At 33.5% G+C, this 124,500-nt stretch overlaps 1 protein-coding gene and 1 long non-coding RNA gene across 4 annotated transcripts; both read right to left on the bottom strand.

The window, feature by feature from the left end:
* Nucleotides 1-10,607: 10,607 nt before the first annotated feature.
* LOC127719611 (uncharacterized) lies at nt 10,608-95,649 on the bottom strand. 3 transcript variants are annotated; one of them, XM_052225836.1, is made up of 7 exons: nt 95,515-95,649; nt 86,504-86,615; nt 72,825-72,927; nt 66,516-66,623; nt 45,153-46,020; nt 32,026-32,250; nt 10,608-13,184 (listed from the first exon to the last, which is right to left on the bottom strand). In XM_052225836.1, exons 4-7 carry the CDS (start codon nt 66,589-66,591, stop codon nt 12,770-12,772), a joined length of 1,584 nt encoding a protein of 527 aa, XP_052081796.1. In that variant the 5' UTR covers nt 66,592-66,623; nt 72,825-72,927; nt 86,504-86,615; nt 95,515-95,649; the 3' UTR covers nt 10,608-12,769. The 3 variants fall into 3 exon arrangements, with proteins under 3 accessions (XP_052081796.1, XP_052081798.1, XP_052081797.1); XM_052225838.1 differs by lacking the exon at nt 72,825-72,927; XM_052225837.1 differs by lacking the exons at nt 86,504-86,615; nt 95,515-95,649 and adding an exon at nt 75,881-75,911.
* An 18,463-nt stretch (nt 95,650-114,112) lies between these two features.
* On the bottom strand, nt 114,113-119,602 carry LOC127719618 (uncharacterized). Its single transcript, XR_007990431.1, has 3 exons — nt 119,537-119,602; nt 115,079-115,192; nt 114,113-114,224 (listed from the first exon to the last, which is right to left on the bottom strand). It is a non-coding gene; the product is annotated as an uncharacterized LOC127719618 (long non-coding RNA).
* Between the last annotated feature and the right edge of the window lie 4,898 nt (nt 119,603-124,500).

Consider the following 124,500-nt stretch of genomic DNA (forward strand, 5'->3'; position numbering starts at 1 on the left):
TATGATTGCGTTGGATAAAAACCGCAAATTTTATACGTGTGCATGCAAAACAAATTTCTTGGTAGAGGGGTCTAAATACAGCACAAACAACATTTTCCAAAAGACCAAATGAGTGAAAAAGTATACTTTAACAAAACGCATTTGGCAAGCAGGTCGAACAACTGATGTTCTTAAACCCTGCTGACTGCCATTGGCGATTGCCAAATAAACGGATCACAAGATGTAAGAAAATAGATCTTATTATTAATTTATTACCAAACAGAAAACAATACACTTGCGGAAAAGATGGAATACCGCAAACATGAGGTGCAGAAATTTGTACACCATAACCGGATTTCGACAATTAATGTCTCTTCAGTGATGTTAGGAATCGAAACGGTATTTGGAAGGCCATATAATTTACCTCAATTAAGGATAGACTCTTGAATTTTGAAAGAGTCAAAATAGGATGAACGGATCATATAAACCCAAAGGCAAATATAATACAAGCCCAAACGAAAAAAATATATACAAGTCTTAATTGAAAACAACGTTCAAACCTATGATTGCGTTGGATAAAAACCGCAATTTTTATATGTGTGCATGCAAAACAAATTTCTTGGTAGAGGGGTCTAAATACAGCACAAACAACATTTTCCAAAAGACCAAATGAGTGAAAAAGTATATTTTAACAAAACGCATTTGACTAGCAGGTCGAACAACTGATGTTCTTAAACCCTGCTGACTGCCATTGGCGATTGCCAAATAAAAGGATCACAAGATGTAACAAAATAGATCTTATTATTAATTTATTACCAAACAGAAGACAATAAACTTGCGGAAAAGATGGAATACCGCAAACATGAGGTGCAAAAATTTGTACACCATAACCGGATTTCGACAATTAATGTCTCTTCAGTGATGTTAGGAATCGAAACGGTATTTGGAAGGCCATATAATTTACCTCAATTAAGGATAGACTCTTGAATTTTGAAAGAGTCAAAATAGGATGAACGGATCATATAAACCCGAAGGCAAATATAATACAAGCCCAAACGAAAAAATATAAACAAGTCTAAATTGAAAACAACGTTCAAACCTATGATTGCGTTGGATAAAAACCGCAAATTTTATACGTGTGCATGCAAAACAAATTTCTTGGTAGAGGGGTCTAAATACAGCACAAACAACATTTTCCAAAAGACCAAATGAGTGAAAAGGTATATTTTAACAAAATGCATTTGACTAGCAGGTCGAAAAACAAATGTTCTTAAACCCTGCTGACTGCCATTGGCGATTGCCAAATAAACGGATCACAAGATGTAACAAATAAGATCTTATTATTAATTTATAACCAAACAGAAAACAATAAACTTGCGGAAAAGAGTGTATACCGCAAACATGAGGTGCAAAAATTTGTACACCATATCCGGATTTCGACAATTAATGTCTTTTCAGTGATGTTAGGAATCGAAACGGTATTTGGAAGGCCATATAATTGACCTCAATTTAGGATAGACTATTGAATTTTGAAAGAATCAAATTAGGATGAACGGATCATATAAACCCGAAGGCAAATATAATACAAGCCCAAACGAAAAAATATAAAAAAGTCTAAATTGAAAACAACGTTCAAACCTATGAAAACCGCAATTTTTATACGTGTGCATGCAAAACAAATTTCTTGGTAGAGGGGTCTAAATACAGCACAAACAACATTTTCCAAAAAACCAAATGAGTGAAAAAGTATATTTTAACAACACGCATTTGAATAGCAGGTCGAACAACTGATGTTCTTAAACCCTGCTGACTGCCATTGGCGATTGCCAAATAAACGGATCACAAGATGTAACAAAATAGATCTTATTATTAATTTATTACGAAACAGAAAACAATAAACTTGCGGAAAAGAGTGTATACCGCAAAACATGAGGTGCAAAAATTTGTACACCATATCCGGATTTCGACAATTAATGTCTCTTCAGTGATGTTAGGAATCGAAACGGTATTTGGGAGGCCATATGATTGACCTCAATTTAGGATAGACTCTTGAATTTTGAAAGAGTCAAAATAGGATGAACAAATCATATAAACCCTAAGTCAAATATAATACAAGCCCAAACGAAAAAATATAAATAAGTCTAAATTGATAACAACGTTCAAACCTATGAAAACCGCAATTTTTATACGTGTGCATGCCAAACAAATTTCTTGGTAGAGGGGTCTAAATACAGCACAAACAACATTTTCCAAAAGACCAAATGAGTGAAAAAGTATATTTTAACAAAATGCAGTTGACAAGCAGGTCGAACAACTGATGTTCTTAAACCCTGCTGACTGCCATTGGCGATTGCCAAATAAACGGATCACAAGATGTAACAAAATAGATCTTATTATTAATTTATTACCAAACAGAAAACAATAAACTTTCGGAAAAGATGGTATACTGCAAAAATGAGATGCAAAAATTTGTACACCATATCCGGATTTCGACAATTAATGTCTCTTCAGTGATGTTAGGAATCGAAACGGTATTTGGAAGGCCATATAATTGACCTCAATTTAGGATACACTTTTGAATTTTGAAAGAGTCAAAATAGGATGAACGGATCATATAAACCCAAAGGCAAATATAATACAAGCCCAAACGAACAAATATAAACAAGTATAAATTGAAAAGAACGTTCAAACCTATGAAAACCGCAATTTTTATACGTGTGCATGCAAAACAAATTTCTTGGTAGAGGGGTCTAAATACAGCACAAACAACATTTTACAAAAGACCAAAATGAGTGAAAAAGTATATTTTAACAACACGCATTTGACAAACAGGTCGAACAACTGATGTTCTTAAACCCTGCTGACTGCCATTGGCGATTGCCAAATAAACGGATCACAAGATGTAACAAAATAGATCTTATTATTAATTTATTACGAAACAGAAAACAATAAACTTGCGGAAAAGAGTGTATACCGCAAAACATGAGGTGCAAAAATTTGTACACCATATCCGGATTTCGATAATTAATGTCTCTTCAGTGATGTTAGGAATCGAAACGGTATTTGGAAGGCCATATGATAGACCTCAATTTAGGATAGACTCTTGAATTTTGAAAGAGTCAAAATAGGATGAACGGATCATATAAACCCTAAGTCAAATATAATACAAGCCCAAACGAACAAATATAAACAAGTCTAAATTGATAACAACGTTCAAACCTATGATTGCGTTGGATAAAAACCGCAATTTTTATACGTGTGCATGCAAAACAAATTTCTTGGTCGAGGGGTCTAAATACAGCACAAACAACATTTTCCAAAAAACCAAATGAGTGAAAAAATATATTTTAACAAAATGCATTTGTTAAGCAGGTCGAACAACTGATGTTCTTAAACCCTGCTGACTGCCATTGACGATTGCCAAATAAACGGATCACAAGATGTAACAAAATAGATCTTATTATTAATTTATACCAAACAGAAAACAATAAACTTGCGGAAAAGATGGTATACCGCAAAAATGAGATGCAAAAATTTGTACACCATATCCGGATTTCGACAATTAATGTCTCTTCAGTGATGTTAGGAATCGAAACGGTATTTGGAAGGCCATATAATTGACCTCAATTTAGGATAGACTCTTGAATTTTGAAAGAGTCAAAATAGGATGAACGGATCATATAAACCCAAAGGCAAATATAATACAAGACCAAACGAACAAATATAAACAAGTTTAAAATAAAAACAACGTTCAAACCTATGAAAACTGCAATTTTTATACGTGTGCATGCAAAACAAATTTCTTGGTAGAGGGGTCTAAATACAGCACAAACAACATTTTGCAAAAGACCAAAATGAGTAAAAAAGTATATTTTAACAAAACGCATTTGACTAGCAGGTCGAACAACTGATGTTCTTAAACCCTGCTGACTGCCATTGGCGATTGCCAAATAAACGGATCACAAGATGTAACAAAATAGATCTTATTATTAATTTATTACCAAACAGAAAACAATAAATTTGCGGGAAAGATGGTATACCGCAAACATGAGGTGCAAAAATTTGTACACCATATCCGGATTTCGACAATTAATGTCTCTTCAGTGATGTTAGGAATCGAAACGGTATTTGGAAGGCCATATAATTTACCTCAATTTAGGATAGACTCTTGAATTTTAGAAGAGTCAAAATAAGATGAACAGATCATATAAACCCGAAGGCAAATATAATACAAGCCGAAACGAAAAAATATGAACAAGTCTAAATTGAAAACAACGTTCAAACCTATGATTGCGTTGGATAAAAACTGCAAATTTTATACGTGTGCATGCAAAACAAATTTCTTGGTAGAGGGGTCTAAATTCAGCACAAACAACATTTTCCAAAAGACCAAATGAGTAGAAAGGTATATTTTAACAAAACGCATTTGACTAGCAGGTCGAACAACAAATATTCTTTAACCCTGCTGACTGCCATTGGCGATTGCCAAATAAACGGATCACAAGATGTAACAAAATAGATCTTATTATTAATTTATTACCAAACAGAAAAAAATAAACTTGCGGAAAAGAGTGTATACCGCAAATATGAGATGCAAAAATTTGTACACCATATCCGGATTTCGACAATTAATGTCTCTTCAGTGATGTTAGGAATCGAAACGGTATTTGGAAGCCCATATAATTGACATCAATTTAGGATAAACTCTTGAATTTTGAAAGAATCAAAATAGGATTAACGAATCATATAAACCCGAAGGCAAATATAATACAAGCCCAAACGAAAAAATATAAACAAGTCTAAATTGAAAACTACGTTCAAACCTATGAAAACCGCAATTTTTATACGTGTGCATGCAAAACAAATTTCTTGGTAGAAGGGTCTTAATACAGCACAAACAACATTTTCCAAAAGACCAAATGAGTGAAAAAGTATATTTTAACAAAACGCATTTGACTAGCAGGTCGAACAACTGATTATCTTAAACCCTGCTGACTGCCATTGGCGATTGCCAAATAAACGGATCACAAGATGTAACAAAATAGATCTTATTATTAATTTATTACCAAACAGAAAACAATAAACTTGCGGAAAAGATGGTATACCGCAAACATGAGATGCAAAAATTTGTACACCATATCCGGATTTCGACAATTAATGTCTCTTCAGTGATGTTAGGAATCGAAACGGTATTTGGAAGGCCATATAATTGACCTCAACTTAGGATAGACTCTTGAATTTTGAAAGAGTCAAAATAGGATAAACGGATCATATAAACCCGAAGGCAAATATAATACAAGCCTAAACGAACAAATATAAACAAGTCTAAATTGAAAACAACGTTCAAACCTATGAAAACCGCAATTTTTATACGTGTGCATGCAAAACAAATTTCTTGGTAGAGGGGTCGAAATACAGCACAAACAACATTTTCCAAAAGACCAAATGAGTGAAAAAGAATATTTTAACTAAACGCATTTGACTAGCAGGTCGAACAACTGATGTTCTTAAACCCTGCTGACTGCCATTGGCGATTGCCAAATAAACGGATCACAAGATGTAACAAAATAGATCTTATTATTAATTTATTACCAAACTTACCAAATAAAAAACAATAAACTTGCGGGAAAGATGGTATACCGCAAACATGAGGTGCAAAAATTTGTACACCATATCCGGATTTCGACAATTAATGTCTCTTTAGTGATGTTAGGAATCGAAACGGTATTTGGAAGGCCATATAATTTACCTCAATTTAGGATAGACTCTTGAATTTTAAAAGAGTCAAAATAGGATGACAAATCATATAAACCCGAAGGCAAATATAATACAAGCCCAAACGAAAAAATATAAACAGTCTAAATATATATATATGCGTTTTTAATATATATGCGAATTTAGATTAATAATAAAAGTTATTGAAATTTTAATGTTATTGTGAAGTTTCTACTATTGTTTGTACATTGTTCCCTCTAAGAACGTTTCACTGAATAATATTTCTGTTGCAAGAATAAAATTAAACGTTTTGAAGGCGTCTTATCAGAAGTATGTAAAATGTTTCTGTAGAAACACATTCATGAGGACATCCTAAGGCATAAACATATTTGACATCACCGAATGAGACTTATTACCAAATGTATACTGATAGAGGGTGCAATAAGTTGAGCAGGATCTGCTTACACGTCGGGAGCACCTGAGATCACCTCAGTGTTGTTGGGTTTCGTGTCAGGTTTTCTATGTTGTATTTTTCGAACAGTTGTCTGTTGTATCGTCGTTTTGCCATGTCTTTGACAAGTTATCTCCGGCTCATGAGTTAATTTTGCATGGCATTGCACCAAAATAAACAAAAGTAGCAAAGAGAAAGAACTGACGGGGTATCTTAGCCTTGCGACCAGCAGTAAAACCGTTAGTGAACTGGGTGTCCGTTTGACTGTGTGGGATGAATAAATTATCAGCCATGTTTGGAATGGTTTGTTACGCTAACAATTGTGGGATATATAAATACGCAGTCACGTCTGGTTAGAATGTGCACGCTAACTATATAATTAAAAGAATGAATACTTTGTTCCCATGTTACATTTTTGCGCCTGTCCCAAGTCAGGAGCCTCTAGCCTTTGTTAGTCTTGTATTATTTTTAATTTTAGTTTCTTGTGTACAATTTGGAGTTTAGTATGGCGTTCATTATCACTGAACTAGTATATATATTTGTTTAGGGGCCAGCTGAAGGACGCCTCTGGGTGCGGGAATTTCTCGCTGCATTGAAGACCTGTTGGTGACCTTCTGCTGTTGTCTGTTCTATGGTCGGGTTGTTGTCTCTTTGACACATTCCCCATTTCCATTCTCAATTTTACAGCAGCAACATCTATTCACACAATTTGAGTAGTTTTGGAATATTCTGTTACTATAATAGTAACTTGTCGAAGGCCTATTTTTATAGCAGGTACTTGTTGAAAGTCCTATTTTTATAGCAGGTACTTGTTGCAAGTCCTATTTTTATAGCAGGTACTTGTTGGAAAGTCCTATTTTTATAGCAGGTACTTGTTGAATGTCCTATAGTCATAGCAAGTACGTGTTGATCGTCTCATAGTCAAAGAATGTACTTGTTGAATGTCATATAGTTAAAGCAGGTACTTGTGTACGTGTTTTTCAACTTGCAATCGGCATTCCATAGGACCCAATTGTGTTACTTTTTTTAAGACTTTTTCTTTTATTCACATAAAACTAGCTTATTTGGCAGACTATGAAAATAATCCAGCATCATCCTTCAACCTCACTTTCCGCTACATATATGTGCCCTCTCACTAAATAATTTAAAGCTGGGGAGAATATGTCGTACGTATTTATCCCATTGAACTTGATTTAAAGGATACCACAGATACAGTTAAGTGTTCCTCGCATCTTGAATTCCATCAAGAAATCGACATTGAAGGTCATGGTCCTGAAGTGTTATATAAAATGATTTTATTTTTCATCCGATTTAAATGGGATTTTCGTAGTTCATACGGTGATTGAGTTCAAAGTGTAAAAAAAAAAATTTAAAATCACACTTTGCCACACTTTACCTAGGACATTTAATATTTTTATTTTTAACCGAGATGAATGTGGTCTTTTGCATTATGTTCTTCATTTTTATCTCTTTAAAAAAAAAAGAAATAACATCAAATGCATTAACCGTGTCCAAATCCTTACTATGTCCACACTCTTTGTTTCAACATTTGCCAAATTGTACCGAGATTTCGCGTGCATCTTCTAATTGTTAGAAAATGCCATTTAAATTACATCTACGACAATTTAATCAGTACTACAATCATGTTTGTTAAATAAACATTTATTATGTCACTTGAGGTATCACCTTTATAACGATTTTTGTTTTTCTCCTTCTTTTTCGTCGAACGTTTATATGGGCCTAAGCCCTTGGTAGCCGCTGTAGATAGTCTAACTACTGTATGACTAGCCTGTAAACACTCAGGTTGCGAGATCAAATCCTGCACGTGATATGTGCTTTCGACTAGAATCTTGACTTACATCTACAAATTGACAATGAGGGTCGGTTAAAAACAAACTTTACGACAAAAGAGATGATTTTAGCTACCCAATTGTAAACTTTCCATTTTTATGTAGCAACATACCAGCAGCGCCTGCATACGGAGCATATATCTCCCATTTGATAAGATATTCCCGGGCTTGTATTTTCTATCATGATTTCCTTGATAGAAGATTGCCGCTCACAAAGAAGCCATTAAATCAAGAGTTCAAAATGGTGAAGTTGAAATCATCCCCTCGTAAATTTACGGATGCCATCTCAAGTTAGTTGACCGTTATGGAATATCCGTTTCACAGATGATATCGGATATGTTCCTCATGTCTTAACTACAATCCCCTTCCCTTTTTACGAATGTGACCTACCAAATTAGACCATTTATCGCGTTTGTAATAACATGAGCAACACGACGGGTGCCACATGTGGAGCAGGATCTGCTTACCCTTCCGGAGCACCTGCGATTATCCCCAGGCCTTGCGGTCATAAAACTTTCGAGCACGATTTTCGTACTCAGACTCAGAAATCAACCAATCAAAATCATGGATTTGGTGTTTCGAGCACAAATTTTGTACTCCAAGTACTGAGTAAAATTTTATGACCGAGAGCCCAGTTGTTGGTTGGGTTCGTGTTGTTAAGTCTTTAGTTTTCTATGTTGTGTCTTGTCTACTATTATTTGTCTGTTTGTCTTTTTCTTTTTTAGCCATTGCGTTGTCTGTTTATTTTCGATCTATGAGTTTGACTATCCCTCTTGTATCTTTCGCCCCTCTTTTCTAATTGTCTAGGATTGTCTTTACGTGTATTTCAGTATCCTCCACCAATAAAACTAGCCGTCGCTAAATTAAAATAGCAAACATTGCTGAAAGTTGCATTAAACACTCGTTAATCATTCAATTAATCGAAAGTTTCTGTTGCTCTGAATTATTCAGAGCACATCGGATCCTTGGGTTTGTCCTTTAAATGTCTTTTCCAAGCATTTTAAATGCAAAATTTCTTCTCCGTTCGTCGATTCAGTACCCAGTTGTTCTCCATCAGTCATATGCTATTGTTTCATCGGTAAAAGCTTTAATTTTGCCATCAATACATTAAAACATTTTAAAATTAAATTGTTGGTATTCAGATAAGAACACCCACGGTCCTACATTCTTTCGATACCTATATTTTTGCGTAGCACAAGGTCATGTTATTCTCGGTCATTTTATGATGTTCTTACCTTAAATCCGTTGAATGTGTGTTAATTGATATTTTTGTCTTAGAAACATAATTTTTTATTGATTGGTGTTTAACGCCATTTTCAGCACTGTTGTAGTATTTCATTGCGGTCATTTTTAATTTTAATGTAAGAGGAAGCCGGGGTGTCATGAGAGGACCACAGACCTTCGGTGGGGAAATTGACAATTTTATATAAAACAGAGAACTGTATATGTGTCTGAAGAAAATAACAAGATGTTGTATGATTGCCAATGAGATATTTCTCCACAAGAGACCAGCTGACATGAAAAAAAATATAGCTATAGTTCCCCGTATGGCCTTCGACTATGAGTAAAATCCATTCCACTTAATCAGCGGTAAAAGGTCCGAAAAAGACAAATGTAAAACAATTAAAACGAGAATTGTACAAAATGATGCACGAATTAAAATTTGCGTCGAGCGCACCTGCCACGTGCAGGATTCATACTCACAACCTTAGTGTTGACAGGCTAGTGATGCATTAGTTCGACTTCTTAGACCAACGAGTCTCCTGATTTTCACTGTAAGTTGTTATTGGCTTTAAACTTTTTTTGGTAACTGCGAGTACCCTCAGATCTATACTTTGTGTCTAAAGTAGATTTTTAGTTGTTTTTGTCCTTGTTTGTTCAAGTGAGTTTATCCATTTTCAAATGATTTTTATACTTTAACTTTCTTGTGTTGTTACACCACCGTCCCAGGTTAGGGGAAGGATTTGCGCAGGACTTAACCCGGCTACATTATTCATGTACTTTTCTAGGGAAAATTATGTAACTCAGTTGTAGTCGTTTGTTGCTGTATATCATTTTTCTCGTTGTTTTGCACATAAATCAGTCCGTTAGCATTTTTTGGGTAAATTGTGTTACATTTAACATACAAGGGCCTTTTATTTCTTGCTATGCAGTATGGGGTTTGCACATTTGTAGTTTTCTACTAATAATGCACTCCCTTTGCATGTGCCCAGAGTTTTCTAAAGACCAAATTATCCAACATCGGCAGTGGCGATAGTGATAGTTCTTGTATTTGTACTATTTTTAGTTTAAGCCTCTGATTTTTGTTTTATCTTTTAACGTTTGGTTATCAATTATATGTCTTTTTCCGTAATAGAACTCTATTTTCTGTTTTATTTCTATAGTATGTCTTCTTTCGTTTTTTACATTTGTTTTTAATTTGATGCCCATTTTAGTTTTTGTTGTGTTTTCTATTTTAACGTCTGCTTTTTTAATTTTATACCAGTTTTTGTTCTTGACGTCTGTTTTCGTTTTTGACACCTGTTTTTTTTAATTTTTTGTATGTTCGTTGTATGTCTACTTTGGATTTTTTATGTACGTTTCTGGTTTTAACGTCTGTTTTTTAAATGCTGTTCAATCTTGCACGGATCTTTAATCAGTTAATTCAGAAAAAGGAATGATTTCATCGACAATTTGTATTAAAAAAACATTTCTACAAATAAGCAGATTTAAGAATCTTACATAGTGTGCCATATGGCTTTCAAGGTGTAATACCACCATTGATTTTTCCCTATTAGTCTTTGCTAAATTTGCACTTTTCAAAACATTGTGCAGAATTTATCTTTGTTTCAAATAAAAAAATACTTGGCATGATTGAAGTTTTATCCTGTCCAAAACTATAGAAAAATTTTCACATAACATTTCATTGCATATAAGAAAATAACCATCACTGGAGGTTAACCAATCTAATTTTATCCCTTATTTAACCTGTGTACAAGCTTTAGAAACCATGTAACCTCAAATTTCCAAAATTTCTATTAAAATTCAAATGAAAAAAATAATGGTGCTTTGAAATACCATAGATATATGTTATGACCAAGAAATGTTTTACTGCAATAAAATGTAGGATTAATTACCTACAACTGTCAAATACAAGGGAATATTTTTTTCGAACTATTTTCGTCCGGATCTTGCAACCGGATGTGACGTACCATGATTTGGTGGTATTACATATCAAATGTATTCTTTCATCAAAGTATATTTTTGGAAATTTTAAAACCTTTTCCGATGAATATATCTACATATATATATCATGAAAATATGAAATTTTGATAATGTTTTACAAATACAAAATTGGTCTGTATTGACTAATAGTTAACTATTGTGACTTTTGTCAATCCAGATTTCACATTTTTTTTCAGAATTTAACTAAAATTGTCCAGATTGATTTTAGATCATATTCATACATTTGCAAATGCAAAAAGAAACAAACGTTATACGTGTAATTTATATTACACAACATAAAATGTTTGGTTATAGGTCTTACTGGGTTTTTATCTATAAATTAATTGATATATACATGTAATTAGTTAATATACCTTAGCAGTTATTTATAAATTCATAAAAAGTATGAAAACGTATATTTAAAAAACATATATACAAAACTGTTGATTATTAAAAATTATCACCTTTTAAAAATGAATGTTTCAATACCAAAAAGCCCTTTCTTAAAAAAAATATGCTTTCAAAAATTTCAAGAACATATTTTACACACTAAGTTCAAAGTATTTGGATTTTTACTTCCTTTTGGGTCAGTCCCCGAAGCTACCACACGTCAAGTCGGTAGTGTTTCTTCGTTGAACTGATTAAATTACATTATTTATAAACTGTGTAAATATATTGAAACTAAGGTAAAGGTAAAAATGCTCTAACTCAAGGTATTTTGGCTTTTAAATGGTTCTTGGAAATTATCACTCAGCAAACAACAATTCTGTTGGACAATGCTATTTTGAATGAGTACAAATGAAAGAGATTTTGATTAATGCAAGGTATTGCATAACATTAGAACAAACTACAGAAATTTTTTGAAACGCTCAAACTTGTCAGAACCAGTCAAAGCACAAAAACAACTAAAATCACTAAAAACACAAATTACAAATGTGAGAGAACTCAAAAATCTTGCAAGACTAAAATAATATAATGTATCTAAGTCATGTTTTAATTGCAATTAAAAAAGTTAATGTTAGTAAAATTATTTTGTGTAAAAAGTGTAATAACAAAAATACCGAACTCCGAGGAAAAGATAATGTTTCTTTTCATGCTATTTTTATCGACCTTAATATAACGAGAGAACGAAAGATTTATGAGAGTTATTTCAGCAAAAACTATTATGGGAACTTTTTGATACTACATGTGTTTTTTCAGCAGAGAAAGGGGATGGTAGCAAACAAAATTCAAATAAAAATGAAATTACAAATTATAGAAAGCTGGTTACAAAAAGTGTTGACCAAACCCGTTACCCATAAATTTTATTCTGGAATAGTGCCAGCATAACCCAAGACATCTTCATTTTAAAGTATTGTAATATTTTGTAGTTATCACGTAAATAAAATAAAAAATGATGAAGTAATAAAAGGTTTAAATCTTTTTCAAAATGATTTTTCACCAGTATTTAACTAAAATTATGGAAACATTTTCAATCAATTTGAAACCTGTCGTCTTGTTATGGTATTCTCAGACAAAACATCATGTAGACATAAATAAAAAATTGTAAATTCAAACAAAACACTCGAACTTATGTATACTCTATCAGATATTTCAGATAGTACTGAGTATCATGAAAAATACAGTAAACTTTCGGATTCTGGACATTATCAACACAACTGTCAAATAATCGAGGTTTTATATCTGGATTCATTGGTGGTCTCTTATAGTCTGTTTTTCCAATGCATGATTTACCAGCCAAAACATTGGCAAAAAACATAAATTTATGCCCCTGTCTGTCTGACTCTGCATACAGATCAGAGTATTCAGGGGAAACAGCAAAATACGTTCCTTGTCCTAAACGTGCACCCATACGATCTCCAGCTAGACGAGGATCAAGATTCTGCTCTGCAATAACATCTAACATGTCAGGTGTAGTACCATGAAACAGGGAAAGCTGATTGGAACAACCTTTTCCATATGCATGTTCAAACTGCCTTTTCTTCCTGCAACATAATAAGTATGTTTTCTAAAACAAAAATATGTTAATGATAGCCGAATGAGAATTATGTTATTACTTTGATGCAGGCATTGTCAAACCATTTTATTTTAAGATTATAGATTGTTGGGGAGGAAAAACAAAACGGTTCAGATCAAGTGTACTATTCTGACAATTATATAAATAATAACCATAACTCATGCAGTATACCTCCATTGAACGCATTCATGAGTAACGCATGTGTTGAAATTGCCATATTCGAGTATCACAAAATGAAAATACATTCTTTGAGTATTGTTGTCGAAAAAATTTTGCTATCTTCTTCTCCAATACCAAATGTCAAGCAAACAATAATATAAATCATTTTCAACACAATAGTTGCGAATAAAATAATAATATTTAATAGCAATAGTATAATTTAAATTTAAAAGGTTGATTCTTAATTGTAGACTAACATAAGCAAGATAAATGACAAAGATTAAGATTTAAACTAGGGGCTCTCAAGAGCCTGTGTCGCTCACTTGTATCTACGGTTTTAGCAATCATGTAAATATTATAATAAATAGTATTAGATACCCTTATAAGGATTGAGGCCAAGTTTGGTTTAATTCGGCCCAGTAGTAACTGTTAAGCAGGTAATCCCATTGTTGTATGAAAACCCCTTATCATTACTATAGTATCTAAATTAGTTTTCCAGTTGTGACCATTTGAAATTGTTTTTTTTTACAATTTTCCCTTGACTTCTATAGTAAACCCTTTTGTTCTATTTTAAGCCATGGCTGCCATGTTGATTTGATGAAAGGGTCATCGGATACATTTTTCAATCAAGAATCAAGATACCTTATTGAAAATTGTTGCTTAGTTTCAATCTATTTGCCCCAGTAGACTAAGTATAGAAGATGTTTTTTGTAAAAAAATGACGGACGACGACGGACGACAGAGGCAAAGGGATGAGAAAAACAGAAAAAAATTAAGTGTCCATGCGCTTGTTTTCGAGATATACTAGAAGATGCCCGTGCAGTACAATTGGGCAAGTGTTGAAACAAAGAGTTTTTAAATTTCGCGGGCAGTATGTCGTCTTGCAATGTCTTAGCATGCGCGAAAGCATATAAGACACAGATCGATAAAGGTCTCCGAAATTTAATTTTTTTCTTCAAAATTGGCGTTTTCTGTTGAAAAAGGATGGTTTCAAAGACAAATCTAGGAAATACAAAACACTACATTTATACGTCATATATTTCGAATTTCCAATGGTTTCAGATGAGTTGCGGCACAAGGTAATCGGTGTCTACCGTTTAGCAGTATAGATGCCATTAGAAATTTGGCAGGACATGATTCTCTCTAGATTTTTCAAAAACTATAAGATTTTTAACTAGAGGCTCCAATTTAAAAAATGACTTTAAAGGGCAATTACTCCTTAATACGGTCAAATTACAATTTTGGTCATGTTTGACTTATTTGTAGATCTTTCTTTGCTGAACACTATTCCTGTTTACACTTTATCTCTATCTACAATAATATTCAGGATGATATTAGGAACCAAAAAACTGCGAAATTTCCTTAAAATTACTAGTTCAGGGGGCATGAATCCAACAACGTGTTGTCTGATTTTTCTGAAAATAGCAGGACAAACAAATAAAACCTAATGAACATTTTTACCCCATTTCAGATTTACTCTGAATGCTTTAGTTTCAGAGTAAAAGCCAACAACTGCATTTTACCACTATGTTCCATTTAGCCATGGCGGCCATGTTTGTTGGCAGGCAAGGTCGTCGGACACATTTTTTAAACTCAATACCCCAATGTTTATTGTGGCTAAATTTGGGTAAATTTGGACCAGTAGTTTCTGAAGAGAAGAATTTGTAAAAAGTTAACTGACGACGACGGACGACGGACCCAAAGTGATGAGAAAAGCTCACTTGGCCCTTTCGGACCAGGTGAGCTAAAAGGGGTCTTCTTAAAGTCAACAAGCATTCTGTGAGTATTGCATGGCAAAACATAGTCCTTTACCGATTAAAAATTCATTGTATTGGAACAAAATTCGAACTTGATCTCTAAAAGAGGGGCGAAAGATACCAGAGGGACAGTCAAACTCATAGATCGGGAATAAACTGACAACGTTAACGCCATGTCTAACAAAGAAAAAGACAAACAGACAATTAACAGTACACAAGACACAACATAGAAAACCAAAGACTAAGCAACACAAACCCCACTTAAATCTGGGGGTGATCTCAGGTGCTCTCGAAGGGTAAGCAGATCCTGCTCCACATGTGGCACCCGTCGCGATGCTCATGTTATTACAAGCCCAGTAAATATTCTAATTCGGTAGGTCACATTCGTGAAAAGGGAAGGGGATTGTAGTAACGACATAAGGAACATATCCGATATCATGAAACGGTGATTCCATAACGGTCAACCAACTCGTGATGGCTTCCGTTAAATTTACGAAGGGATGATTTGAACTTCACCATTGGGAACTCTTCGTTTAACTCATTCGACCCCAAGAAATTTCTGGAAAATCAGGCATTTTCGAAAATTTGCAAACGTATGCAAATTAGATGACTCTTGATGATGTAACTGATGCTGATCTATTAAACTATGTATTGAGATTTGGGGGCGGATGACATGGGTGGGTGGTGGGGTGGGAGGTGCTATATTTTCTGGTGGATTTGAACCCACCAATACTGAAAAATGGTTTTTCGATTTTAATACGACCTTGAGAGGTGAACATTGACTTAACTGTGTTTCTTTATCATTTAAGTATTACCTTACAGTTAGTTTCTTTGTCATTCAAGTATTACCGTACAGTTACAGCAGTCTATCCATACTGACTGGAAGTAAATGTGACTTGAGAATCTTGCTGGGGAATTATTATTGGCTAGCCAAGTATGCCTAAATGTCCGTTTTTACCAATTTCTGACAAAACGGTGACCAAGATTTTAAAGACAACATTTCTTTTGGCCATATCATACCTCCTTGTGTTCCTGTACCATCTATGCAAGTATTTATGATAATAGTTGATACCTACAGCCCATACCAGTAACGTAGTGGCCATAAAAAGACTCCCACCCCAACGTGATTTTGGCTACTTTTCACGTTTTTTCGATTTTGAACTTTAAAAACGGAATTAAATTTGCCATATTTTCATAATCACATATCTAAGAAGAGTTTATGGACCATGAATCGCATGTTTGAAGTCCCTGCTGTAAAAACGGTTGAGATGGGGCAGTTCTAAAAAAGTATGGAGTGTCATACAGGCCATCAAAGATTGGTGGTCGCCATCACGACTACGGGCGGGATTGGGGCGAAGGGGTTCAACGTATTTGATCAAAATCGTCAAATTTGTCTTCTGTTGGGTTATAGGGACATTTTGGGGTTTAAAACTGACCAAAACACTCTTTTAAGGTTGAAAATCGGAGAAAATATGTTTAGTTTAACTCATTCGACCCAAAGAGATTTCTGGAAAATCAGGCATTTTCGAAAATTTGAAAACTTATGCAAATTATATGCAAATTAGTAAACTCTTGATGATGTAACTGATGCTGATCTATTAAACTATGTATTGAGATTTTGGGGGCGGATGGCATGGGTGGGGGGTTGGGTTGGAGGTGGTATATTTTCTGCTGGGTTTGAACCCACCAGTACTGAAAAATGGTCATTTTAAGTCTATTTTTCGATTTTAATACGACCTTTAGAGGTGAACATTGACTAAACTGTGTTTCTTTGTCATTCAAGTATTACCTTACAGTTACATCAGGCTATCCATACTGACTGGAAGTAAATGTGACTTGAGAATCTTGCTGGGGAATTATTATTGGCTAGCCAAGCATGCCTAAATGTCCGTTTTTACCGATTTCTGACAAAACGGTGACCTAGATTTTAAAGACCACATTTCTTTTTGCCATATTATACTTCCTTGTGTTCCTGTACCATCTATGCAAGTATTTATGATAATAGTTGATATCTACAGCCCATACCAGTAACGTAGTGGCCATAAAAAGACTCCCAACCCCACCTGATTTTGGCTACTTTTCACGTTTTTCCGATTTTGAACTCTAAAAAGGCCATTAAAGTTGCCATATGTTCATAATCACACATCAAAGAAGAGTTTATGGCTATGAATTGCATGGTTAAAGTCCCTGCTGTAAAGGGAGTTGAACGAGGCAGATCTAAAAAAGTATGGAAGGTCATACAGGCCATCAAGAATGGTGGTCGAATTGGGGGCGAAGGGGTTAAACGTATTTTATCAAAATCGTCAAATTTGTCTTCTGTTGGGTTTTAGGGGCGTTTTGGTGTTTAAAACTGACCAAAACACTCTTTTAAGGTTGAAAATCGGAAAAAAAATATTTTTAGTTCAACGTATTTTATCAAATTTGTCTTCTGTTGGGTTTTAGGGGCGTTTTGGGGTTTAAAACTGACCAAAACATTCTTTTAAGGTTGAAAATCGGAAAAAAAATATTTTTAGTTTAACTCATTCGACCCCAAGGGATTTCTGGAAAATCAGGCATTTTCGAAAATTTGCAAACTTATGCAAATTATATGCAAACAAGAATTCTGAGAGTATTGCATGGCAATACATAGTCCCCTACCAGGTAAAAATTCATTATACTGGAACAAAATGCTAACTTGTTCTATAACTTGTCATGGTGTAAACCACTAAAGGCTCTAAAGAGCCTGTGTCGGTCACCTTGATCTATATGCATATCAAACAAAGGACACTCTACAACATTGTAGACGAGAATAGACTACATGACAAAAATCTCTATTTTGTTGATCTTGTATTACTGATTTTTTAGTCTGTTTAGTTTCTCTCTATCTTCTTTAGTTTTGCTCAAAACACAAAAGAGGGTAAAAAAAATCCTCATTTAAAGGCAATCACTCCTATGAAGAGTGACAGTCTACTAACTATATCGGCCAAATTTGACTTTTTAATAGATCTTGCCTTGCTGATCATTTTTGTGATTTAAAGTGTTTATTTATCTATTATAATTAAAATCATATAAGGCATAATGGAAAAAAATGTTTCTCTCTAAATATCATAGTTTTCATGATAATCATGATAATAAGCAAAAATGAAAAATCAAAGAGCTTAAAAGCTCTGAGGGAAAAGACGGCAAATGTTTCTATTTTGTTTGTTTGTATCTTTTGATAGTCTTCATACAAAGAATGAGCAAACACATGTAGAAACATTGATAATATTGAAATTAATTGTTGGTTAATAATGTAATTTCATTTCCTTAGCCAAGAATTCATCATAGAATCAATTTGGACCAATAAAGAGATTGGCACCTTCTAATTCAAAACATTTCATTAAAGTTGAAAGTTAATTATCTAAAATTCAATTGAATTCTATCATTTAAAAACTACAACAATATATATTTTTTTTTATTGTATACCACTGAACTGCAAGCTAGGGCATTTCTCCATTTTTTGTGACAGGGCTCTAAGATTTTAAATTTTTTCTCGATAAAGTACGGACTATAAAGTCTATTCAGTTTTAAATTTCCATTTAAATATGTTTAAATTAAAAAAAGCCATTTGAAAATTTTATATATTTTTTAATATTACAATGATTATGTTGGTACATAAAATTTTGTTTTAATGGAAAACTACTTATCATATAATAAGTATCACATTTTAAGTGTTCAGATACAGAAACTTTTCTTTAGGTGGATAATTACTCATCAATTTGAGGTGCTCCTGTATTTGAGGAGAGATTCTCAATACAGTTACAAAAAAGAATGAAAACTGACGTTTCTCTCCCCAATCCCATGTATCCCATTGTTTACCGTGAAAGTAGTCCGAGATTACTCTGACGTCCAACGGCTGTTTTGCCAGACAAGCTGGGGCCGTGGGACGTCAGAGCTCGTCCCATATCAAAAAGTGGATATTTGCCCGTCCAAAATAGATGCGCTGCTTCGTCGCTTCTGGTGCCTTGGAATTATATAAATCGGGTATCAATTTGTTCATTTTTCATTTATCTCTTCATTTTATGTAAGTTTCACCTACCTGCCACCCTTTATTTTCTCATATTTAGACAGTTTTCACAGTGACCCATCGATGCAGACATTTTTACTTTTATTTTCAAATGTTACGAGAGATTTTGCGACCTCGAGACTCAAATATGCAAATGTTTATACTTTTTTCACCTCCTTTATAGGAGATCGATATTTAACATTTAGTAGCCAACCACGATTTCTCACCTCCTTTACAGGAGATCGGTATTAAGCATTTAGTGCCAACCACGATAACATTCGGAAGCTCTCGGATATTTACATTGCTTGCATCGTAAATGAGCGAGGTGTTAGATTATATATTCATATTGACCTAGGGTCATATGCATATATCATTTCCCATAGTCCATTGTGCCTTACTTTTTTCTCGTGATCACATGACAATCTTTCAAAATGAAAGTCAAAATGCCAGAATCGGTGGGTCACTGTGAAAACTGTCTAAATATGAGAAAATAAAGGGTGGCAGGTAGGTGAAACTTACATAAATGAAGAGATAAATGAAAAACGAACAAATTGATACCCGATTTATATAATTCCAAGGCCGTCCGTTGGCACCAGAAGCGACGAAGCAGCGCATCTATTTTGGACGGGCAAATATCCACTTTTTGATATGGGACGAGCTCTGACGTCCGACGGCCCCAGCTTGTCTGGCAAAACAGCCGTTGGACGTCAGAGTAATCTCGGACTACCGTGAAAGTTGACCTACAAATCAAAGCATTGCATGTTTGAATCATCTACAGCAAACATAATTATGTTTTTAAATAAACAAATACCGATTTCTAAATCATACACGATGTATGTGAATGATTTTAATAATGAGGAAAGGATATCCCTCTTCTACCTAGTGTGGAATTCCAACCATGACGTCACTAGGTTGGATATATTTAGAATATTTCGTAATACTGATTTTTCCAGATTGTAAAAGAAACGTAAATAATGTTAAGGAGAGCTCAAGATACGATAATTTCACGAGATACAGAAGGCAAATGTGTTAAAAAGTGTTCAAAGTCAATCTGTTCATTTGTGTGTCTCCTTCTCATCAATTCAGTATGAAATTTTGAGGTGTTTTCCCCAACTATAAAAACAAAATGAGTGACGTGAGGGGCTTGGAAGTCTGGCCAGGCACATATAGGGACTTGACGGCTTCAAGCCGTCTTTCCCAAAAATGGTAAAATTTCCAATTAATCTGAAATAACTCCTAAAAGAATTTGTCTAACAGTTTTGACGTATATGGACAATTGGTAGAGCTCATTATTCTGAACATTTCTCTATTTATAACGGTTCAAAAAATAATAGACAAAACTTGCATTTTCCCCCTATGTTCTATTTTTAGCCATATCGGCCATGTTGGTTGGTAGACGAGGTCATCGGATACATTTTTTAAACTAGATACCCTAATGATGATTGTGGCCAAGTTTGGTTAAATTTGTCTCAGTAGTTTTAGAGAAGATTTTTGTAAAAGATTACAAAAATTAACAAAGAAACAGCTGCGCCATGAGCGCATGATACGCTCGTCGTCTTGTGTGTGAATTTTTATGCAATAATCATAAATAGTTTCTGACATACCGCGCGACATGCGAAAACCCCTCTTTTTTTCACAAAACTCAATATCTCTAAAATAAAATTTTGAATCAAAAACAAAAAGTATACAGATCTTTAGATTAATATAACTAAGAAGTTTGTAAAATTCTAAGCAATAATCATAAATCGTTTTTGAGATACGGCGCGACATGTGAAAACCCCCTTTTTAAAAAAAAAAATCAATATCTCTAAAATAAAATTTTGAATCAAAACCAAAAAGTATACAGATCTTTAGATTAATATAACTAACAAGTGTGTAAAAATTTAAGCAATAATCATAAATCGTTTTTGAGATACGGCGCGACATGTGAAAAACCCCTCCCCTTTTTTTACAAAATACTCAATAGCTCAAAAATAAAACTTTGAATCATCACCAAAAAGTATACAGATCTTAAGATTAATATAACTAAGAAGTGTGTAAAGTTTTAAGCAATAATCATAAATTGTTTTTGAGATACGGCGCGACATGTGAAAAAAAACACACACCTGTTTTAGTTACTAAGTACCGTAACTCAAAAAGTTTTAATCTTATTTTCACCAAAAAGTATACAGATCGTTTGATCATCAAAAGAAACAACTATATTAAGTTTCATGAAATTTGGATAAGTCGATCTCAAGTTACGGTGCCACATGTTTACGTCGGACGGACGACATTTGTATACCATAATACGTCCCGTCAAACTTTTGACACGCGTATAAAAATTGTTAAAAATTGACTTTAAAGGGCAATAACTCCTTGAGGGGTTACTTTGCTGAACATTATTGCTGTTTACAGTTTATCTCTATCTATAATAATATTCAAGATAATAACCAAAAATTGCAAAATTTCCTTAAAATTACCAATTCAGGGGCAGCAACCCAACTACGGGTTGTCTGATTTGTCTGAAAATTTCAGGGCTGATAGATCTTAAATCTGCATTTTACTCCTATGTTCTATTTTTAGCCATGTCGGCCATGTTGGTTGGCAGGCAGGGTCATCGGATACATTTTTTAAACTCGATACCCTAAGGATGATTGTTGCCAAGTTTGGTTAAATTTGTCTCAGCAGTTTTAGAGGAGACGAAGATTTTTTGTAAAAGATAACAAAAATTTACAATAAATTGTAAACTAGAGGCTCTAAAGAGCCTGTGTCGCTAACCTTGGTCTATGTGCATATTAAGCAAAGGACACAGATGGATTCATGAAAATTGTGTTTTAGTGATGGTGATGTGTTTGTAGATCTTACATTACTGAACATTCTTGCTGCTTACAATTATCTCTATCTATAATGAACTTGGCCCAGTAGTTAGTGGAAAATATTCTGTAAAAATTTACAAAATTTATGAAAATTGTAAAAAATTTACTATAAAGGGCAATTATTATTATAACTCCTTAAGGGGTCAATTGACAATTTTGGTCAAGTTGACTTATTTGTAGATCTTACTTTGCTGTACATTATTGCTGTTTACAGTTTATCTCTATCTATAATAATATTCAAGATAATAACCAAAAGCTGCAAAATTTTCTTAAAATTACCAATTCAGGGGCAGCAACCCAGCAACGTGTTGCCTGATTGGTCTGAAAATTTCAGGGCAGATAGATCTTGACCTAATGAACAATTTTATCCTCGTCAGATTTGCTCAAAATGCTTTGGTTTCAGAGATATAAGCCAAAATCTACATTTTACCCCTATGTTCTATTTTTAGCCATGGCGGCCATCTTGGTTGGTTAGCCGGGTCATTGGACACATTTTTTAAACTAGATACCCCAATGATGATTGTGGTCAAGTTTGGTTAAATTACGCCAAGTAGTTTCAGAGGAGAAGATTTTTGTAAAAGTTAACGACGACGGACGACGACGACGACGACGGACGACGGACGCCAAGTGATGAGAAAAGCTCACTTGGCCCTTTGGGCCAGGTAAGATAAAAATGACTATAAAGGCAATAACTCCTTAAGGGGTCAATTGACCATTTTGGTCATGTTGACTTATATGTAGATCTTACTTTGCTGTACATCATTGGTGTTTACAGTTTATCTCTATCTATAATAATATTGAAGATAATAACCAAAACCTGCAAAATTACTTAAAATTACCAATTCATGGGCAGCAACCTAACAATGGGTTGTCTTATTTGTCTGAAAATTTCAGGGCAGATAGATCTTGACCTGATGAACAATTTTACTCCGTCAGATTTGCTCTTAATGCTTTGGTTTCAGAGATATAAGCCAAAATCTCTCTTCATATTTTTTTTTTATATATATATCATTCAGAAAATTAGTTTATACTAAATAACAAACAAACCCGCCAAACAATTCTTCAAATTATTTAACAAAGAATGTCTTTTAAAAAATGAGTTATCTCCCTTTGTACAGAAATATGGATTAACATAGTACTCTAACATTAGATATGGTCCATAACTCTAGACTAAATCATCAGACCGGAACAAAATTCGAACTTGATCTATAACTTGACATGATAAAACTATATACTAAATATCGAATCAATATCTTCAAGAACGAAGAAAAAAAGTGTGGAAAGCTTATTTGCTGGACTGACGGATGGACAGAGAGACAGACGGACGGAGTGTAAACCTAAAGTCCCCTTCGACGTCGTCGGTAGGGAACTAATAAGTAGACTTTTTATGCTGTAACTGATGATGATCTATTAAACTATGTATTGAGATCTGGGGGCGGATGGCATGGTTGGGGGGTGGGGTGGGAGGTGGTATATCTTCTGGTGGGTTGGAACCCACTAATACTGAAAAATGGTCATTTTCAGTCTATATTTCGATTTTAATACGACCTTGAGAGGTGAACATTGACTAAACTAAGAGACACAATATTCAAGCTTGATACAGGTCTGAATTTGGGTTGTAATTAAATATATGACATATTATAGGTTTCTGAATAAATATAGTCAAAGAACTTGAAATTGGTTATATGAATTGAATTTATATTCAATTAAAGATTTCTTGCTATTGTGCAATATACTGTGCTATTGCGCAATTCTTAGTAAATCTGTTGTCAGACTATAAACAAATAAAGTTCAATTTCTTCTCAATGTCATATTTGAAATATATGAAAATCAATAGGGAGATTAAATCAATAGCTATAAATGTTTCACTAAAGTTTCATGAGAACTGCTGAAAGCATTTTTGAGTTATTGTCCAAAAACTGGAAAACCCCCCCTTTTTTAATGAATAAAACCCCATAACTCAGAAATGTAAAATCTAAAATTGATAAAATTCTAAAGGGAGCTTACATCAACATATATAAACAATTCATCAAAGTTTCATGAGAACTGCTGAAAGCATTTTTAAATTATTTACAGTCCGAAAAACTGGAAGATCCCCCTTTTTATGAATAAAACCCTGTAACTCGGAAATGTAAAATCCGAAATTTATAAAAATCGAAAAGGAGCTCATGTCAATAGATATAAACAATTCACCAAAATTTCTTGCAAGTTGGTGAAAGCATTCTTGAGTTATTGTCGGAAAACTGGAAAATCACCCCTTTTTTAATGAATAAAACCCCAAAACTCAGAAACTGTAAATTTGAAATTTATAAAAAGCAAAAGGGAGCTCACGTCAATAGATATAAACAATTCACCAAAGTTTCATGCATATTGGTTAAAGCTTTTTTGAGTTAATGTCCGACATGTTGACGACAGACGGACGGACAGACGGTCAACGGTATACCATAATACGTCCCGTAAACAGGCGTATAAAAAGTAAGGAGGGTCATACAGGCCATCAAAGAATATTGGTCGCCATCACGACTACAGGCGGAATTAGGGGTGAAGGCGTTAAACGTATTTTATCAAAATCGTCAAATTTGTCTTCTGTTGGGTTATAGGGGCGTTTAGGGGTTTAAAACTGACCAAAACACTCTTTTAAGGTTGAAAATCGGAAAAACAATATTTGTAGTTTAAACGTATTTTATCAAAATCGTCAAATTTGTCTTCCGTTGGCTTTTAGAGTTAAAAACTGACCAAAACACTCTTTTAAGGTTGAAAATCGGAAAAAAATATTTTTAGTTTAAACGTATTTTATCAAAATCGTCAAATTTGTCTTCTGTTGGGTTTTAAGGGCGTTTTGGGGTTTAAAACTGACTAAAACACTCTTTTAAGGTTGAAAATCGGAAAAAAATATTTTTAGTTTAAACATATTTTATCAAAATCGTCATATTTGTCTTCTGTTGGGTTTTAGGGGCGTTTTGGGGTTTAAAACTGACCTAAACACTCTTTTAAGATTGAAAATCGGGAAAAAAAAATATTTTTAGTTTAAATCATTCGATCCCAAGAGATTTCTGGAAAATCAGACATTTTCGAAAATTTGCAAACTTATGCAAACTAGTAGACTCTTGATGCTGTAACTGATGCTGATCTATTAAACTATGTATTGAGATTTGGGGGCGGATGGCATGGGTGGGGGTGGGGTGGGAGTTGGTATATTTTTCTGGTGGGTTTGAACCCACCCCTACTGAAAAATTGTCATTTTCAGTCTATTTTTCGATTTTAATACGACCTTGAGAGGTGAACATTGACTTAACTGTGTTTCTTTATCATTTAAGTATTACCTTACAGTTAGTTTCTTTGTCATTCAAGTATTACCTTACAGTTACAGCAGTCTATCCATACTGACTGGAAGTAAATGTGACTTGAGAATCTTGCTGGGGAATTATTATTGGCTAGCCAAGTATGCCTAAATGTCCGTTTTTACCGATTTCTGACAAAACGTTGACTTAGATTTTACAGACCACATTTCTTTTGGCCATATTATACCTAGGCCTCCTTGTGTTCCTGTACCATCTATGCATGTATTTATGACAATAGGTGATACCTACAGCCCATACCAGTAATGTAGTGGCCATAAAAAGACTCCCAACCCCACCTGATTTTGGCTACTTTTCACGTTTTTCCGATTTTGAACACTAAAAAGGCCATTAAAATTGGCATATTTTCATAATCACACATCTGAGAAGAGTTTATGGACCATGAATTGCATAGTTGAAGTCCCTGCTTTAAAGACAGTTGAGCTGGGGCAGTTCTAAAAAAGTATGGAGGGTCATTCAAGAATGGTGGTCGCCATCACGACTACAGGCGGGATTGGGTGCGAAGGGGTTAAACGTATTTTATCAAAATCGTCAAATTTGTCTTCTGTTGGGTTATAGGGGCGTTGTGGGCTTTGAAACTGACCAAAACACTCTTTTAAGGTTGAAAATCGGAAAAAAATATTTTTAGTTTAACTCATTCGACCCCAAGAGATTTCTGGGAAATTAGGCATTTTCGAAAATTTGAAAACTTATGCAAATTATATGCAAATTAGTAGACTCTTGATGCTTTAACTAATGCTGATCTATTAAACTATGTATTGAGATTAGGGGGCGGATGGCATGGGTGGGAGGTGGTATATTTCTGGTTGGTTTGCACCCACCCCTACTGAAAAATGGTCATTTTCAGTCTATTTTTCGATATAATACAACTTTGAGAGGTGAACATTGACTAAACTGTGTTTCTAAAAAGTATGTAGGGTCATACAGGCCATCAAAGAATGATGGTCGCCATCACGACTACAGGCGGGATTGGGGGCGAAGGGGTTAAACGTATTTTATCAAAATCGTCAAATTTGTGTTTTGTTGGGTTTTAGGGGCGTTTTGGGGTTTTAAACTGACCTAAATACTCTTTTAAGGTTGAAAATCGGAACAAAAATATTTTTAGTTTAACTCATTCGACCCCAAGAGATTTCTGGAAAATCAGGCATTTTCGAAAATTTGCAAGCTTAAGCAAATTTTATGCAAATTAGTAGACTCTTGATGCTGTAACTGATGCTGATCTATTAAACCATGTATTGAGATTTGGGAGCGGATGGCATGGGTGGGAGGTGGGGTGGGAGGTGGTATATTTCTGGTTTGTTTGCACCCACCCCTACTGAAAAATTGTCATTTTCAGTCTATTTTTCGATTTTAATACGGCCTTGAGAGGTCAACATTGACTAAACTGTGTTTCTAAAAAAGTATGTATTGTCATACAGGCCATCAAAGAATGATGGTCGCCATCACGACTACAGGCGGGATTGGGGGTGAAGGGGTTAAACGTATTTTATCAAAATCGTCAAATTTGTCTTTTGTTGGGTTTTAGGGGCGTTTTGGGGTTTAAAACTGACCTAAACACTCTTTTAAAATTGAAAATTGGAACAAAAAATATTTTTAGTTTAACTCATACGACCGCAAGAGATTTCTGGAAAATCAGGCATTTTCGAAAATTTCCAAACTTATGCAAATTTTATGCAAATAAGTAAACTATTGATGCTGTAACTGATGCTGATCTATTAAACCATGTATTGAGATATGGGGGCGGATGGCATGGGTTGGGGGGATGCGGTGGGAGGTGGTATATTTTCTGGTAGGTTTGAACCCACCCCTTCTGAAAAATTGTCATTTTCAGTCTATTTTTCGATTTTAATACGACCTTGAGAGGTGAACATTGACTAAACTGTGTTTCTTTGTCATTCAAATTTTACCGTACAGTTACAGCAATCAATCCATACTGACTGGAAGTAAATGTGACTTGAGAATTTTGCTGGGGAATTATTATTGGCTAGCCAAGTATGCCTAAATGTCCGTTTTTACCGATTTCTGACAAAACGGTGACCTAGATTTTACACACCACATTTCTTTTGGCCATATTATACCTCCTTGTGTTTCTGTACCATCTATGCATTTATTTATGATAATAGTTGATGCGTACAGCACATACCAGTAACGTAGTGGCCATAAAAAGACTCCCAACCCCACCTGATTTTGGCTACTTTTCACGTTTTTCCGATTTTGAACTCTAAAAAGGCCATTAAAGTTGCCATATGTTCAAAATCACACATCTGAGAAGAGTTTATGGACCATGAATTGCATGGTTGAAGTCCCTGCTGTAAAGAAAGTTGAGCTGGGGCAGTTCTAAAAAAGTATGGAGGGTCATTCAGGCCATCAAAGAATATTGGTCGCCATCACGACTACAGGCGGGATTAGGAGCGAAGGGGTTAAACGTATTTTATCAAAATCGTCAAATTTGTCTTCTGTTGGGTTATAGGGGCGTTGTGGGGTTTGAAACTGACCAAAACACTCTTTTAAGGTTGAAAATCAGAAAACAAATATTTTTAGTTTAACTCATTCGACCCCAAGAGATTTCTGGGAAATCAGGCATTTTCGAAAATTTGAAAACTAATGCAAATTATATGCAAATTAGTAGACTCTTGATGCTTTAACTAATGCTGATCTTTTAAACTATGTATTGAGATTTGGGGGCGGATGGCATGGGTGGGAGGTGGTATATTTCTGGTTGGTTTGCACCCACCCCTACTGAAAAATGGTCATTTTCAGTCTATTTTTCGATTTTAATACGGCCTTGAGAGGTCAACATTGACTAAACTGTGTTTCTAAAAAAGTATGTAGGGTCATACAGGCCATCAAAGAATGATGGTCGCCATCACGACTACAGGCGGGATTGGGGGTGAAGGGGTTAGACGTATTTTATCAAAATCGTCAAATTTGTCTTTTGTTGGGTTTTAGGGGCGTTTTGGGGTTTAAAACTGACCTAAACACTCTTTTAAAGTTGAAAATTGGAACAAAAAATATTTTTAGTTTAACTCATACGACCGCAAGAGATTTCTGGAAAATCAGGCATTTTCGAAAATTTGCAAACTTAAGCAAATTTTATGCAAATTAGTAAACTCTTGATGCTGTAACTGATGCTGATCTATTAAACCATGTATTGAGATTTGGGGGCGGATGGCATGGGTGGGGGGGATGCGGTGGGAGGTGGTATATTTTTCTGGTAGGTTTGAACCCACCCCTACTGAAAAATTGTCATTTTCAGTCTATTTTTCGATTTTAATACGACCTTGAGAGGTGAACATTGACTAAACTGTGTTTCTTTGTCATTCAAATTTTACCGTACAGTTACAGCAATCAATCCATACTGACTGGAAGTAAATGTGACTTGAGAATTTTGCTGGGGAATAATTATTGGCTAGCCAAGTATGCCTAAATGTCCGTTTTTACCGATTTCTGACAAAACGGTGACCTATATTTTACAGACCACATTTCTTTTAGCCATATCATACCTCCTTGTGTTCCTGTACCATCTATGCATGTATTTATGATAATCGTTGATACATACAGCCAATACCAGTAATGTAGTGGCCATAAAATGACTCCCACCTCCACCTGATTTTGGCTACTTTTCACGTTTTTCCGATTTTGAACTCTTAAAAGGCCATTAAAGTTGCCATATTTTCAAAAAAACACATCTGAGAAGAGTTTATGGACCATGAATTGCTTGGTTGAAGTCCCTGCTGTAAAGAAAGTTGAGCTTGGGCAGTTCTAAAAAAGTATGGAGGGTCATACAGGCCATCAAAGAATGGTGGTCGCCATCACGACTACAGGCGGGTTTAGGGGGCGAAGGGGTTAAGAGCTTCCTTGTGAGCAGCAACCCTCTATCAAGTAAATCATGATAGGAAATACAAGCCCGGGAATATCGTATCAATTGGGAGATATATACTCCGTATGCAGGCGCTGCTAGAATGATGCTACATAGAAATGGAAAGTTCACAATTGGGAAGCTGAAATCATCTCTTTTGTCGTAAAGTTTTGTTTTCAACCGACCCTCATTGTCAATTTCTAGATGTAAGTCAAGATATGAGGCAGACTTAACTGTATCTGTTGTATTCTCTATCTCTAGTTCGATGGAATGGATGCGTTGAACATAGTCACCAAGTTTTGAATTATTTAATGAGAGAACATCATCTATATAGCGGAAAGTTAAGTTAAAGGATATTGCTAACTTCTTATCTTTCTTCCTATTTAGTTCCTGTATGAAATCAGCCTAATAATAATAAAGGAACAAGTCGGCAAGAAGAAGGGCACAATTGGTTCCTATTGACATGCCGACAGTCTGTTGAAAAACACGTCCTCCACACGTAATAAATATGTTCTCAATCAAGAAATCATGCATCTTGATAAAGTCAGTTTCAGAGAATATTTTGTTTGAATCAGAGTGATTCTTTACAAAGAAGGATTTATCCCTCCCTAAGGCAAGATACTTGTATCTACGTTGGTCATTCTTTTTTATGAAACAAAGCAATACCAACTCTTTCAATTTGTCTTTTAGTTTGGAATGGGGAATACTTGTGTAAAGTGTAGAAAAGTCACGCCACCTCTAGAATATGCAGTTTCGAAATAACTTTGAAACCCGGCTTTGATTGCTGATAAATAAGATGTTAATAATTTAGAAAGAGGTTTCGTAGAGCACTTGGAAGACCCAGCAATATACCGTTGTTTGTAAGGACACGTATATAGTTTAGGTATTCAATACAGTGATGGAAGATCCAGTTCTTCATCTTTGGTTGAAATTCCAAAAGAACATAGAACAGACCTATGATTATTCAGGATTTCCTCTTTGGTAAGTGTCGTTAGGGTATATGTTGAGTAACCAAGTGAATTGTCAACACCTAATTCATTTATCAAGCAGTTCATGTAAAGGAATTTACACATAAAAACTATGTTGTTTGGGGCTTTATCTGCGGGGACAACAACATTTTTGTCATGGAGGTAGAAGAAGTGTTTTGCAACATTTTCGTCTTTAAAGATTAACGTAGCATGGGTATTGATAGACCCATCCAGTTTCTTAATTCTGATTTGTATCAACGACCTCACAGCCTTAATCCATTCGGAAAGAGTATCTAGGTCTTCTTTCTCGCGTTTAGCCCATTGCCTGGCATAATCCTTTACTGAATCCATCAGTATTGTGAAGTTGTATTTCCAATTGATGGATTTAGGCTCACGATATTTCGGACCTTTGGATAACACATTTCGCAGAGGGGAAGTGTATTGACAATGTTGAGGTCACCGGTAATAACGTGGCCAGTCGGATTATATGTGAATTGGGAACTAGCACTGGTGCAATAATGAGGTTTAGACTTGAAGTCGTCAATATTGAGATCCTGTAAAACGTGTTTGTAATTAATTTTTTTAGTTGCAATTGGTTTGGTAAAGATATAAGAAATGATTGGTACAGACTTTTCTTTAAAATAAGGAGGTATTTTCGATTGAAATAATTTATGATGAAGGATATTGCCCGAGTTGACGCCATCGAGACCTTTGTTGGCAAAGAAAAGTTTAAGAAAATATCTGTGTCACAGTGTAATTTATATAACAAATATCAAGTCAATATCTTTAAGCATGACGAAATAAAGTGTTGAAAACTGATTATTTATAATAAATGAATTTTTTAAGTCCAAGGACGACTATAACTTTGGCTAAAAACATCTGACCGGAACAAAATCCTAACTTGGTCTGTAACTTGTCATGATAAAAGTATATACCAATTTTCAAATCAACATCTTCAATCATGACCAAAAAAAAATGCAGGAAACTGATTATTTGAGTGAATTTTCCAAGTCCAAGGATCATAACTCTGCACAAAAATCATCAGACCAGAACAAAATTCAAACTTGATCTGTATATTGTCATGATAAAACAATACACCAAATATCAAATCAAAATCCTTAAGCATTACGAAAAAAAGTGCGGAAAACTGATTATCTGATTTAATTTCCAAGGACCATAACTCTGTTCAAAATCATCAGTCCGGAACAAAATTCGAACTTGATCTGTAACTTGTCATGATAAAAACAATTTAATAAATATCAAATCAATATCTTCAAGTATGAAGAAAAAAAGTGTGGAAAACTGATTTGCCGGACTGATTGACGGACAGACAGACAGACAGACGGATGGAGTGCAATCTAAATTCCCCTTTGACTTAGTCGGTAGGCTTTGACTTATTCGGTAGGGGACTAATAATTTAACTAATAAGGCAAACAAAAATTTAACTTAGTTTTTTTCTCTCAAGTCTTTAAGATGTTTGTTGGATTTTGAAGATTCTTTTTTTTTTTACATTTCAGTGTACTTCACTAAAAAAAATTTCCTTGCAACAGGCCATCATTCTGAACAAAGAGCGATACAACCTATGATTGCATTGAATCTCAGAGGTTTTAGACTAATGGAAATTCAAATAAGTTCAATTAGATATTGAAAAACAAACATGAACTCTTACAAAGGCAAGCAAGGCTTCAGAATATGGGTGGAAGTAACTATGGAGAAAATGCCTAAATTATTTACTTTAAATTTACACTTAAATATATCATTGAAGTACTAACGATACATGTCAATATAATACTGCAATGATTATACTATCAACTGATCACTGACTTACAAGTAAAAGTGCTCCCACATAAATATGTTCTGTATTCTTTGAATTGAAACTATCCTGGCATTTGGCAGTGTTGATTCAAATTTTGTCTGAATATTTTCCCATTCATATTTTTGACTGCTATCTTCACCAGGCTTAATTGCAATTTTCAGGAAATTTTCATTACCCATATCGAACCAGTGTGAAGGGGGTAGAATGCCACTTGTCTTGACCACTTGAGCAGAGTTTCTGAAAAGGAAAAAAAAAGCCATAAATAAATATGAACATCATGCAGTTGTATTATCAAATTATCAATATACTAAATGTGTCTTCAAACATTCATTTCATTTTTTTATTTTTTTAGGCAATAATTTGAGGTTAATATATTGTTTATATTCCTTTATTTACCATTGCTGGTAGACTGTTAGTCCCCAAAGGTATAATCAGCTCATTTGTCATTGCACCGGTACGTACATGATTTATAACATACTTGCTAAAAATCCTTGTGAATTCTAATCTCACAAATGAATGACGTGACCGGTTTGTTCTTTTCCGAATTGACTATAATTGCCAGTTTTCCTGCCGAAAAAAATTTGGTGGTTCTCTCTAGCTTCCTCCACACACAAAGACGAAACACTACGATGTAGCAAAGAGTGCTAAAGCGGCATTAAAGTTAAACACCTCAAAGCAATCAATCAACCTCAAGTCCTTCATCAATAAATAAAGAAAATGTTAAGAAAATTAGGTTCCTAAATTCCAGCAGGCAGAGTTTATCTTAGATGTATTTTGCTATTTTTAGGTGCCTTTTTGGAAATATAGGTCCTCACGTTTCTACATGGTTAAACATCCTTGGCTTTAAAAGTTTTGGCCTTAAACGGTCCTAATGAAGGGTAATCCAGTATAGAGCTTAGGCCGCACGAAATTTATGAATTGTGATTTTCTTTCCCTTTATCATAGAAAAGAAGAATTTTGGGAAAATCACAAATTTGTACTTTTCTCTTTTTGTATTAAAAGCAATAATATTGATGAAAAACTCGTGCCTCTATATTAGATAAAAAAAACCCACAAAAATTCCAAAACACCAAAAAAAAACACCCGCCACTTGCAAACTATGCATGCGTGCATGGTACAGATTATACCAAAAATAATATTGCTGGGCAGGAGTGTCACAGACCCTTGTCAAACCAAGTGGGGGTGACTATGCCAATTTTCACTAGTTTCATTACGAAAACTAAATTTCTGGTGAATTCAATCTATATCTAGCTGGAAGTGTTTTTAATGCTCAATGGAATCGTTGCGCCCAAATTGAAATAAAACTAGCACGAATCGCTTACATTGTTTATGTACATCTTCAACAATGAACACTCACAACACATTGTAAGCTAATATATATATATGACAAAAATCTTTTGTGTTGACCTTGTATTGCTGATATTTTTTCTGTTTACAGTTTCTCTCTATTTACTAAAGTTTTTTTTTACCAACACACAGAAATGGGTACAAATCATCATTCAAGGGCAATAACTACTGTAAAATTGTACTGCCAATTTTCACTAGTTTTCATTTAGAAAACCAAAATTCTGGTGAATTCAATCTATATCTAACTGTCATGTGTTTTGAATGCTCACTGGAGTCGTTACGCCCAAATTGAAATAAAACTAGCACGAGTCGCTTACAAAGATGTATGTGCATCTCCAAGAATGGTCACACACAAACACATTGTAGGCTATATATTTTTGACTTAAATCATTTGTGTTGACCTTGTACTGCTGATAATTTTTCTGCTTTTAGTTTCTCTCTATTTTCTAATGTTTTCGGACAAAAACACACAAATGGGTAAAAATCATCATTCATGGGCAATAACTACTGTAACAATGCACTGCCAATTCGGCCTTGATGACATATCTGTGATATTAGTTAAGTCAATGAACTATATGTAACTCCATAGTCTGGGAAAACACCAGAATGCATATGGTTACTATCAAGTTGATGTTGTTATCAGATGCTAAAGTTACTATTTAGGTTTTCTTAAATTAGAATAAAACTTATAAACAATATTATGTATATATATATATATATATATATATATATATATATATATCAAGGTGATAGGTATTGCCAATATAACAATATATATTATTCACGTCTTACATGTCATTGTCGAGCCTGCGACTTTTGTCGCAAAAGCGAGACATAACGATCCTACATTCCGTCGTCGTCCTCGTCGGCGTCGACGGCGTCCATAATATTCACTCTGTGGTTAAAGTTTTTGAAATTTTAATAACTTTCTTAAACTATCCTGGATTTCTACTAAACTTGGACAGAAGCTTGTTTATGATCATAAGGTAGTATCCAGAAGTAAATTTTGTAAAAAAAAATCCTGTTTATCCGTATTTTACTTATAGATGGACTTAGTTTTTCTGCCAGTTAACATTACATTCACTCTGTGGTTGAAGTTTTTGAAATTTTGATCACTTTTTGAAACTATCCTGGATTTCTACCAAACTTGGACAAAAGCTTGTTTATGATCATAAAATAGTATCCAGAAGTAATTTTTGTAAAAAAAAAATCCTGTTTATCCGTATTTTACTTATAAATGGACTTAGTTTTTTCTGACAGTTAACATAACATTCACTCTGTTGTTAAAAATATTTTAATAACTTTCCTAAACTATCCTGGGTTTGTACCAAACTTGGACAAAAGCTTGTTTATGATCATAAAATAGTATCCAGAAGTAATTGTTTGTAAAAAAAAAATCCTGTTTATCCGTATTTTACTTATAAATGGACTTAGTTTTTCTGACAGTTAACATTACATTCACTCTGTTGTTAAAAATTTTAATAACTTTCCTAAACTATCCTGGGTTGGTACCAAACTTGGACAGAAGCTTGTTTATGATGACTACTTATAAATGGACTCCATCTTCCAGTTAACATTACATACAGTCTGCAGTTAAAGTTTTTAAAACATTTATTAGACTCATAAAACATCCTGGATTTTTACCAAACTTATTTAAAAATTATCTTCTTTATCATTTGTTCATTCAATAAATTTATGTTTCAACTCTTTTATATATCTATAGATTTGATTGCATACTGTATTCATTTTTTACAGTGGTTATCAAGATAATAGGGAAAAAATGAATTTAAAATTTAACCCATATGCTCTATTTTTAGCGATATCCCATAAACCTAAAATAATCAATGTTGAATGAAAATGAGGTCACGGTCAGATGAACAATGCCAGACTGACATGTACACCTTACAATCTTTCCATACGCAAAATATAGTGGTTCCATCGGTAAAAGTACCCGAGAAACAGACCAAACCACAAAATCTTAACACCATGAAAATGAAGTCATTGCCATATTAACCCTGCAAGACAAACATGCAAACCTTACAATCTTTCCATACACCTATTACATATATAGATGATCTGTTGCTCATAGGATCTGATAAACTGACAAAATTAAGAAAACCTCATTGACCAATGAATCATGAAAATGAGGTCAAGGTCATATGAACCCTGCAAGACAGAACTGTTCACCTTACAATATTAAAGTTCCATACATCAAATATAATTAACCTATAATTGCTTATACTATCTGAGAAATAGATCGAATCACTATAAAATGCTCCGCTGAACACAGCTTGATACGACCGCAGAGGTCGAACCCTGAACAGTTGGGGCAAGTATGGAGACAACATTTAAGAATAAAACAGCTCTGTTTTTGGGTTGTGATTGACAATTTGACATAGCATAGGTTTGTGACACAAAATGGATGTGGTCAAAAAAGTGAAAAATTTGAAATTGGACAATTGACCGATTATGATCCAATATCAAAAATCTAAATACATGGTTAGAATCAGCATATCAAAGAACCTTAAAAATTCAAATTTTGATGAAATCAAACAAAAGCTTATTTTAGGACCCTTTGGACCTCATTGTGGACCAATTTGATAACCGAGCCCAAAATTCAAAATCTAAATACATGTATAGATTCAGGTTCAAGTTAAATTTTGGACCCCGATTTGGACCAATTGAAAACTGGGCCAAAAATCAAACATCTAAATACATGTTTATTGATAGAAAATATCAGCTAAGTTTTCGCTTCATAATAAAAATATATTTATTTATAGCATTTAGAAAATTAGTTTATACAGAATAACAAACAAACCTACCACAAAATTCTTCAAACAATTTAACAAAAATAAATCGGGAATGTATCCATGGGAAACAGATGATGCTCCCGCTTGCATTTAACGTTATAAAGGGACATAAATAAAGAACCGTAGAAATGACGCTTCCCAAATTTGTACTTGATCAGAGTTTTGTAGTAATAAGCATTGTGTATAAGTTTCATAACATTTGGTTGAGGCAAACTTAAGTAAGAGAACTCAAACGAAAAATTCAGCAATTTTTCCATTTTTAAAGAGCATAACTCTCGAACGGTAAAAGTGACGCCACCAAAATTCAAACATGATCTGTGTTTTGTGGTAATAAGCATTGTGTATAAGTTTCATAACCTTTAGTTGAGGCAAACTAAAGTAAGAGAACAGAAACCAATTTTTTTGACGTACGGACGGACATGGGTACAACTTATTGGCCCCTCTGCTACGGCGAGGACATAAAAAGAAAAAAATAATTTCCAAGATATCATTTATCATTATTACAATGTCTTTAAAAAATCTATAAAACTTATCTGTAATTATCTTCAAAATATCTAATCATGGACGATATTTTCAAACTATATTTATTGTCCTATAGAGCTTATCATCAACAACACTTAGGAAGAACAAAATTTTCAAATAAATCTGTCACTCCAAATAAAATTTGTTATCGATAATTACCACATGTTTAGTTATCTTGATAATAGGGGCGTAAATTATTGCATGAATAAATTAAGTATTAAATACATTGTACTAATCCATATGTACAAATGTGAATATCTAGTTAATTGTAAAAATCTATTATACAAATTGTGTGTAGTTTTATAGGAAGAAAAATTAAATTTTCAATTTCTTTTTGTTTTGTGTAGGAGAATTTCATTAAAAACTTTCTTTCGTTCTTTTTTATATTTAACTTCTATGATTAGGTTATTAAAATGTTTAACATTATTCAAAATATCTAATAATGAACAGTAAAATTCAAACTATATATCTAAAATTATATATGATGCTGTATCTATTTTTAACTATGACACAACTAAAAAATTTCGATTAATTGCGAAATACATTTCTAAATTTAGATTCTGATTAAATATTTGATAGAGCATAGTTTCTGACACAGAATGAATGTGGTCTAGGTACTTAAATAATTTAAAATTGGATATTTACCAACATGACCAATTATGGTCCAATATCCAAATTCTAAATATATTGTTGGAATCAGCATATCAAAGAACCTCAAGAATACAAACTTTTAAGATATCCAACAAAGTTTAATTTGAAGTCTTTTGACCTCAATGTTAACCAATTTAATAACAGGACTTAAAATCCAAAATTTAAATACACACTTAAATTTAGCATTTCAAAGAACCCCATATATTCAATTTTTATTAAAATGAAACAAACATTAAATTTGGACCCCCATTTCAACCAATTTGAAAACTGTGCCCAAAATCAAAAACTTAATTAATGCTTAGATTCAGCATATCGCAAAATTCCAAGAATTATTTTTTGTTAAAATTAAACAAAGTTTAGTTTTAGTTAATTTGGACCTTTATTATGGACTAGTTTGAAAAATGGGCCCAAAATTAAAAAAAAAACACTAATAGATTGCACACATTAGAGAATACCAATAATTTAATTTTTGATGAAATCAAGCAAAGTTTAATTTTGAACCACAATTTGGACAAACTTTAAAAACCAAGCCCAAAACACTGTTGGATTGGGCATATCAAATAAAACCAATAATTTAATTTTTAATGAAATCAAACAAAGTTCAATTTTGGACACTAATTTGGACTAATTTGGACTAACTTGAATTTTGTGCCAGAAATCAAAAATCTAAATACACGTTTAGATACAGCATATCAAAGAACCCCACGAATTCATTCATTTCTATTTCAATCAAAAACAGTTTAATTGAAGACCCTTTGGACCGTAATGTTGAACAATTTGAAGACAGGCCTCAAAATAAAAAAAAATCTAAATACATGGTTATTCAGCATATCAAGGAACACCAATAATTCTATTTTTAAATCAAACAAAGTTTAATATTGGACCCTTTTAGACCTTAATGTGGATCAATTCAAAAGCAGACCCTAACATCCAAATTCTAAATACCAAATTAGATTCAGCATATTAAAAACTCACAAGTATTCAAGTAAGACTTTTGAATTACACTCCGCTGAAATTGCTAAAGAAATAAGCAATTTATACAAAGTATTGGTTTTGGCGCTTTTAACTAAACGAATAGAGTCATAACCCCTAAAATCAATCCCAAACTTTATTTTATGGTATAACACCTTGTGGCACAATTAAATAGCAAATAATAGACTTATACTCAAGTTATTGTCCGGAAATCAGAAAATCCTAGATTTTTTTTGCTCCTTTTCAGCCCCTTATTATTAAACAGTTTGGAATCAATCCCAACTTTTCTTTTGAAGTATTGAACCTTGTAGTAAAATTTCATGAAAATCCATACTCTTATACACAAATTAGTGTCCTAAGACACGAAAAATGCTTGTTATTGACCCCTTTTGGTTCTTAATTACTAAACCGCTACAACAATAACCCCCAAAATAAATCGCAACATTCCTTTTGTGATAGGGAACCTTGTGCTTGAATTAAATACAGATCTATACAATTATACTCAAGTTATTGTCTGTGTACCAGACAAATAATTTTTTTGTTAGATCCTTTTTGGTCCCTTATTCCTAAACAGCTATGACAATTACCCTCAAAATTAATCCAAACCATCCTATTGTGGTGTGGAACCTTGTGCTAAAATTGTGACCAAAGAAATATCTCTTATACTCGCGTTATTGTCTTAAAACCAGACAAATAATAGTTTTTGGCCCCTTTCTGTCCCCTTATTACAAAACAGCTAAAAAATAACCCCCAAAATCAATCCCGAGAAACCCAAAGGAATATAACAGTCCGAACCATTCAAGCGCTTAATGTTACACGATTCTAATAAAAAATGAAGCGTCACAATTATCAACAATGATTTATACACGGAGAACTGTTCTGAACAGGTAATGAACGTAAATCCGTAACAAATAGACTGTTAATTATAACACCCTAATTTTGGTCCAAAATTCGTGACAATTACGGGAAAATCGTAATGGTTGGCATCTCTGCAGACAGGCATGTGAACCTTACAATTATTCCATATACCCAATATGGTGACCTACTGCTTATGGTAATTGAAAAACACAGACCAAAACACAAAAACTTAACATTGACCTGTTAAACATGAATATGATGTCAAGGTCAGATTATAGCTGCAAGACAGACATGCATACCTTACAATCATTCCATAGACCAAATAAAGTTGACGTATTACTTATAGTTCTTGAAAAAAGAACCAAAACACAAAAACTTAACTTTCACCAATGAACTATGAAAATAAGGTCAAGGACAATATTTGCTGCCAGACAGACATGTGGACCTTCCAACCATTCTATACACTAAATATAATTGACTGACTGCTTTCAAGTTTGAGAATACACCAAATAACAAAAAATATCTTTTACAACAGAAGCATCAAAATGAGATCAAGGTCAGATGACAACTACTAGTTGGAAAGTTCATCTTACAATCATTCCATACACCAAATAAAATACACCTATTGCTAATAGTATCTGAGATATGGAATTGATCATGCAAACGTAACCTTGTTCACTGATTCATGAACTGAGGTCAAGGTCGAGGCTATATGAAAACTGACAGGCATGAGGACCTGAAGCTTGCAAAGTACGCACATACAAATTATAGTTATCCTATTACTCACAATTACAGACAAATTATTATTACAAAACATCTTAAGTAATTTTTTTTCATGTAATCACTGAAACATGAAAATAAATTCAAATACAATGCACATATGACAGATGGAACCTTTATAACGTAAGACATTTATATACAAAGTATGAAGCATCCAGGTCTTCTATCTTCTGAAATAATAAGTTTTTATGTAATTAGTGAACGCAGTCACCGCCGCTGCTGCCAGATCACTATCCCTATGTCTTGCTTTCTGTGACAGGCATGACAAAAATAAGATGTTATATGATGCCAATGAGACAACTTACAACAAGCTGATATTTTACTAGCCAGAAGAACAAGCTTTCTGAGAGTATTGCATGGCAACACATAGTCCCCTACCAGGTAAAAATTCATTATACTGGAACAAAATGCTAGCTTATTCTATAACTTATCATAGTGTAAACAAAAAGAAAATATCAAGTCAATATCTTCAAGCATGACTAAAAACAGTGTGATAATATGAGTGAATTTTTCAATTCCTAGGACCATAACTCTGCATAAAATTATCAGACCGAAACAAAAATTTGAACTTGATCTGTAACTTGTCATGATAAAACTATAGACCAATTATCAATCAATATCTTCAAGCATGATGAAAAAAAGTGTGGAAAACACACTAACATTAGATATGATTAATAGTTCTCTTAAATTATACATGATGTGATACATGCATATTTTGGTATTAATATTGATTCACTCATAGGGTCTTTGCATCGGAAATAAACACATTTATTCTAAAACCAGTTGTTGGCATGATACGGGTTATGTTCTTCTCATATATTTTATGATGGGATGATACTAAACGGGAGGGATTGTACTTGATTTTCACATGATGAAGACATAATCTTTCAATCAGTTTAATTGAGGTCTGGAGCTGGCATCTCAATAACTGCTAGTAGTCCTTTGTTCATTTATGTATCATTGTCATTTTGCTTAGTTTCTTTTGTTACCTATTCCGACATCGGACTCGGACTTCTTTTAAACTGAGTTTTACTGTGCGTATTGCTATGTGTTTCTTTGTTCTACATTGGCTAGAGGTATAGGGGGAGGGTTGAGATCTCACAAAACATGTTTAACCCCGCCGCATGTTTGCGCCTGTCCCAAGTCTGGAGCCTCTGGCATTTGTTAGTCTTGTATGTTTATTAATTTTAGTTCATTTATATGTTTTGGAGTTTAGTGTGACGTCCATTTTCACTGAACTAGTACACAATTTTCTTTAGGGGCTAGCTGAAGACCACCTCCGGGTGCGAGATTTTCTCGCTGCGTTGAAGACCCATTGGTGGCCTTCGGCTGTTGTCAACTTTTATCTATACATAATGTAATGTAATGAAATATATACCTTAATAAAGATAGATTATTATCTAATTAAAGGATTTCACTTCATAAAAAAAAAATATATATATAGCATTTAGAAAATTAGTTTATAAAAAATAACAAAAACTTCAAACAATTTACCAAAGAATGTCTTTTAAAAAACGAGTTATCTCCCTTTGTACAGAAATATGGTTTAACATACAAAATGTATTACTCTAACATTAGATATGGACCATGATAACTCTGGACTAAATCATCAGACCGGAACAAAATTCGAACTTGAACTATAACTTGTCATGATAAAACTATATACCAAATATCAAATCAATATATTCAAGAACGAAGAAAAAAGTGTGGAAAACTGATTTGCCGGACTGACGGATGGACAGACGGACGGACAGACGGGCGGAGTGCAAATCTAAAGTCCCCTTCGACTTCGTCGGTAGGGGACTAATAAAATGCATGTATGTATTTAGTAAAGCTCAGCTAATTATAACTGACATTGTATTTGTTTCTTTCCATTCTGAGCAAAAAACGTCAGACCTCTTCCTCCTCTGTTGTCATTGTAATTACCGGGGGCACATCTGATCCGCATGATACTAGTTTGTCTATTTTTCATGTGAATATTAGGAGTATCAGAAATAAGATTGATTATATTGTCAACATTGTTCAGGACTTTGATATCATATTTTTCACTGAAAGTCACTTAGATGGACAAATATTAGATTCTGACGTACGTATAGAAGGTTTTGAGTCTCCTGTCAGAAAGGATAGGAATGCACGTGGGGGTGGGATACTGATGTTTTACAAAAGTGGTGTTAATATAATTAGAATATTAGACCTAGAACATGAAAATGTTGAAAGTATGTGGTTTGAAATGAAAACCAAATTACAGTCTATATTAATAAATATAAATTACAGGTCGGAGAGACAGTCTCATGGCAATTATTGGCAATTTTTTGAACAGATGTTGAAAAAGGCCCAAGACGAGAACAACAATATTATTTACTTGGGAGATCTAAATAAAAATTTCCTACAAACACTGCCACAAAATTTGAAAGATATTTTTGCTATCAGTGGACTGGTAAATGTGGTCACAAAACCCACCCACTTTGACAGCCATACGGGTAACATGTCACTTTTGGATCCGATTTTAGTTACGGATTATATACCTGTTATAGATTGTGATACAATACCTATTGATAGACACGTGAGTGATCACAACGGAACTTATATAAGCTTAGACTGTGGCTTTAATCAAAAAAGATCATTCCAACGTTCTGTGTGGAACTATAAAAGGGGGGATTACATACTTATGCAACAAAAAATTATTGAAACAAATTGGTATAGACTTATAGTTGAGATTGAAGATGTTAATATAGCGTGTTCTAATTTTACAACTACATTTTAAGATATTGCAAAAGAATGTATTCCTAGAAGCGAGGTAACCATTCGTAGTGACGACAAAGTGTGGTATGATTCCAATTTACGTCGTGAATCGCGAAAACGGGACAGATTACGAAAGGTGTTCTTACGGACCAAAACGGAAACTGCGGAAATCAGATCTAAGAATCAACGGAATAGAGTAAATAATATAAAGAAACAAGCAAAAAAACAATTTTACGAGAACATTAACGAAAATCATGATGAGTTATAAACCACTAACAGTAAAATGTATTAGAAAACGATACATATGCTTTTAAAGGACGATCGTTCTACGAATGAGTTACCACCCCTTAGAAACCCTTGCGATAGTTTTAACCTTTCATATGACGTCATTGATAAAGCAGATATTTTAAACAAATATTTCTGTTCGATTTTAACTGTTGATGATGAAAATATTGATTTACCAGATTTTTCGGAGAGATGTAATATTATTTTATCAGAGATAGTTGTAACAGAACAAGAAGTTTTAGATATAATATCTACTCTAATCGCTAACAAAGCTGTTGGTCCAGATATCATCAGTCATAAAATGTTGATTTCAGTGAAGAACGTGATATCAAAGCCTTTGTGTATGTTGTTTAACAAGTCTTTACAAGAGAGAGTTTTCCCAACAAACTGGAAAATGGCACATGTCATTCCTCTGTTCAAAAGTGGGGATAAATCTTTACCATCAAATTATAGACCAGTTTCATTGCTCTCTTGTGTGAGTAAGATACTGGAGAAAATTATATTCAAACACATTTTTAATCATTTACAAGAAAATGTGTTGTTATATAAGTTCCAATCTGGATTTATACCAAGATTTTCTACCACCCATCAGCTGATAGAATTGTATAATTGAAGCTGCCCGAATAATCACAGGACTTCCGTCATTTGCCAATATTAATTCGATTTATATTGAGACTGGGTGGGAAAAATTAAAAACAAGAAGGGAAGTGAAAAAATTAATATTATTTTATAAAATTGTAAATAATCAGACACCGGACTATTTAACGGAGCTAGTGCCACCTACAGTCGCTGAAACTATTTCATATAATTTGCGTAATAGTCAAAATATTACACAACGAGCTAGTAGGTTAACCATGTATCAACAATCTTTTGTTCCAGCTACAGTCAAATTATGGAATTCTTTGGATTTGAGCTTGCGCCAACTTCCAACTTTCTCAAACTTCAAACTCAAACTGCAACAAAAGTACTTTCAGTTAAAGAAGAAGCCGAATTATTTTTACTGTGGAGATCGGTATATGAACGTTCTTCACACAAGATTAAGAAATGAGTGTAGTTCATTAAACGGTGATTTATTTCGTTGTAATTTGGTTCCTGATCCATCATGTTTATGTGGTTATAGAAATGAAAGTGTAGGACACTATTTGTTTGATTGTTACAGATACACTTTACATAGAAATACTTTATTTGGAGAGCTAACTCTGTTAGACTTAGGCGATTTACAACTAAATACTGATATTTTATTATATGGTAATGAACTCCTTACCATCGAAATAAATACTAAAATTTTTTTGAATGTTCATAAATATATTAGAGATACTGGACGTTTTCCTTCGCATAACAAACCATTGTAATTGTTATGATAATAAGTACACATACTTATCGCATGGTCATATCTGTCACCTTATTTAGCGAAATAAACATGTCGAGTCGATAAAATAATGGCAAACTTTGTAGCCTAAGTACTTTTGTAATAGCTATTAAACACATAGATTGTACTTACAGTCTAGAACTATGTGTATAAATCCTTTTTTCAAAACTCACATCGTAGTAGATTAACCTTCTATGCCATGCACAACGGTACACTATTGTATGCGTTATGTATGGTATATATATATATATATACGTGTTAAATGTACTAAGTAGAACACCAAATGATCAAATGGTGCGTTCGATTAGTTGTGTAAAATCATCGACTCGCAAAGTTTTATATACCTAAACCAATTTCCACTTCATTTTCAACGTCTTCATACGTTATAAAAAAGTATATGTATATATATATTGTATATTTCTTTTAATGTTCATTTATTTGTAAATTGTGTATGTACTGGAGAAGACATTATTAAGTTGTAAAACTTGTGTCTCATCCATTTGTTTAGTTTCTGAACAATAAAATATGTTTAAACTAAACTAGTTGTAATTACTATATTTGGTGTATGGAATGATTGTAAGGTGTAGATGTCAAACTGGTAGGTGTAATCTGACCTTGACATTATTTTCAGGGTTCAGTGGTAAAAGTTAAGTTTTTGTGGTTTGGTCTATTTTTAGTTTTTGTAGTTTGGTCTGTTTCTCATATATTATAAGTGATATGTCAATTATATTCGGTGTATAAGCAGAAATTCATTTATGTACTTAATTTGTTGAAAATTTAGGTTTATCGATTCTTCAACATACTTTGTTTTTGTTTCCTTAGATTCATGAGCTTGTTTCTCTTCCATTTCTTTTGAATCTTTGTGTTTGTGTTTCTTATCTTTGGGGGTTGCTTGTTGATTTGCTGTAGATGGCTGTTTTGTGGGATCTATTGAATCTGTGGCCTTGACCAGCTGATTTGACGCATGTTGTTGCCCCACTGAACTAGAAAAGTTTACCTTGGAACGCCTGTTTACTACAAAATATTTTTCTCTGACATCGATAGTTGTATATAATAATACATCTCCTGCAGATGACTTAGTTATTGTAAGTTTTGATTGTTCATTTCTCAATAAATTCTGAAACCATGGCAGTCCAGTTTCTTCTATTTTAACTCTTTCTTCAGCAATACATGCCATCACTTTCTTTATCATTTCACCTGCTTCTTGTTTATCAAAAGAAAATACATTTAATAGTGATTGGTCAGCAACTTCAACAACATCCCATGTTACAACCAAGTTATCAATGTCAAGGCATTCATTTATAAAATTAATGACATCAGACTTTTTCAAAATTTGTGCTTGTATGCTGTGAATGCTAAGAGTTGCTAACTTCAAACTTTCTTTACACCTTTCCACATTATCTTTAGCAAGTTTTAGAACTTGCATATCTTTACCTTTAAGTTCAATTGTATCTTCTTCAATACTCACAGCTATACCAGGTGGGATGCGACATTTAAAGAAATCTGATTTCTCCATACATTTAATCTGCTTGCAATTATAGTTAAGCTTAACTGTGTGATTTTGACCACCAGCATTTGTTGTTCCAGTTGCTTGTTTTCTTTTATCATATTTGCACTTTGGTCTACTTCCAGTAGTACCAGAATGTTGTTGATTTCCTGAAACCTGTGCAGCTGAATAAAAGAAGAAGTTTCAATATTTAAAAAACATTGTGAAAACTATATTAATTCTTATTCAAATTTAAAATTAAGTGTCAAACTATGTCATTAAAGTGATCTTTTTCAGAATAACTTATTAAAACCACACATTTTGTGGAATATTAAGGGAAGACAGATTAGAAAAGAATGACTGGATTGTTGAATGAAAACAAACACTATTGAACTGCAAGGAATATTATTTATTATTAAATTACTTTAAAATATGTATCTTTTGAAGATTCAATGTCTGAGAAGATAAATATACAGTGTCCAAGATTAGGGGACGGTTTGGCGCCAGTAAACATGTTAAACTCTGCCTCATTCTGTGTGTGCCTCTCCCAAGTTCCTAATTCAGAGGTTGTCATTTGTTGCTATATATCATACTTGTTTTTCATTATTGTTTTGTACAACAGATTTAAATACGCTACCAGTGAACATCAGATTAAAACATTTATTTGTAGTACAGCAAGCTTGTTTCTAACTTTATTTTGAACTGTTTTACTATCAAACAATCTGTGGTCAATTGATATCGTGCCTTACTATATTTTCGTCTAAATTTGATATTTATATATTTATATTTCAATAATGGAAACATAATGTGTATCATATCATGACAGTGCATCATAAGCCTATTTGGCTGGCTAAAAATCACTTGTATATTTGAATATAATTGTTTGTTATAATTCAGGTTGCACTTCAATATTTAAATATTCATTCATTCATTGTACATTCAATGTATATAAATCAGGCCGCTTGTTGAAACTGTTTTGTCATTTTGAGGCCTTTTATACTTACTATGCGGTATTGGTTTCGCTCATTGTTGCAGGCCGTACAGTGACATATGGATGCTAACTTCTGTCAACTTTCCATACACTGATAAATAAATTTTAAAGTTACACAATGTCATCAAAAGTACGGTGTCCCACAGTGGTGTATGGTTTAAATCTACTATGGACTGGAGTTTTCATATGCCACATTAGCATTTTTAGTTGGATCAGCAGGTGTCACTCAGTACACAAACTGATTTAATAATACTGGAAACAATCTGAGGTGGTGTCATTTTATTGTTTATCATGCATGGATCATATTACACAAAATGCTGATTTACATTATTGTACTTCCTAAGTGTCCAATCTATTAAGTTTACATCAAATGTTATACAAATATTTTTTCTGTCTTAGCCGACCGTGCAAGGGCTGTATAGCCAGTCAAGGTCGTTAAAAACTTCCATTTGTTGTTGTCCGTAGTACAATTAAACTTTTCTCTTGGATTGTCAAGTATACATACATTATGAATTCAAACTATCTTTATATAACTGATAACTGGGTGTACTACCCATATATACATAATTAGTGTTCATTTATACAATGTATCTCCCTCTTTGTAGTAACAGTTACACAGACATATCATAGTCCTGAAAGTATCATTTGATAGCCTCTAAATATAGCTGGACTGTTACGGCAAACTCCATGACAAATAATATTCATGTGTTGTCACCACTGGCAATTTTGTAATAATACCTGTCAGCCACCTGAACCAACATTTGTCGAACTAGTGGACATATGATGAGACCTGGTAAAAATCTTCAAACTTGATACATGTGCTTTGATTATATCTGTAGATATATATATATATATATATATATACAACTCGTCTAAACATCAGCCCAACAATGTTAGATCTGTAAATTTGCTTTCGCAAATTTTTTGTTCTTCCCTCGCCGGGATTCGAACTCATGCTACTGAGATATCGTGACACCAAATCGCCTGCACTGTATCCGCCGCGCTAGACCACTCGACCACCTAGGCTTCACAATAATAAAGCCTTCGGTGGCCGGGTATTACCTTTCCTCGTCAGTTTTAATCTAGCGTCGTAACACAGTACATGATATATAAGTCATGAAGATGGAATTGTTACAGATCAGCTGAAATATCTATTGTAAAGTATCCTACAAATTAATGCAAGATACAGTCACTGAAATAATTATATTTATAAGTACGTCTGAACCAGTGACAACTCTGCAACAGATTGATCCATCGGATCAACAACAGTGATGGTGATACATGGCTGTGTACATTATATATATATATATATAGTTCAGTCTAGGTGGTCGATCGTTTTAGATCGATGGACACAGTGCAGGCGGTGTTGTCTCGATATCCCAGTAGTATGAGTTCGAATCCCGGCGAGGGAAGAACAAAAAATTGCTTCCGCAAAAATGCAGATTTAACATTGTTGTGCTGATATTTAGAGTAATTATATATATATATATATAAACAAGTCTAAATTGAAAACAACGTTCAAACCTACGATTGCGTTGGATAAAAACCGCGATTTTTATACGTGTATACGTGTGCATGCAAAAAAAATTTCTTGTAAGAGGGGTCAAAATAAACAACATTTTCCAAAAGACCAAAAAAGTGAAAAAGTATATTTTAACAAAACGCATTTGATATATATATATATATACAAGTCTAAATTGAAAACAACATTCAAACCTATGATTGCGTTGGATAAAAACCGCAATTTTTATACGTGTGCATGCAAATCACATTTCTTGGTAGAGGGGTCTAAATACAGCACGAACAACATTTTCCAAAAGACCTAAAAAGTGAAAAAATATATTTTAACAAAACGCATTTGACTAGCAGGTCGAAAACGGATGTCCTTAAACCCTGCTGACTGCCATCGCGATTGCCAAATAAACGGATCACCAGATGTAACAAAATGAATCTTAATTATACATTTAATACGAAACAGAAAACAATAAACATGGGGAAAAGTTGGAATACCGCAAACATGAGGTGCAAAAATTTGTACACCATATCCGGATTTCGACAATTAATGTCTCTTCAGTGATGTTAGGAATCCAAACGGTATTTGGAAGGCCATATAATTTACCTCAATTTAGGATTGAATCTTGAATTTTGAAGAGTCATAATAGGATGAACGGATTATATAAACTCGAAGGCAAATATAATACAAGCCCAAACGAAAAAATATAAACAAGTCTAAATTGAAAACAACGTTCAAACCTATGATTGCGTTGGATAAAAACCGCAATTTTTATACGTGTGCATGCAAAACAAATTTCTTGGTAGAGGGGTCTAAATACAGCACAAACAACATTTTCCAAAAGACCAAAAAAGTAAAAAAGTATATTTTAACAAAACACATTTGACTAACAGGTCGAACAACGGATGTTCTTAAACCCTGCTGACTGTCATTGGCGATTGCCAAATAAACGGATCACCAGATGTAACAAAATGGATCTTAACAATTAATTTAATACCAAACAGAAAACAATAAACTTGCGGAAAAGATGGTATATCGCAAAAAAAAGTGCAAAAATAAGTACACCATATCCGGATTCGACAATTAATGTCTCTTCAGTGATGTAAGGAATTGAAACGGTCTTGCCACTTCTAGGATAAGCCAAAAATTGGAATCGAGCTGAAATAAAAATTAATACAAATAGTTATATTTTTTATTTAGACATACACTGTACAATCATGATAAAATATATAACACAAGTTTTGTCCATGAAAGTAAATCTTCATGGGATAATTTTTTTAAAGTGTCAGATCAAAAGTTTGATTTTTGAAAAAAAATTGTAGAGTTTGAGAGATACAATTATGTTAAATTATCATACATGCATACATCAGTTTTTACCTAACGCATTTAAAATTAATGATAGTATAACAAGCATTCTGTGAGTATTGCCTGGCAATACGTAGTCCTATACCGGTTAGAAAATTCATTGTACTGGAACTTAATGCTAACTTGATGTATAACTTTTCATGGTGTAAACTATATAACAAATATCAAGTCAATGTCTTCAAGCATGACGAAATGTTTTTTGAATATTGATTATTTGAGTGAATTTTCAAAGTCCAAGGACCATAACTCTGCACAAAATCCTCAGACCAGAACAAAATTTGACCTTGATCTGTAACTTGTCATGATAAAACAATATACCAATTATCAAATCAGTATCTTCAAGCATGATGAAAAAAATGAGGAAAACTGATTATTTGAGTGAATTTTCTAAGTCAAAGAATCATAACTCTGCACAAAATCATCAGACCGGACCAAAATTTTCACTTGATCTGTAACTTGTCATGATGAAACTATAAACCAATCATCAAATCAATATCTTCAAGCATGACAAAAAAGTGTGGGAAACTGTTTATTTGAGTGAATTTTCTAAGTTCAAGGACCATAACACTGCACAAAATAGTCAGAATGGAACAAAATTCGAACTTGATCTGCAACTTGTCATGATTACACAATACACCAAATATCAAATCAATATCTTCAAGCTCGAAGAAAAAAAGTGGGAAAATTATTTGCCGGACTGACAGACGGTCAGAGTGCAAACCTAAAGTCCCCTTCGACTTTGTCAGTAGGGGACTAATAAGGATAGACTATGCTTGTTATATTTCATATTTTATTCTACATAGATCTGTGTTTAAAATTGGTAGACTTTTTTCCAGCAGACTAAAAAAAATGTATTTCAAGTACAATATCATACAAATAACATCAATATTAAAGGTCAATCATTTTTGGGAGACAAATTACAATGACCTTTTCTTATTGACATCACTTTCCCAAAATGCATTTGCACACTGATAATAAGTCACGTCTCAGTCATTACAGCTGAATGGACGGGCTAGTCAGCTCCTCTTTACCAGCTATCTACGATGTTGGTTTACTGATAGAAGGCTCAGCAAAGTACTACTTTCGATGACAGAAACCAATCCAAAGCTATATAGTCTTCATTTTCCTTGGTGTATATACCCGCCTCAGCATACACTACATGCAATACATCTTTGTATAAAATTCAGGAAATTCAATTGTTTTTATAAAGATTTGAAAAAAACAATGCATATATTTTTGATTGTACAAGTTTGCAGTGGTACGAGTTCGTAATGACATGTCTTCGCAGTGGTACAAGCTAACGTGATAAGAGTTTGCAATGGTACGACAGGAGTCACCACATTTAGAAACGGTATCAGATCATTGTGGCCCCAAACCGATCCGGCCCCAAGTCGATCCGGCCCAAAGTCGATCAGTCCCAAGTCTATCCGTCCCACGTCGATCCGGCCCCATAATGAAATAATGAATAATTTATATTAACTTCGGAAGATTTGGGGACATATTTGAACCATCTTTTTGAGAGGTAACAATCTGATCTATCACTCCCTCATATATGTGTTATTTAATTTATTATACTGAATGTTCTGTTGTTACTATCTATTAAATTTCAAATTCAAAGTAATAAACTATGTCGTCTTGTACATAACAATCATCCGTATTTATTAAAGCGCACACTTGAGCAAGCGTCTCCGTGAAGGGTAATAGAGTATTTGCCATGGGATAGAGTAAATTGTCTCCCTCGTATTAACCAATCAAAATCTGGCATTTTGACATAAAGTATAATAAAACCAATTGTACGTCAAACATTTTATCGTTATTATACACGTAAAAGCAATGCGACGATCATAAATAAAAAATATATCCGTTCTTTAAAAAATTCTTAATAGGAATTCAGAAACAAAACTGTTTGTCACTTGTTGAAAACGTAAAGTAAAACCCTGTTAATTTCAACTCGTGTGCAATTGTTTGCAGTATTTTCATCAAGTTGCTGTTGGAAATGCATATAAATGATTCTAGAACACTTCGCGAGTGTTTAAATATGACAAAATCACAAAAAGTAACATAGGAAAAGTTGTATTTATCCAATACTGGAAATTGAATAAGTACTTGTAAATCGAAAACAAATACGGTGCGAAACGCGGCAAATATTCGTACTTAATATTTAAGTTTTAGTGTGTAACCCGGATTTGTTTTTTTTTTTTCTCAATCGATTTATGAATTTCGAGTAGCGGTATACTACTGTTGCCTTTATTTATAAACATATACGACTTTGGAAGTAAAATAGTGCCGTGCTTTAGCAAATTAATGATAAAGTATTCATCAAAATATTGTTTAAAGCACCTTTAGCTAAAACAAAGCACATGTTGCAGTCTGTAACACCAAATCTTAAACGAAAAACCCTAAGGAATCCATCTTGAAATGACCTTTACATCGACCAATCAGATCTCTTGTTTTGTTTCATTGATAAATAACAACAACTTGATTTGGCAAGGTCAGTTATGTGATAAACGGAATACTATTAAAGGAAGAACTCAAATGTGCATACATTTAATTAAGATCCATTAACCAAAATCATCTCAAACAAAAAGAATACAATGATTAATAATAATTACCTTTATATCATCAGAATCCTCCAAATTTAAAATGTCATTTGTCTTCTTAGTTAAAATTACCGCCAACTGAGACTACAATTCCGTGTCATAGTAGTCTCAGCCGTTAAAACAATATTCCTGCGCCTTTTCCATTTGGCAAATGTAAACGACTTGTAATTAAAGATTTTCGGCGATGAAATATTTCATACAATTGTTCTTTGACATCTTAGCCAAAAGCACAGGAGATGATAAACGATGTACGGATTTCTATTGAGCACTAATTCCTATGTGAAACTTCAATTATTTAACGTTGGTCGACGATCATTTAAGGTTATTCTGGTCATTTTTTTGTATTCCAGAATTAAAAGTATGAAAAAGTGTCCAATTAGTTATAAATAACATATTAGCCTGCTAGATAATAACAATGGCACTTATTTCAGCATTCGTTGGGAAAAAGACAAATCTAGGGTGCTAGCATAAGGCAGCTTAACTGCCTAACAATAAAAATCAGTTGAAACCCATGAGATCGAAATAAACCGAAAAACACAAAGCAGACGTGGCATGGTATTTAAACATCTCTTACAAGAATAGACACAGATCTGATAGTACTAGCAGTTACTGAAAACTCAACTTATAAAAGAAATCATGTATCTAAAACTAAAATATCAGTGAGTTCATATCCAACATCCAATGGATTTAGTGTAAAGACGTCATTAGCAGAAAAACATGACCTTGCGCAATGCCAACATATAGGTATCAACAGATTGTAGTACTTTTAAAGTGCATATGTGTATAACATTACTATTTAGTATGGTTTTATAGCAATAAAACAATATTGAAAGATCTAATTACGGTGCTGAATTGCTTACCTTCTACAATAAGTTTATTTAAAAGATTGATAAATTTACCCGGATCGTATATACATTTTCAAGCTTGGTAAACAACATCACCGTAAAATTTAGAATGTGCTATTCGGTCTAAAATAAGTTTTAGACAGGTAAAGCCAAACTTGCAACCAAATCTTTAAATCTATGGAAGAATTTAGTAAAGGTTTCAGTTAATTTGTGGTTACGAAATCCCTGACTTAATAATTGACCAGTAATACATAGATTACGCTCCTAGAAATCCAAAACTACATTACTGACACGGGCATAGCGAGCAAGTTGGGATAAATAATATAAACAACGTAGGAAGGTGCCAATGGAACATTGCCGTCCAAAGAAGGAAAATTATCAACAGGGAAAGAGAAATCATCCCTTTTCTCATAAATTTTTGTGTAGAGTTTCTGATATAAAATTGATATGTCGTAATCAAGGAAAGGACACTTATTGCTGTTAATATTTGATTTATTTGAGGTAAATTCCTTTGGGTAAATATCAGCAGTATATTCAGAAAATTCTTGATAATATATAATTTTTGTTGTGGATGCAGATCTTTTGGCAAAAATGTAAATTTTTTTCCGGTCATCTAAAAGTGTGGTTTTCATTTTGTTGTAGACATTTTTAATTAGTAACTTTAATTAAAGACAATAAAAGTTCATTTAGGTACAGTTTTCGACAATCGATTGATACAATAACAGTTGACTTTAAAAAATTGATCGTAATGATAGAATTGATTGATTGATTCACCTCAATTAACTCAATAAAACATAACAGGAGGTATATTGTAAGGATTAATATAATTGATCACAATTGATAACAAGCAACCAACTCGATCAACTCTTTAAAATTTGTAACTCTAGATTGTTATGTTAGATACGATTGATAACCATTCACTACCACAAATCAATTCAGTAAAAAGTGGAAATCCTCGTTAGTTATGTAGAATAGATTGATTGTCCATAATTGATTTACAAATATCAACTCAATAAAAATCTGCAAATACAAGATCCATACAATTGTTATAATTGATTTCCATTTATTAACTCTGCCAACTCAATAAAAATTGCAAAGACTAGATCATTACAATAGATATGTTTATGAACACGTATCTCTTGTTGAATTGATCAACTCTTAAATGATTGTATTAGATTCTACAACAGTATTCAATTGAATTAGAATGACGAAACAATAGATAGTAATTTCTGAGAAAAATTCTATTCAATCTGTGTCTAAAAATTAAAGTCAAATGAGACTTCCAAATAATAAAAAATGATGCTTATGTTTTTTAGAACTAAATGGCTAGTTTTTATTATAAAAACTTATGTACATATACTTTTTTCTCAAGAAAATTCTTTAATTTGTCCAAATTTAGAAGAAATTTACGTTTTTTTAATTATTGGCTTCCTAGACAATAATTCGCCAACATGTTTCCGTATGCAGTGACCTCAGTGTAACCTTTCTCGTAAAAATCAGGTGATCGCAATACGCATCGCTCCGTCATCGAAATAAACTATATCTTATTTTACATGTTATCCGTGCTTACGTCAATATCCATGCTTCTTTGTTGATTGTTTACTAAGGTGACAATCGGTAAACTTCGGCTTCAAAACACGACAATTAATTAGCTGCCATATTTTCACATCAATACAGACCAAGTGAAATATTTTTTTGACGATTATACGATATGGATGCGTAAAAAATGATAAAACCGTGCATAGAAGACTAAGTTTATGATATATACATGCATTGGGTCAAGTATTGAATTAACAGTATTTTTCACCATTCTCTCGTTTCATATGACTTTAACTGTCAATCATCAAAGGTAACTAGAGGCTCTAAAGAGCCTGTGACCCTCATCTGCATCTTCAGCAATTGCCACTTTTTGGAAAGTTTGCCATAGCAACACTTTCCTATGGCATCGCCTACCGGAACCGGAAGTAGCCGATTACTTTCTTTTAAGATGTGTGTTCTACTCAAACATGAGTACTTATTTTAGTAAGATGTTTTTTACATTTTGAGTTTTTTGATAAGCTTACAGTTTAAATGAAAATTGACTGAATGTTTACCAACACTTCATACGAATTCAATTTCATTGTGAAAATGGTATCACATCTACTTCGCGGATCTGCCGTGCGCGTTAGTAAAAAAATCAAAACAAATCTACACGAGACTGTATGTAAGTCCCCGTGCTTAGATCAATCCATAGAAAATTTAGAGGGCTGATATTTAATTACAAGGTGAGTTTGTTTGTTTGTTTTTTTTTTACATTAATGCATTAAATTAAAGTACTTCTACTTGTTTATGATCATGTAATCTTTTAAATTTTTACGTGTGTAAATGCTAGTAGGATTGACCCTTATAAATTATGCATACTTTGAACTGTCAGCCATTTTGTATGTTTATGTTACCTGTATGCTTTCCTATGGTATTCCCCGGACATCCAACTGGATAAAATTGATATGCTACCGATTCTTATGAGTTAGATTTGAGTTCTTCTTCTCTCAGTATGAGCTTCCTTTGTAAGGAACACCAAGGATAAAATCAAATCCAAGTGATGGTTATATTTACATATGTATTTTTAAAAGTTAATGTCCAACGGTAATATACACAGTAAAACTTTTCTATTTACACTTAAAATCCAACTGTCATTTATGAATAGTAGAACTCAAATTATACGAACTGAAAACTGCTTATTTCAGACCGTCAACCACCCATTGCCTTAAGCAACTTCACGCGTTTTATATAAAGATTATAGGACATCTCCCTAGTTTTGGCTTCTATCGTGTTCATAGTATTTATATCTGCTAGTATTTGAGAAAAATGTCTACAGTCTATAATTAGCCTGATAATATTTGGTTTAAGTTAAAACACACTGTGCCAGACTACTTCTGTTGTATGTTGAATAATATAGTCCTTGATAGGTTCAAAATATGTTATTCTAGTTTTGGATAACAGTGCACAATCCATGATAAAATGAGAGATATTTTACTCATAAAGATTACATAACTGACAAAGTGGAGAAGGTGATTGATTAAATTTCGCTCTATTAGAATTGAGTATAAAAGTTCCTGAAAGTATTCTAGTTTTAATAATAGCTTTTTGAACTTCAGCTTTTGTCTTGTCAAAGATATTCCAGACTGGATAATTTTTGCCAATAAGAAGGAGGTTTGTTTCAATGTATCTTAGAGTTGATTTGGATTCAGCTTCGTCCTTTAAAGTATTGAGCCAGTAGGTGTTGAATTGCTTTGTTACAAGAGATTGTCATTTTAATTTTTATTTTAAGGGAGATATTCTTGAAGAAGATGAATCGGAGGCAGTCCATAATTGAATAAGAGTTCTCAAATTGTTGAGAAAAAGATGTTCGGGTTGTCGTAGTTAACTGACATTTGCCTGATGATATCTTTTAATCTTTGAAAATTCGAAGAAATTTGATTGTGAAAAAAGGACAATTGCTTTTAGGGAAGTTCAGCTTCAATTTGGAGTCCGCCAATCAAGAGGTATTTTGCAGCTTTTGCCATACGTTGAGGTAGAGATTGGAGATGTCTTAAATTCTTTCTATGAAATGATTCCAGCTGTGCTATTTTGGTCTTAATTAAAGGAATAGCTTCCAAACCATAAAAGAGTCTAGGGAGAACATATGTGTTGTAAATGTTATGAGATGTTACTGAATCCAAGCCATTTGTACTATGAACCCCAGAGCCCATTAGGGCATACAAAGTTCGTTTTGGAAGTTTTATTCTATTTGACACATTTATTTCTCCTTCCCTTTCCAGCTTCTAGCTATACCTAAATTAGTTGCTTCTTTTGATACTGTTACCAGAGTATCATATAGAGTCCAATCAGGGTTTGTGACATTTCCACATATGAAAATTTTTGTTTTTGAAGGATGAACTTTGTAATGATGTTGATTGGAGTATTTTTCTGAAACATTAAGCATGATTTGGATATTGTCTCTATTCGTTTCAATAAAAGCCATGTCACAAGTAGGAGGTACCGACAAAGATGTTTCCAATATTTAAGCCTAAAGAGTTCCTTTCAAATTCAAAAAGAAGATCGTGTACAAAGATTTTGTAGAGATGAGTTGATAAAATTTCGCCTTGACGAGTACCTTGGTGGACAGGAAATTTTTCACTAAGATCGCCTTGCCATTGTACTTTTGTTGTCAGATTTGAATATATTTCTTTAATCACCAGCCATAGAAAAGAAGGAATCTTTGAATCTAATAGTTTGTCTAGAATAATGTCATGCTGTACAACGTCAAAAGCTGATCCAAGAAACTCATGTGGAATTCATTATTTTCCCTTGTTTGATCATATTTTGATTTAAATATAATGAAGCTAGAGATAAGAGGATTTAGGCCTTTAGTGAAACCAAACTGCATTTCCGTTATATTTTCAAGATTGAGTTTTGGTAAGATGCAGTATACGAAAACTTTTCCTAGAATATGGGTTACTGTGATACCCAATTAACTGTTTACATCAGAAGGATCCTTGTCTTTTTTTTAATACAGGGAAAAGAATTCCAGTTTTGAAAGTATTTGGAGTCTTAAGAGTTTCCATTATATTGTTGAAAAGTTTAGTTAGGTAAGGTGATATTTCATTTTTGCAAAATTTAAGATGTTTTCCACCTAGTACAAATTCATCAGCACTTTTATTCATATTTAATTTTTTAATATCTTTGATTATATCCGCAGCATTTAAATAGTTGGAAGGTATGTCCTGGTCTTCAAAAACTTTCATCATTTCGTTTCCTAGGATTTTACATAAATTGTACATATAATTCATCAAATTGTTCAGGTTTAGGAGCACTTATAATCCTTGTAATAGCTTGCAAAAGCTTTCCTTTGGTCTTAAGCCAGAAATAAATATTCTTTCTCCTTAGTTTTTATGTAATTTATTGCTGATTGAGAATTGTCACCCAAATTTCTTCTGATAATTCTATGGAACATTTGTGAACTCGAGGTGTTCATAATTTGGCCATGAATGGTATTTCAATCGATATCTTATTCTATTCGTTGTCGCTACTGAAGCTTTTTTTTATGGGTCTTTAATTCAACAGATAAAAGATGTCAAGTTGGTTTGCCCAAATCTACCCATTTGTTGTAGAGAACTTTACACATCTAGAGTAAGACTGTAACTTCCGGGGAAGCATTCCATAATGGACATTTCAACTATTTGATTTTGGACGGGATAGACTGTTTTTGTGCATTTATAAGTGAGTTTGAAAAAGTATCTATTTGCTGGTCAATTTCCAGTGTTGGTAGATCCTTATGAAGCAACTCATTTAGGATTGTTTCCCTATATTTTTCTTCGTTTCTTTTTTCCCATAAGAATTTCGTTTTTGTGATTTTCCTTCTACTAGTATTGTGGATAAGAAGAGGAAGATTGATATTTGTTTGTAAGATGACTGCACAATGTGCCAAAGTATTGGCATAGGATTTGTCAAGAATACAATACTTTTAAGATAAATTATTCCTGTTCGAACGAACATAGTCAATCTGTGAAGATCTGTGGTGAGCATGATGGAAGAAGGTAGGTTGATTGCCAATATCGGTTGTTTAAAAGTGTCAAAAATGGACTGCAGTATATTGTCAGTCGGAACAGCTAAAGAGACGAAAGGACGCTTGTAAGAAGTGAGATCACAAGTGCCTAGCCATATGTACACATAAATGCTGTCTAGACGATCAATAAGACTTTGAATATTGGCTACAAGCCAGGTATATCCTGCCAAAGTGGACCTGCCTCGTTCACAGGACCATCTGATATCGTGTTCAATTTCAGATTCAATATGATATCTTATGTAATTTCCTTTTCTGAGATAAAGATTGGAGTGCTTGATTTTTCCAAAGAGGTTTCAGGCAATTTCCTTTTAAGATATATTTCTAGCTTTCTCTCGGACACTGACCTTTGTTGTTGGTTAAAAATTATAAGCTGTTAAAATATTATATATATATATATGTATAAAGTGTACAAAATAGCACCATGGTGTATTCCGTACCAATTGAGTGACTGTTAAAAGTCTAGGTATTCAGTATTTGTTTGCAAGTCAGACATCGTTTGTTTCCGCATCCCTTGCACACAGAGCCCAAAGACGAAGAGCCTGCTTTAGAGGATAAATCAGCTCTCGCCAGCAAGTCTTTAAGGCTTATGGGCCTACGGAAAGCCAGTACAGTTGGATCGGGAAAGATCTTGGATAGTTTAGGATATTTTTCGATTTCTTTCCAATTTTCGCGGATTAGGTGTGATAACTTGTGGGATAATACTGAACAAGAACTAAATTTGTTCATACAACATGCCAACGATGCTCATCCCTCAATAATATTCACTTAAAAACTCTGACTCTAAGATCACATTTCTTGACACTACTACGCAAGTGAAGAATGGAATCATATTTACAGATTTGTATTGCAAGCCCACAGACAAACATTAATATCTTTCTCCTTTGAGTTGTCATCCTAAACATTGCTTCAAGAGCATTCCATACAGCCAGGCCATACGAATAAAACGTATTTGCTCCACTAACGATACTGCAAAAAGGCGACTACAAGAACTTCGCGGTCACTTAAAAAATGGGGACTACAAACGAAAAGACATTAATAAGGTTTCTCTTGTGATAACAACTTCAGCCGAGATGAACTTTTACAATATAAAGACAAAAAGGTCAACAAGAGAGTGCAGTTTGTGTTGACTTACCATCCCATATTTGACAAGTAATCACACCTAATCCGAGAAAATTGGAAGGAAATCGAAAAACATTCTAATCCATCCAAGATCTTTCCCGAACCACCTGAACTGGCTTTCCGTAGGCCCAAAAGCCTTAAAGACTTGCTGGTGAAAGCTGATGTATCATCTAAAGCAGGCTCTTCGTCTGTGGGCTCTGGCAAGAGATGCGGAAACAAACGATGTCTGACTTGAAAACAAATACTGAATACCCAGACTTTTAACAGTCACTTAATTGGTACGGAATACACCATATTTAGCAATGTTAATTGCAAGACTACAAATGCTGTGTATATTCTACAGTGTAAATGTGGTAAACAGTATGTTAGCGAGTCAGAACAGCCATTTCACAAACGAATGAACGGCCATCGTAGCGACTATGAATGCAAGACTGACCTTCCTATCAGTCGACATTTGAGATCCCCTGGCCACACTAAGGCAGATCTCAATCGACTGACCATTACAATCATTGACCACAACACTGGTTGGTCTAGGGAGTATAGACTCACTCGGGAAAGATTTTGGATAAAAAATTTAAACTCTTTGGCACCAAATGGGATAAATGAAAAGGTGTAGTTCTATTTGGCGCAGTGCTGTTCATTTTGGTTATATTACATATTACTACACAGTCTCTGTTGCTATTTCTTTACCTTTGTCAACTCTAAAATTCTTGAATTATACCAGTTTGAATCGCAGGGTTCTATTCATTTGGGATGTACAAGTACGCAGTCACGTTCAATTACTTAACCTTTGTCAACATTAATTATTGGTTTTTTTAATCAGATTATCAAACTGCTATTTGTTAGGGATGTTTAAATACGCAGCCTCTATTGTGATTACTTTACCGTTGTCAAATTTGAAATATTATACCAGCTTGCATCGGTCAGTGCATTTTATTGGGAATGTATTTCCACGCAGTCGTTGTTGTACATCTTAACTGTCGTCACCTTCGAAATTTTAGAATTGTACCAGTTCATATCGCACATTACTATTTTTATTTGAAACATATCTATGCAGTCTCTGTTGTAAATAGCTAGATAACCTACGTCATTTTGTAGAATTGTACAAGCGTTTTTGTGTTCGGTTTTAATTGTTTTAATTGTATAAATTTTAAGATTGTTAAAGTTAAATCAGAACTGACTGATATGATTCATTTTTCATAAAAATCATACTGATGAAGGATATCTGTTATCCGAAATGTTTATAGATAATTACATTTCATGTTTCCTTTTTGTTTTATTATTGGTGTTGTTTTGTACACTTTTTAGGCGTTTATATAATTTATTTATTGTGTACATGTATCGTTACTCGTAACGATCCAGCGCCCTCGTAAGAAAGATCGTTGACTTATATCCAGACGTTTTATATATATATATACAACGTAGAGTTGTCACTGGTTCAGACGTACTTATAATATGATTATTTATGTGACCGCATCCTACATTAATTTGTAAGATCGTCTACGATAGATAATTCAGCTGATCTGTAATATTCTATCTTCATGCCTTATATATCATGTATTGTGTTACGACGCTAGATAAAAGCTGACGAGGAAAGGTAACACCCGCCACCGAAAGCTTGATTTTTCTCGGGCCTAGGTGGTCGGGTGGTCTATCGCGTCAGCATCGTGCAAGGCGATTTAGTGCCACGATATCTCAGAAGCATGAGTTCGAATCCCGGCCAGGGAAGAACAAAAATCTAACATTGTTGGGCTGTTATTTAAACGAATTATATAAAATTATATATATATAACGTTGAAAAGATGCAATTACAAATAATCAGTCACATTTGAATTTGTTTGTTGTTTTTATAATACTTCCGAAAGAAGGAAACAAAACAAAATCTAGTGCACACATTGAATATACGATAAAGCTTTAAAACAAAATTAACCGAGTGCATGAAATTACTAGACTGTGAATGAACGTGCGGCTTAGAAAAGTAATCTAAGAACACATGACTTAGAAATAGTTTAAAAGAGAATACCAAACAAAATGTGATAGCTAGAGAATTTTTTGCTACCAAACTAAGAACTTGGGAGTCTCAGAATTTGATTTAGAAACACCATGGCAGCTGTAAACTTTAATTGTTGACAATGGTACTTAGAATAAATGACTTAAAAACAATTTTACTGAGAATTGTGTTTCATTATAATGAAATATATGTTATTAAGAAAATAGGTAGATTTTTTATATTCTGGCATACTCCTCAGATTGCTTAATACCCCCTCCCCCCCCCCCCCCCCAAAAAAAAAAAAGATTTTAGGGTTATATAGGAATTACAGTGTCCGTTTGTCTTTCGGTCTGGCTTCTTGTCCCCTGCATTACTGTTGTACCATAAAATTTCGGTTAACTATACTTAGTATGCAATTGCATCTAAGGCTTGGGTGTGTCATACCAAAGTCAGTTTGCTCTGACCTTGACTGTGACCCCTACCCCTTTGATAGTAAAGCCATGTCTAATGCGTATCCTGCTCACAACTTTTGTACTGTAAAACATACTAAAGTCGGTCCACTCTGACCTTGACTTTTACCTTTGACCATTTATGATAGTCAACATTGTCCAATTTGTGTCCGGTTCATAAAGTTTGTACTTTGAAACTTTGGTTTATCAAACGTAGAAGCCAGTTGCATCATGGTCTTTGGATTTATCATATCACAATGTCTGATCGCTTTGACCTTGACTTTCTCCTTTGATACCTATGATAGTAAAAACTTGTCCAATTCGTGTCTGGGTCATGTCTTTTGTACCTTAAAATTTTGGTTAGCCTAACGTGGTATGCAGTTGCATTATAGACTCTGAGGTGTGTTAAATACCAAAGTCAAATCATTCTGATCTTTCCCATTTGACCCCTATGATAGCTAAACAGTGTCTGGTTTTTGTTTGGTGCTTTACTATTGTCCTGTAACACTTAGATTGACAAAACTTTGTACGCAGAAGCATCATACTGACCATGGCATTCAACTTCAGAATTTACAGTATGCAAACCTCACACTTTGTTCCTGGCTCAAAATGATTCTTTCAGATTGACCTATCATTAACAGTGTGTCAATTTATCACAGAGGCGGAATGATTATATAAAATGAATGGCTGAAAACCAAAAATCTCAAAATGTCATTGTCTCGATGTCTGAATTTAACAGCAGCAACTTAAATGTATTACAGGGTTATAAGTACCTCTACCAATCTAGTATATATTAGCTTTTTATTCCTGTCTACACATTGCCATTGTTGTTTGAATACTTTCATATAAATTCACTTTTACTACGGTTATTGGGTTTAAGTTTGTTGTCTTATTTAAAAATAGAAGATGTGGCATTAATTGCCAGTGAAATAACTATCCATCAGAGTATAAAGGAGGAATATTTATAAGCAATTATAGGTCGCCATACGGTCTTCAACAATGAGAAAAACTTATACCATATAGTCGGCTATAAAAGGCTCTGAAATGTGAAACAATTCAAACAATAAATCTAACGGCTGAATCAATATCAAAACCACAATTTACAAATATGAAGGACATGAGTCAATAAAATGTACTAACTCACAAGCCCATGACACTGGAGGCACATAAAGAATATAACAGAGCTTTCCGAGTACTGAATTATAAAATCTAAAATAAGGTTGCAATAGAAAATATCAAAATTTTACATGATCAACATATGTAAAAAAGGTGATTTTTTATGATTGCTAATGAGACAACAATTAAGTTACAAACATCAAAACTGTGATTAAATTTTGATTTCATCGCTACAAATTTTCCACAGGTGCTATCCAGAACTTTGATTCGTACACATCATCATGCAAGGGGAATAATAATATAAAGAGTTAACCGACAATTTCTTGGTTATCTTGGTCAGCACACAGGTTCAACGGACACATTTTTCAAACTAGATAACCCAATGATGATTGTGGCCAAGTTTGGTTCTAATTGGCCGATTAGTGTCAGAGGAAAACAATTTTGTAAAAGTTCAAGGATACCGACAGACAGCAAGTGACGAGAAAAGCTCATTTGGCCCTTTGAGCCTGCTGTGCTATAAATAAACGGAGTCAAAACATGCATATGATGACAAACATTTTACTTAATTCGTTTGAAAAAGCAATCCAGTTCTGCAAATTGCTGATGAAGGCATTTTGATGCAAAATTGTAAGGACGTCACTTTCCAAAATAAAATAATGTGTATCAAAATACAATATATTATTTAACTTTAAGCAGCAATTTGGATTTAACTTCAATGAGAATGTTTCACTTTAACATTATGGGGATAAATTTTAAAATTTAGCCTGATTCAGACATACTTTCAGTTTTGCGCAAACTTTAGGCATTTATTATATGTCTGATTATCTGTTTTAGAATTAGTCATATTATTGTTATAACCTCAGTACACTCATGGAGTTCTGATCCTGTAAATTTAAGTAAAGATTAAAAGATTCTTTTTCGCAACTATTCGAAATAGATTCGGAGGAAAACGGCCCTAGGTACCTCTTATATTTTCAAAGTCAAATCTTAACTTTTATATACACACGTATGTGCTGGAATAGGAATAGGAAAAGGAAGACATATAATAATATTAGGGCGTCTGTTTGACCTTTTATCGGACTGCAAACATCTATTGAATTCATTATTCCACGTTCAAACAGTGACTTGCCATTTTTTTTCTGTTGTCCCATTCAACGTCAACTGTTAAACATGTTATTGTCTTAAATTTTATGCAAATAATTGATACTGGACGTAAGAAAAAAACTGAAAGAAATTACAGTCTACAGGAAGATTGAATTCTGTACTATTTATTTGACAGCTATCAGATATTGGGGTCATCCGAAGTAGTAGTACATCATTGCTTTGATTATTTATGTAACACTCAGAAAGGTGTCCATCCCCCTTAACGTGTCAGATTCCCCCAAACGTGTCCATAAGACGTCACTGTACTGCAAAACATGCTAAAAGGAACCAAAGTATGCCCTTTTTATGAACGCCTAATCGTGTTGATTTAAAAAAAATGCCAAAACGTGTCCAACCCCCTAAACGTGTTCATATGAGGCCAAGTCTTCCTTTTATGAACGCTTAATCGAGTCGATATTTAAAAAAATATGTCCACCTTTATTAAATAGTGATTCGTAATCTCATATGTTGTTTAAATACAAATCCAATCGAATTATTAAAGGAACCTTTGTCTTGTTTTGCTGGTGTAAAAATGGTACAGTAATTCGTTCAAAGCACAGACACCACTTCAGTAGGAAGCAAGCTATGTTATATCGTCAGATATTTTTTAAAATAGTTTAAGACAGCAACGGAGTACATTAGTACACAATAACAATTAGTAATACGATGAATGTAACTGTACAAAAATTAATAAACTGATTTTCATGTTCGCTCTAAATATGCATGACATATTTGCCCTGAACATTTAGCAATCGAGAGATATTTTTGTGTTGCACATTAGCTTGCAATCATGCTAAATATTCATTCGTCACAACTCGGCCGATTCCGTACCTTCAGAAGGAGAGTAGCGGATTCACCCGAGGATTGCCGATTGGCTAAATATTAACAACTGACGTTGAACAAACTAATGGTAATGATGACCACTTAATGATAAGTTGAAGCACACGGAACATGTTTTTGATTTCTTAAGTGTGAAGTACCTCCATTTAAAATTTAAAACAATAATAATCATATTGATAAAAAAAAATGATAAACCACTGCAAGTAAAAAAAAAATTATTGTGCCATTCTTTTTCCTTCTAGTGTCTATTTATTTTAAAGCAGAAGTCATTTCGTCTTTCACTGTGGCTTGGACATTTGGTTATATGCATAATTACACATTTACTCGTAATATCCTTGCATAGAATTACAATAATCAAACACAATTGGGGATGTGAAATCAGACACGTTTGGGCGATATGGGATATTAAGGTCACGATAGGGCGAAATAGACACGTTTGGGGATATCGGGCACGTTAAGGGGGATAGACACGCTTGGGAGTGTTACATATATATTCATTAGTTGTGCAAAGAGACATCTTGTCTATGAGCTTATAAATACATTTCACAGTTCAATTTGATCAAAAATCATTATTTAGTTTTTTCATTCTTTCACTAAAACTTAATATTGTGGAAATGTCAATCATCCACATCTACTATGCTTAGTCATTTTTCCAAAGACGTTCTGTTTGAAAAATTGTGAAATAGAATTAAATGTCAACCGGCTGATCAATGAGCAAAATAGGATCTATAGGATAGGATGTCTGTCACGATAAACTTCAATATATTGTTCTTTCAACCATGTATTCGAAAGTACTACAGACATTGTCTGTAAACACCAACCTTACTACTAGTCAACCAGTTAATTGGTCAAAAGTAGTTAGATAAAATTGTTCAATTAAACAACATAAAAACCTTTAGGCATATGGCAATATGCAGATTAGCCATAATAATGAAGAAATTTTAATTTACAGCTAACCCGCCTGAGGAATATGGTCGCCGTTCAATGAGAGAGCAACATTGCCAGGGAGCGCTGTTACTATAATATCAGATGATTACATACACTTTTCATAGCAAATGTGTTATCAGTCCAATGCCAAGACATCAGCCCAAGAGACAAAGGCTATATTGACTTCAACATTACCTTTTTTGGAATCAAAATTGCTCCCGCTCACAGCCATTTTCTCTTTTCCCTTTGCACCTTTTCTATCTGTAGACATGTTTTTCTTTCCAAATTCTTCAAAATGAGGACCTGTAAATACATGCAATTTCTTTTAATACAATGCATTTCTATCTGTGTCACAATGCTCATATGATATATAATATTCATTATAGAATAACTAATTCAAGAATTCAAATATATAAAAATATTCAACAAGTGACCGAACAATACATAAGTTCAGCAATTTGTAGTGCATGGGTTAATTATCAGTTTTGTTCGGTCATAAGTTGAATATCTTTTCGTTTCTTAATTCTTCAATTAGTTATTCATTTTAATGATTTTTATTTAGGGATGTCAACTCGGTGAAGATTTACTAATCGAGTACTCGTTAGATTTACCGAGCGAGTACTCGAGTATCGCCCGGAAAAACATATACAAATGGAAACCCAAATGAAACTCAATTTACGAATCGTGGGAAGTTGTCTTATGGACGTAAAACCATCAACATTAATACTAAGGACTAGATAATATCCCCAGGAATTTTTTACCATGATAGATAGCTCATTTACTACATGTACTAATTATGTAAACAGACAATAATCTAATCGAAAAATTAATAAATATCTATAGAAAATTGATTACTAAAACAACAGTATTTGGGAATCGTTAAGAAACATATTTATGATCAACTAAGGGGTGATGATTAGAACTTTATTCATTCTGTGAGGGTCGACACAAGGTGCAACGAATTTGTTTTTATTTAGAAATATTATCTTGGCAACTTGTTTTCTGGAACGAGTCAATTTATCAACTTTGTTACGTAACTAACAGTCCTGCTGAAGGAAATATTTGCCCTGGCGGTTAAGTGGTGGAAGAATGACTAAGACATGCTTTCCTGTGATGTTATCTGAAAAACTCAAAACTTTTTATATGTGTTGAAGGCCGTACTTAGACCTATGATGGTTTACTTAACAAATTTTGACTTGGATGGAGAGCTGTCTCATTGGCACTCAGACCACATTTTCTTATATCTAACTTGAACCCAGCCTAAGTGTGGTATTCAATATGTGGGACAGACGGGACGAGAATATTACAGAAGAAATCAAGAGCTTTTTATCGCTTTCGAAGACCTAAAATATTCAAAAGTTTGATATACCAACATTTAGATAAGCATAATCACAATTTAAAATTTATAAAATTCCAACCACTTGAAAGCGTTCAGAAACAACCAGGACAATCAAAGAAGCAATTTGAAAAATCCCGTGAGTTTCGCGAACTGTTTTGGATAAAAAGACTTCAAACAGCTTATCATCTCGGTCTCATTGACAAAATATTGGGACAGGGGAACATATCTAAAACTTCTATCGATGTCATTAATATTGTCGATAAACAACTAAGAAATAATAGGTCTCATGGTAAACGCAAAAACCGTTATCAACGTATTTAATATCGTATAAATTTTACACTTGCTGATCTGTTATCTATAATAGAAAATAATGGTAGACATCAAGTATTATGCAAATTGGGTCATATACCAATAAGTAAATTATGTGGTATTTTTCAGGAGTGTGATAACATTTCATTTTCACCCCGTTGTATGAATACAACCGTATTACTACAGCCTTTTGTCATCACAGGTTGTTTCCTAGTATCGATAAACCTGAAAATTATAAACGGCATGTTCTTAAATGAAAATATATAAATAGAGGTATTGATTTTATTAACGTATCTAGTATATTCAATGGCTCTACCATCCATAGCCAAATACCTCCATATTTTGATAATACAGAACCACCTATTATTCCGTATTCTTATAAAGAAACCCAGTAGAAGTTTGATTTTTAATTATACGTTAGTTACATCAAACGTCAATATAGAAAATAATGCTCCTTCCACTTGAGACTAAAACATCTAGTTTTAGATATGTTCCCTATGGTCATGTCATTACAAGAGACCTCAACATCGTCGAAGACCTTGAGGTCAAAACTTTTCTTAAGAAAGGACCTACATATCGTCCCCCATCAATGATAGATTGGAAACAGTGTCGTCAGGTCTTTGGAGACGTTCTATCTGCTTACTGTAAAAACGCGTGTAAACGTGAAAGATCTGATAAAAAATCTATAGACAGTTATTTGGATATAATTATGAATACTGTAGATATTCGTATATCTCATTTTGAAAACAATTCTGAAATTAATAATAGGGTCCATTATACACCCATTTTTTGAATAAAAAATAAACTTCAAGTACTCGCAAAGCTGTTTGTGTTCGTACCGGCAGACAAAGGAGCCAATAATGTAGTGGTGGTGTGACGCAGATACTACACGGCTATTCTCCAAAACGAAATTATCAATTCGTCTACATTCAGGTCCGTACGCTCCAAAGAGAATCAAATTGTAAACAAGCATATCACTGCCACTACCCAGCTTAAAGCCTCTTCCGAACATTTCAATGTCCCGACTATGTAGTGGTTACCTAAATTACACAAACATCCATTTAAATTCCGTTCATCTCCGCATCTAGTAAGTGTTCTGCTACTAATTTGTCAGTGCTTCTAACTACCTCCCATACTACTTTCAAAGAACTTGTTATTAACTTTTGTAATAAAGCTTATGAAAATAATGGTATTAACTATTTTTTGAGTATTAAAAATTCTTTAGAGGTTTTAGATAAAATACGTGCTATTGATGGTCCTTTTAATTCTGTTGACAGTTGTGATTTTTCTACTCTCTACACTACACTTCCACACAATTTTATCAAGAAAATGTTTGTATATTTAATTAAATGGTCTTTTGAAAAATCTCATTGCAAATTTATTTGCTGTAACTAGTTTAAAGCCTTTTCTGTAACGAAAAAGGAAAGTATGCTAGATACACTTACTGGAAATGTGAAGATATGATTGAAGCTCCTGGACAACATTTATGTACGTTTCGGCGATAAATTGTATCGACAGGTAGTAGGTATTCTTATGGGCACTAACTGCGCCCCTTTAATAGAAGATTTATTCCTGTATTGCTATGAATCTCTGTTTATGACCTAAATCAGTAAAGACTCATAATTGTTACATTTGGTTGATACATTCAACAATACCTACTGTCATCTTGATGATATTTTTTCGTTGAATAATCCAGAGTTCAGTAAATATTCTACCGAAATTTACCCAAAGGAACTTACTTTAAATACATTTAACATAAATAGCAGTATAAAGTGTCCTTTTCTACATTTAGACATTTCAATTTCTAAAGGGAAACTCCGTACTAAAATTTACGACAAAAGAGACGATTTTTCATTCCCTATTGTTAATTTTCCTTTTATAAACGGCGATGTTCCTTTGGCTACATCATACTGTGTCATATATCCCAACTCGTTCGTTATGCCCGTGTATGTAGTTATGCCATAAATTTTAATGAACATTTTAGGCCTCGGATAATTATGATGACACCAGACGATATTATTAAGGGTTCATTGAATTGAACAGAACATAAAATTGTACTTTAAGACGGGTTCATGTAAAATTAAAAGGCCCAAATAGATGCACACAAAAACTTAGACAACAAGAAAAGAAACATACCCCCACCCCCACCCCTTTTAAAAAAAAAATGCCCTGCTCCTTTCTATTTCTAGGTGAAGCACTGTAAAGAAATATTTGATTATTTCATGATTATTAGCTCCTCATGAAACTAATTAATTCAAACATATACAAATGTGTCCCCGCTCAGTTGTCATTCCAATTCAAATTTACAACCCCCTATCATATTCAAATTTTTGCTTCTCTATTTTATTTTTCAGTTTGCATGGTGAACAGATAATGTGTATTACTCTGATAATAATGAGGCCTCGGATAATTATGATGACAGCAGACGATCTTCAGGGTTCATTGAATAGAAAATTGTACTTTAAGACGAGTTCATGTAAACATTGAGTTTCCAGAAATTGGTGCTTGAAAATATGTCTATCATCACGGCATTCAGTTCTATATGTATTTAATATCAACAATAACATACAAGCAACTCAAATGGCAATATTTGTTTTTTTGTTTGTGCTTTTGTTTAATATATGAGGGTATGAATTGGGTTAGCAGAATAGAGAATAATGTACAAAATATGCAGAATAATAGGCTTAAAATTTAAAGAATAGAGAAAAATAGGCAAAAAAAAAAAATAGAGAATAATGAGGTGCTGAAATATAGAGAATTTAGAATAATGAGCAAAATCTATAAAGAATAGAGAAAAATTGAAGAATACAGAATTGAAGGACCCCCCATCCAGACCCTAGTATATATATATAATGATAAAATGCAATTACAATTAATCAGTGAAATTTCAATTTGGTTGTTTTATATAATACTTCCGAAAGAAGGAAACAAAATAAAGTCTAGTAGCTCTATAATCATTGCACACATTAAATATACGATAAAGCTTTAAAACAAAACTAACCCAGTGCATGAAATTACTAGACTGTCAATGAACTTGTGGTTTCGAAAAGTAAACTAAGAACACATGACTTAGAAATAGTTTAACAGAGAATACAAAAAAAATGTGATAGCTAGAGAGTTATTTGCTACCAAACTAAGAACTTGGGAGTCTCAGAATTTGATTTTAGAAACACCATGACAGCTGTAAACTTTATGTGTTGACAACAGCACTTAGAATAAATGACTTAAAAACAGTTATCTGCGTACAAAGTTTTGTCAATCTAAGTGTTGCAGTTCCCTGCTTCACCAGGCAAGATATGTAAATTTGAAAAAATATTAAACTTTGAAAGTTCTAATTCTGGATACTTTTCAATCCAATAAGATTCTGATACAGGAGATTTTCCAACAAGTTTTATTAAGAGATTATAAAATGTTCGAGTACTTTGTGGCATAGGAACTTGTTTATGTTCAACAGAAAAAGAAAAACAATCTGCAGTTATTTAAAAATTCTTTGCAACTGGATTGGCATTGTCACTGATAAAATGTATCCATTCTGGATGCTAACTGACAAGCAATTTTTTTTTTGCAGACATCATCGTATTTCAGATCAGGATATTTCTCAGATAAATTTCATGGATTGCAATGAATTATACAAAACCAGGAATAACTTCATACGTTGAACAAACTAAGGGTAATAATGACCACTTAATGATTAGTTGAAGCACACGGAACATGTTTTTGATTTATGAAGTGTGAAGTACCTCCATTTAAAATTTAAAACAATTATAATCATATTAATAAAAAAAATGATGAACCACTGCAAGTAAAAACAAATTATTGTGCCATTCTTTTTCCTTCTTGTGTCTATTTATTTTAAAGCAGAAGTCATTTCATCTTTCACTGTGGCTAGGACATTTGTTTATGTGCATCATTACACATTTACTCGAAATGTCCTTTTATAGAATTTGATCTTTTTTAGAATCTTGTCACCAAAACCCGACGTCTTTTACCGTGTCCGCTATCACTGAATTGCCGTACACGTTTTTTATTTTACTGAAGACATGTTAGCGCTAAAAGTTTTGAGACGTTGTTTCGATTTTAATTGGACACGTTTTGTCAAATAACAATTATCAGATACGTTTGGGCGATTTGGGATTTTAAGGTCACGGTATGGTAAAATAGACACGTTTGGGGATATCGGACACGTTTAGGGGATAGACACGTGTGGGAGTGTTACATATATATTCATAAATTGGCACAGAGACATTTTGTCTTTCAGATTATAAATACATTGCATTGTTGTAAGTTGATCAAAAATCATGATTTAGTTTTTTCTGTATTTCACTAAAACTTAATATTGTGGAAATGTTAATCATCCACATCTACTATGCTAAGTCATATTTCCAATGAAGTTCTGTTTGAAAAATTGTGAAATAGAATTTAGTGAATAGCTGACCATGAGCAAAATAGAATCTATAGGATAGGATGTCTGTCACAAAAAACTTCAATACATTGTTCTTTTAACCATGCATTGTAAAGTACTAAAGACACTGTCTGTAAACATCAACCTTACTACTGGTTAACCAGTTAATTTGTCAAAAGTAACCAGTTCGATAAAATTGTTCAATTTAACAACACTAATAAAAACCTTTAAGCATATGTTAATATGCAGATTTACCATTATAATGAAGAAATTTTAATTTACAGCAAACCCGGCGGAGGAATATGGTCGCGGTTAAATGGGGGAGCAACATTGCCAGAGAGCGCTGTTACTATAATACCATATTATTACATACACTTTTCATATCAAATGTATTATCAGCCCCATGTCAAGATATCAGCCCAAGAGACAAAGGCTATATTGACTTCAGCATTACCTGGTTTGAAATCAAAATTGCTCCCACTCACTGCCTTTTGCTCTTTTCCCTTTGCACCTTTTTTATCAATAGTTTTTCCTTCCAAATTCTTCAAAATGAGGACCTGTAGATACATGCAATTTCTTTTAATACAATGCATTTCTATTTCGGTCACAATGCGAACATGACATATAATATTCATTATAGAATAACTAATTCAAGAATTCAAATATAGAAAAATATTCAACAAGTGACCGAACAACACATTAGTTTAGCAATTTGTAGTACATTGGTTAATTATCAGTGTTGTTCGTTCATGAGTTGGATATCTTTTCGTTTCTGAATTCTTGAATTAGTTATTCATTTTAATGATTTTATTTAGGGATGCCAACTGTGAAGATTTACTAATCGTGTACAGAGTATCGCCCGAAAAAACATATACAAATGGAAACACAAAATGAAACCCAATTTATGAATCGTGGGAAGTTGTCTTATGGACGTAAAACCCTCAACATTAATACCTAGGACTAGATAATATTCCCAGGAATTTTATACCATGATAGATAGCTCATTTACTACATGTACTAATTATGTAAACAGTCAAGAATCTAATCGAAAAATTAATAAATATCTATAGAAAATTGATTACTTGAACAACAGTATTTGGGAATTGTAATGAAACATATTTATGATCAACAAAGCGGTGATGATTAGAACTTTAACCATTCTCTTAGGGTCGACACAGGGTGCAACGAATTTGTTTTATTTAGAAATATTATCTTGATAAATTTTCTGGAACGAGTCAGTTTATCAACTTTGTTACGTAACTAACAGTCCTGCTGATGAACATAATTGCTCTGGCGGTACAGAGGTGGTAGAATGAATAAGACACGATTAGCTAATAGTGTAGGCATTGGAAAGGTGGTATTGTTCATAGTGCATGAGGAAATTTTAAATGACAATTAAACGCAAACATTAGAAACATATTTCAATTTCGATTATTATTTAATTTCCCGCGGCCAGGAGGCGCTCTTAATAAAAATATTTGTTCTTTTAGAAGGCAACAACATTCTAACAAAAAAATCGAATACTCGTTGACATCCATAATTTCATTACGTTGACCATGGACTTTTTAATAGAAAATAAAGTAAAATATGGAAGGAACTATATCTTTCTTCTATGCATTCTCAATTGTATTGATGCAACATCATCCACAAAATCTTAACAACACCCATTATTGTATGATGTCAGAGGAGTCAATTTATCTGATTTATTTTATATGTTAAACTATCAGGTTTTATTTCACAGGGAAATCACAGTAATTCATTGCAACCAATGCAGTTCTTTGACTTCAAAAATTTCTATTAAAAAAAGAAGGAGTAAATTTATAAGTATAATACCATACTCTTCCATCATAAAGACTCAGAACTTAAAGCTTAAAGTATCACTCTATGAATAGCTCTAATGTAAGAGAAGCACACATGTCACACAAACAATTAATATATCAAACACACCATGTTGACTATTTTCTATTTATAAACTTCCATATAGTCAAAGCTGTTTATATATGAACTGTGCTAACAAATTTTCCAATTTGTGCAAATGACAAAGTACATGTTATGATATGGGAAACCCCCTAACATCCTATGTGGAAGGCATTGCTTTGCACTAATTTTGGAAAAATGCAGTATTTCATTTTGGGTTAAAGGCTATATTTTACTTGGGCTAAAAACTAATTTATGCGCCTTTTTTGCAGGCACCATAAATGACCATCAAATATTCAGTGTAAGTTTTGTATCCATAATAAGAAGCTCATATAAGATGTGTTGTAGAGTAATTGAGTTCATTGAGTATATACTGTACTGAACATGCTGAAAGTCACTAAGGTAGGACATTGAACAGTGTACACATTTCTAGTTAACACGATAAACATATTAATACAATCTGAGATAAACATCTAGGAAATAAGTCTATATTTTTTATGACAACACATTTATATTATCCAAGAAGTGACAAATTTTTTTAGATGCAAAGAACCCCGAATCACTTTGAAAACTGGTGGGGACAATTATTATGCAAACAAAAACTGTAGATTATATTGTTTTTGCCCTAATAATCAAAACTTTAAGGAACCTATCCTGCTCATATTCTCATACTATACCTCCCCAAGTTTACTATGAGTACATGTAAAATGAAATGCTGAAGAATGATAGAGATAAATACAAGTAAATAAAACAAGCGATGAGCTGTCAAACTTTTTTTTTTTTAATTTGAAAAGCGCTTATAGACTTTTTTGACCTGTCTCATTCTATGCCTATTTCAAATCTATCAAGGACCATTGATTAGGTAACTCCTGAATGGCAAAAATCATCAGTATCAAACTTGACCACAATTGTGTCATCAGTAATAGCATATTAAAATTTTAAAGGGATTGGTTAAACGGTTCATAAGTAATTGCAAGGAAAACGCATAAAGTCCAAATTTCAAATCTATCAAGGATCATAACTACTTAACGGCAAAAATGTAAATCGTCAATATCAAAATTGACCACCATTTTGTCATCCGTTACAGCATATTAAATTATAAGAGCATTGGTTGAACAGATCATAAGTAATTGCACAGAAACAACATCAAGTGCAAATTTCCAATCTATCAAAGACCATTCATAACTCCTAAACGGGAAAAATGTAAATCATGAATATCGAACTTGACCACCATTACATCATCAACAACATATCATTATTTGAAAATAACTTGTAGAAGGGTTTATAAGTTATTAAAAAGAAATGACACAGAGTGCCGTTTTCTACGTATACTACATCAAGGACCATAATTTCTGAAAAGTAGAAGTAAAAATCATCAATATCGAACTCAATATCATTTATACTACATGTATTTATACCTAAACTATTTATCATTCTAGCAAATATATTGCCAATTAGTGGAATCAAAGCTCAGACTGTCTAATCAAAAATTAAAACAAAGCTAATCCAAATTTGTTACATTCTTCTGTCAACATTCTGAGATTTTGTGTTAAAAAAAATAAATGTAATGAGAGACGGACATAGGAACAGTACCTTGATAGCAAGATGTACAACTGGAAAGCCCTAGGTTACTATAAGCCTTTTATCTACAAATGGAAGTAACGTTTGACTTTTGTGGTTTATATATTATTTTGCAATCAAAACTTACTATTTACACCAATCCTACCAATTAAAAAAAAAAAACAAATAATGGTCCTGTAATATTGTATCAGAAACCAATGCAAATATTCATATTCTTATTCCAGTCAGCATGTACACGTAGTAGCTGCGGAACCGTAGCTCATAGGTCCTTTTGATATTTCTTGACAATTTGCGGTCCGCAAATCCGCAAATTGTCAAATATATTATAAGGAATTATGAGCTACATTTCTGCAGCTAGTACACGTAGTTTACATAAAAGCTTTTTAAAAATATATACAAGTGGTTGTCGTTTGTTGCTATATTACATATTTGTTTTTCGTTCATTATTTTTTACATAAATCAGGCCGTTGGTTTTCTCGATTGAATTGTTTTACATTTGTCATTTCGGGGCCTGTTATAGCTGACTTTGTGGTATATGCTTTGCTCATTGTTGAAGGCCGTACGGAGATTTTAAAAAGGCTAACGTCATTCTGTCGGCCTGTTCAATATAGTTTTATAAGAATTCTTCGACTGTTTTATAAATTGTTTATATATTCCGTTATTGTAATTCTTATTCAATGTTATGAATTTCAGTCTCGTTTAATTTTCTTATTACCCTTAATTAATCATGATTTTACGAAATGGCAAAAAAACAAAATACACCAATCCTTCAATGGTATTTATGTGCTAAAAAAACCTCATTTCCAATATAAATTCAATCGGAGTCAATCGAAATTCACCTTCTAAATATTAGCACTTTTTACAATTGTGTCAAAGGTAGGTGGCAATGCTGCTGTAGCCAGATTATCAATTGAAAATGCACGGCGATATCCAAGAATAATCCCGTGCAATGCCAGAAAATGACAAACCTGATCTAGATTATCTTCTGATAATACTGTTAGGTCAACAGTGAACGGGAGAGATTGTTTCGCTTTCCTTTTCCTGTGACATTACATGAAAAACTCAAAGCCTCATTTATCTGGTTACTTGAACAAAACTTTAAACGAACACCGGAACATCTAAACAGCTTCCTAAAACCTAAGAAATTCAAAAGCATAATTTACCAACATGTAGGTAAACCAAACCACAATATTAGATTTATAAGATTCCAACCTCTCGAAACGATCCAAAAACAACAAGGGCAATCGCATAAACAAGTTGAAGATTCCCGTAAAATTATTGAACTGTCTTGGATTAACGACTTCAGACAGCTTATCCCTTGGGTCTAAATGACAATATACTTGGACAAGGGAACATATCTAAAACTTCTTCTATTGATATCATGAATATTGTTGATAAAAATCAACGTAATAATAGGTCTCATGGCAAACGCATCAATCGAAATCAACGAATTAAACATCGTATAAATTATACACTTGATAATCTCCTATCTATATTTAAAAACAATGGTAGGCATCAATTATTATGTAAACTGGGTCAACTACCAATTAGTAAATAACATGATATTTTCAAGGAGTGTGACACAATCTCTTTCTTCAGCCCACTCTATGAATATTCGAGTATAATTACAGCTTTTTGCCACCATAAGCTGTTCCCGCGTATCGATAAACCTGAAGATCATAAACAGCACTTTCTGAAAATTAAATACCGTATAGCGGGTTATTTTTGCGGGTGTAAAATTTCGCGATTTAGGGGCAACTAAGTATACGAAAAATTTTGACGGTTTTTGTTTTGGTGGATTCTTAAATCCCAATTAAATATTTTGGTGGATACTGAAATTGTAGCAGTTAAAAAGTTGTAAAACTTGACAAACAAGTGTCTATTGTTATGGTTAATTGATGTTTTTTTACCTCTTATATATTGATTAGATTCTGATACAGTTAATCATTAGAATACCGCTAACTTAGAATTTGTTACAGGTATTCAATCGTCTTGTAAATTTTATGATTGATTAGATACGAAATTGACCGGACCTTTGATGTACTTACTAATTAGGTTACAAAATTATCATGAGTGTTTACAACTCTTATATAGTTTGACACTAATTGATAAGGGTAATTACCTGATAAGAGTATCGTACACTCTTATTCTAATTAACACTTATTAATAAGGGTATACACACCTGACAGTGATTTTATAAAATACATTTATGTACAATGCCCTTTGGCATTTATCTTGTTAAAACTAACTTATACGGTTATTGATCTGCCGAAAGGAAAAATATAGATCGTTTGAAAATCCTTTAACCATGTTAACTTCGAAACTACCCAACGTATGCATACATTTTCGCGGAATTTATTTTCGCGATTTTCGTTTATCCGCCAAAATAAGCGAAAATAGCCCGCTATACAGTATATTAACAGAGGTATTGATTTTATCAACTTATGGAGTATGTTTAATGACTCTACCATTCAAAACTTTATACCTCCCTATTTTGATAACACAGAACCACCTATTATTTCGTACAAATAAAAAAAAAAAACCAGCAGAAGTTTAATATTTGATTATGCGTCAGTTACATCATACGTCAACGTCCTTTAACTTGAAACTGTGAATAGTCGAAGTTTAGATACGATCCCTATGGCATTTTTCTCACGGGGGACCTCAATATCGTCCAAGACAGAAAGGTTAAAAACATTTTGAAAAAAGGACCAAAATATCGTTCTCCATCTAAAATAGATAAGAAACAGTGTCGTCAGGTCACAAAAGACGCTCTTTCATCGTTTTGTAAAAATTGGTGTAAACGGGAAAAATCGTTAAAAAATCCCTTGATTCTTATTCAAATAAATGTATGAATGTTGTGGATATTCAAATATCACATTTTGAAAATAATTCAGAAATAAATAAAAGAGTACATAATACGCCTATTTCCAGAATAAGAAATAAACTTCAAGAACTTTCAAAGCGGTTTGTTTTGTACCGGCCGACAAAGCAGCCAACAATGTGGTTTTAAATTCATCTACATTCAAGTCCGTGCGCTCCACGGAGAGTCATATAGTGAACAAACATATCATAACCACATCACAGCTTAAGGCTTCTTCTGAACATTTAAAGGTCTCTACTATGTATTGTTTACCTAAACTACACAAAAAACCAGTAAAATATTGTAAGTCATATGTTTCACTACTGACCCCCTACGGATCCATAGAGGGTATGTAAAATCCATAGGGGTGAGGCCGAAGGCCGAATCTCCTCTGGATTTTACTCACCCTCTATGGTCCGAAGGGGGTCAGTAGTGAACCGTATAACAACGAATTTATCGCACGTGGGACTTTTCCTGCTGCGTTTTGTAGAAAAATATACAATGAAATACAACATCATCAATAGATGACGTCACCATTAACAGTAGACGTGACGTCATGAACCCCATATGAAATTTACTAACATCCTACGGATTCATAGGGGGTAACCACGTGACGGCATTAAACCAATCATAACGTCATAATTTACCCGCGGTGCGATAACATTTCCTCTCGGCCTCTAGTAAGTGTTCTACAACTAATATTTCAATGCTTTTAACTAGTTCCTTAACTAATATCAAAGAACATATCATACACTTTTGTAATAAAAAATATGAAAATAGTGGAATTAACTATTTTGTAGTGTAAAATATTCTGTGGATGTTTTAGATAAATAACGTGCTTTTGATGGTCCTTTTGATTCTGTGGACAGTTTTGACTTTTCAACTCTTTACACTACACTTCCACACATTCTAATCAAACAAACATTTTCCTGTTGAATTAAACGGTCGTTTGGTAAATGCAAATATATTTGCTGCAACTCATTTAAAGCCTTCTTCTCTAATTAGAAAGGTAAATATGCTAGACCCATTGGTGGCCTTCGGCTGTTGTCTGCTCTGTGGTCGGGTTGTTGTCTCTTTGACACGTTCCCCATTTCCATTCTCAATTTTAAATATACTTACTGGAGGTGTGATGAGATGATTGAAGCTGTTAATTTTCTCCTTGATAATATTTATGTACGTTTTGACAACAAAGTTTATCGACAGGTTGTAGGTATTCCTATGGGCACTAATTGCGCCCCTTTAATAGCAGAGTTGTTTTTGTACTGTTATGAATCACAGTTAATAACCAAACTCAGTAAAGACCCGTCTAAATTGCATTTAATTGATAAATTCAACAACGCTTACCGTTATCTTGATGACAATTTTTCGTTAAATAATCAAGAATTTTCTAAATATACTGCCGAAATTTACCCAAAGGAAATTCATTTAAATAAATCAAATGTAAACGGTAATAACTGTCCTTTCCTAGATTTATATTTTTCAGTTTCACACGGGAAACTCACACTAAAAGTTGTTTATATTTCACAACTCGTTCGCTGTGTCCATGTCTGTTGTGACTTTTTAGATTTTAATGAACGTAATCTATGTATTACTGGTGAATTATAAAGTCAGGGATTTTGTTACCACAAATTACTTAAAACCATTTACTAAATTCTTCCATAGATATAACGATTTGGTTTTGAAGTTTGGTTGTACCTGTAGAATACTTATTTCAAACGGGAGAGCACATCCTCATTTTTACGGAGATTTTGTTTACCGTTTTAGAAGCGATACTGGTAAACTTATCGATCCTTTAAATAAACTTATTCTAAAAGGTTACCAATTCAACACTGTAATTAGATCTTTGAATATTGTTTTTATTAGTATTAATATTGATTTTGTTCTCAGTAAATTAAAAGCAAACTAAATATTATTGTTATATACATATGCACTCTCATGGATCTACAATCTGTCGATACCTGTATCTTGGCATTGCACAAGGTCATGTTTGACTGTTTATGACGTCTTTACACTAAATTCATTGGATGTTGGATGTGTACTGATTGATAATTTAGTCGTAGATGCATGATTTTTTTTATTAGTTGTTATTGGCTTTTAACAAGCTGTCAGTAACTGAGAGTACTCTCAGATCTGTACTTAGTGTCTTTTTGTTGTGGGGTTTACAAGTACCCAGCCACTTCCACTCTGTGTTTTTGTTAGATGTATTTCTAATTGTATCCATCTGATGAGTTAAATTTTTTTTAACTGATTTTTATAGTTCGTTCTTATGTTGTACTGTTACACCACTGCCCAGGTAAGGGGGAGGGTTGGGATCCCGCTAACATGTTTAACACTGTCACATTCTGTATGTATGTGCCTTACCCAAGTCAGGAACCTGTAATTCAGTGGTTGTCGTTAGTTGCTGTGTTACATATTTGTTTTTTGTTCATTTTTTTTTTGTACATAAATTAGGCCGTTTGTTTTCTCGTTTGAATTGATTTACATTTGTCATTTTCTGGCCTTTTGTAGCTGACAATGCGGTATGGGCTTTGCTCATTGTTGAAGGCCGTACGGTGACCTATAGTTGTTAATTTCTGTGTCATTTGGTCTCTTGTTAAGAGTTGTCTCATTGGCAATCATACCACATCTTCTTTTTTTATATTTTGTTAAAGTAATTCATGCATGGATTAAATATAAAATTTTAAGAAATGATAAATCTGGAAAGTTTTATTCTATCATTAAAGACATGTGTGTAAAAATTGGTGATGGAATGTCTCGATCCATGTTTCAAGTCTTGCATTGGTGTGAGACAGGGTGATGTTTTAAGCCTGAATGTTTTAAAAATATTTATAAATGATCTACCAGAAAAGTTCGTATCATGTCCTGAGCCTTTTGATATTATTGCGAACCAAATGAAAGTTTTCCACAAAGTCGTCTGCTCTTGACCAGGGTATTTAAACTTTTGTCTATTCTCTTGTCCTATTGAATAAATACAATAGCTATTGTTTTCTGTGTAGTTTTTTCACTGGGACCTTTAAATTTCTTATAGGAGAAATCTATCACTCATTTATTAATTTACCTGACCAAAAAATTATCTTCGTCTTTTGGGAAATAGTTGTATAAACTCGCATAAACTGCATGCAATATTGTATTTAATCAATATCAATAATATAGTTTCAATCAGTTCAATATAAACACTGATTTAATTATTAAAAGTTTATTTCTGACAAAAGTTTTAGTATTGTTCCAATGAATTTGCATGTTTTTATTGTTGTTCAGTTATAGAATACATTTATCAAGACCTTAATTTAAACACAATAATTTTCAAGTTTGTATTTGTCAAACACACAAAAAAAAGTAAATTTTAATAGGGAAAATATAAAAAAATTGTTCAGAAATCAACTTTTAATTATTGAATCAGTGTTTATATTGAATATTTTAAAAATGAATTATTGATATTGAATAAATACAACACCACATGCAGTTTTTTGAGTCCTTATTTAGTATTTGCACATGTATTTTCATTGACAGTTCAATTTTTTGTTCAGGAAAATTTATCAGTGAGTGATAGATTTCTCTTGGAAGAAATTTTAAGGTCCCATCAAATAAACTACACAGAGAACAATAGCTATTGTATTTATTAGATGGGACAAAAGAACTTACAAAAGTTTAAATCGACAGGTAACTTGCAGGTGAATCTGTGGAAAAGTATCATTGGGTTCACAATAATAATCGAGGAATTTATTGTCTAATGTATGCTGATGATGTTGTAATATTTTCAGAAACGCATGATGGTTTGCAAAAGAGAATTGATATGTTGCATTGATATTAATCAGAAGAAGAATTAAATTTTTAAAACATCAGGATTGTTTTTTCATACAATAAAACCAATTCTTTTGTATGGTTGTGAAAATTTGGGAAATGTTTACAACTGAATCAGCTGCATGTAAGAAAAGAAATGAATTGATTTAAGAAAATGTTTTTCTCAGGATACTAGTGAAAGGTCACATAATAAATTTATGAAATACATTCTTGGTGTTAATAGAAAAGCAAGTAATAAAGCTGTGATGTAAGAACTTGGTAGATTTCCAATTTATTTTACTGTTATCTAATCAATGTTAAAATATTGTCATAGACTAGAAGGTTGAAAGATTATTATTATATGATACCTATATGTGTAATAAACAGTTAAATTTTTCTTTAGTCAATACATAGTTTTCCCGTATATAATTTATATAAAAAGAGATTCAATTACCTACTTTTAATCAAAACGAAGAAAGGAAAAGGCGCATGCGTCGGGATCGGAAGGACGGAAAATATGCCCGGACAATTTATTTTCTCAAAAAATATATTTTGAAATATCTTAAAGAATTTATACCACCTAGAAACTGATAATGTGGTGCTGTTCTATCATCTGTCTTTTTGTTTGTTTGAAATTTCATTCATGAAAGTGAAATAAAGAAACTTTGAAAGTTCGTCGAGGGCCATTTTTTGTCTGACAAATGGCGGGACTTTGAAATTGACCATCACAAATATCTTAGATAGAAAGACTCATACTTATAGAGATAAAAAACATCAAAATAACAAGACTTATGATGATATCCAATAAGTGGAAAGAGATCTGAGTGTTCAACAGTTTTTGAGTTACCCTATTGACATAAAGTTGGACGTGTGTAATCTGGTAATTAGACATACCGGTCATTCGGAACGCGAATGAAATATTAATGTGTGAATTTAAGGACAGAAATTCAAAGTGGTTTGTTAACGAGAAGAAGACACACGATAAGAGTATTCTTTCTATTTTTTTATGTATCGTCCTATGTGTTGAATATGTAGTCTATAGAGTCGACTTAAACCAGACAGTAAACTGATTAAGATCAAAGTAAATGAATACTGCAAAAATATGCAAGTATATAAGAGACCAACATCACAAACCTTGTGATAAAGAAAAATACCGTACACCTATACTGGTATCAGATAGTAAAGGGTTTACTCTCAGAAACAATAGCCCTAACAGTGAATTCCCATTTGAACTTTAGTGTAAATCAGGCCCAAGAACTCACCAATTAGTTGATTTGATTGAAGAAAGAGTTAACTTCTGTTCTCGTACTATGAACTACAAAATTATTTATTTTGTAAAATGTATTTCCGTACTCCATTATATACCTTACTACAAAATTATTTTTATCTACCTGTGTACGTTATTTTCTTTGGCTGTATTTTGTCCAAGGTTATGGTTGTCTTTCTAATATTGTTTTACATCTAACCCCCTTGTTTTATTAATTTTGTATTTACATTGTGTCATAGATCAAATTTATTCGTTCAGTGTATGTTCACTTGTTTTTGTTAATATGTCTTTTGATTGAGTTAAGCCATTTCAACAGATATTTTATAGTGCGTCTTTCTATGTTGTGATGTTACACTATTGTTTCAGGTTGGGTGAAGGTTGGCCCTATTAAAACGTTTAAACCCGCTGCATTTGTTTGCACCTGTCCTAAGTCAGGAACCTGATGTTCAGTGGTTGTCGTTTGTTGATGTGGTTCATAAGTGTTTCTCGTTTCTCGTTTTTTATATAGATTATACCGTTGGTTTTCCTGTTTGAATGGTTTTACACTAGTCATTTTTGGGGCCCTTTATAGCTTGCTGTTCGGTGTGAGCCAAGGCTCTGTGTTGAAGCCGTACTTTGACCTATAATGGTTTACTTTTACAAATTGTCACTTTGATGGAGAGTTGTCTCATTGGCACGCATAACACATCTTCTTATATCTAGATAACATATTCGAACAAAAAAATGATGTTCAAATCACAAGTTTGGTACAAACTCTGTAAAAACAAGCTCATATTAATTTAGAAGTTGAAGAGAAGCACACCGGTCAAGGGAGTCTGTTAAGATATCCTACAATCAGAAAGACGGTGTCCACCCAGGGAAATTGTTAAGTTTGACTATAAGAAAACTTCTATTAGGTTTATACAAAAAGTGTTATGTATCTATACCCGACAATAAAATCTTACAATTTGTAGTGAAGAAGAGGAACTTAAGTACATAAACTAGAAGACCAGAGTAAAAGACAGCCAAGATAAGTCAATGGCAAGGAAATAAAATGAGTACCCTGTGTGTAAGTTATGTAATAAAGATAGTACATAAATTACCTACAAACCTATAGATATATTATATATAAACAAATACCAAATCATAGCCCAAAACCTGATGCCTCCAAAAGAAAAATTTCAAGATCTTTGTCTAACAGACTGATAGATTTAACCAATGAAACAACAAAAGAACCAACAGAAAAAGTTAACACAGAAGATAATAAAGGTAAGCAGCTAAGTGATAAAACTGACAGGTGCTGTGACTGCAAACAAGAAGATCCTCCAAAATTAAATATCCAAAAGTAAAAAAGTAATATGACTGTCCTCCGACGATGTAAATGCTGGCGACATAGTGCATGTGCAAGATAGACTAACAAAGACGCACAGAGACTCGTGGACGATAAGATAAAGTTCCCATGTCCATTCTGCGTGATATCACACACACCATTGATTGGTAAAGCAACAGAGATACTGAACAAAAAGTCAGAGGAAAACAAGAAAGAAGGTAAAAGTAATAAAGAGAAATCTATAATTGATAAGATGGACAAGATAGTAGAAATAACCAAAACCCTATTGACCAAAGAAAGTGCACAAGATATAAAGAGTTCAATACCAGAGAAAACATTCTTAAGCAAAAGCATTGATACAGAGTCCATACGTATTATCGATAATATAATATTGGAAGACAGAACAACTTCATGAGACAGTAGGAAAATTAGGCGAGAGTGAGTTAGATAAAATACCCATACTCATAACTAAATTTAAATCTGCATACAGCTTCCCGCATGGAGGAATAACGGTACATCTAAAAGATAGGAAAGATAGATAAAACATACTAAATTCCTTTAGTTTATTTATTTTGTATTTACATTGTATCATAGTTCAGTGTATGTTCACTGGTGTTAATATGTATTTTGATTGAGTTAAGCCATTTCAATTGATATTTTATAGTGTGTCTTTCTATGTTGTGATGTTTCACTATTGCTTCAGATGAGGGTGAAGGTTTGGTACCATTAAAACCCGCTGCAATTGTTTGCACCTGTCCTAAGTCAGGAATCTGATGTTCAGTAGTTGTCGTTTGTTTATGTGGTTCATAAGTGTTTCTCGTTTCTCGTTTTTTATATAGATTATACCGTTGGTTTTCCGGTTTAAATATGGTTTTACACTAGTAATTTTTGGGGCCCTTTATAGCTTGCTGTTCGGTGTGAGCCAAGGTTCCGTGTTGAAGACCGTACTTTGACCTATATTGGTTTACTTTTATAAATTTTGACTTGGATCGAGAGTTGTCTCATTGGCACTCATACCACATCTTCTTATATCTAGATAACTGGTCAAATGACAACCTAAGTGGTAAATAAACCATTCACAGACCACGTTTTAAACAATAAGAGAGTTTAACAGCATATCTATATAATATCCCTACAAGTTTAGAAGAAAGCTTTATCTACAAAGGGCTGAATAAAGATTACAGGGTGAATTAGGTTCACAGGCTTAAGTATATGGACTCGATAAATCTCTACCTGTGGTAAAAATAACATTCCAAGATCTAGACTTAACCAAAAAAGCACTGCAATCGCAAGGGTTCTATGTACCAGATACAGACAATAGGGAAAAGTTTGAGCCAAACAGGAAAGCTAAGGTGACTAGGTGCTTTAACTGCAATAGATAAGGCACATAGCAAGAAGCTGCTCATACACACATACCTGCAGTAACTGTGGCAACGAAGAGTGTAGCAATGGCCTGTGCTCAGCTGCATCTAAGTGTGTAAATTGCAGTGAGGACCATCCATCGACATCGGCTAGGTGTCACAAATACCTACAAGTATTTAGGAGTATAATAAACAACCGAAGATCATCAGGATGAAAATCCTCCTTATTAATGCCCAATTTGTCAACATAGCATATAAGGACATTGAAAATATTGTAAATACATATGAAATTGATGTTGTTTGTTTAAATGAAACTTTTAAAAATGTACATAAGTAGTTAAAATGTTTGAATTGGAAAGTTTTTGATAAACCAAGAAAAGGAAAGAAAGGAGGAGGTGTCGCAATTTGCGTAAAGGGAAAACAACTCAAAGTTTGTAGCCATTGAACATAGAAACGGACATATACAACAGGAAATATTAAGAATCAGTGGCCATCAACATAACAACAGACAAAGGTATAACGTTCTCACTTCTTTGTCTTTACATACCACCAGAAAGACATGACCAGATAGAGATACTATACTCACAAATAGAAGATTTAAAAAGCAATATACCCATTGTAATAACAGGAGAACTCAACGCAAAAAGCCAAGAATGAAAAAACAACAAGTACTACAAGGCAGGTGAACTGATAGAGAATATGTTAACAAAACAAGACATGATTTGTGTAAATGATGGCCAACCAAACAGAAGAAATTCTGACTCAGTAATAGATCTAATGCTGATGAATTCAAGATTCCAACAAAATCTGATAAGCTGTGACTTACTAACGCATGAAAACATAAGATCTGACCATATAAGCGACTCAACAAATTTGAGTGTCTGTACAGATGACCATCGGGAACATAAAAAATATATACCAAACATTCACAAATAGCATCAGTAAAACAAAAGAAGAGCTAATCCCATACAAAGATATCAAGCCAAGAAAATACCAAAACCATGCTGGTGGGATAGTAATGTTACATCTGCTAAATAACATCCCAACGATTGCCAAAAACAATATAGAATGAGAAATACTCCACAGAACAAACAGAGACTTATAATTGCTGAAAAAATCTTTAATAAAGCAAATGAAGAACACAAGACAACTTGAGTTACTGAAATAACCTGGTAAATGAATTAAACCAATCTAAAAACTCAAAAGACTTTTGGAACACATATACAAAATATGACCAGAAAAACAAGATAATTCAGTATAAACACCGATAGCTGAAAACCAAGATCCAATCTTCGATAATCAGGGCAAAGTAGAAATCCTGCTGAAGGTATTTTTGAGGCAGTCATCTTAGTGCCGACTCCTTTGATAACGACTTTTTTGAAGAAATTAACAAAGAGTATATCAACATAAATAACCAGTACAAAGAAGAAATCAGATTAAAGCAGGAAAGAGAGGGCCCGACAGAGAAATCAATAAAGAAGGAGTAGAGGCTCGACTGGGACAGCTCCAGGGCCAGACCAACAATTTGCCGAATTCTTCAAAAATGCAGGTTAAAATTTCATAGAGGCTATGGTGGTTATGATTTATATCATATGGGAAAAAGGTGAAATTCCAGCAGAGTGGAAAAATGCAGATGTAAAGTTCCTTAGATAGCCTAGAAAAACAAGCTACTACTCCACCTCTTCCTACAGACCAATTAGTCTTACATGCATTATGTAATAGTAAAAGTTCAATGATAAATTAATATTGATATTAAAAGACCTCCGAAAAAAAAGGGATGATCAGATTCCCGAGCCCGAAGGGCGAGGGGATTTGAACAGCCCTTTTTGTGAGGAGGTCTTTTAATGTCAATATTTACTTAATCATTGAACTTTTACTGACTTACAAACCGTCAAAAACATAAGAAAAGTACACAAAAAGCACTCGCAGAAACCTAATTCCCCTGAATTGGACGAGTCTTAATATGTTTACCTTAAATGATAGTTAAACAGTACTCAGACTGATATACAATTAACAGTTACCAAATTGCAACGGAAACGGACCGATTAAATGGCAGTACATCATTCAATTATTATATTTTGTTTAGCATTAAAATAATACCAAATGATAGTTTAACAAAATTAGGGGGTAAATTTATATTTTTGATCCAATTTTTCAAAATAACGATTTCTTATTTAATAAATGAGGCATTCAAAACCATATACATACCTCATTTATAACTGACCGATGAATATTCTGCAAAACAACTTTTTGTTATATATATATATGATGTTTTTAATCTGTCAGTAATCATGAAACAGACCAGACCTAAGAAAACAGTAAGTAAATTCTTCCATCAATTAGCTTTTTTAACAGCTTGTTTCAGAACTTTTAATCGAACAGACCTAGATGCATAAGGTCCTTCACAATATTCATCCGGTAAATGTTCATTCCTTTTTGATTCTGTAATTTTCCTACACTACGTTACATGCGAATTCAAAATAATAAGTGTTGTCTGTTCAGTCCAATTAATTAATAGATCTTGCTTTGGTTTTTTTAAAAATAAAAACTATGCATGCAAACTTCAATGAATAAAATCGTATTAAAAAGCATAAATGTGACATCTATAGCATCAACTAGGTTTCACTGACCCGATTAAAACGTGTTTAGGTGACATATATTCGTAGGTTCGATGTATTATATGAAAACAAACTCTTTTATTTTAGTCGTCCGTTATTTTAATTTCATGTCCAACTGAAGCAAAACACCTGAAAAAAAAAACTTTTACCTTTCTTAGTTTCATCCTTTCCTGACAAAACACCATGTTATAAATGGTATTAAAACAGTAGATAAGAACCATAGTAAAAAAATATTAAAACCTTTTTATAAGCAGTCACTTATGTAATAAATTGAAGGAAAAAAAAAACCACAAAAAAAACTATAAAAATTTAAAAGAAATAGTACTTCATAGCAATTTACAAGATCTTGTCTTTGAGTGCTAAGTACATGGAACAATTTATGAAGTTGATTGATTGGTGTTTGCTTTACGTCCAGTGGCAAATATTTCATGCATGTTCATGACTATAACACATGAAGTCGTGCAATAGGAGGTCGACAGTGAGGTTGGACGTGAAACTTTAAAATACCACTGGAAAATGAGGGTATATTGAATTAGGACAGAAATTTAGACTTGCAACAGCTGGCCACATTCGGACCACCCAAATAATTTGTGCAAGAGTTTTTAATTTGCCGAGAGCGTTGATCCATGAAATCTACACTAAAGTCGATCATCGATGTTTACGTGTAGTTTACAATATCATTTCACGCATTTAATTTAGGTTAGATACTTTTAGCTCCGCTTTAGTAACTGTGAGAAGTCTGTGAAACTGTATTGTTTATTATACTTGAGGTTTTGGTATATTATGTACTTCCGCTCTACTGGTAGGTCTCATGTGAAGGTGTTCCCCTCGAGAGCGGGAGGTCGTTTGTTCGAATCCCGACCGGGCCAAACAAAGACGTTAAATTAGTATTGGCTATTACTTGGCGCTTAAAACGTGACATCATAGAGTAGGAGCACAGACTGGTCGGCTCAGAGTCGGAAATGTGTCCGGCTCGGGTGACATTTTTTCCTGCGAACTAATATCTTGGGAACTTACGTATAAAAACACCGACTCAGCGTGTCAGTCTAGTAAAAAGCGGGGTTAATATTCGTATTGTATTTACATGTTATCGTCCTGAATATTCTTTTTATTTGCCGCTGGTCGTCATCCATTATCATCATTTATTTTACCGTTTTATTACACAGTGAAGTGTTTTTCTTCTACTGGTTTATATTACAACTTCTTAAATTTTCACCGATCAAAATTAAAATAGGGCAGGTGAAATTGTTCAACCAGAGACTAGTGATTGTTGGGATATCTTTGACGGTAAATAGTATTAAATCAAACGTGACTTTTGGGTATATAATATTTGACGGTAATTATTATTGATTAACTCCGTATAACTATTATTAAGTCATTAGGCGGTTTTCACTGATTATTTTTCTGTATACGGATCTTTCTATAAAAAAAGACTGAAAGTTGACTATAAATGTTTTGACATGCCTGTGTATTTGTGTTGCTCTCACATTAATGTACAGTATATCTTTATCACCTTTTATTCAAAATCAAATGATTCACTTGGGTATACAAATATTGACATCTCGAGACCTCTCCCGTCCCACAGTATACCCTTACTAAATGGGTGCGTTCGTTTGGCTTATCGGATATATAAATACGCAGTTTTGTCCCATCGAAATAGGAATGTATATCAGATTCCTGGTGTAGTGAGAATTTCACGCCATCTATACGTTAAAAAAACATTAGGGGGAAAAACGATCTATGCACGAGTTGAATGATCGAAATGTGTAATATCAACAAGAAAGGTCAGCTAAATCTTTTCAAATAAGTTGCATGGCTGATTTTAACACATTTTTGCGATATTTGCTAGGACAATTGTAGATGAAAAAAAAAAATATAACGAAACCGATTAGCAAAACAATATCTAAAAAATAAATAAATGAAACGCCCAAAATAAGTTGAATCCTTGAAAAATTGTTGTCAACATTTGTTTATCCATTTTTGCTTTTATGGCAACTATTATACCAGTCTGAGATATAAATAAACTTGAAACAGCAAATGGTGATACGTAGACGAGACAGCCGTCATTGTTCGCTCCAATATATGAGTTATTGGCACTCAATGAAGATCGTTTTTCTGTTCTTATCCCCTCTCCTATTAGTTTTGCTAAAGGATACAATGTAACCCCTGATGTGTACCACGACAACGTTTTTGTATTGTTAAAAAAAAGATTAAATGCAAAGAGAAAAATGATGGAAGAAAGATTTACTCTTAAAAATTCATACTTAGATAAATATGAAATATAAAAATTGGAAAACTGTTTGAGACGATTATTTATTGATTTATTGATTGTTGGTTGCTTAACATCCAGTGGCAAATATTTCATGAATGTTCAGGACGAAAACAAGTTAACAATTAATACAATAGGTAGGTTTTGTAATAATAGAGGCCATCTGGGATGATGGTCGGGGAAATTTGGACTGCCACTGGACAATGAGGATATATTGGATAGGGACAGAAATTTTGCCTTGCAACAGGCCACCTACGGACCCCTCAAAGAGTTGTTACAAAGGTTCTTAACGTGCAAAGAGCGTGGCACTTTCTGTACACGAGGTATCGGATTTAACGTCCCCAATCTGACCGGACGTGGCTGCAAACTTGATACATCCCGCACAGCCAAACGGACGCCCCACTTTGGCAAGCGTTTTACTGCCGGTCGGAAAAAGACCAAGTGACAATATTGGTATTCCCCACAAGGGTGACGATTATTTACTGAAACCAAATGATTATACGTCACTAAATTAAACTGATTAATTAATTGCTCCTTTTATGTCCAGTGGCAAATATGTAATGCATATTTACGACGAGATGCAAAGTGGATCAACCTGAGGCAAATGATTACAATTTTAAAGTGGCACTTTTTACAATAAGGCAGAGCGTTCGCTAGAAGTAAAACGTATGCCGTAATAGAATACAGTTGAATCATGATCGAAGTCATAAGCTAAGCTATTAGCCCTCCTGGGGGCCTCGGTGGCCGAGTGGTCTAAGTAGTTACTACTGTTATCACTAGCCAGTCAACACTGAGGTTGTGAGTTCGAACCCCGCTCGTGCGGGTGCACTCGACTCCAATCTTAATTGACGAGGATTGTCAGTTTTCCTATCGAAGGTCGGTGGTTTTCTCCGGGCACTCCGACTTCCTCCACCAATAAAAACTGGCCGCCACGAAATAGCCCAAAAGCGGTGCTTAAAAGTGGAGTTAAAACACCAAAAATCAAAATCAAATTAGCCCTCCTTCCCTCATTTTTCTCCACGGTAGACGAATGCCAAAAAACAGAACGTCATGAATTTACAAACAATAACGGCCACTATAAGTAAATTAGATATGGACTTTTTTATTTAAAATAAAATAAATTCCTATTGCAGCCAACATCTCTCGGTTCGGGACAGGTTAGTATTTCCACCGATTGATTATTGAATGGAGATATTAAAGCAACCAAAAGCACTTTGAATCAAAAAATTTCTAAAATTGTAAAGTAGGATATTTTGCTGGGTGTTATTTCCCGATCCTATTTCGGACCCCTTGATTTTAAGAGGGCGTATCTAATTAGTCATGCTCGATTAACTTTTAGTAAATTAAACCTCAACTTAAAGACCTACACCGGGTATTTAAGTTCGAGGTACAATTAGTAGACAATAGAAATCCTTTGTGAAATGAGATCGTCCCAGGTATCTTAGATAATTATTTTGCGGTTGAATAACAATGAAAAATGCACGAGCAGGTTTGTAAATGTAAATAAATGGAAAGAGGAAAGAATAATATTAGAACGAATTGTTGCATATATTGAAGGACAATGACTGATTGACTTAAAATAAGAAGGGTTCAGAAAAGTCATTCAACAACAAATGCCCTTCTTAGACTGGTTCAAATAATAGTTGATGCTCTGAATAGGAATGAATCAGTTTTGGTTTGGCAAGTAGATTTGGAAAAGGCATATGATTCAATATGGCGTGAGGTATGGATGGTTAAAATGCATAAATTAGGTATAAAAGGAAAAATATGGATATGGATAAATAGCTTCCTCACTAATAGAACAGCCAGATCCATGTTGAACAATTTGTTTGGGAATCAATTCGAAACAAAAATTATCTTACCACAAGGGTCATTTCTATCACCTACCCTCTCCAACATCTTTATAGCAGACATTATGGAAAACACCACAGGACAACACTGCAAATTTGCTGACGATGGCACATTGTGGCACAAGGGACAAGACGTCAAAGAACAAAAAGAAAAAAACATTAAGAGACGTTAACACAGTCTTAAAATGGACTGAACAAAGGAGAATCAATGTCAACATGAGAAAATGTGAATTATGTCTTTTCTCTATAGAAGATCTAGATATAACACAAAAAAACTCTGACTGTCAACTCATTCAATTTCAAATACAGTCCTACACCCAAACTACTTGGCGTAACGTTGGATGAAACAATCTAATTTGAAATGCACACAGATACAGTGCAGAAGAGAGCAAACAATGTATTAAATGTTAGACGAGAAATAAAGGGCATAAGAAAAATCTCAAGAACAAAACTACTTCAAATCTATTACAGCATGGTAAGATCTATCATTGAATATGCGTGCCCAGTTTGGCAGATAACATCAATGGAATATACGAAAAAAACTGGAAGCTAAACAAAGGAAAGGATTATCAGTTTGCCTTGGATTATCAGGAACAGCAGGTAGAGAAGCTATAGAAGTAGAGGCCAATATACAACCAATCGACCTCCGAATGGAAGAAATCTCAGTCCGAGAAATAGCAAAAATCCAATAAAAAACATAGCCGAACCAATTAAACAACAGATGGAGGAGTATCTAATACCAACAATGATACATATGAACGACGGGAATCTACATTTGGTAAGGCTATAAATCAAGCCATCGACATGCTAAAAGCAACAAAAGTAGATATCAAACTTCTAGAGCCAGAGTTTACCTACAAGCCAGGAGCAGATTTTATGCTGATGAGAGCACCAAGCTACTGGAGCCGTCTGGGAAGCTCGAGAAACAGAACCGCAGAACAAACTGCCCAAAGCAAACAAATTGTACAAGAACTGATAGGAGAAAGCTCAGATTCAATAGCTATTGCATTCACAGATGGCTCATGGCAGGGAAGTCCAGGACCATGTGGAGCAGGAGCAGTAATATACACTAAAAACCACCAAGCAATAAGCTTTAAAAGACCAGTATCTAACAGAGGCTCAATACTCTTAGCTGAACTAGGAGCTATCCTTATGGTTTTGGAACACTGCTTTTACACACTTAGAGAACAGTTCACTGAAGTAAAGATTCTATTAAATAGCCAGATAGCTGTTGGCATCTTGACTCTCAACTGGAGGTCAACTACTAAGTAACTACACTGACACTATCACAGACATTAAAGAAAGCATTGGGACCCTCCTGAGAGGCTGCATACAAACTACCATATCTCTGACCCTAGGCCATGCTATTATAGCCGGGAACGAGATAGGGGACCAGTTAGAAAAAGATGCAGCACAGGAGGTCGCAAGTCTAAATGAGCAGTACTACGTCATAACTATGTCAGATGTGAGAAGTGCAGTTAAGATGTCAACAAAACTTAAATGCCGAAATAGATGGACTAGAAGTGAAACTGGAAGACAATGACACGAATTAGTTCCTATTCTTGTTAAGGCCCATCTACTTGATTATCCGACTCCAGTTATAGGGAGAATCATTTCAGAATTTAGAACAGGCTACAATAGAATAAATAAATACCGCCATCAGATAGGCCAATCCCTCACGCCATACTGCGAATGTGGTGAAGAAGAAAGTACAGAACACTTCCTACTCAATTGTATGAGATACCATCAGGAAAGAGAAGAAATGAAAAGACAGCTGGAGACACAAAACATCCCAATAGATCTGAGATAGTAGGAGAATATTTAAAGAGTTCAGGGCGATTTCAAGATATACTTAGCCCTGAAGAATCCAAATCCTGCGCCGAAACAAATTAACCTAAGTACAATGTGACAGTGTGACATTACTTGGAGAAATTATAGTACCAAGATGAAACAAGCAAACACAAAGAGACCAGTAGTGTCAACATATATATGGACCTTAGAATCAGGATCAGCTTCCATATAAGACAAGAAAGATGGAGGAAAGTTTCCATGTACAATGAGTGTTGTAAAATTGCAAACTGTCAACGAACAGAAAGAAGAATTTGGGCTTTAGATCTAAAAATTGCTAACAAACTAAAACTCAACATGATCAAGTTACAGACCAAATATAAAAGTATTCCCTTTCATAGAAGCTAAGGCAACTATGAAGAAAGATCGCCAGGATGTTTCTCCATTGTAATTAATAGGATCGAATTATACTCCTATCCGTGTCATCAGAGTTACGTTATCGTATCTATTATGAACAATGTTATTTTCATATTAATCTTACCTATACCATTTATACATGTAATCTTCAGTGTGACAATTTGCCTATGATTTATGATTTTGTTTTATTTTGCAATCAACCTAATCTCAGGTGTAAAAACATCATTACTCATTTAGTAATATTCGTCAAACTGTTCAAAACGAAAGTAAAATAAAACACCGGAAGTTGTCTGAAAATAAAATAATACGCGGGAAAAGTCAAAAACTTTTTCAAGTGGAAATTATAAGTTTTATCATTTGTGCGTTTAACTTGCTGTGATTCACATTTTAAATGAACTAGACGTAACGTTTTGTTTTTCTAATTTAGCGGGAACTAAGGATCAATAGACTATGACTTAACATTGCAAGCAGTCAACACAGGCACTTATTTCTAAACAGTCAAAAAGGCTTTTCAAAAACGAATAGTCGACTGATTCCTTTTCTTCATATTAATAAATAAAACATAAGGAGACGCCATTTTTAGGGGGGTGGGGGTCGAAAATGCATATCTTGGCCTGGTAAACGCTAACAATAAATAAGATGAAGATAAGATGTTTTTGCACGAAAAAAATACAGGAAATATCAATCCGCACATTGACCGTATTCTGAATAAATGATTGATGAATTATGTAGTTTTTTAATTCTTTAAATACATTTCGCGTTTTGAGTGGATTTAAGTTTTTACAAATAAGCATGCTTAGTAACATATGAAAATTCAATGTACATCTGCAAAGAAATAAGATCTTCAAGGAGTCTCAGCAAAGTTGTCTGACATCAATGACCTTTTCTAAATGCACATAAAAAAGAATGAAATATATTTTCAAAAAAATCAGTTAAGGTGTAATACCATCATTGATTTATCTGTGTTTTGAAATAAAGAAATACTTTGCATGAGTAAAGTTTTATCCTGTCCTGTACTATAGACAAAGTTTCACATAATGTTTCATTGCATATAAGAAAACAACCATTACGGGAAGCTAACCAATCAAATTTTCACCCTTTCTCTTCATGTGTACAAGCTTTAGTAACCATGTAACTTCAAGTTTCCAAAATATTCTATAGAAACACTAAATAAAAAAACAATGGTGCTTTGAAACACCCCAGATATATGTCTATGACACAGAAATGATTTACTACAATGAAATGTAGGATTCATTTCCTACAACTGTCAAATTCAAGGGAATATTTTGTTCGAACCTTTTTCTTATGCAACCGGATGTGACGTACTATGATTTGGTGGTATTACACCTTAACTGGTCAGATATAACCATTTCACATACTTTTAAAATTGTAGGTAAAATGTTCACAGGTCTGTAGCTCATTTTATCAAGTGGATCAGTTTATTTTTTTGTGTAGTGGTACGACCTGAGCTTCATTAAATCTGTTTGTACAATACTAGTACTAGATATCTTTAAATCTGTTTGGAAATTCAATTGATTCTGTTGTATTATTTATTAGTGTTCTTATATGTTTTGTTAAGCAATAGTGCACCAGCTTGCAATAGCTTAGATGATACTGTGACCTGATCAACTCCTTTAGCTTTTTCTATATTGATCTTTTTCACCAGTTTGCCTACAGTGTCAACATGTTAAAATGAAAAAGTTTATCATGCTTTATGTTAGCTTTAACTTTCAAAATAATAAGGGGTATTTTTATCTATGTGATTGGCAACATTTACAAGTAAAGTATTAAAGTTGTCACAAACATCTTTAGTGTTGTTTAAAATTCTATTATCTTCCACAAGTACGTTTTTTTTGTTGGCTGCAAGTAGACATTTTAGAGAGAAATTGTTTACTGTAAAAATATTTTGATTTTTGTGCTCCAGCACATATTTCTTGAAAATAGATATTCACAGATTTTTAGGTCAAGTTACCAGATTTCTTTGTTTTCTGTATGCTTTCCAAGTTTTGTTGTTTTGTTTTTTATTTTTCAAATTTTGTTCTCAACATTTGTTTGTGAAAAATAGCTTTTCTCAGTTCTCTGTTCATGTATGATATTGTGTTTTTTCGAGGATATCTGTACTTTATCGATGCATGGCAATTTATTACCTCAGAGACTTTACTTTCAAAATCATTATATACTAAGTTTATTTCATCTTTACATTCATCTGAATCGTGTAAAATTTTAATATCATCAGTATTCTTTTCAACATCAAAAGATTTAAAACTTCTACATTGTGTCTTGATGTTAACACAATTAGGTGTATAACCTTTTATAAAAGTAGATGATCATATGATAACAATCACTAACACCAGTGTTAAAATTCAGTGTTTTGAAAAAAAAAGTTGCTCTATTTGTAAGAACATGGAAGTATTATATTGACAGGAACTACAACGATTGATTAACACTTATTTATAACCCGGGTAGTACTGTAGAAAAGATATGGAAACTGTCTAATTAGTACGCTGTCGTTAATTTCTTTTGTGACTATCTGCGATGCCGCGGTCATAAATTGACCAGAGATACTTCTTATCAATCACGTGGTTTTTATCGAGACACGATAACGTCAATACCTGTCGGAAAATACCTTTGCTCATTTTAATGGCATCGGTTGACCTTTATTCATAAACAACTTATTTAAACGACTGATGCATAAAAAAGGGAAATCGGCCCAGAATTTATTATGCTACAACGTTTTAAAATTGTAAGTGACATTATTACATTTCTTCAGGGGGTAAGTTTAAACTGTCATAAGGGTGTGTTCAGGTTACTGCCGAGTCACGAAAATTTTCCTGATATAAATATACACTGTGACGAATCGATTAATATATATAGTAAAGGACCTGGATTATCCTGGAAAGTAGAAATTTTCAGTTTTTAATGTGAAAATTAATCGATCAAGGACTAACTAACACAGACATTATATATAACAAATATAGTAAATAAAAGACGCACCTCGTTATTTATATATGTATATATGTGCGTATTAAATTTTTTGGCATTTGTGAAATTCAAAACTGCTAAAATATTCGTATTTGAACGAATTTTGTCCGATAATATACAGCCGGTGTCAGTATTTCTATTTGTACATTTTATGAATGTGCCAATCATGACTTATGATTTGACCCGCATTATCAATTTGAGACAAAAACGAAGACATAGAAAATGTTATGGAATGGCTAAACCATCTCTGTCCCATATAATATTTTATCATTTTCTGTCCAAATGATACTGTCTAGTAAATATTACTTTACAGCTTCAGTACTTAAATAAATTTGAACACACTGGGGCTCAGCAGAAATATTCGTATACCAACAACTAATGATCTTCCCTGTAATTAAAGCGAAGCCTTATATTTCTTACATCTATTTAAAATCTCATTGATTTTTTTTTATTTTAATCAGAACAATTATTTTACAATCGTCTTAAATATGCATGAAATGTATGCCACTGGAATTAAACAATCAGTAATGAATCACAACGTGTGATATATATTTAGATAGTGTAGTTTCTACCAAAAAATAAATCAATAAACATAGTGTATTTATTCAATTAATATGGTACGAATTCCATCGTCAATGTTTTTTTCTAGAATTAATGATGTCGCGCACAAATCCATCAATCTATCAATCGGCACACATAGGCAGGTGTAGGGTAACGAAATCTGCCGAGGTTTGCCGATTGCTGTTTCCTTACAATTTATCACAACTTTCGATTTCTTCGTTTATTTCCGTAATGGCGAAAGCAACAGAGAATGACAATATTGTAGGGCGCCACACGCTGTTGTGTAAATGACGTGCCATGTTTCAAGTTAATTAACATGTCATTAAATTTCGCGCGGCATCGCAGACGTAACGTTTGAAGTCGGGTCGTAGTAGTTCCTGTCAATATAATAATTCCATGGTAAGAATGACATCAACAAGTAATGGTACATACCCTTTCATATAACATGTAGGTTTTTTTTACTATTTTTGACAGATCAAAAATATCACATATGTCCGCCGACACATGTGATTTGTTTTTAACCATAAAATCATAGTTAAGATCACCAATAACCATATAACTTTCTATAAATTTAGAACCTTTATTTAAAATGTTATTTATTGAGTCATAAAATATATTAATCGCCATTTATGATGGACGATAAATGCCATAAATAAACCTTTTTGTTTTATCAAGAATATTCTCATTAACAATGTTTCAAGATTCTTACATTCAATGTCAAATCTTCTTCAGGCTGGTATGTCAGCTCGCATGAAAGAAGCTATACCTCCTCTATGGTCAGTACAGTTTCTTCGCTGTAGTTTTTAACCATCAACTTGAATTAAGGAGCCTTTTAGTTTCAGATATAATTAGGCGGTTAACAATTATATTAAGGCACAATAAAGCAAAATCTGTTAAATTTCATCAAATTTGTAACACGTACTGTTTTAAAATATTTAGATGACAGATGTGAAAATCTGAAAATTTTAAGACAATTTCGCAATTTATGTGTAAGACTGTTAATTTGTTTACAGAAAAATTTGTGATTTATTGAAATATTTAAAATGTTTAAACAAATACCAAGTATTTGTGTTTTTTGAATATTTTTTTCAGTTTAGTCTTTTAAGGGGAGATAAATTTATACTAGAATGATAGGGAAATTTTCATTTTGTACTCTTAGCAAGAAAATAAGTTCGGTGACACTATTTCTTTGTTTTTATTTTCTGAACGCATATAGTAAAACTTATCTTCGAATATATTATTTCAAAATTCCATCTCATAGAGTTCTTTTAATGCACAATAGTGTGGTTTTTTTTTTCATGAATAACCTATGCAAATTTGGGCAATTTTACACAACTTGTAGCTTGAAAAATAGCACGATGACCCATACTTGTTATATGTTTGAAAAGAGCATCGTAAAATCTTCATTTTGGCAATGCATAAGAAAATCTATCTGAGGAAATATATATAATTCATCCACCTTACGTTTAGTAAAGTTGCCTCTGTATGATCATTCTGTTGATAGCAATATATTGTTAATGTTAATAGAATTTTCGTTTCGTATCGAAATATCAAATCAAAGCACTGTAAGCGCTGTAGGCAGTTAACCAAAAACCGAGGCAAACGTTATTGTGAAAACTGTGGCAGTGTTGCTTCAATTTTTTTTTAAGATTTGAAAGAACAAACATTAAACATTCGTATATTGTACATTTATGTTCATTAAATGAATTGATTATTAAGGCAAATTAATTAATATTTCGTCAAGGTTTTCAAAAGCAACTCATATATCAATGTAAATGACACCCATCTTCACCACCAAGTGCATGATGTTACTCCATACCAAGTTTGGAATAAAATGACAGGTGATTATAAAACAGTTGGTCAAACATTCTCGGGCTTTACACTGCTTGAAAGATTTATATGTTTTCTTTAAAATGAGCCATAAATGAAAATTATTATAGGCCCAGAAATAATTTAATAAATAATTAAAGTAAATTCAATTAACCTAGACTCATTTTTTTGCATCAATAAAATTTTATAATAAACAAGAAATAATTGTAACAGGATGCCGTTACGAAGTCTCCCAAACAAAGCCCCCATAATTCGTCATTCCCATGGTCTCCTGACATTGGGCAAAGTCCAGTTCATATTGGTTTGGTCTAGTAAAGTGATATGCATATGTGACACCTAGGAGATTGACCCTGTATGTCATTCAAATCTTTTTAAAATGATGACCAGGAATAAATAGGGTTTAGGTGTGGGTATCTCGACCGTTTACAAGTTCTCAAACAGGAGGGGTGAGGTGACCCCAGGGACTCCCCCTATATTTCATTTGATTTGTTATATTGTCCCATACACGAATACATATGGTTTAGGGGTGGGGATCTCGACCATTTCCAAGTTCTCAAACAGGAGGGGGTGGGGTGACCCCAGGGACTCCCCAAATATTTCATTTAATTTGTTTTATTGTCCCATACATGAATATATATGGTTTAGGGGTGGGGATCTCGATCATTTCCAAGTTCTCAAACAAGAGGGGGTGGGGTGTCCCCATGGACTCCCCATATATTTCATTTGATTTGTTTTATTGTCCCATACATGAATATATATGGTTTAGGGGTGGGGATCTCGACCATTTCCAAGTTCTCAAACAGGAAGGGGTGGGGTGACCCGAGGAACTCCCCATATATTTCATTTGATTTGTTATATTGTCCCATACATGAATATATATGGTTTAGGGGTGGGGATCTTGACTGTTTACAAGTTCTCAAACAGGAGGGGGTGGGGTGTCCCCAGGGACTCCCCTATATTTCATTTGATTTGTTTTATTGTCCCATACATGAATGTATATGGTTTAGGGGTGGGGATCTCAACCATTTCCAAGTTCTCAAACAGGAAGGGTTTGGGTGACTCAAGGGACTCCCCATATATTTCATTTGATTTGTTATATTGTCCCATACATGAATATATATGGTTTAGGGGTAGGGATCTCGACCGTTTACAAGTTCTCAAACAGGAGGGGGTGCGGTGACCCCAGGGACTCTCCCTATATTTCATTTGATTTGTTTTATTGTCCTATACATGAATATATATATGGTTTAGGGGTGGGGATCTCGACCATTTCCAAGTTCTCAAACAAGAGGGGGTGGGGCTACACCGGGGACTCCCCCAAATATTTTCATTTGATTTCTTTTATTGTCCCATACAAGTATATATATTGTTTAGGGGTGGGGATCGCGACGGTTTACAAGATAAAAGTGCATTTTCAAATTGAAGGGGGTTGGGATGACCCCCAGGGACTCACCCTATATTTTTTTTTTATATTGTCCTGTTCTCATTACTGAAGACTGCATGTGTCTATCACTTACTGTTTTCGAGAAATAGTCATTTGAAAATCCCATAGGGTTCTATAGTAAACCTCCTCTTCTTCAGGCCCCTCCAAATACCCCTAAATAGACCCCAATGCACAACCAAAAGATTAATGGCTCCTCTAGTCATGTCAGTCTAATATTTTATGAAACCCTAAGTAATCTGACAAACGGTCAAAGTTGTCTTCTTAGACGGTTTGAGTGGATTTGGTCCGACTTGTCTCGGGGACGAGTTGTCCACATCACTTAAAACATCCCATCAACGTCGATTTCCGCATCTGTTTCATGACCTCGTTTCATTATAAAATAACAACAACCTTATTTGGCAAGATAAGTTAAAAATTACCGCCCATTTATATAACTTTATTTCCTCTATCATAGATATTTGTTGTACATGAACAATATTCCTGCGCATTTTGCCCTTTGGGAAATACAAACGACTTGTAATTACCGATTTTCGGCGATGAAATATTTCATACAATTATTCTTTGACATCGTAGCCAAAAGCACAGGGGATAATAAACTACGTACGGATTTCTATTGAGCACTACTTCCTCTGTGCAACTTCAAAAGTTTTGGGTAGTTCGACGATCATTTAAGGTTTTCTGGTCATTTTTTTTGTTTTCCAGAAATAAAAGTATTAAAAAATGTCCAATTAGTTATAAATAACATAATAGCCAGCTAGATAATAACAATGGCACGTATTTCACCATTTATTGGGTAGAACACAAATCTAGGGTGCTCGCATAAGGCAGCTTAACTGCCTAAAAATGAGTCAGTAAATTTAAATGAGTTGCAATAATTGTATAACCGAGAATCCACAAAATAATATAGTTCAGTGTAAATGTAATGTGCCACAATCAGTTGCAATCATCACATAGTACAGCACAGTGGTTTGTCGCCATTACGTTATAACAGTGGATGTTTAACTGGTGGTTAACTATCTTTAATTCGTGTCTCGAGTAGTAGCCAGTAAAGTTCGATTGCTAAATATTTAAACTTGAAATCCTTCAAATTTTCAATATAACATATTCAATTGTATACTATGTTGCTCAATCTTGATTTCTACATGTTCTCCTCATCAAATTAACTATGATTAGCTCTTCAGTTTCATGAAATAATAATAAAAATTGTGGGCTGTTTAAACTTTGTCACTGATTTTTCTGGGCATGGTCATCTCTCTGTATGTAACAGAAGCAAATCAATGCTTGGGGCCCTTTATAGCTTGCTGTTCAGTGTGAGCAAATGCTCCGTGTTGAAGGCCGTACCTTGACCTATAATGGTTTACTTTTACAATTTGTTACTTGGATGGAGAGTTGTTTCATTGGCACTTATACCACATCTTCCCATATCTATTTAGCGTATGAACTAAAGTAAAATTGAAAACATACAAGATTGCCATATAAATTTTATGTTATCATATTCAACATTAAATACCTCTCTTATCATCTGATAAGTCATGTAAGTTAAACATTATTTATGTTGACGTTACACTGGCAAAAATGCCACACATGTGTACATGCGTGACACATGCGTTTCACATGTGTGTGACACGCATGTGAAAGAGACGTTTCATGCCCCGCATGTGACACATGTGTGAAAAACACATGTTATACGCATGATAAACACATGTGATCATGCGTTTCACATGTGAATTACATGCGTAAGGAAATACACCTGTGATACATGCGTGATAAATGCATGTAAAAGGCATGATGCCTGTATAAAATATTTTTCCAAATGTCCTATTTGTCCAATTACCATGATTGTTGACATGTATCTTAGTTCTCATGTGAATTACATGTGTATTCTAACACAATAGTCATGCGTTATACATGTGTTTTCTATATATATATACACAGGCAAAATTTGTTCACATAAATTTCTTGTGAGATTCACCTCAAACAAGCTTATTCATGAAACTCATGTGCAATTAATGTGAATTGAGCTTTAACGTGAAATTCATGTTAAATTTTTCATGTGAAACTAACGTGAATCAAGCTTTCATGTTAATTTTTCTAAAATCTATCACACAATTCACAGTATTTGAGCATATTTTAGATAAGTTAATGCTAATCTAATACACATGCTATTTTGATACAGTGCTCCAGCTAGAAATTGAAAGGGGCAGGGTGCCAGTGGAGGGCAGGGCACTTTTTTAGGTTAGAAAAAGGCAACTCTCATTTTTGTTTGTGTCGTTTCTGTGTGTATCCGTCTTGTTTCGCATTGTTTTTTTTTACAATAAAGATGTATCATAAGTTGTTGTTTTGATTATTTATTCTATAAAATTGGCATTAAATATATTATAAGTCATTCATACATTGTCATTATACATAGCAATACACATTCACACCTCACATGAATAATAAAAACACTACGAAATAAAAATAATAAAACATGAATGTAGATACAGCACTATTACTTCTACAGTTCTAATGTTCAATTGTTCATAAGTTTCCTAACACAGAGAGTTGATCTTTCTGTCTTTGGCCTTAAAGAACTGGGTAACTGTAGGTTGAAGTAAGCTAGCAAACATTGTGTCATCACAGTTCAATTTTACATTTAGCAGTTGGTTTAATGTTCTGGTCTTCATGCTGTTTCTGTGACTGGTCTTAATAAGTTTCACCTGTGAGAATACCCTCTCCACCTCTGCTCTACTAAGTGGAAGTGTGGTGGCCACACTTAGAAGTCTGTATACCAAGTGATAGATGTCTTTGAGTCCTGTGACTGTGGAGTTGTGAAGAAGCTGTAGTAATTTTGTCATTGACCTATCCTGTGCTGTCAGGGTGTTCAGTAGTTGAATGAAGTCTTGCCATTGTGTCTGTAGTTCTTCTGGGTCCATTGAGAAGTGGTCTGCTAGGCTGAACATCTCATTGAACCCATAAAGTGCTGGGAGTTCATCAGGTGTACCACTCAAATCAAGCACTGAAAGCTGGTCAATGATGTCTGTGTCAACAAATCTGTCGTGAATGTTGTTAATCAATTTGGTCAGGAATGGTTCTTTGACTTTTGTGTTGAAGTCAGAGCTTGAAGATGTTGTCAGTTGTAAATCTGATGATATCTGTGAGTACTTAAGCTGCCATGGCCCATCTTGAGTTTTTCTGGTTTCCATCATCCTGATGGTTTTGTCTACTGTAGTTTTACCATGCCAAGGTACACATCCCTATGTTGAAATACCAGTGATAGGGCAGCTATGTGTGGTAGGGTGTCTGCATGTAGCAATAGGAATCTCAGTGTGGTTGGGTCTTTAAGGCTTTTCAGGATGTCATTACCAACTGGGTCAGTGCTGATTTCTTTTGTTTCCAGGTTTACAACAACAATAGATTTGTAGGATCGTACTATGCTAGAAACTGCCTGATCATGAGATAACCATCTGTGATGTTTGGCTTGTTTTATTGCTAAAGGTGCTTGGTTAAAAGCAGCTTGTACCATCTTCAGACTTGCGGTATGGACACAACTGTACTTGTAATATTTGTATATTTTTTCTAGAGTTTCGTCTGTTTTTTTTTCATAAGTGGTACAGAGTTAAAGCTGTCCCTACAAGCCAGTGCCAATCTATGATCTCTGCAGTGGTTTGTTATCATTGCTGGGTTGTGGTCTTTTAGTTTTTTTGCTACACCATTCTTTTTACCTAAGAATACATCTGCACCATCGGAGGCAAAACCAGACATGTCACTTATAAGAAGTTCTTTTTTGTTGATTTCGGTTATTATTGAGTTTGTAACTGTCTCTGCTGTTGCATTTGATAACTCTGTATCGACTAAAACTGCTGTCTGCAGTTGTCCTGTTTGGTTGATGTATCTCGAACAGAGAGCTAGGTGTTTAATAGATCGGTTGTCGGATACCTCATCTACCATTAAAGAAAAACATGGACTTGATTTTACATTGTTTGTAACCGTGTCGGAGACTTGCTCACTGAGAAGGTTAAGTAGCTCGTGTACTATTTCCCAACTTGTGGCATTCTTTGCTAACCGTAGGTTTGGTAAGTAGGTAGCACCAAGTTCAATGCAGAGATCTATCATGCTGTTGAAGTGGTCAAGTTGCAAGTTCTTGCTAATTAAGTAGTACATAACTTTGAGTACATCAACAATGGCTTTCTGGGCAGAAAATGTGATGTTGTTGGACATGTCGTTGACTGTCTGATTAAGTTCCAAGGAGAGTGAATGTTTATGCTGATCACTGTCTTGATGCTCTTTGACCTTGTCACGACGAAGACACTTGTAACCAGTCTCGGACCAAGCCTTGTTACCATTAAAACCATAAATACTCTTCTTGGTCTTGACTATGCATTCATACTTCCATTATATTTTACCTTCTTGATACTAAACAATACAAAATATATTTATCTATCAACTCCCAACTCACAATATCTCCAATGCAAGAGATAAGATGCAATAAAACAAAGAAGGCAAGCAAATATCCAGGTCACCTTAGTTCACTCCTAGAATTTTTTGGGCTGTGTTCAAGTCTCAATTATACTGTTTTTAAAAGTGATGTAAGGATTGGTGATTCATTTATAGAACATGTATGCACTGATGTATATATCATTTTTAATATGTATGCACAAGTCATTTTGTGGTTATCAGTCATGAGACAATCCAATCCCATTATGGAAATCGTCTTACTTGCAAAAGATGCCAATTTTTCTTTTGAAAGTTTTGAAGAAAAAAAGTAGTTCACCCTGCCACATATTCATGTGCCTGTTTCAAGCCAGGAACTTTTTCAGTGGTTGTCTAAAGTCTCATTCTAATAAAAAAAAATATTTAAAGAATTTGGTGTTGATGGCAGCTCTGTGATTGGTATAGACTCTGGTTAAAAAAGTAGATCATGACATTGTTTATACACCTGTTCATTGTTGAGGACTGTATGTTAGCACCTTAATGCCTTTCATGTGTTTTTTTTTGTGTAGCTGTCTGATTTATTTATAACTCATATCTCATTGTATTAATAAACTGAAATAGAAAGTTCTGTGAAATATATTTTGATATACCATATTGAAAGTCTTGCTGTTATTTACAACCACTTCCTTCTTATTTCATATATGTATTTCAGTTTTTCATTTGAACGCCAATCTTAAGGTTAAGGCAAAAAGAAAACAAATGTTGACAAACAACAGGCATATATCATTAGAAGATCTCAAAGTTTGGCTGCACAATAAACTACAAAAATTCTTGTTATTTCAAACATTTATATAAAATTCAGTTTAAAACATGCATTTTCCATTTTTAGACTATAATTGTCATGTTGACACAATAATTTAAATTTGAATTGTATTATATTCTGAGAGTACTTGTGGTTGAAAAAATATACACAATATTTAATTCCATGTGTTTTAGATTTCTTGAATACACCACTCCCATATAATGACTACATGTCTGTGAGTAATGTTTAAGAGTTCTCTCCTGCGTGTAATTGCTGTAATTGCTATTTGTACCCAAGGCTTCCTTCATACATTTGCACTTATCCTTCTAAGATCTTGCTTGAATGATAAAATCCTGTAATACATTTTCAGCCATCAGACTCTTGGAATACAGTTGCTGTAATAAAAAAAAAAAAACTGTAATCTCAGAGATATGTCTCGCTTTTTGGTAATTTCGATAATGCAAATGTTGAAATTAAAATAGCAACACATGGTTAAACAATCTCCATGGAAATTAGATGTGGCAATGCTAATACAACACATACCAAATACCATTGACTTATCATAAGTAGTTCCCTTTAAAAAACCTAAACACAAACTAATACATGTAAACTAAGAAAATTTTAAAGTCAATAAACGATAACTGAGGGGGCGGGGTCAAATGATCTCCATGGTAATGAGATGTGCCAATGCTAATACAACTGCATACAAAACATCATTGACTTACCACTAGTGGTTTCCCATAAGCCGACCTAATCACAAACTAATACATGAAAACCAAGCAAAAGTTTCAAAGTCAATAGACCATGACTGAGGGAGCAGGGCCAAATAATCTCCATGGAAATGAGATATGCCAATGCTTATACAACTGCATACCAATTATCATTAACTTACCACTAGTGGTTCCCCATAAACTGACCTAGTCACAAACTAATACATGACAACTAAGCAAAAGTTTAAAAGTCAATAGACCATGACTGAGAGGGCAAGGCCAAATAATCTACATGGAAATGAGATATGCCAATGCTTATACAACTGCATACCAATCATAATTACCTTACCACTAGCAGGGCCATATAATCTCCATGGTAATGAGATGTGCCAATACTAATTCAACTGCATACCAAATATCTTCGACTTACCACTTGTGGTTCACTATAAACTAGACCTAATCACAAACTAATACATTGTTGACGCCACCGTCGTCACCAACACCAGAAACAGCATACCTATGTCTCGCTTTTTGACTCCGTCATGCGAGACAAAAAAGGCATATATTTTTTGTAAAATATACATCAAATATTGGCTTACCAATCAGGCAAAAATGATAACATCAATTTAATCTCCAATGATTTGCCAAACTTACATATATATTATATATATATATATATATTGTGTGAACAACTGGAGTGGAATATAATAGTTGTTGTTTATCATATTTATTTTTCATTTAATGTCTTTTACGTAAATTGGAATTGTTTCACATCTGTAATTTCAGGACATTTTATAGCTTGCTAGATGCAGTATCAGTTTTGCTCATTGTTGAAAGCTGTTCATACAGTGATTTATAGTTGCTAACATTCAGTCATTTGGACTCTCACTGGTGGATAGTTGTCTCATTGACAATAATGAAAACCAACTCTATTCATGCATGTGTACTACACATTACCTGTATATATAATATATACTGGAATACTCCTGGGACATCATGGGGTCGTGACTGAAGCAAAGTACCGTAGCCTTATTTTTAGCCTGGATTTTAAGTTTTCCTTTTAATTTGTCATCTAATAATGTCATGCTGGTCATTAGGTGCACAGTTTTCTCTGCTTTCAAAATCTTTCTTTTTGAACCCTTCGACCCAGAACTTGTTAATTATCTGTAGTAATAATTATGTGGAAAACAAATGGGCCTGGAATGGTGTAATTTTTAATCAACACCATTGTCCTATATATTTAAGTTATATATAAAGTTGAATTCTTTGAATCGTCATTTTTATGTCATGCTGGATCACAAATTGAACCTTGTTATTTTAGTATTATAGATCTAGATTACTAAGTGCCTATAGAAACACGATTCCTCATTTTTCAAGCCCCTTTCTTACATGTCTTAACCTCATTTGTCGCTCACCTGATATTTTTTTAATTTTATAATTGATGAATGAAATAATGCAACCGTTATACTTTTGCTTTAGTTTCAAAGATATAAGTCAAAAACTGCATTTTCCCCCCTATGTTCTATTTTTAAACTAGAGACCCTAATGCTTGTTATGGCCAAGTTTGGTTATATTTGTCTCAGTTGTTTCAGGAGAAGACTTTTGTAAAAGATTACAAAAATTTACGAAAAATTGTTATATTTGACTTTAAAGTACAATAACTCCTTATGGGGTCAATTGACCATTTTGATCCTGTTGACTTATTTGTGAATCTTATTTTGCTGAACATTATTTCTGTTTAAAGTTTATCTCTATCTATTAAAATGTTCAAGATAATAACCAATACATTGCTTCGCCGAGCACAGCTGGATACGACCGCAGAGGTCCAACCCTGAACAGTTGGGGCAAAAATGGACGCAATATTCGCGCTTGATACAGGTCTGAATTTGGATTGTAATTAAATATTTGACACATAAAAGGTTTCTGACACAGAATAAATGTAGTCAAAGAACTTAGAATTGGTTATATGATTTGAATTTTTATTCAATTTTTTGCTTTTGTGCAATACACTTTGCTATTGCGAATTGATCCCACCTCCCCCCACAAATCAAACATCCTTTCCATTCAGTGTGGAGGTTGTTGGGTTAAAGACTATGGCTGAAGATATCGGTAAGAAAGTTGTAAAAGACATTTCTTCTATTCAGGTTTGAAATTTGTTTACTCTATGATTTTAAAATCATTTCTGAACAGCTGTCAAACTGCAGAGTGTCACTGATTTCCAAATAGTTCCACAGTTCAGAAATAAAGGCAACAGTAGTATATCGCTATTCGAAATTCATAAATCGATTGAGAAAAAAACAAATCCGGGTTGCAAACTAAAACTGAGGGAAACACATCAAATATAAGAGGAGAACAACGACACAACAGAAACTCAACACTAAAATGCAACAAACACAGAAACGAAATATAATATAACAATGGCCATTTTCCTGACTTGGTACAGGACATTTAAAAAAAAATGGTGGGTTGAACCTGGTTTTGTCGCTAGCCAAACCTCCCGCTTTTATGGCAATGTTAAATATCACATTAAAATGACAAGATTACATGACAGGACTACAATACAAATAAATGGGAGAACATACAGGACAGAGACACACAAATAATAGCTATCAAAAGGTACCAGGCTTATAATTTAATACACCAGAAGCGCGTTTTGTCTACATTAGACCCATCATTGACGCTCAGTTCGAAAAAAGTTCAAAAGCCAAAACAAGTACAAAGTTGAAGAGCATTGAGGACCAAAAGTTCCAAAAGTTCCAAAAAGTTGTGCCTAATACGGCTAAAGTTATATGTCTGGGATAAGAAAATCCTTAGTATACTTTTGCAAACAGTAAATTTATAAAAATGACTATTTAATAAAAAAAAAATAAAAAATTTACCCCCCCCCCCTTTTTTTTTTGCTTTTGTGCAAGACACTATGCTGTTGCGTATTAAATCCACCACCCACCTCCACCCCTCACCCCTCACCCCCAACACACTTTTTTTTCAAAAAAAATAATATTTGAAGAATTTTTCTTTTTAATTTCTGAAAAATCTGAAATGAGAAAGAATTGACCCCCCAAAATTTCTGTTTACTCCCCCCCCCCTTTTTCCCCCAAAAATTCTTTCCCTCAAGATATGGTCTTAATCTCAATTCAAATTTCCAATGGAGTTAGCAACCATAATTACCCATTTAAATTTACCATAGTTCTAACTTAATCTATTTTATAATAGAATTTAAAATATGGTGTCAAATCTTTCATATGGATTTTTTTGTAAAAAAAAAAAAGATGCAACATTTGCAGATATTTTTACTGGTCTTCCTTTATAAATATGCATTTCTTTAAACATAATTTAAAAGCAGTGTAAGGGAGGTAATTAAAACGTTGTATTTGGATTACCTCCCTTACACTGCTTTTAAATTGTCTAAATTGTTCATGAACCATTACTTTATACATAATTTAAAAGCAGTGTGAGGGAGGTAATTCAAATGATGTATTTGAATTTCCTCCCTTACACTGCTTTAAATTATGTTTTGTACTAAAGTATTTGTCTATTAACCAGGACACCCTTGTTTTTCTTCCTTTTTTGACCCTAATTCCTAAACGGTTTGAGCTATAACCCCCAAAAGCAAATCCTAATCATCCCTTTGTGGTATGGAAACTTGTGGTATAATGTCAGAGAGATCCATACACCGTTCCACAAGTTATTGTCTGGAAACTAGAAAAATGCTTATTTTTAGCCCCTTTTTGGCCCCTAATTCCCTAACTGTTGGTACCATAACCCCCAAAATCAATCCCAACCTTCTTTTTGTGGTATTGAACCTTATGGTCAAATTTCATAGAGATCCATTCACTTAAACTAAAGTTATTGTGCGAAAACCAATGTGTCTTCGGACGACTACGACGAGGCCAACGTCATACCAATATACGACCGCAAAATTTTTTTGCCGTTGTATAAAAAATGCAAAATTTCCTTAAAATTGCCTATTCAGGGGCAGCAACCCAACAACGGTTGTCTGATGCGTCTGAAAATTCAACTGAGATAGATCTTCACCTGATGAACATTTTTACCCCATGTCAGATTTGCTCTAAATGCTTTAGTTTCAGAGATATAAGCCAAAAACTGCATTTTACCCCCATGTTCTATTTTTAGCCATGGCGACCATCTTGGTTGATGGGCAGGGTCTTCGGATACATTTTTAAAACTAGATACAATAAGGATGATTTAGACCAAATTAGGATTAATTTGGCCCAGCAGTTTCAGAATAGAAGATTTTTTAAAAGGATTACAAAAAATTGTGAAAAATTGTGAACAATTGACTTAAAAGGGCAATAACTCCTTATGAGGTCAATTGACTATTTTGGTCATGTTGACTCAATTGTAGCTTTTACTTTGCTGAACAATTTTGTTGTTTACAGTGTATCTCTATCTATTATAATGTTCAAGATAATAACCAAAAACTGCAAGATTTCCATAAAATTACCTATTTAGGGGCAGCAACCCAACAACGTGTTGTCTGTTGCGTCCGAAAATTTCAGCACCGATAATTCTTCACCTGATGAACATTTTTACCCCCTCAGATTTGCTCTAAATGCTTTGGTTTCAGAGATAAAGCCAAAAACTGCATTTTATCCCCATGTTCTATTTTTAGCAATAGTGGCCATCTTGGTTGATGGGCAGGGTCATCTGATACATTTGTTATACTAGATACCCTAAGGATGATTTAGGCCAAGTTTGGTTTTATTTGGCCCAGTAGTTTCAGAGAAGAAGATTTTTGTAAAAGGTAACGGACAATGACGACGACGGTGACGGACGACGACGGACGCCAAGTGATGAGAAAAGCTCACTTGGCCCTATTGGGCCAGTTGAGCTAAAATGGTATGTCTAAAGCTCAATGCATTCTGGTTACAAAATTTGTGATATATCTTCCATAGGGGTATAAATCAAAACTCCAAATGCTCAGCAAATTGTTTATCTGCATTACTTTTTGATTACCTCTGCTGTGGAGGTTCATTATGGTTGAAATTTGCTATGAAAGCTGGAATTTGTTAACATTTCAAATGAAAATCAAAATGTTCTGAAACTTTTTGGAATTGTTGTAGTTGTTTGTATATACATATATTAATTATAATGGAAAAACAGAGTTCCAATGTCCCCATTATTGCACTTATTTTGTCTATTCAGAGTATAAGGGCAATAACTAAAACAAGCACTTTTTTTATGTTAAAATCCAGCAGCTACCACCATTGCCTTCCCTTTTTGTCGAGCCTTCCATTATTGTCGAAAAAGCGAGACATAGCGATCCTACATTCCGTCGTCGGCGGCTTCCACAAATATTCACTCTGTGGTTAAAGTTTTTGAAATTTTAATAACTTTCTTAAACTATCCTGGATTTCTACCAAACAGAAGCTTGTTTATGATCATAAGAAAGTATGCAGAAGTAAATTTTGTAAAAAAGAATCCTGTTTTTCCGTATTTTACTTATAAATGGACTTAGTTTTTATACCAGAAAACAATACATTCACTCTGTGGTTAAAGTTTTTAAAATTTTAATAACTTTCTTAAACTATCCTGGATGTTTACCAAACTTGGACAGAAGCTAGTTTATGATCAAAAGCTAGTATCTAGAAGGAAATTCTGTTAAAATTGTGTACCTGTTCATCCGTTCTTTACTTATAAATGGACTTAGTTTTTCTTCCATTTAACATTACATAAAGTCTGCAGTTAAAAGATTTAAAACATTTATTTGATTAATAAACCATCCTGGATTTTTACCAAACTTGGACAGAAGCTTCTTACAATCAAAAGATAGTATCAAAAGGAATATTTTTATTAATTTCTTTCCTCATTTTTGTTGAGCCTGCGATTAACAGCAAACGTAGGCGAGACACTGGGTTCTGTGGAACCCTTACAAATTTTTTGAAATTGCCTTGGAATTCAGTATTTTTGTTATACCATTTGGAAATTAAATACTGTAACAAATATATATAATAGTTACATTTATATATACTGTAGCTATAGGATCTCCTCCATATCTAATCCTGTTGTTAATTTCATTTAAACATATAATGTATATAGCTTCCCTTCCACTTACATCTGAGGAGCTAATTCTGAAAATTAAAATTCCTGTGATTATCATATAAAATCTGAACCTGATGCACTGCTTTCCAATAAAAATAAATTGACAATACAGTTCTCCCTTGGTAAAGAGAGAGAAAACAAGTGATATTTTTATATTATAACCAATACTGCACATGGTAATTGGAACATCACTAGTTTCTGGATTGGATTGTTGCTCACTTTGTCAGGATCTTTTACAGCTGACTATATAGTATGTTTTGTTCATTGTTGAAGGTCATACAGTGACCTAAATGTTTTACATCCTCTTCGACTAATGGAAAGTTTTCTCATTAACGATCCTACCATACATTGTAAGACCTTATTTCTAAAATTCTAAAAAATTCAATCTGTGACAATAACATTTTATTAATTTAATAAGGTAATCTGATCAACATTATGAAGCATCAAAACACTCTGTCATTGACTGACAGCGATCAAAGTAATTTTAACTCCTATGACAATGTACAATGATGTATATATGTGCAATACTCAAAACTAAGTATCACAATCTAAATTCATACGTATATCCATATACATTTACAAGGTACTTAATAAATCAGTGAGACTGACACATAAAATGTAGGTAAAAAAAATATACTTTTTGTTGGATCCTGCATCATAATTATTACAAGTAAAATGAAGGCAAGTCATAATCATTGAGTACATGTACATTATATTTGAACTTAAAGTAAAGGATAATCTGATTAGTCTATAATCAGTAATAAAGCCACACAACACTGTGTGAAAACAGTGACATATAAGTCTCCCATAGATGCAAATACTATTATTTTGGGTCTTTTGTTTATATATGTTTAAGGTTACTTAGAATTAGCTGTTGACATACATGTACACATGGACTGCCATGCATGGAGTCATTGGACCCTAGGTTACTCCAGTCCATTATCAATCACTATCAATAGTCAACTCCTCTGTCCATTTGTTGTAATACAATGTACTGCTGAAAGGGAGAAAACAGTACTTTATTAATAGCATGTGGATGCAAGACTATAATAAGTATTCAAAGAGTTTTGCAAACTATTAGCTTATCTGTATTTACCTAGTGATGTGACAGTAAAATCAAGTTTAACGAAGGCCAAGATTAAAATACAATACAGTTATCTACATTCTAATGCAACATATTAAAATAAATACCATTTAACAAATATTTTGGTGTAAAATGAAATAAATAAAAAAGTCCGCGAAACTGTTGCATTGTCTTTAGCAACTAAACAATGTGACGTCATATGTATACTCATGATGTCAAACATAAATCTCTAGACGTACATTTTATTTATACCTTTCGTACACTTCAGAATGGTTTCAACGTTCACAAAAAGAACATTTTGTGCACATTTTGAGACACAAAATGTGACTTTCATGTTTAATTTGTGAGAAATTAAATACCCAAAAAAATCAGAATTCAAAATGGTGGCTTTCTTAGTTACGGACTGGTAGAACGTGGAATTTACCCCTTAAAAATATATGTCAAAGTCCAATGAAAATTATCATAACCAACAAACTGCATTAGAATTATTTTTTACTAATATTAAACTTGTATTTATATTAAATATCAAAAAGCAATGGATTGAAGTCATAGAAGTCGCTAAGAACAATGAAGAAAAAAATAATGTTAAATTTTTGTCCTTTTGAACCTTTAATTTATGTAGGGGTTCAAAATAGTGCAAGACTGAGGTCTGGGACCTGTCTTTTCTAGGAGGGGACTTTTATTTTTAAATTACAAGTCAAGAACCTACCATTCTTAACACAGATAATATGCACATAATGTTTGGAAATGTATAAATACAAAAAATATAATTGAATAATACAAAATTTTTGATGTTATGACGTCACAATTACGTCATAAAATGAACCAATTTAAATAAAACATAGAAAACTGCTAGGTTTCTGCAGTTTTCCGTCATTATTTCCTTTGAGGAAACATCGTGAGCAGACAAGAAACAACAAAATAATTTAAGAGAAGCTTTATCATAACTATTGAAATATTTTAACCAAATATAAAGTTGTTTCTAGGGTGCACACATACTTTTCCAATCGTATATATGTAGGAACCTAAAGTGCGATGGGGACGCTAAAGTACGGATGTCACGCTAAAGTGCGATGGTCCACGCTAAAGTGCGATGGTCTGCGCTAAAGTGCGATGCCTCCATACGCTAAAGTCCGATAGTCTGCGAAAGTATAGACGTAAGAAACGTAGACGGATTATGACGTTAACAGTCGTTTATACAAACCAAAAATGTACATGCTGGAAGATAAATTAAAATATTTGATTAACTACTTTTAAACCAAATGTCCATGACTTTATTTCAAACCTAACTGTGCTTTGTCCGCTGAAGCAAATTTTGTTTTTTTTCGGGTGCTGGAAAAAAACTTGACAATGTGTCCTGCAGTCGACCATTTTACTATATCTATATAGATACAAAATAGTATACGCATACAGGTACATGTTTTCATAGTTTGTACATTGTAGGAAAATATAACATGTATTTGTACTCGCTACGAAAAAGGAGGAAGCTCGGCGAACTTCGCCTTTCTCTCGGATTTACATTACAGCTTGTACAAAAAAAATGTTACTTATATTCGGCCGACAATGAATGAATTTTGTATTTGTAATTTACAATGACGACTGTAAGGGGAGGTGTTCAGATTATTGATAGACTGTGAACGGCAAGCTACACCAATTATCCAAATATTTAATACGCCCGAATTGTTAAAAAAAACATTTACAGGAAATATAGAATTTTGTGATATCTAAATGACTTTTTTGCAATTATTACCTGGTCGGTCTTCTAAATTTAGAAACAATCACGTAAGCCTACCTGTAAATTATAAAGCCTGTCACATATGTTATACCTGAGCATACTAGCTTTTGAAAAAAATACTATTTTTTAACATTCATGTACTTTAACGTTTTAAGCCCTTATTCGTCCATCGCACTTTAGCGTGATATACTATCGTACTTTAGCAAACAAACAACCATCGTACTTTAGCGTGAGACACCATCGTACTTTAGCGTAGACCATCGCACTTTAGCGTGACCATCGCACTTTAGAGTACCATTGCATTTTAGAGTCCTCCATATATACATAAGGGTTGACGTTAAACAAGGAAAATCAAGACATTTTACAAAATATACACATTTCGTCATAATTTGCTGCAATGGTAACTCGATAAATATGAAATTTGTTTTCATTTTCTGAACACCTTTTATTATAGTGTAGTTTGAACAAAGTTAAGAATATGCATGGTAACTTTTCATTTTGTCCTAATATTTGGGCCAAATTAGGGCCTGATTGTCCCTTCTCCTTTATAAAAATAGAAAGGAAGCTCATGTCAATAGATACAAACAATTCACAAAAGTTTCTTGCAATTTGGTGAACACATTTTGAGTTATTGTCCAAATACTGGAAAATCCCCCTTTTTTTAATGTTTTTTGGATATCAATTACTTTGTCAAACATACATGGAATTTTGACATGGAATTAGTTATATCTGCACACTAGAACACACATTTGTATGGTTTTTTTTCTGCATAAACATGTAATTCATAATTTATTAAAACTTCCAACATAGTCCCGTTGTGCATCTCCTTTTTATGCCCTTGTCGTAACGGAGGAGGCATTAATTGCCAGTCTTTGTAAGAATCAGGCAAATTAGAAAAAAATCAAAACATAGCCGAAAAAACCCACCGACCTAACCACCCTATTTCGAAGATACCTTCATCCTGAGTTAGAAATGGTAGGCCTTTGGTTTCTGCATGTCTGGTAATTCGAGAAATATCTAGATAAATTTTTGTTAGAATGATAGCAAATTACAGAGTTATCTCCCCTTAATTGTTAATTTCTAGTGCATTTCAACCAAATTATAGCTTGAATTACCAGAACAGGGAAAGAAAACGAATGTCATATTCATGCACCATTATACATTCTGAACTTAAATTAATGTAAAGCTGAGTGGGTTTTTGTTTGTCATGTTTTCACCACTGCCTGATTCTTAGGCAGATTGGTACTTAAGTTATACACTTGTCTGCCTTTACATCCTTGCATACTTGCATTGCGAAATAGGTTTTATACCCTTTTGACATATTCAATATTTTGACATTACACAGTCATACTTTTCTTAAGACTGCATGAAATGACAAACTGTGAAACATTGTTACACTAAATCTGTTGAAGGTGAACTGATAGATATTTTAGTTTGGGAAAACATATTTTTTGCACCTTTTTTATTATAAGTACCTATCGATGAATCCAGTCCTTTTAGGCTAATTTTGAAAGTTGGCTCTTATGTTGTTTGCTGTCTGTCATTACTGTATGTAGTTTAGATTTTTTCATCCTTGTAGGTTACTTTATGGTATTGATTTTGATAATTGTTTAAGGCTGTACATTGACCAGTAAATGTTTACATATTTGTCCTTTGGTCTTTTAATTGATAGTTGTCACATTGAGATCATATCTCATCTTTATATATTTATATGCTAGTTCATTGAAAAAGCTCCAAGGATACAACATAATTTATTTGTTATATATTTGCAAATTCATTCTGATAATGCAAAAACATAAATTGGTTGATTTTTTTTGCTTATTTTAATGCCCAGTAGCAAATATTTTATGTATTCTAAACGAGAACAACTTATCAATTCATAATATAGGCCAGTCTGACAATGCTGGTTTAATACCCTTTTTGGTCCATAATTCCTGAACGGTTTGGGCAAATACCCCCAAAATGAAACTTAACTTTCTACTTGTGGTACAATTTCATAGCAATTAAAATACTTATAAACAAGTTATTGTCCTGAATTTAGGAAAATGCTTGATTTGTGCCCTTTTTTGGCCCCTAATTCCTACACGGGTTGGACCATGACCCCCAAAAATAATCTAAACCTTCCTTTTATGGTATTGAACCTTTAAATTTAATTTCATAGACATTCATACACTTAAACTGAAGTTATTGTCCGGAAACGAAATGTCTTCGAACGAGATAGCAATATACGACCTCAAAACTTTTTTGCTTGCCTAAGCCACATTTTCATAACTGTTGTGGCTAGACAAAAAAGAACAAGCATTGTATTGATTAAGAGAGCTTTGAATGCAATTTTCTATAAAAATGTCCTGTAAAAAAATTAAATTTGTCACTTCTAACATGGATAATTTTCGAACTTGCCCACAACAAGAATCAAACTTTAAACTCTATGACCTCAAACTTTAAAAAACACTTCGAAACTACATGTACAGAGTCTGACAAGAAAAAAATATTCAAACATAGTTATCATTTTCATTACATACCTCTCATCACAAAATTATTCATTGACTACTGCTCCTCATATGCACATAAATCAATAGGACGATCTATGACTCCACTATGAATTCTGTTCTGTTGCTTAGCTTCTCCTTCTTCTCAAAGTAATTGTACTTTCATTGAAAAAACTAAAATAAATAATGTTTAATAAAATGAAGTTATAATACAATGTATCTGCCAAAATTGCCTTTAATATTTAGGTCTGGCAATATTGGCTTGGTTTGATTTTTAAAAACTAGACCATCAAACTTTCCCTGAAAAAAAATGACTATAAAAGAGTATTTAATCATTTTATTAATGTTCTAATCCATCATATAAATTCCATATGACCCTTGAATGAAGGGATGAACAAAAGTGATTATATATTACAGGATCTCTGAATCTGTCATTATTTATAATGCCAATCTTTGAGGATTAAGTTATTTTAATAATCATGATACTTTGAAATTTTAAGTTATTCAAAGTTGTTTAAAATACACCAAAAGTTGGACTATTTTATATAAGGTAGTATCTGAGAAATGGACTAAACCAGGCAAGGTTTGATGGTAAATACATTGTACATGTACCTTGTTTTTGGCTTTGAACTAGGTGTAAGTAACTGGGTGTACTCTCAGATCAGTACTTGGAGTCTTTTTTGTTGTGGGGATGTATAAATACCCACCACGTCTTGTGTGTGTTTTTGTTAGATGTCTTTCTGCTTTGTATAGATCTGATGAGTTAAGCCCTTTTCACATCAATATACCAGGTTAGGAGGTGGGTTCGGCACCACAAACTAGTACTAGTCTAGCCCCAAAAACTAGTACTAGTCTAGCCCCAAAAAATAGTACTAGTCTAGCCCCACCACATCCTGTACATTTGTATGTACCTGTCCCATGTCAGGAGCCTGTAATTCAGTGGTTCAGTTTGTCGTTTGTTGCTGTGCATCATATTTAGTTTTTTTGTATATAAATTAGTCTGTTAGTTTTCTTGTTTGAATTGCATTGTTTTACAAATTTGTCATTTTCATTTGGGGTCTTTTATAGCTGACTATATGGTATGGGGTTTGCTCATTGTTGAAGAATGTACAGTGAACTATAGTTGTTAACTTTGATGTCATTTGATCTCTGATGGAGAGTTGTCTTTTCTCATTAGTGTAAATAATATTTTTACTTTATTCCGTTACTCGGTCATTCGTGTTACCCTTGACTTGCTTCCGTTTTTGCCAATCTTCCTCAATCCTCAATCTTATGGCCTTATGGCACAACTGTTCTCAATCACCTTATCGCTATTCCCGCTTGACCCGAGAATCTGCCACGGTCCCGCTTGAACTTTTGACGTCATACAACAATCACTTTTCCATTGTGGCGTCAGATATTTTCTATTATGACGTCAAAATTTTACGGGAACTTTTGTGATGTCCAGTAATGGCGGACAAATAGCAATAAGGTGTATTGGTACATATTACGCTCTATGTGAATCTTCCTCCATGTATCTTCCTCCATGTACTTTAATTTTGTTTTTGCTGTTACGATTGAGGTTGCGGATCTTTGACTGGTTTCGGGTTTACATACATGACATGGATAAAGTCAAATGGTTTTTTGTGAAAAGTATAGCACTAGCATCTTCCTAAAAATGTGCATGATTATATCTACCTTTCATTGCGCTTTTCAAGTACAATAAGTTGGTTCGTAATAAATCCATCAAAACGATTCTGAAACACTTCGTCGCGTTGACTTCTTCTTCTTCTTGATTATAATCTAAAAATTTCAGTTCTATTTATTAATTCCGTTCTCCTCTTTTAAATCAATTATCACTGATCAATCGATTTTCCATATGCATAAATGGTTTAAAAATGTTAATACACAACTTAGCAGTTATCTATTTACAATGTATTTATCTACGTGATGGTTTGTTTTCCTACTTAAATACAATATTTACGTCTATCTTATTTGAAGCAAAATTGTTGTTATAACTTGTCGCCGTGAGTAACCTGCTGAACTTTAAACTCTACTCACTCCAATTTTGGGATTCGAAACATATTTCATATTAATTTATAGGCCTAACGATAAAGATATTTGATTTTTAAAACATTCCTATTCGTTTATTGTCGGATATTTATTTTCAGTGTCTTCAGACATTAAGAAAGCGGATATGTAGTAGAAAGGCATAAACATAATAAAATCATAAGTTCATCTTTAATACATTTATCAGTTCTCTGTTTTTATTTCCGGAGAAATGACATAAAGCTGTTTTTAACTGAATACACTTAATCTACGAAAAACCAATCAGAGTAGTTAAGAAGGGAGGTAATCCGATTTGGTTGAAACTGTTTCTTTACAACATTGTGAAAGATGTCCATAAATCTCAACTGATAAGAGCATGCTTATCACATATACATCTGCATATGAGGAACCATAACAATGTGTCAACTTCAAGTTAAATATAATAAACCAAATCAGAGGAGTTGTGATCATGATTTCCTTGATAGAAGATTGCTGCTTCCAATGAAGCTATTAAACCAAGAGTTTCAAGTTGTGAAGTCAAAATCATCTCTTCGAAAATTTTACGGTCACAATCACGAGATTGTTGACCGTAAAGGAATATCGGTTCCACAGATGACGACGGATATGTTCCAATTGTAATAACCACAATGCCGTACTCTTTTACCCGAAAGTGATCTACCAAATGATACTTATTAACGGTTTTGTACTTACATGAGTTACAAGACGGATATTACGTGTAGAAAATGATCTTTTTATCCTTACGGAGCACGTGAGATCACCCCTTGTTTTGTTTTGAAGGGGTTCGTGTTGCTATTGCATACGTTTTTAGTGTTATAATAGGTGCTGTGTGCCCGTTCAAAGTCAGGAGCCTGTAATTCAGTGGTTATCGTTTGTTGCTGTGCTACAAATTTCGTTTTCGTTCATTATTTTGTACACAAATTAGGCCGTTAGTTTTCTCGTTTGAATTGTTTTAAATTTGTCATTTCGGAGCCTTTTATTGCTGACTGTGCGGTATGGGCTTTGCTCATGGCTGAAGGCCGAACGACGACCTATACTTGTTAATTTCTGTGTCATTTGGTCTCTTGTGAAGAGTTGTCTAAATGACAATCATACCACATCTTCTTTTTTGTGTTTATCAATTTTTCAATGTCTGTGTTATTTTTACCGGTGACATTCTTGTCGATCCACTGTCATGAATAACGTTTCGATTTCAAAGTTTCAGACTAGGTCATGTTTCATGTTTAGAAAATTTACATGAACGATGGTTTACGAATTAAGTGATGTCTTAAGATTGGAGTCGATTACCAATCCGCTATTCTGTGATGCTGTATCACTTGATATCGCTTTTTGACCTATTTTGATACGAGTAATACAACGTTTAGGACATATCTTACTATTCCGGCGTACCTGATTTCAAAAAAGTCAGATAAGCCAACTCAAAGACACGATCCTAAGTAATATAAAAAGTGTTGATAACGAGTGTGTATATGTGCTTATCTACATCGTATATAAAGTTTGACCGGCAGACTGTTCCAAATTTAACATCCGTAAGAAGCTAGCTTGAAATAGATTTTCGAGGAATGCTTTTAACTAAAGTAAAGAACTCGTATCGCCTTCTCTCCCCACTCAACAATTTTCAGTCTTTATAATTATTATCACAACAAAAATATCCTTATTGTTGTTTTTTTGTTTTCATCATTATTTCCCTATCAAATAATCACAATCGATTTCATATAATCCTGTTAAACATATGTTTGTATTCGCAATTCCAGTTACACACATTGATTGCATGATATAACAAGCAAAATGGAAGACGTTTGTGATGTAGCAATAGGAATTGATTTCTTGGTCGGTAAGTCAAAAATTTGTGTAATACATTATAATGCAATAGTTTTGTGTATTGCATTGACATAAAGCAATGTTTACATCAGCATTGCATACAATCAAACTATGTATTAAAAAAGAATCAGGAATAATCGATGAATTGCTTGTTTTGGACTTAGGTGTAGACCTTTGCTACACATGCTTATCTAACATTTATCTTATAGATGCATAGTACAGGTAAACTGCTGTCTCATATTGCAATGATACAGCGACAAATGACCAATTATAAAATTGGTTTACCCAATGCTTGATTCGGAAAAAGGCTGTACCAAGGCAGGTATATGACAGTTGTTTTGCACTCGTTCCGTTGATTGATAACGTTTGATTTTGTCAGTTTTCATGGATTTCCATTTTCTTGAAATTACCTTAGAGTTTGGGTTTTATGCTATACTTTTTATGCAATCAAGAATAAGACCCACCCTTTTACATACACACACACATGTCAGTAAATATACATATATACATGTCATTTTAATGATCGGCGATAAAAACTGGTAATACGAATAATGAAGTTGAATAGAACTGGAGAATTATAACGAAAATGTGTTTATACAATAATTTTGCTTGCTTTTAATTTCAAAAATGTCGGTAATTCAGAATAAGAAATAACCTAAAATATTAAATATATATTAGTTAGAAAGCTCAAAGAGTAATATTAATTGTGTTCAATGTTCAAACCTTTACGGAATCATTCTATCATTCACTGACTTTATTTTTTTTTCCAGCGAAAAAATACGTAAGACAATTGTGATAATACGTAAGATATTTTGAGCTATCTAAGTCTATTTTTATATATTACTTTAGTGTTGTTTTCTATTAGAATCTTTTGCTGGTAGTTATTGCTTTAATTATGAATAACAATGTATTATATGAAATGTAAACAACTATATACATCATAAAACAGCTGTTAGTTTTGAAATAATCAATGAAGTAAATGTTTTTGTGTATTGGGTTTTGATACTGAATCAGAAACAGTTGAGCTTGTCAGAAATTGATTTGATGATAATTTCGGTTTTTCCTCATTGCTGTAGTTTGAATAACAGTGTTTATCTAGTTCTGATGAAAAGATTTTGGAACAGTGCCTA

Source organism: Mytilus californianus, unplaced genomic scaffold (genome assembly GCF_021869535.1).
Source record: "Mytilus californianus isolate M0D057914Y unplaced genomic scaffold, xbMytCali1.0.p SCAF_11, whole genome shotgun sequence".
NCBI lineage: Eukaryota > Metazoa > Mollusca > Bivalvia > Mytilida > Mytilidae > Mytilus > Mytilus californianus.

Excerpts from the sequence above, each read along its gene's own strand:
- LOC127719611 (XM_052225838.1), bottom strand. The coding sequence starts at position 66,591 with ATGTCTACAGATAGAAAAGGTGCAAAGGGAAAAGAGAAAATGGCTGTG. Across the intron at positions 46,021-66,515 it reads CAATTTTGATTCCAAAAAAG|CTGCACAGGTTTCAGGAAAT; the intron begins GTAATGTTGAAG and ends TCTTTTATTCAG. Across the intron at positions 32,251-45,152 it reads TCTAAGGAAACAAAAACAAA|AAACTCTGCTCAAGTGGTCA; the intron begins GTATGTTGAAGA and ends TTTCCTTTTCAG.